Raw genomic sequence first — 132,120 nt, 5'->3', positions numbered from 1 at the left:
TTAAAAAAAAAAAAAAAAGAAAAAGAAATTGGAAGTGCATGTGTATGTGTGTACAGACCTACTATCCCTCTAAAGCATAACCCCAAAACTGCAACTACAGATTTACTTCCCCCCTCCCCTCCCTGGGATAACATGAGGGACAAGTCCTTCTTCTCATCAATCTTATATTATGACTTGAAAGGAAGGAAGAGGCAGAGGCCAAGTTGAGACATACACTTAAGTTCTAGCTCACCCTGAAACTATGGAAAACTGAGTGCTGTGAAGGCATCATGCTTAATTTCTGGGAGAAAGTGAGCGCTTAACTCTATTTGGTGAGCTCATCTAGTACCAAACCAGTCTAGGTACTTCAAAGGTAACTCCAAAAGGGGCAAATACTTGAATAAAATGCCTTTTTTGACTCAGTATAGTGCAAAATACATTTTTAAGATATGTGAAACCTCTTCTTCTGAAGTACAAAACCAGAACTCTTATCTCCTTTTAAAAACTGAAACTTCAGTTGTGAATCTTTGAATTATGTATTTTTAATCAAGTCCTGTTAATGGTTTGTAGACTTATTTCCTGCTACTCAGATAGGGTAGATAAATATAACTGAAAACAGCTTAAACCCAACTTATTAATGCACAATGGGTCTTTTTGAAGCATCTACCACACAGAATCCTGTAAGTGCTGAAAAATCTTCAAGGAATCCTGGCAGGGTGGGGCGCGGGGAAGGTCACACAAAAGGCGTCCTACCCTTAAATATGACAATTATACATCAGTGTTCCTCAAGATGCTTGCTAACTCCTGACAAACAGGACATACTAAATCAATGAAATTATCTGTGAAAGGCTTTACAAACCCGCTTTTCTTGGCTTTATTTGAAAAAAAAAAAAAAAAAGAAAAAGACACTGTATTTTATATCTTATTCATAACACAGAGATCACAGCTTTGAGAACATTTCCTCTTCCCAAGAAGCGCCTGGGAGGAAGGCATCAACGAGTGAGGATAGGCAGCAGATGTGATACAAGTGCACACGGGGAAGATGGTGAGGCTGAAGAACATTGTAGCATTTCCCTTTCCGTGGGACATAAAGTAGTCAGTCCGGTACAGAAGAACACAGGACCATGTCTCTCATCTTCTCTCTTCCCTCTATCTGCAGGAGCTATTCTGTAATCATAATGGAGCACTGCAGAAAGGCCACCTGATAGTGTTGGACCACCCTTGTGAAAGACCGGATATTTTTGGCTGGTCCTAACTGTAGAAATATTGAAGCTAAGGCTTCCTCCTAAGAGTGGGCTAACAGCAGAGTGTTTTACACGGTACATGTTAAGATGTTTAGTTTGTTTTCCCTTTACTCTTCCCTTTCTTGCCTTTTTCTGAAATAATGTTAATTGATTAACTTTGGAGTACATATAAAATACATTTTTTCCAATGGGAAGAAAAGCTAATGGACAGTACGGTTGCCAGATGTTTGTTCAGTGATGAAGTCTTTCTGATATTTTTGTATTTCATTTATTCAGTACTATTTTAACTGATCTAATGATCAGTGTTACTGAACAGATAGCGATGCTTTTTTTTTCAAAGAAACTGAATTAATAACTGAAATATTTCCTTATCAACTCAATTGTTTTAAAAAAACAGGGTAAGACCAGTACATGTGTGTACCAGTGATATATATGTATTTGAGGGAAAAAAATTACAATATTTCATTTAGGAAACTTGATAAAAGGGATATGCATCTATGCTAAAATATTACTTCTCTTCTCTTGATAGTATTAACCCTTCTGTTAGACACAGAACTTTAACAAGTTTTAACAAGCCCAAATTATCTCTGCATGTTATCATTAAGTAGAATATTATGAGCAAACTTCAGATACTCAAATACTTTAAGTCAACTCACTAAGTAAACAAGTCAAGAGTCAAAAGATATTATTATGTTTAATTAGATTATCTTAAAAATCAGCAGCTACCACATGTATTGGTCAACAGAACAACAGTCATTTTCTATAGGACAGCTGTACTTCCTTAATACTCAAGGTAATTAACCATGTCCACAGCTGAGCACTTTCTTAAAAACAACACCAAAGCAGAGAAACCAGGAGTATATTAATGCAAGCTCATGCTAGCTTTGAAGGGAGAGTTCCAGCACCTTCTGTTTTATCCTGTTAACAGACATCAAAATGCAAACAGTAACACATACAAGTAATGCTACACTTGTTCCTTTGTTAACTATGTTAAACATTGACCGTCTCTTAGAAAAAGTTGTATTTTCTTTGCTTTACACCTTGGCTGCATCTCTTTGCTGTTACTAGCCACCAGGTAAATAAATAAATAAATAAATAAATAGAAGGACCAATGACCAAGATAGAGTTCATATTATATACCTTTCCAGACATGCCAGATTTTACTTAAATGTCTCTTACTTAAGAGTCTTCTTTCTCACCTCTCCCCCTCAATGAATTTTTTTTTTAAAGCACCCTGCACAAAACCACACATATTAAATTCAAAGCACATAAGCCTAAACATGACATTAAGAATTACATCAAGTTCTCCATAGTAAATTAAAGAAATTCAGATTTGGTTCTATCACTGAGATAAAAAAGTATGTTTAACAGATCAAAAAATCCACTTAAGATAGTCTGAGAAGCCCATATTTGTGCTCTGAAAGCTACACTTCTTTTGGTCCTCTTTGAGGTCAGAAGTCCCAGTCATACCACAAACCAGTCACTGTTGTGTTCTGAATTTCAAATAACTCTGTTCACATATCAACCAAACATATAGTGCACACTGCATATGGAGAAGCATGTAAAACATTTTCTTGGAAATAACTTGATACAGTTTATATATCATACACTGAATAGCATGAACCTTGAAGCTTCTGACAAACAAATTTGCTTTACATTGATAGCTGCTTGGTAAAGCTCCTGATTAGTACTGTAAAGCCCAAAGGCAAATAGTTTCTGAAGAACCTGAATAATGATGAAAGTAAAAACAGCATAATAATTGGTGCTTGGTATTCCACTTTTACTTCTTCTGTCAACACTAAGCTTGTAAATATAACAGAGGCTCAAACCTGAAAACTAATACTTTCTGAATATGCTTTACTTGGCAATAAGCTGGGAAGTCAACAAGCTTTCAATGCAGAATGAATGTTCAGAAATGTACTATAAAGGTCGCTTTTGTCCTAAATCAGTCAAGTCACTAATGAAGGAATCACTGCCTCAAAAACAGATTAGCTTACACCATCTTGAAATCTATGCCTTGCCAGAAATGATAATTGCTGCACTTTGCTTTAATAACAATTTTAAGCCACTAATTATTCTCATCAACATCTACATTTCTTATACCTAGTATGCCTGGAACCTTTCATAAAGGTAAGGGCAGAAGCTAAGCAAGAAACTAGACAAACTACATACAGTCCTAAGCAAGGGGTCTTTAAACCACGTCTCCCATCAGCAATGACTCCTCAGAGCATCCTGCTGCCCTCAGAAGTACATAAGTAGCAGCAGGCCCATGCAGCCACGCACTCCTCCTTTCTGAGGCAGCACTACAGCTTTGTGCAGCGATTAACAGTACTTCAGGGCAAGTTATAAGGGATTTTATCAAGAGTGATGAAATACAGAAGTCTGCTACTGGGAAATCCTGACCTTAAGATGATGTGGGAAGTTTTGCTATGGATTTTAAAGCAGTACCTTAATTTTACCCCAAAGACATAAACAACTTTGCAAGAGTTTTGCATAAATTAAACTTGTAACATTCATTTAGTTCAGAATTAGTTTACTAACATTTTTTCAGATTTTTAATTACCTAGATTATATATCTGTAAGAAAAAACAGTGCACATACACATGGAGACTTTGTGTCCTACCATATCTAATAAAACAGTAAGTTCCTATGTTCCTCTATAATAATATAATTATTATACATATTTATTATCATACATATTATCTAAATTTTAATAACTTTAATATTTGCATCTATTTCAGAAAATCTGCCTTTAAAAATGGCACCTTACCCAAAATACATGCTCTACACACACTGAGCTCTCTCTCCTTACTGCACTGCCAAAAATACCACACAGTAGGTTTGAACTCCTGAGAGCCAGCAGAGCTTACACCTAGAGAGGCAGAGCCCATCTCCTAATTGTTTGCACCTGTGCAAACCCAGTAAGGCTTATGGGAACACAGGTGTCAAGAACACAGGGAAATGGCAAAGATGTAGCTCAGGGAATCATTTGGCCTGAAGGGTGAGTGCGAGAGTAAAAAAGTTATTGGTCATCCAACAGAAAATAAGAGTTTCATTTAAGAGTTCAGTCTGCAGATTACAAAAAGTATGTTTTTTTACTTAGATTATTTGGGGTGATTAAATCCTGCTTGTGATGGAGGCCTTTTGGATTAGAATGGCAAAGAACATGATCATCACAGGGCACCCATTAAAACAGCAGCTGGTGTTGGGGTTGCCTCACCCCCCTCTACTACTCTATTAAGTCTCATGGCTAGAGCACACACCTGCGAGAAGGCAGACCTGGGTTCTGCAGCCTCTGCACTTGAAAGGAATTTAATCAATATCTCCCACTGCCAAAGACAGTGTCCTGCTCCACAAAGCTACAGGGTAAAAAGGAAGAGATTTGACTGTTATTCTGCCAAAAATGCCAGTTGGGAGTGCAAGTGAGCCAGACAACGTAGTCTAGCAGCTAGGACACTCACCTCAAGTTTCACAGCTCTGTTCTCAGTGTTACTTCTCATTTCTGTGCAGTGATTGTTTAATGTAAATGCATAAAGTGTCCTGAGCGCTGGGACCAGAGCCCACCCTGAAGTCAGCTGACTGCTTTAGGCAGTAGGCAGCAAGGCCAAACTAAGTAACGTGATAGGGTACTTCTTTTATTCAAATTTGTATTAAAAGCAGATGAAATCCTTCAGAACAGACTATTTTCCAAATTTACAGTTATTTATAACTATGAATTATCACCTACATCTTGAGAACAACAACAAAAGCTTCTATGAAAAGAAAACTAATAAACATTCTGTGTTATATCAAATACACATATGATGGATATTAGTGAAAATAGTTATAGGAATTATTAACTATTATTGCAAGACAAAATGATGTACCAAACATACTTTAAAGAGCTATGCTATTTTTCAAGTAAAATCAACTACTGATTTATTATTTACGCCAAAACAGCATCTAAGTTATGCCTTGACACTCAGGAAAAAAGCTTACAGAACTGTCAGCAAAAAAAAAAAAAAAAGTCTTTTTAATTTTGGGCAATGTTGGTGGGGGCTTTTGTTTTCTTTTATTCAAATTTATTTTATTCCCTCAAATTTCTGTACAGACTGTGAGATTCTGTACAGAATGTTTCTTCGCATGTTGCACTTCTAAATAATTCAACCAAGTGATCAGAATAAAACATCCAGAAGCCTTTTCTTGAGAAAACAAATAAGCATTTGATTTAACAAGAAATGCTAGATATTGAAACAACTGTGCAGTTGTTTTGGAAGCCTGTCATGCTTAGTTCCATTCAGCACTACAAATTTCCCAATTTTACAACCTCTAAGTTCACAGATACTTTTAAATAAATAAAGGCACAAATGCCCATGTGGACAGTGCAATATTACCATGTTACTGTAATTGGAATGATCATATGTTCTCTTTCTAAGAACTTCACAGCCTTCCATAAACTCTTCATTCATTCTGCAGGCCTGCTCACTCAAAAGTTTCCCCTGATTTCACCAAACTCCAGCTTTTCCAGCTTTTGAAATTCCAAAATGTTAATGAAGCTTTCCTAGATCGAATGAATAAAAATTAATAGCACACCTTTACAAAAAAACAGTAACAATCCTTTGTTTGAGATGCTTTTGCCTCATTTGACTTTCTCTCTTCTGGTTTGGCAGAATGAGAAATTAAAATTTATACCATCTTAAATATTTAGTATGAAAAACAGTGGAAGAGCAACAAGTAATTCCAGCAAGGGTTTAACCTTGTTGAGTCACTCACAGGATTAAAACTCAAATGGAAATGAACTATCCCATAGACCATACAAATTTGATTCCACTTTAATTTTATCAGATTAAGTTAAAAAAAGACCTAGCAAAAAAAGAGCAAGGACTACTAAACACAGACTTTTATGCATAAACACATGGTTTATTATCATAGTCCTACACACAAAATTGCTATGAAAATTAAACATAAATCTTATTCAGACGAGTAAAACTGAACCCACTGTAACTTGTGCCAAATTAATTTCTATGGTCTCTGATTTCATTTGAGTGATATAATTGTTTTGTGCCCCAGAGGGGTGCAAATAACTGGTTCCTAGTGTGTTTAGGAATGTACAATACCTATTCTATTCAGGAGCAAAATAGTCATGGGTTCTTCAAGCAGAATTCTGATGAAATCCAGACACCTAAACTCAATATTGTGATCCACAAACACTTACTCAGCTGCCACCTCACCCTGAAGGGACCTACTCTTACAAGGTAGGGCTCTGTGACTCTTACATTCTTCGGGTGCCTCAAATATTTTTTAAAGGGTGACCACAGTAAACTCACTGTAGCTACCATCTGGTTGTCAAGAATCCAGATTGTCAATAAGAATTAGTTTACATGCAGTGGCTGCATGCAATGACTCCAACGGCCTCAAGGAACCATGGCAGCCACACTTGCAAAATTAATGTCAAAGAATATTTCTCCGAAGCACCTGCAACAATTGCAGAGTTTGAGCACTCAATGTTTCTGTCTGCTGATGGACAAAAAAAAGCCAACACATTTATTCCAAGTTCCTTGCAGTGGTTATTCTGGTAACACTTTCAGATGCTCGTAGTTTTTTTAAATGAAGTAGGATGGAGAGCCACAGTAGCTAAATAACTGCAGAACTAAAGTATGTCATTTCCCAGTTCAAATCCCAGAAATGAATGGCCCACTTCCCTGAAGGGCACCCTAACAAGCAGGTGCAGGCTAAACTCAACAGAAGTATGTCCAGCCTCCTACTATACCTGCTTCCCAAATCAGGAAAGCATAAAACAAAACAAAACCTCCAAACAAAACAAACAAACAAAAAACCCCACTACACTCCTCCTTAGTTGGGAGAAACAGACACAAATACCAAGGCTCAGGAGAAAATCCCAGCCACAGACTGCATGTAAAGAGTAGTGTTTGATTCAAACAAGTTCCTAAAACACTGGGAAGGGTAGGATTTAGGAAACATTTCTTTTTCTTTACAGCTAACACTACCCTAATTCCTGCTCAGCATGCAGTATTTGCATCCTACTCAATACTCTTAATAGGGGGGGGAGAGGGGGGGAGAGGGGATTTCTGGGTTATTCTTCATTTAAAAAATGTGGGTTTGGGGGGGATGTTACAGCAGAATATTGTTCATGAAGCTGCACAGAAGCTCAGCCAGCAGATAGGATAGCTTCCCATTTTACATCCGGTAACTCATGATGCTCAACAATTTTCTGTCATCACTCTGTTGTTCATCCTACTTCTGCCAACCACACCAAAGAGAAGCAGGAATCATTGCAGAGACCTAGGTCTTATAAATCTGAAATTCTAACTTGGAATGAAAGAAAAAGAAGTCTGCAATCTTTTTAAAGATCGAATATGCTGCATACACCAAGTCTGATCACAAGAGGTCAACTGTTAGCCAGTTACACTCCTGACTAGCCTTGTATTGATGTTAAGTTGTTGCTGTGTTGTTAAACACTCAGCTTAAGTTATTTCTTTTCCCAGACTAAAGAAGCCAGCGCTATTTTGCATTTCAGCAGAAGGCACAACAGGCATGGTCTGTGTTGCTAGTGTCATTTGATGACCTGTGAAGGATTCAGATTCATACAAGCAGTTAGGGTTGATCTCTGTCCAGTATAGGTAAAGTCTGCTCTTTTACTGCTCCAAATTTTAATAAGTTTAATAAGAGGAAGTTTTAGAACAATGCCATCTTCTACATCCTCATGAACAATGTCATTCCACTGCCTGGCAGGTACTCCCTGCAACTCTGGCCTCAAATATTCAGAAGAGACATGAGCATTTCTGCACTTTACCATTGCAGACTGTTTGCTAAGTAAAGGCTTCTGATGAGCTACAGAAGTTTTAACCCTTTCTTCTATTCATACATCAATAAAAAACCGCGTAAGTATTTTCCAGTGCACAAATACATATTTACAAAATTATCTTACACACATCAAGAAATCAAAATTGTAACAGTGGGTTGTTTTTTCTTTTTTGGGGTGTGTGTGTGTCTTTTTTAAGAGGCTGCAAATATATTAATACTTTAAGGTTTTATTTCAAATTCCAACAGTGATATTTACCCATCAGTAAAATGGGCAAGACAACACTTGCAAGTTTAAGTTATTTGCAGAGCTAGCATATCCTGAACTGAATGACATTATGGAGGAAGCTGGCATTTTTTTACGTTCCTTTGAAACTTAGTTTTATATACAAAATAGTATATTAGCCAAATATTTCTTTAGTGCTAACTGACTTGTTTAATGTCTTTTAGCAAAAGAAATTTAGCTATCAGCAGATTTACTACAGCTGAAAAGTCAAAAGGAATGCTGAAACAATGCACATACTAATAGATTTTGCTACTGCTATATCTCTCCTCCACTTTATATGGCAGGAAAAGCATCCACGTAAACTTTATAAAAACAAATAATGATCCAACTCAGCACACAAAGAAGCTTTAATCAAATTTTGCATGCACTTGCAGCCCTGATACACCTCAACATCATGTATTATTGTAGTGGTATGTCAAGTCAAATTATAGCTTATTCTGTAACACACAAACACAGACATGGACATAATAAGTCTCATTCATCCACCCTTACCATCTTCTACCTTCTTGAAAATGTCCTGAGAAGCAGGATAACTGCTTTCTTTGGCTTTTAAGATCATAACCATATTATGAACAACAGGACTCCAAAGCTAGAATTTAACAAAGGGAAAAAGAAAACTTCAAAGACCATAGTCATCTGTCAAAAGAAGTCTGAAAGCACTGATCTTTACCTTTAGTACTAATGGTATTTGTCCTTAACTTTGAAAGAAACAAACAACACAAACTTGCAGAAATTTAGAAGAGATGGACATGAACAACTGAATGTCCCAGAATTCCAGATGGTTGCATAGTTCATCATTAACTTCATTTTCTTTGGTAACATAGACAAAGATGATTAATTTGGAAATTCATTATAAGCTATTTGTAAAAATAAAATACTGAAGACTCATTTTGGTAGCTCATTTTTCCATGGTGGGTAGGGAAAAGGGGACAAAAAGATGGTTTTCCTTGATGTTTACAACAGTATCTGAAATCACTTACTTGCTTATTTACATATAAAAGATCATCTTTTCTTGCCTTCCAGAAGTTCAGTTTGGGGGTCTGGCTAAAGATCATGTAGAGGAGATTGTGTAGAATTCTTATTCAGTGTCATGAATCTGATGCGATCACTTAATCATTGATTCAATGGCATGTAGCACTGACCTAAAATTAGGATCTTTTCTGCAAAACAGGAAGCAGCCCTTGAATTTCAAAGCAAGTACAGTACTGTGATAGAGAGCTCGCTCTTTCTTTCCCTCCTTTACACATGATCATGAACAAAGTTTAAGCATGGAATTTAGTTCTGATCAAAGGAAAGGCATATTAAGACAAATATATATTAAAGAAAGGACTAAAAAAAAAAAAAGTTCAAGACATAGGTCATAGTTTCAGATTTATTTGCTAGTCAAAGCCGTTGCCCAACATCCTCTGAGGTTGGCCAGCAAATCCTTTGAATGGTTCACTGTTATTATTCCACACGTGAAAATTCAAGTTTTACTGTTTAATTTGGTAATAAATAGGTAAGATGGCAATTTGTTATTTGAGTGAACTCTGATAGTTAGCATAAAAGTTAAATACTCTTTAGCTTATATATTTTATTACACTTCATTAGTTCATCTTTCCGTAAACACTGGCAATATGGCTTAAATGGCAAAACATTTTAACAAATATCAATGGAACATAAATTTTAGATTCTCTCTTTCATACTCCATTTTTTGCTCAAGGCTTTCATTTAAGCTAGCTCATCTCTTCTTCCTTGGTTTTAGCTCCACACTTACACTATTTTGCCTGGCACACCTACATTGCCATGTCGTACCATAATGAGCTGACCCTGAGCAGAGCCACTATTATTTATTATGGGCAAGATTATTAATCTTTGCTCTTCCAGCAATTCATTTTCAATCACCTCTGTATAAAGTCACTCCTAATTGTCTTAAAAAAAACCCAAAACAAAAAAAAAACCCACACCACTTAAATAGTTAGTTCTCTGGGACATTGCTCATATAATTATTTTTTCTGTAAATAAATGTTCATTGCAATGATTGCTGCCACATTCTTTTGATGACACCTTTTGAGGTAGTACTAGTCTCACTGAAAACAGTGAGACACTATATGAAAGTTAAGTTCACATCAAATGCTCTAGGCTAGAGAAGTGTGATCTATTAAGAATACATGCAAAAGGGAATCCAACAAAATAATCTTTTAATCCTTTTTTTTTTTTAAACTCTGAAAGCATATTTCATGTAGTTCAAATTTTTGGTGACTCTACAAACAGCTTGAATCTCACTTTTGAAATAGGGACCCAAAATGTAAGTTCTTAGAAATCATGTTTTTATATGGCAGCAATTACAGCATTTAAAGTTTATTAATCATAAAAGATGTTTTAAAGAATTTTCTGTAAGTGCTTAAAGGAATGAAATGATTACCAAAGTGTTACGAGCATAATTTTTAAGTATTTAATTACTTTCTCATGAATTTACTACCAGCTTACATCCATGACTTAAATCTGCCAAAGCAGCCATTCTTTGCCGTGTTGCATAGACCACACAATAGTCGTATTTTCAGCATATATTTGATGCAAGTCAGTCTTTGCTACAACTGTAGGAATGGGAAGAAGAGTTCTTCCTGACATCAGTCCTTTCATAGCTTGTTTTATTTTTCACGATTTCCACATGCTGCTCCATATCTTGGGAAATAAAACCTGGCCAGGATCTAAGGTTTTTCTTATTGCTTAGAATAGGCACTAAAACCTGGAGGCAAAGCAGGCAAAGGAATATTAAAAATCACTATTAATTGTAATTTGGCTATTGGTGACATACTACAAACTGCTTCTTTAAATCTGAAAGGAACAAGCTAACCAAGCCACACCTCTAAAACTCATCACTATTTAAATCAAGATCAGTTCTGTGTGTTCTGTCAACATCAATATGTACTTGAATCTCAAATTGTACTATAGATGGAAATAGCATATTTCAGGACAATATTACATTAGTCAGCTGAAAATGAATACTGAGCAGCTTCAGAAACTGAAGAGAAGTTTACACCACTTTTATCTCTCTCCTGCTTCCCTCCCCTCATAAAACCAGAAAGAGATTGCGGGTGGCAGAAGGGAAGCAGCAACAATTCTATATCCACTACACCCAGTACTTTTCTAACAGAAGAAGCAAGCCCTGTTAGTACCCCAAATCCTCCTTTCGGTGGTTTAATAGCCACTAATATATAGTCTCTAAAGCTAGTTTATTTTGGGGCTACAACCTCATCTTTAAAATGATTTCCTAGAAGCAGGTATCTCTGACACAGTTTTTGTAAAATACTTTTTCAGTGGTGCAAGTGTGTTCCACTGAACAGGAATTTCGTACTAGTCAAACATATTTTAAAGCCTTCATTTCCTTTCACTGAATAAACATTTTGTAACTTGATTTCACATTGTTTCTTAAAACATCAGTACAGAGTTCTGTTCAGAAAAGCATGTAGGAACTTTATCATGAAAAATAGTAACATACTTCAAATTAAGCACATGCTTAAAAATACTTTGCTGAAGCAGGTCCAAGCTACAGACAGATCAATTAAATCTTCACATCAGTGTCCCAAGTGAGCTTCTTTGAGGAAGATCTTCAGTGTATGAACTCCAGTCACACTAGGCCCTCATTACGCTCAAAATATGTTACTGCCAAATGTTGAAACTGACTACAAATAAGCTTTAAATTATAAAATTCAGGGAGATTAATCCCATCCTAGGAGTTCATAGTTTTAGAGCCTAGGACAGCTAAAGATATTCTGCTATATCCATGCCAAGTCTTATTTATTCTTCTCTGTGTGGGAGTAATTTACAAACAAGAAACAGAAAAATAACCAAAATAAATGGAGGAAACCAATAAGGAAAATAGTGATGCAAGTCTGTTCTAAAAGGAAACCTGGAGCATGTAATTACTTATGCAAGAATTCAGTTTTGCTTGCTTTGACAGTGAAGCCACAAATAGCTCCAGAGCAGCCTCAATGTACCTGTTGCCTTGCAATTATCACTTGACTGTAATGTGTAAGCAAGCTGGCAAAATAAGGGCTAAAAGAGTAGCTAGAAAGAGCAGCACAGCGCTTCTGTTTCCATTTTAAATGGCATCCTTCTCTTAAGAGGCCCTTACAAAACAGAGTTCCTTTGGCCCTTTGGCACTTCCAGGCTCGAGCTCCTCCTTCCAAGCCTACATCTCTGAGCACTGCTAGTTGTTTCATCATGCTTTCACTACAGCCTTTGTTCCTCTCTTACAAGGCTTGCCGAGATCTTTAATTTGGGCCTGCTCCTACACACAGCCTCCATCCTTCCCCACAGGGCAGAAGTCCACAGCTTCCCTCAGCCAGTGCTTCAGCTCTGGAAGGTGCTTTCAGCTCAGCATCCTACAGGTAAGTCACTGAAGAGCCTTCCTGAAAAAACTGTCTTGCCATGAAAACTTGGAAGGGAGAGGCTCAACATGACACAGAAGATTCTGCAGCATCAGTGCTTTCAGCCCTTCTCAACTTCATCTGCTGAGTTTTCTCCAAGTGTCTTGTTCATCCCAAGGGCATGCTTTAGAACAGCTGGCTACTCCTTAGAGACTCTTAAAGGAGACATTATACAAACAAGGAGTTCACTTGGCTTTATAAAGGAAGTTATGCTTCCCTAACTTAATAAACCCCTTAAACTTCCACAACCCCATAAACTTATGCTATGGTTTTGTTTTACTGTGGTAAGGGAAAGAGAAGCAAAATATCCAAGTTTTTGCTTTGTTTTTCTCCTGTTGAACACTGAAGTTATGCTGTGAAATGTTACAGGAGTTCAGAGACCAGACTTAAATACTGGGGTTATAAATCAAACTTCTTAGGTATATACTGAGCAGGTGCTAAATTGATGTAAAAAATCTCTAACTTGTAGTTTCTCATTTACTCTCCTTTTGAAAAATTTTTACATTTTTTTCCCCTTTTAGGTTATTTTTGTTGAAGCCTTTACATTTATTTATAGCATAGATAACCAACACATGAAGACTGGCAATTATGAGACATGTACACCAGCAATTTTAACAGGTGCTACTGCTGGAAAATTTTGGTTTCTCTCTGCAAAAATGTTTTAAGTAAACAGCCACAGTGGTACTATAGACACTGTTTGTGACAACCACATCCTAGATGTTTGTTTCCATAACATCAAACCAAAAGGAGAAACAATCTTATTCTCATTTTAACAGAAGTACTAAGCCAAGTGAATGCCTACATTAGCTTTCAAAAAAAAATCAGCTTCCTAAATAAACAGATTTAGGAACAAACTATGAACTCAGTTGCCAACTTCCTCTTTTCTTTACGCTATTAATTTCACTCTCATTCTTTTTCTCTTCATTGCTAATCTTTAAAAAAAATCTTGACCTTTCCAAAATGCCTAAAAACAGATTTCAGATGCACTCAGGTTAATTTCATAAAAGTTGCTTTTCATTGGTTTTCCTCTATCATGCCATTAAAATCTGATCCTTGCCTTTATTGTTTTATTACAAATATTTAGCCATAAATACCTTCATGAAAGCAACTGTATGCTCAAGTTGTGTTTGCGGAGCCATCTCAAACTGGAGGTCTTTTTTTGGGAGTTCTCTGTTCCCAGGCATTCTGTGGTCTTCTTCATAATGCAGACAGCTTTGTGTGTCAGTTCATGTGGCATCTAAAGCAAGTAAGATACAGATTCAGTTCAACAATATCACTTACACTACAAAGCAGACAATAAACAAGGTGAGAAGAGCCTCAGAAAACTACTAGAGCTTTCCAACAACCGATTATCATGAAAATCAAGATCCCAGTAAGTTTTGCTGGGACTGAGTGGAGAAAGCAAGATACAGATATGTAAACATGCAAGTCACAAACCTGAAGAACATTTTCCCAAGACACACTTATACCACATGCATATACATATACACCACATGAACACATATATATGCCCAAACCTTGGTCATCCTCTTAAATCTGCTTTTCAGCTTGCTTATGGATGCGCAGTGACTATTTCCAAGCCTCTGGGCTTCGGGATATGACCATGCAAAACATATTTTGAAAACTATCTGTGAATCCTCCATACTACCTTTCACAAGTGTCATTTTATTGCACATAATTGTATTAAGTCATTTAGACTCTCTCTGCTCTGCCCAAAAGACATAAATCTCGTCCTTCCCTCTGGAAGCAGATAAAGCCTATTTTGTACCTAATAGGTACAAAAATTAGGGCCACATTTCCAGATAACAGTGAGGCTATATTTTAGGACACAATAAAACAGCCACATATTCTCTGTAAATTTTCAGCTGTGATATAGGACCAAGCTCTATTCAACACTATACATACAACTCCTTCTTTAGTGGGAGCTAAATGAATGTTTCTGACAAAATAATCTCACCCTAAAGCTACTCATTCACATCCAAAAATAAACTCTTCAAAATCTTGTTTGCCAGGACTCTGTATTTCATGACTTGGCAGCTGTGCATATCACTATTAATTCCACAGCTTGCTCAGAAATGCAGAATCAGAATTTTCACTGAAGCAAAGCATTTTTAATCTGTCCAGGGGAAAAAAAAAGAAGTTAAAAACATAACTGACTACAGGTTAAACCGCACGCAGCCTGGGATTATGCTGACAAGAGATTAGTTCGCTCTGTAACACCAATGTGTGCAGATAGTACATTGCAGCCCATGATGCTAACAGGTGGCGAGCTATGAGGGACTAGACAGCTCCTTTGCAAAGGAGTCCCCCCTCCAAGGAAGGCCAGCAGAGACGGGTGACTGGGTGGGGGGAAAGCAGCAAGTGCCCTGGCCAGAGCACCCAGCGTAACTGCAGCAGCAGCAGCAGCAGCGAGGGAAGCAGGAGCTACACTGTGCACAGCTATAAAGCTCCCACAGGTTTTCCAGACTGAAACCACGCTGACAAAAGCAGCTCGTTTGCCGCAAAGTGTTTTAACAATGGCCAAGTTAAATACATTTGTCATATTGCTAGTTCTCAACGCAGACGCCACAGAGCCAGAACAGTGAAGATGAAATCAATTTTTGTCAAAAGTAAACGCAGGCATTGTCTTCAAAATCATACATTCAAGGGAGGAAAAGCACCAAGCACGGGAAGGAAGAGAGAAGAGGATTTGGTCACTATAAAGTATTTCTACCTCCGAGTTGGCATCACCAAGCTATACGATTTTTTAAACGTATTCAGCTTATTTAACAAGAAATACAGATGATACCAGAAAGTGATGTGAGGAATAGTTTTATGAACAGTTAGGTTTTTTTCCACCTGCTGGTCAAACCAAAATATTGTTTCTCTTAATCAGCCCGAGGTTTTGCCCGCCCTCTCTCCTCCCGCCCCAACCAAAAACTTTTTGTTGTTGTTTTTTGTTTGTTTCGGCCCCAAGCTGAGTTTCATCGACCCACGACACTCACCGCGTTCCCCGCTGGCCGCTACGCTTTCCGCGGCTTGAAAAATAACGCAACCCTCGGAACTGAAAAATGAAAAACTGAAGTGAAAAACTGGAAAAAAAAATCCCCTCTCTATTCATGCTGGAGAAAACAAAAAACCTCGGTAAATTTTGTGGTGGGGGGGGGGGGGGGGACGGGACGGCACACGCACCCGCGGCGCGGAGACCCTCAGCGACGCCGGAGCCGCGCGCCGGTCCGGTCCGGTCCGGTTCCTCCTCTGCCGGCGGCGGCTCTCGGCGCTCGCTGCCCGCGACGCTTTCTCCCCCTTCAGGCGCCCCCAGCGCCGCGCCGGCGGCGCCCCCGCGGCCCCAGCCAATGCCCCGGCCCGGCCCGGCCCTTCCCGAGCGCCGCGGCCCTGCTCCGGCTCCGGCTCCGGCTCCGGCTCCGGGCCCCGCCCCGCCCCGCCGCCCGGCGGCCCCCGGCGCCACCTGCGCGCCGCGGCGGGGCGCGGCAGCTCCTTCCGCCGCCTCAGCGGGCCGGGCCGGGCCGGGCCGGCGGCGGCGGCGGGAGCGCCTCTTCGATAAACTTTGGGTCGTGCGGGAAGTGACTGCCGTGGCACCGCCGCGTGAAGGCAGCCGCTCTCTGAAGGCAAACTGCATCATAAATCAAGCTTTCCCCCCGCAGTGTGAACTGCCCCTCGGCTTGCTTTTGTGCAGGAAGGGGAAGAAACGGGTCGCTCGTGCTTGCCTTTGCCGCTCGGCGGCTAGACCTGCCCAAGTGTCTCTGACAGAGCACAAACAAAGTACAGATCCTTGCACGATACATGCTTTTGATCTACTGAAAGCAAAAACCTGTACCTGTTTGAGAAAGACACCCATTATGTCAGCTGCAAATAAAGTGAGTTTTATTTGGTCTATCACTGATTCCTCTTGGAGGTTTCTTCACTTTGGCACTAAGGGGCTGCTTGTTCCTCACTATCCCTTTATGGTGGTCAGCCAGCTCTGGAGCATCTCCACAGGCTGCACATCACAGAAAAGGTTGATTTTCCCCTTACAACTAATGCAGCAATCTTTATCAAATATGTGCATCTTCATTGCATTGGCAGCTAGAAGACCTCTATGATCATGGAGGTCTTTGCAAAAAAGCAGATTTCATCTATGGAAAATAAACGTCAGCTGTGAGCACTACTGACCCTAGAAATCAGGACCCATAAGTGGGCAAAGCTATGATTGCACAGAGCCACGTTTCAAGCTCTCCTGAAAGTTGAGCGTGGACAGTGAGGCAATGCCTAGTGACAGCAACCCACTGCCCGCCAGGGCACTGCACCACAGACCTCTAGAGCTGGCCAGCCTTCTCGCTTGGTAGAAAAAAATAGAATGCTCCTTGATGAATTTTTCTCTCGTTCTTCTGCAGCGCAGGGGACATTACAGTTCTTCCCACAGTTCATTTTCTGTGAGCACCTTTGTCCTTATAGTCTTAGAAAAAGGGATTACTTCCCCCTCTGCATGGGCCAGACGTCGTTCAGCGCTGTTGCTAGGGCTTGGAGTTGGTCTCCAGTGCCACCCATCTGCTTTTCATGCTTCATTTGGTCGACATTTAGCACCTAGCCAGCTTCTAGCATATAAGTCTGCATTTTCCACCTTTCTTAAGGGAACAGCAAGATAACTCTTTTCTTTCAATCTGTACAATATAGCTCCTCCTTGCCAGGCTTGATCTACTTTTCCTTTCTGGTATCACAGAGCAACAGAGAAAATAGCTGTCCTGGTGTCCAGGCTCTCCAGAAACATTTTGCTCCCTGAGGAGCAAGGCTTCCCTGAGGACAAACCAACCTGTCTCTCAGGTCACATGCAGTCTGCAATATTTTAATGAACACTGGTGAAAAAGTGTTATCTATTTACCTTTTAGGGCAAGTAATTTCCCCATGTCTTTGGGGGAAAATGTAATAATTTTGAGCAAGTGCAATATTTTTTAAAGAAAATGAAATAATTCTACTGTTAACCAAGGGATAAAAACCCTAAAGACTGACCCTAAGTAACTTCCTGACTTCTTCTATAACCTTGGTGACTGACAGATATTGTCTTCAAGTTTTATTTGCCTTATGCTTTACTGACAATCCTTTTGTTTCTTTAAATCTTCTTGTCTAAAATGTTCAGTAAAGCAGAAAGTCTTCTAGCAGTACAATTCAGCAAGAGTTTGGTTGAAAGCCTCAACCTGAGTTAGCTATTGCCGCTGTAGCATGATGAATTAGATACATTCAACAAGATATGTAGTGTGGATATTTGAATCTATCATTTGGCCAGTCAATTAACTGAGTAATCTCAAATGCTAATCTTAAATCTTGAGGGACACAAGGTGAGAGTTGACTAGATGTACATGATCAGATATCAATCTCTATGATTTCAGTGAAGTATTTGAATAGAAGCTTTTGTTCTTTAAAATGAAAAACTGGCACCTTCCAAAAAAAAAAGTCTTTTTCTGATCTTTTATTATAAATTCCTATTTGTAGAATCTCTGTAGAGAGCTTTGGATAGTTAGGTTTCAGCTGAAAGATTACACAGGACATTCTGTGAAGTCATTTAAAACAAGGTATTCATACAGATCATTTTGAAAGCTTTTTATAGATCTTAAAGTAATATCTGAATTTACATTTCTTCAGAATCTCCAAAAGATAATCCCAAGTAATTCCTTCTCTGTTCTGTGACACATTCTAAATCTGTTATCATTTTTCCCATAAATTTCACTTTTGATTTTCCTCAACATATCATTGCTGTTTAACAGGCAAGGTTGATTGAAATAAATATTTGTCTCAGCCAAGGATAATTAATTTTCTTCTGCAGGCCACATGCAGAACTTGAAAGAATGCAAAAGATTAAGTAGAAACAGGATTACATTTAGCATTTTTGTAGGTAACACCTGTTCATATACTTGTTTGTTACGTACTCTACTGCTGACCGGAGTAGTCATCTCATGTATGCTCCTGGGTAATCGGCTACCACTGACTAATTAAATAACAATCTAATATGTACTAGAGGTCTTAAAAGACTAAGTACTTCTATTCTAACAGCATAGAAATAGACTGATGCTAAAACAAAGAGAAGATAGAGGCTATTAAACAGTCATAACTAAAGGAAGAACAAAGGTGCAATCACTCATTATTACTGGCTAAATAGCAATAATATATTAGTAATCAGAGTGGTTTCTAGCTGATCCACGAATAAAAGACAAGGCTACCCAAAGGTTTCGATATTAGTTTCAGAAAAGGTCTTTTCACATATTTAATTCAATACAAGGGAAATGTATAAATATTAATGTAGACATGTGAATTGTGTTTAATGTGAAAGCCATATTGACCATAATACATCTGAATTACATCATTTGAACTTTTTTGGTAGGTTGATGCTGGAAGACAGTGAAATCAGTTCTGTCCATATTTAAGAGGAAGAGCTTAAATGTATTGTTATTTTGTGTCTTAAGCTGTTACCATTTAAACCTGAGTACTTTTATTCCTGCAGAGTTACCGCCTTGCTTTCTGAGTAGTTTCTTGCTGCTATAAAAGAGGAGAAATAAGCTGAGGGAAATTGAATTTTTTTTTCTATGTAAGTAGAAGAATCCTTCTGTTTGATGACAGCTTGTAAAAATTGATTGCCTGTCTGAATGTAAACAGATAGTAACAGATCCAGGATGACTGACATTTGCTATGTCCATGCATGCTCCCAGGGGACTACTTTTAACTTACTCCACTGTAACTCCAATCAAGTAATTCAGGGATGCATTTAGAAAAAGAAATGCTAATTGAATCAAGGTTTTCTACTTTTTAAAGTACTTTTAGTACTGAGTCTAAGACTTCTGCTGCTAGTCAAGATAGAATCTGCCTGTAACATGGGTGTGACCAGGTTTGTTTCAAAATTCAAAGGCAAAAAAAAAGTCTATCCACAAAGGAACAATCCTATCTATTCTCCATCTCCTTATAGCTCAAAATGGGTACTACTGTTTTTCCTGCTCCCCTATCATCATTTTAGATCCGATTCAGGTTTGTCCCTGTTATTTTCTTTAGTCTTCTGCTTTATAATGTACTCTTTTATTACCCTTTTTCTGCTATCTTAACATCCCTCTCAGCCCACTGTCAGTTCTTGCCTCCTCAATTCCTTTTTTTTTTCTTTTTTTCCCTTTGCCAGCTTGCATTTGAAGTCCTTTAGAGTTAACTGGAAGTGGTAGTGAACTTTAATGGGAGCTGCCAATAAAAAGCTAAGGCTTTGGGTGAAAAAAGCATACCAACCAGAATTGTTTTTTTGTTCTATCTACCTTTTTTTTTTCTTTAATCAACTTTTCTTTAATCATCAACTTCTACCCGTGGTTATGCAAGTTTCATGTTGGGAAAGAACAAAAGAAGGTGATGAAAATCTGGCACTCCTAAGAGGTCGGAGTGAAAATTATAACCCGATAAAAGTAAAATATGTGACTGGAAAAAACTATTTCACTTGGATTGCTTTTTTTTTTCCCTTCCAATTATCTGTGTAATTTTATGTATTACTTTCCTAGGTTTTTAAAACTGTAAATAGAGCAAGTGTATTTGTAAGATAGGAGTAGAAATGATGACTGACTAAAGGACTTAGAAAGAGGATAGGATGTTTTGCACTCATTGATGGACAAACAGAAAATTCTCTCAAATAGTTCTTGAAAGAGGCATATGCATCACTTATCAATCCTATTTATATAGAATCCACCAATGCACAATTTTTCAGTCCACTGCATTTTGTGACACACAATGTATCTGTTAGCAATGCTTTAAGTTAGTAAATTCAGCTGTGAAAGTTATCAAGGCTGCAGTTATCCACATCATAAATTCAACTATATTTACTAAAAATCTGAACATGTCTATGTCTACTGAGAGCTTGCTTCTCTCCTAAATCTTGGTTTTAGATGTTTTAAAAAACTTCCAAAATTTTCACAAGTGTGTCAACACCAAAGGGTCAATCAACTTCGAAACTAGTTCTTTGTGGAATTTGTCCTAAGACTTCCCTTTAAAATGTGCAAAAGTGACCCAAAGCTATGCATTGAACTTAAAACAGCTTAAAAATTAACACTGAGCAGAATTTCACATCAGTAGAACAGAAACATTTTGGAGACCTCCCCCTCCCCCCCTAATTTACACTCCATTTTAAGCTGTACCCTTGACTATGCTTCCATAATACACGGGGATGGAACAGAAACCTCATTCTGTTTACTTTCCAGAATTACTTTCCAGAAAAAGTTCTCTAATATAAATATATCTGAGAAGGACTACTTCTTTTGGCCAGGTGTTACATATGCCTGCAATGGCTTTAGCAAAAAGCAGCAGATTATCAAGATTTAAAGGTAAAGCATGACAAATTTGAGAATAAGCAAGGTAAGCTTGGTAAGCAAGATCTTTGTGTAATTGCCCTGTTTTTGAAAGAGAACACCTCCAACCGGAACATTTTGGTAGATTTTAATAGCCTTCTAAAATCCCATATGGCAAGTAGTCTGTGATTTTTTTTTTTTTTTAACTATAAAACATACCTAGAAGTATTATGGAACCCTAGGCTGGGATTCCACATAGGGGAAAGATCCAAGAGAGAAAGTGAAAAAATCTGGAAATGCTGTACAACCTATTGCTGGCAGACACAAAGAAACCTCTGAATATGATGGTCTCCAAAACAGAAAGGATTTCTTCCTAGGGGAAACTCTAAAGAGTGACATGATCTTTGTACTCTTTTTTTTTTTTTTAATATATGTAATTCGTGTTAAAAACCATTATTGGAAGAAATTATTAATGATGGTTCAAGGCTAGACATTTTCAAGACATGAAAGTATAACGGATAGGCAAAGCTTGGAACCTACAAATTATGAACCTTATATTGAACATTGCTGTCAAAGAAATGCCTGTGTTCCTTGACCAGGCCAATTTAGGAGTAGATATTTTTTGATCCTGGTTTAAAAATAAATAACTAAATAAAAGCAAAACCAGAGAGAAAAATACCTCAGCTAGTGGAATGATTTGAAAAAAAAAAAATTTCACTTGAACAATTCCCAAATATTAAAGCCTATTAAAATCCTTTAGAAGGAAGCTATAAACCTCACATTCCAAGTACTTCTGGAGAACAAACATACATAATTCTGTGTTCAAAATTAAGAGCTTTTCAACATTTCTGTTAATGGTAAATCATTTCCATTATGGAATGGGCACATGGAGCCACATCCCTCAGTCACAGTGGTTAAGTATCTAGCTTAGCTGAAGAAAGTGCCTTTAGTCACATTCATATCAAGTGATTACGTCACCAATCTAGCTGTAGGTAATAACTTCCAGCAATTATTATAGTGAAGCAGTTCTGCTATAAAATGTATCCTGCTGTCGTCTCCCCTAGAAAGTTATTCTAGCAAGCAAAGCCAGCATATGCTAGCTGTAGGTCTCCATGGTAGTTCCATCTACATTGACAAATCTCAGGATATTGGGAAATGATGCAAATAGCTTTGGTGAAGGGAAAAGGAGGTGAAACAGGGACAGGGAAAGCAGAAGGAAAGTGAAGGTGATGGCAAGAAGCTGAATAGGAATTGAAAATAAATATGAATTTTCTATATCGAAAAGAACTGGTATTTACTACCTAGCAGGACATAAAATTAAGCTAATGGTATAAATATAAAATATGATTTCATAAAATTACAGCAATGGTACTGAATGCACTTTAAAGTTGGAGAAAAAAATTACTCCATTTGGAATTATATATTATGTTTGACAGAGAGTAGAATGTCTAATCACATTTAAAGGACTAAAAGGGTAAAATGAAATAGGCATATTCATCCTTAATGTCCTTATGTTACATTTTATGTTACATTTTATGTTACATTTTCTGATACTGTACCACAATGGTGGCTACATAGGTGGAGGATTACTCTCTTAATAATTTAGAAGCTGCTTAAAAAACTCAAGTAGCTTGAAAACGATTCACAACAAAAATGCCAATGCCACAACACTAAAGAAGCAGGCAATAAAGACATACTAGTTGGTCAGAGGCACTTACTTTGAATTATTACGTATTTTAACTTCAGTTAATAAGTCTGTCTGACATTAGAATCATTACATTCAAATAGAGGTTAATGAGACTTAAAATTAAACAGGCATTTAATCATACATACAATAAAGATAATTGATTTTAGGTCTCAATTAGAAAACAGGAAAGATGATTCCGTCTTGCAGTACAAGACTAGAAGTCACAAATTTTTAATTCCCTCTTCTTATGAGCTTGATGGAAGAAGCAACTGGTCTTCTTGGTACCTATTTCACCAAGAAAAACTCAGTATGTGTTGAAGTCAGTACTTTCAGCTTTCTTCTGAAAACAGTTCATTTTTTTCTAATCACTTCCTGTCTGCAAAATTATGACACTTCTCTTAAATGGAATTCTAAATTTTTGGGTTTTTTTCCTCTTTTTTCCCTATTCCTTACCTTAGCAAAGTTTTTTCTTCAGTTACTCACCTGAAATTTTCTTTGAAAAAATGTGCATGTTTACAAATAACTGTAACTTCCATTCCCAAGAGCTGAACAAACCCAACAGAATTCATGCTGAGCTAGAATCTGCTGTTTTAATTCCCTGTTGGGAGTCTGCCAGTTGGGAAACGCTGACCAGCAAGTACAGGTCTTAATTACACAAATCCAGAAGCTGCTGCCAACCTTTCCCCATTGAAAAGCATTTGCTTCTAGTGTTCTTCTTGATGAACAGATTATCATTCAAACATGATTTATTGCTGCTTTATAATATAAGTAATTAAATGAAGAAACCTTTTAAACTCAAGGGAATTTTAATAGGTTACTTGCAAAATGTTATTGCAGGCAACAACTTGTACATGATTTTAGTTCCAAACTCACCAAAAATTATACAAATCAGCATTGTAAAAGTGTCAAATTAATGCCTTACAGGCTTTGCTGGCAGAGTTAATTTCTAAATTCTACACGTGGGGAAATGTTACTCGTTCATTTTTTTTCTTTTCCATTTTTTTTTAGAAAAATTTACAAGTGAAATATTACTACAAAACTTTTTATAAGGAATTTTTGCAAAACATTTACATTTTTACCATCAACTATTTTTCTGTTTCAAAATCATTATGTAGATTTAATACCCTATGCTGCACATCAATTCTTGCAGGATGACAATTCAGTGACATGCATAAAAAAAACACCACAAGGCATTAAAATGAAGACTTAAATACAAATATTGTTGCAATAAAACAGTTATAAAATTGAAAAATAGGACCTAAACATCATGCTTACCTAACTTTGACAAATTAACTTTTTCTCCTAAATTACACACTTTTATTACTGCTCTCATGAAAGAATGTGATAAATAATGACTTAACACCAATTTCTAATGTAATCGGCAACACATATACAAACCTAACCAAAGAAAGCATATTTTAAGAAAAAAACTATTCTAACACTGGAGTTCTACCATGGTAAGTACACTTTGCACTGATAATTACAATAAAGCAAAATTTTTAACGGTGGCAAAGGGAATGAACAGTGAAATGCCATTAAACAAGATACTACTGCACATCCGTGCCCTATTACTTACAACAGCTATATCCCACTGAGTCAAATAAAGGACACTGAAATTTACAATCCTTTTAAGACAGAAAAGTGGATTCAGAAGGGTATGCAGAACAGACTGTCAAAATGTTTCTAATTCCAGTGGTAAAATGTGCACCTGCTAACCCAAGTTAATGTGCTTTAGATGCTATGAAACCAACCAGATTTAGATTTTGATACATCTATAATAGGGATTCATTGCAGATTAAAAATTACTTCAGTTTCCAATCTGCATACATAAGTATGCATGAAAAAATTATATATGAAATGGTTGTGCAGAATGCTCATAACTTCGGTTTACAAAAACTGTTAACTTCTAGGAAACATGGTAATAATATTAGGAAAGTTTTTCTTTGCATAAAGAAATTTATAGCACTGATTGTGAAGCATAATGATAAAATATATATTTGATGTTTCATTTCCTATATAATAAAATTAACAGTTAATACTACCTAATGTTCATCTGTATTAAATGTAACATCTAATTGATTCTGATGTTTTAAATCCAGATACATCAGTTAAGAGTACTTTAAATAAAATATATAAAATAATGTACAAAACCCAACTAAAATTTAAAGACTCTGTTACAAGTCTACAAAAGCTTTAAGAAACTTGAAATTTATAACCACAGTGTAAAATTGTTTTTCTTTAATCTCAAAGCTTTTTATGTAAACTGAAAGTATAAAATACCTTCAGCTTAGTATTTTGCTACAAAGGGCTGGCCTAAAGTGTACACAGTGTAAACAATGATTGGTATTTCTCTTGCTTCAAAAATACACAAAACACCACAAGACTGATAAAGTATTCAGATGAGAAGTATATGTTTTGTGAGGGAATGCACAAGGTATCTGTTACGTGTCTCAAACCAACAGTTACCAAACACATCCTTCCTTTTGTAATTTGCAGGAAAAAAACCTTATCCTTCTTGCACTGTACTTCCTTTAGTTATATCAAAAATATTTTGGTGTATAATTTAAAAAAAACGGTCATGAGAGTTATTACCAAATAGCTACATTTGTAAAAGATTGCGTTTATGCCTATGGGAATAATTCAAAATCCTGAGTATGAAATATTTGGCCATCTTTCCTCCTTGTATGCACTGGGGTTTTTACATACAAATGCACTTTTTTTTGTGTTTTGTTTTGTTTTTTTTTCATTTCCTCTATATTCCTATTAAACCAACACATCTGAAAATGTAACCAAACCTTTCAAATCAAAAGCTGTGTAACAGAGATAGCTATATTCCTCTTTACCCAGTCTGTTTTGTGGTTGGAGGCTCAGTGTAAGATTTCATAGGTGACACATATTTATTACCAGCCCACATATTATCCTTGGAGAGAGACTAAAGATAGTAATATTTAGGGAAAAGGAGAGAAAACATTTTACTTACAATGCCTTTTTTGGTTAAAATGTGATAATTAATTCTTTTCTTTGGCTATTAAGTCAAAGCATAAAGAACTCAGCACATTAACCACAATATAATAACTAGTATTTACAGGAAGAAGAAATTGCAGAATGAGCTACAACACTCATGGAGACAATTCTCTGATTAATGTCCATGAATTCTAACAAAAATAAAACAATTAACTATTTAAAATTGAATTTTTATGATTCATGTTACCTACAAGTTAGAAATGGACCACTGGTGTTTTAAAATATAATGAAATGAAATACCAAAAATTGACACACAAGTTGTCATATTCATTTTCATCCTACATAAAGATACCATTATTTCTGTAAAATCTTATGTTAATATCCTTCTACGGGTTTAACCTTTCCTACTGTATACACTAATTCTACATAACCTTAACTCTCCAAAGAAAGAGAGGGATTAGAACTCACTGATTGTCACTTATACGCACTACTATAATGTAGTGGTCAAAATTATCTGAGGTCCACACCTCAGATCCATTTTGCAGCATGTATAGTCCAGCTGCTATTCAAATAATTCCAAAACTTGAGAAAAGACGGCCAAAATCAATTGACGTGTTCTATGGACTGAGCAAAAAACTAAAATCCTTCCATTATCACTCAATCTGTATTCAGTTTTGTTGTGCCTTAAGGGAAAGGGATGTTCCCACGAAAATATTACAAATCTATATTAAAAACAAAGTACCTTCATCAAATGATACCAATCCTCATCAAGGTTCACCCTGTTTTACATTGACATTATCTGATTTTACAAACATTAACATACAATGCTAAAATAGAAGGAAAAGTTCATTTAAAATCATTACATGATATACAGATATATAACTAAAAAAGTACAGTATGGAAATAATATTCCCCCATCTGTTTATCCAGTTCATCAATCTGCGCTGTTTGTATTTTTGAATTTTTTTTCTTGTTGCACCAGTGTACACTTCCCATGCTGACCTTCCAACCTGGAACACTTGTAGAAGTCAAGACTGAAAACATGATTTCCTGCTCTGTCATCCACTTTACCAGCCCACTTCCATATCCTGAAAGGCATGTAAACTTAAGTGCAGCACTAGGCGTCTGTATAAATGATCCTTTCAGAATTCCTCCATGTTTGTTGAAACATTAGGGGTTGCTGGGTTTGAATCTTGAGAAATGGCAGCAACAGTGACAATTCTTGGAGAACCAAGAACCTCAGTAACCGAAGAGTCCAGTTCTCCCGAGGTAACAATAGCAAGAGCTGTTCCACCACCCTTCTTGTTCTGGTGAGTTTTGACATGTTTTGAGAGATGGTCGCTTCTCATAAACCTCTTAGAACATTCTGGGCACTCAAATCTCTTTTCACCTTTTTTAAAAGAAGAAGAAAACCAAAATGTTACTGAAAGAGAGCATTAAACACTATTCTTGTTTGATCATTTGAATCTGACCCTTCTCTATTCAATGTTTGAAGTGTCCTTTTGAAGACAATGTTTTCTTCTCTGTTTGATTTCCAGATCTGTTCTGTTCAGTCACAGGCTTTTGGCTCTTGTCAACACTCTTCATTCTTAAATTGCTTTCAACAAATATTTTCTATGTGATTAGCTGCTGTGTAGTTTGAATTTTAGGTCATTAGGTCACTTTAGGTCACTAATTTTAGATCACCATTTTCATAAACTTCATACCTGACAGTGTAGAAGACATAAAGAGCCTAAAAGAACTATCTGATAGCTTTAAAAAAAAAAAAACTTTATTTAGATTACAATGATAAGGCGGCAATTTGGAAACATGAATCTCAAAGCTCCATTAATCTGTCTCATGAGGATGTATGGGACAGTGGGGGAGAGGAGGACATTCACCATACTAAAAAAGCACTGTCAGTGTTCGAATGTCATTGGTGTGTAGGTTTCCTTCAAGCGCTATCTTCTGAAGCTATGAGTTGAAAAAAAAAAAAAAAGCCTTCTTGGGGCTAGAAGTATGAAGGCTGATACAATTTTCAGTTTCTGGAAGGTCCACCTTTCTAATCTGAACTGTTAAGAGAACTTGCTTTACCAAGTGTCTCTTGAAACTTCATGAAACTTCCCAAGTAGACCAAATCAGACAAAGAGACTAGGTTAAATTTCTTGTGGACTGAACTAGTCCAAGTGAGGAATCAGCTGCCTGGCTCACAGCCACCCTACATGTGCAAGAAAATATGTCGAATTAAGATTGGACACTACAGGGCACTACAGTACATCAGCTATCTGTCTTGAGGTCATCTCCTTCTAGCACAGATTCAAAAGAACTGTTTGAACAGATCATTTAAATTATTTCACACTCACCTCGCACTGATAAAAGACTAAGATTTACCACTTACTCTTTTTAAGTTACTTTATTTACATATAAATGCAGTTTTCAGAGATCTTAATGGGATCTTTTCTTTTATATAACTGTTAAACCATGGCCGCTATGATTCAGACCTGCTGTATTATGTATACAGAGAGGGCTGACCAACCTGTGTGGGTTCTTCTATGTCTTTGCAACTCATCACTCCTTGTAAATCGCTTGCCACAAAAAATCCAGTTACACACAAATGGCCTTTCACCAGTATGCCAACGCAGATGTGCCCGAAGATGAGATGTCTTGCCATAAACTTTTCCACATCCTTCAATATGGCAGATATGTTGCTTCTTTTTTCCTGGCTCATTGCTGCCTCTAAAAAGATCAAATTTAAACAGGTAAGTAATAATATTATAAAATATTATTAACTAACTTTGGAAAAATATTTCTGGTAATTGAGAAAATTATAATCTCCTGTCAAAAAAGAAACATACACGCATATTTTCTAACAGGCAGGATTAAAAACATGTAGGCGATACAAAAAAATTTCATGCTCAAATTAGGCAAGCTGTAATAAATTGCCTAAATATTTATTGATTTACCTTCCTTCTCCCTCTCTACAGTTAGGACATGAGCAGGCAACTCTTCTCAATCTCTTGCCAGGTTGCACTTCCTGGTCAGAAGTTTGTTGAGCTTGTTGCAGCTGCACTTGTGTTATCTGATCAGGACTAACAGCACCAATTGCTGCATTAGCAATGCCACCTACTGCTACAGTTACAGGGGCTATTGTGGCTTGCTGTACTTTTACTCCTCCATCTTGTCCTTGCTGTTGACCTGTAAAATAAGAAAATCTTTGTACCTTTTATTGGTCATTTAAATAATTGAATTGCACAAATAAACTTTATATATTTTATAGAACAAAAATCCACTGAAATTAAGGTAAACTGCAAAACAAATATTGCATCTAGCCAGCCATTTCACCAGTTTTCCTGAAGCACTGCCAGAAGACTTACCTGCTAGCTTAGGTAGTCCTGCTTAATGTCATGTGTTATTAAAACAGTACAAGACAGCAAAATAGTGGGCGATATTAGGAAATGTGAACTAATTTAACAGGCACTTTCTTTTTCTCAAAAGCTGAGATAAATTAGAAAACATTAAACAAAATATTACGTAGAAATATTATTAAATCTATTGCCAGTTAATATCTCTATAATAACCTTGGAAAACATATGTACATTCAGAAAACTAGCATTAATTCATTTTAAAAGTAGTTATATGGTGCATACAGAATTGTCACTTCTGCAGTATCCGTGATACCTGTAAGTACTGAATCAACACAGAGCCTAACATGGATGCGCTTTATTTTCATTAGACAGGATTCTCTTAGTTAATGAGGTCTTTCAGAATTGTGTAGCTGATGTTCCAACATGAAGTCATAAAAATAGGAAAGGGGCAAAGCAAAAAACTACACATTAATGTATCAGTACTCATAGCCTGGGACTCTGAAAAGTTTGAACAGAGAGAATACACAATTCACTCTAACAGCCTCCAAAAAGGATTATGTTTGTGGTAAGGCAAATAATTCTTGTTTCTTTGACTAAACGTCAGTAAAGATCTCTCAGTAAGCGACTGTTGATAAAAATACTCTAGAGAGTGAGAACAAGGATTCAAACAGATAGTACTACTGGCTTTTTGAACCCAGAATTTGTCCTTCTTGCCTTGTTACAGTCTTAGTGTCTAGCAAAGGGCAAAAATCAATATGTTTTTGAAACGGGATGATGGGTCATCAGTGTTCTGGTAAAATGCTGGTAAAAATTCTGAAAGGAACACCTCAGCTAATCAGCTGACAACAAATGTAAACACAATGAATAACCAGAGCTTCTAGGATGAATTTCTTGAGGTCGCTGATATTCCTGTAACATCCACAAAGAAAAGGACTAAATTTGAACAAGCTAGCATACCAGAGCTTTGAAAAGTGAGAATAACTTTTCTGTTGTGTTTTGCAGAAAGGAGTACAGTTTCAAGAAGACTGGAAGGCTTTACTGAATCAAATGGAATCCTAAGATTGACTTGATGCATTAAGGATTCAATTGCATTGTGTAATTTCATGATCTCATTGGCTTTTTTGATCAAAGCAAATTAGAAAGACTATCTTGATGTTAAAGCAAAATAGAGTATTCCAATACAGGTAAGTATAGTTTCTTGAGCAGCAGGGTAACAGTACATTTGCTTTCCAAAATAAGTTAGTACTATAGGTTTTGAGAAAACAATCTGACACAGGGACATGACTGGCACTTGAAATCTGATAACACTGAATGATAGTCCTGTCAGCCACAGGCACAATAAATGAAGAAGCTGCCATTTTCAAAAATTCAGTGGTTACACACAAATGGGAAAGAAGGGGAAATACTATTCTATTTATTGATAGAGTGCAGTTACCAACAGGGAGTGGCTCAGAATAGATCAAAATATTCTGTATGCCCTGTCTGACGGTCCTCAGTATTGAAGCATTAATTTAAAAGCAAAAAATTACTTGGAGGTAACATGATTCAGAGCGATTCAAACAGGTACACCAACTTACTTCTCAGGCATCTGTAAAAGAAGTCATCAGTGGGGATAAGACTGAGAACACCCTTTCTGAAGTCTAATTTGCCTAGCTACCAAGTGAGTTTATATATGACACAGTGCAGAATAATGATTACTTTATTCACACGATTGCTGAGGAACTATAGGTGCTTGGACAGACTAACTTGGATATAGTGCCATGATAACAGCTATAGATTAACCTAACAAACACCTCCACATACAAGCAAATAGGTTAAGACTAAAAAGCATGATATATAGAGAACCTCCCAAAGGGACTAGGCTGTCCCCAACAGGCCAGCGTTGGCTATGAGATAAGAAGTAATTAATCCATGTTGTACCTAGGTCAGTACCATGTTATCATCACCAAAAGCACTGACTGAATTTTCCCAATTCTTTCTCTTTGCTTCAGCCTGGAACTTGCACCTGATCTTCCTAGATATTAATAAACATGCATTCCTTGTTTTCTTAAGTGCACAAAAACTATTGACAGATACTTACTGAGTACTTTTGATTCTCTGAAAAGAACAAGGCAAACCCAGAAGTGATAATGATTGAATCCCACTTGCTATTGGACAGCTAGACAGTAATACTAGACAAAAAAAAGTCTAAAAGAAGCTTAGAATTTGCAGCAGAGGAACAAGAGAAGAATTACAATCTTACTCTTGAGTGTAGAGCCTCCATATGTCTAGGATAGAACAAAGTCTTTCTTTTTCAGAAAGAATACTGGAAATAAACTTCTTCCCCATGTTCTCAAGAGACTTCTTCATACCTCCTCAATAGAGCAATGAACCCAGTGTTAGCAAAAGGCACTCATGCAAATAGTCTATGAGGGAAATGATGATAGAGTATGGATAACATTGGGTCATAAATGCAGATAGTAATATCTAGCACTTGGGTTAATAGTGGCAGAACAGGACACAAGAGCTTCCAAAGAAAATGCTAGTCCATGGCAATTCCCTGTCAGGCTGTTAAAGCTGCTGAATTAATGACTGAGTATAATGAATAGCCAGAGTCAAAGAAGGCTGATTTTTTTTTACTTTATATCTTATACTCATATTAACATAATATTGTTATTACTTATGCTAAAACCAGCTTTAGTTTTTGGTTAGCCAAAGGTAAATACATTAACAGGAAGAACTGGCTGAGCTTGGAGTACTTCACAAAGTGCTATCAGCCCTCTTATTAAGCAGACTCAAAATGCAAACTGCTTTAAATCACAGGGCCAGCACTATAAATGAAGACAGTCCATGAATGCTCACTACAAAAGCTAAAGGTCTATCAGCTATTATGGCCACATCTACTGCAGTCTCTGACACTGTTTCACCAATAGTCAGGTTTTCAGGTACATTAAGAGTTATCCTTTGTCATCCAAAAGGATGTTAGACAGATGACTCCATCCATGTCAAAAAGTTTTGTTTGGCCAAAAAAGTCCTGCCACCTAATCATTCTATGGTTAGAACACAGCTGAGTAGCATCATTTTCTTTCAATTTTCTTTTTTCTTGAATTTTCTTTAATTAAAGTTTCAATGTAACTTTTCCCAGACAAATTTTTCAAATAAGATACAAATTGATGCACTTAGAATCCTTTTCATGCTCCATCACTAATGTTACAGTGGCAAGCATCTGTCATGTAACTCTTGATGGATCTGGGGGGGGATCCTTTATGGGGAAGCCTGTTCAGTATTTGAGTTGCATACATTGTGTTGATTAGATATGACTTAGAGACCAAAACTTGATTCATGAGATAACCAGCCACAAAAGTCTTCTGACACTTCTTCAGAATATCCAGTACCACTGCTGACACATACTTTATCTAGCCTGTGGTTTCCTCAATCTTTGTCATTGTTCTCTAATGAATACTTGCAAGGTCCACATGAGGACCATCTTGGAGTGTAACATACACACTATTGAGCTACAACTTTAATCTACTTAATAAACATGATATAGTCATATATTTGAGTAGGAACACTTCACAATAAATGTAAAGGTGACAGTAAAATACAAAAGACAGAAAATGCCAAGGGTAAGGTTGCTCAGGCAATTATAGTCTCTAAATACATGCTCTTTGGATGGCATTAACAAAGTTATTACATTTCTTAATGTGAATGTTGACTTCCTTCTTTAAATTAAGCTTGAAGAGCTGTTGATTATTTTAAACTCCCCTTCCCTTCAATTCCACTTACTAAAATCAGGGCAGAAGGCTCTGAAACTCTCAAAATATCACACAAATAGCATTTTTTAAAGATCCAGGTCACAATATTCACTAAGCAAATCTGTACTTTTTGAGGTAAAGGAATAACTGGAGGAAGCACAGATATCTGATAACTATGTAAGCCTTTGGCAAAGAATATTTATAAGAAAACACTCAAATGTTCTATGTTAAAATTTCTGGACTTAATTCTTTTGTTATGGATGCCTGAAACAGCATCCCAACAAGCTAGCACACTAAGAGCACACAAGATAAGAAGAAATATATCTATTCTCCTTTAAAGTTATTAAATATGAAATTCTTTATCCCTTTGAGAGTAAAATATTTGAAGCTTGTTGAAAGTCTTTCTCAGGAAGAAAGATTGGTAAGTTTTCATGAAACAACTGACAACAGGTTCTGATCTAAATCTTAAAGTGAGGCCACTATGTTCTTGATTTGCCTTTTTTTTTTTAAATAATGTACTAGGATTTACTAGTAATTAAAAAATTACTGAAAATTAAGGTCACTTTGAGACTGTTAAATTGAGCCAAGCACAGGAATGAATCTTCATCTTGCTAATAGGAGAAACTGAGTTTCAAGAGCCTTAATCGGAAAAAAAAGAGAGGGCAAGTACTAGCACTATTTAGCTAAAGAGAGGAGTACTGAATTAAAACCTTTGTAGTAAGAGCTGCACCAAAGGCTGCAGCTATCTAAAGACATGGAGGAGTTTTATTAGGCATATGACGACTCAACACTACATCTGTTTGATAAGTTGAGACTCTACTTTCCCTCAAGCTAGACCAAAACTATTACAGTACAGTACAAACTACAGAACAGTGCCAGAACTTATGAGCCTTGGTGGCCAGATCAGATGGGCTAAAGCTTGCTGAATGTGCTGCTGCTGTTTTTCCTATTATCCTAATGAAAAAGAAATTCTTCATAAATTGGCAACTAATGGCAGATGTAGATGAAGCATTTCATTATTTCTTAAATCAAGTTTAATAAAGAAAAGATACTGAGGTGTTACTTAACTGTTGACATGAGTTTTTAGGCAGCTTACAAAATTTGAGGTAATTTCTAAAATTTATTTAAAGGAGGATTTTTCCATAGAGATAATGCACATGCAAATTAGCTCCTCCTTTAAAAAACAAGCAAAACAAACCCTGCTAATTCTTAAAACAGGTAGGTGAGATAATGCTGTTCATAAAGGTACAGAATAATCTGTCAGTTTCTAGACAGGGGAAAAAGACCTTTTAAAAATAAGCCATATGACTTGTTGCTAAGGTCATAAAATACCATTTAACGCCTTCCAGAAATTCTGCTTCAAGCATGAGATCACTTAACATTACTTCTTCCTGATAAACTCCAAACCACAAGACTTGATATCACTATACTTCACCATTCATAATCAAGCTTTTCAGTAACAAGAGCTCTCGTGTTTCAACACAGCAGACTTCAGAAATAGGTCTAAACAGATCACTACCTGAGGGAACAAACAGTCAAGGTCACATTTCATTTATGTTATTACACAGCGGTTGTCAGAGCAGTCACTGCGCATTTACACCTGCTTTTAGAAGACAGTTTTTCTTAAATCCCCATGATTTCTTTTCAACAGCGGTTTCCTGAAATTGTGAAACATTCTCTCCTTAACAAAATCATCACTGAACTTGTAAAAAAAAATTGAAGTTTATTACACATACTGTCAGGTTACAATTTTAAGTTACAACAAAATGTTAGTGCACAAAATAACACTGATGGCAATTAATTCCATTTTATTTTCACTGCTGTCTAAAACTTTCTTTTGGGGAGTAATCATTGCATGTTTTCCTGTAGTCAAGTAAAACAACAAGGCAACTTGACATGGTACTTATTTTATAAATTAAGTGCAGTAAGACTTTCACTGTCTGCAATATTAACCCCCCCCAGACTTTTACTATATGTTTACAACTGAATAATTACAAGTAAGATTATAGACATTTTTAAAGCTTCTCAAATAGAAGACCTACATGATTTTAGCCAGTAATCTTTCCCACTGAAACAGTCAAGTAAATGCATAACTCATTACCAGAAACCCAATTTATCAAGATGCAGGATTGTATAACCTTTGTTCTTCAGGACTGCTTATTTTGCTTTCCAATTTTGCGTCAAAACTTCATCTTAACAGTTGGTATTCCTGTATATAAGAATCTGTAACTCATTCATGCAATAGAAATTAACTTTTCCAAGCTCTTCCTATGGAGCCAAAATTTAAAAATAAATTTTAGGCTTCAAAGCAAACTTGCAAAATAAGAGCTCCCATAACTACCTAAGATGATTAAAAAAGCTGATGTGTGTTACCTAAGTAAAATTTTCCTATAGAGTGACTGAAAACTAAAGATTATGGTTATTAGGCTTGGCCATCCACCATAAGCCAAATCAAGTTTCCTTTTACTACACAGTGGACAAGCATTCCTATCACACTGTTCTTGTTCGCCTTAAATAGTAAGCATGAAAAACTGCTCTTTGAACCAACAGAGCAGAAAGGGCCATAACATCTGATCCATTCAGAGGGATCACAGGAGTTCAAGCTTTAGAAAATGGATCTTGGAAGGAAGAGAAATGTAAGAAGGCACTTCTAGTTTCTGGTACTCAGTTCCCAAAGAAAATTTTGTAAATAAGCAATGTAAATAAGCAAAAAAGATGGCAGCATTATCAACAGAGAGGTATCCCACTACTGTGTGCCTTATTACAAAAGCTGAGGAACAGTTTTAAAAAAATGTAGCTAGAGCTAGAGTAGTTAATATTACAAAAACATTTGTGTAGCTGTATATTCCAAAAATGAAAGAGAAGGTCATGACTGACATCCATAATTCAATGTATATACTACCGCAGGACAGCTGAAGTAAAGCTTATGACAGCCTGCAGAGCTCCAAAGCTTTGCAAGCTTTGGAGCTGATGCAACAACTCACAGATTCAACAGCTTACTGATGCAAAGCAGGGGTCCAGGGGGAGAAGGTGGTCTCACATCTCCCTTTCCCCTCCATACCCCAAATGCAGTCAGCTTGCAAACATCCTTTCTGGACACTCTTTTTCTGTAATAAAATACAAATAGTCTACTTTGATTAAGATTAGTTAAGATTTCAAAGTTAAAAAAAAAAAAGGCTGTTGTAATAGTTCATACAATCAGAAATAATTGCTTTCAACATCAGCTGCTAGAAATAAGATTACATGCTGAAGAAAAATGAAAACCATATTTTAAAATTAAATATATGAAGACAAAAGTGAGCTGCAGAATTTATGCAGAAGCCATAATGTAATTTGGTGTTACTTAAATGTTACACAGATAATTCTGCCCTCTCTTCTGCCCTAAAGTAGTAGTTTATAAAGATATAGAGAAATAAGTTACAGAAAAGGAATTCCCCAGAACAGAAACTGCTCAATGGTCGATTCAAAGGAACCACATATTCTTCAGGAAAGAACAGTTTGGAGTAGAGAAAGAGAACTGGATGAGTCCAACTACAATACAAAGTTTGGGTTGTCTCAGCACATAATGTCCAGGTGCTACTGCAAGCAAAAACAATTTCCAGTATAAACAACTGCAGCATTAACTAGACAAGCTCTGTCTTTCCTACTAACTAAAAGGACAATGCAGCAAATTTCTGTCTTCTGCCATTGCAGATTTTGACAAAATTTGTAGAAACTTGGATCTTCTTCCCCAGGAGCTTGCTTTCTATGTCAAATGGGCCAGTGCATTCAAAAATTACTGATCATGATTAACTAAGCTTAATTTCTGTGAAAAATGCCGCTTAAAAGCTGGATGTCTAAAGCAGTAATAAATAAGGTTTTTGAGGGTTTAACAACTCTTTAAAAATGTTTTTTCTTTTGTGTAAGACTCTTACCAACAAGACAAATATAAAACATGCCCATGAAATTTTATGAAGGTATTTTAATAGCTTTTCAAAAACAGGAAGCTTTACCCAGGTGCTTTAAGACAACATGAAGTCACTTCGGTATTTTCAGATAGAAAAGTAATTTTTCCAGATTGCAGTATTTTTTCATTTAACTGAAAGCCAGTTTTCTGTGTTACTTTATTAAACATAGCAAAGAGCTAGCACAAATACAACACAGGAAATGCTATAAGTAAACAATGAAAAATCAACTATGGAACTGCATTTTCACAAAATTTAGTCTTGCACAATCAAGTAGAGGTTTCAATCAAAACCAGACAACACTCCTGGTTGTTCCAGATGGTTTGCTGTTATTTTAATAGGGTTCAACTGGGGGGGAAAAAAATACGTTCTATTTATTAGGTATTCTAAAGAATGCACTATCCACTGATCCAATGAGTCAGAGAAATTAACTTGTTATACTACTGCTAAGGCAAGAGAACTTTTCAAAAAAAGTGATTTTTATCATTGTTGAAGAAGTCAAAAAGTAAAGAATATTTTGGTTAAGTCTTCAAGAAAACTTCTCCGCAGACAAAAGCATGCACTTCTGTGCTGTAGAATGTCACATATGTTGCATAGAAACTAGTAGTGAATGTAAAGAGAGTGCATTTTTATGTTTGTTTTCACTGAAAACAGCCCTTTCCCTCCCAACTCTTGGCTTATTCAATAGCTTACAGGCACAACAGAACTTTGCCAAGTTCTTTCTTCCTACTCTTCCCCTGTACTTCAGAGACGTAAACTTGTTGACTGTTAGTTTCTACAGCCTAAATAGAGGAGCGCAATACCTGACAACCTATAATAATCAAAAAATGCACCCATCTTAAATGCTTCTGCCATAGGTAAACTAAAATACTGATGTCAGAGATTTAAGTCTGTTTTTCAGCATTTTAGTTCAATGTCTGCATAAGTCCATGTATGTAAGTCATGTGTAAGTTACCATGGAAATAGTAATAGCCTAATCTTGAAAGGACAGAAGGCAGTTGACAGGAAATACACGCTAAGTTTTTAGTAACCTGTTTTTTTTTTTTTCCTACAGTTTATCTGCTTTATGTAATATTTTATACTTCCAAGCTGATGCTTGACTAGAGTGCTCAGAAATATTCTTTAAGTAAACATTTCAGCTATATGAAATGTTACCTTTATATTGATCAAGATAAAAATAAGTATGCCTCTATGCACATAAGGGATTAGTAAACAGGTATGTAGATATGGAGAACAAAACACTTAACAGAATGGAAGAGAGATAACCTTAAAACTAGGTTAAGTTGTATAGTATTTGATAAATTTGTTCAGAATCTAAAAAACTTTTAGCAAGAGGGTAATTAAGATTGTTCTCAGGAAAGACAAGATTCATGAAACAGTCTTAAAGGTATTTTACAGTAAGACTAAATATGAGATAGAAGTCTTGGATTTATCACAGCCTATGGGTAGATAGGCTAACCAATATCAATGACTAATTTGTTTATTTAAGTTGTAACAACTGTTATACCTTGTTGCAGCCTTTATCAGGCAAGGACCAACCAAGCTACATATTACAGCATGACAGAAGAAGAGCCATGTAAGCATCTAAGATCCAACCCCTTTGAAGTTCTGCCAACTCTTCTGTAACATGGTTAGCCTTTAAAATGGCATGCTTGATCTCACCTGCTCTTCCTTTCTGGTACAGAACATAACCTAAAAAGCCTGATGTTTTACTCAGTTACTTCCCGGTGACCAAAGAAAGAAGACAACCAAGGCCCATATTGCTTAGACTTCAGTACTTTGCTCAAGGGAAAAGTGATCACGTCATTACTTGAAACCATCCTATATCTAAGGAAAGGCAGACTTGTACTTCAAGTGTTGTATAAGTACCTATCATGTATTCCAGGTATTTTGGTACAAAGATGTTAACTGTTCTATTTACCACAATATGATACTGATTTACAAGTCTATTAAGACTAACTATGCATACTGGGATAACATGGTTACCTATCACCAGCTTATCAAGGTATATGACTGTTCACCAGTGTCAGTAAGTATTAAGGATCACTCCAAACATTATTCTTAAGAAATAATGTGTACAGAAATCCATTTAGCTATGCTCCAAACTAATGTAAGCATACACAGAGATGCTAAATTTCTCAAGAGGCTGAGGATGTCCAGAACTATGGTTTTGGTGAAAGTTCCATATAGCCAGAGCAAAATATTCATTAGAAAAATACAGTGCATGTGCAGTCTTGACTATTTCAAGAGCTGTGATACAACGTGTGAATAAAACAACTTTTATTAACTAAATATATTTAATTAAAATCACTGAGCACTGGAAAGTTTAGTTGCTTTTCAACAATAATACTCTTTATACTTAAAATTAATGTTCCCCTTAGAACCTCATGTCCAAAAAAAAGTAGTAGTAGTAACAGGCTGATGAAGATGTGCAGCATCATTCAAATAAGCATTCTCTTCCTTGACACATTTTCCGAACAAGAAAATTTAGTCAATTCATTTTCCATTCTACATGCTCCTATTTCTGAGGGTAGAGAATGAAAAGGAAGGGCAGGAATTAATATTCTCAGAGTGAGCACCTGTATCGATGAAATATTTTTACAAGACCACATACTCTAATTGTGAAATAGTTTTACTAATGCTCTTCTTTGAAGACTTTAAGAACTTGCACCTATTTCTTGTTACTAATAGAGAAATTGTTCATTAGAAGCCTTTTTCACTGCGTAATTATGAGCAAAGGTATTATTTAAAATACTTCCCCCTCCCCACTTTATCCAGAAGTAATGAAGTCATGTCTTGCTACTCACAGGTCAGGTAGCAAAGGCTTGTTTTATGGAGGCATATCACAATGTTATTCTCCACAGACAATTTAGTTGAACAAATAGACTGTGGTTTCCATATGCATCAGGTTCTGAAACAGCATACTGATAATTTATTTTAAGCTACCATCACCTAGTCAAATATCATCATGGTTTGTTGATATACTGTTTCTGTGACTATTCTGAATTTCAGTTTAAGAAAACCCTACAACCAAAGGAATCTTGCTATTAGAAGATTAAATGTTTCTCCTATAATTACTCTGAAGCATTTGAAAAGAATGCCAAGCGCTATAATATTTAGAACATTGTGGTTCTGCAACAGTCCTCAGCTCAGGGCAACCTGAGAACAGTTGTAAATGACCTTTCATTACTTTGGGAAAAAGTATGCTAAATTTTCATATTCTTCCCAACTGCTTTTCAAACACTCACAGTAGAAGACTGTCTAGAATGCCAAGTAATGCACTAGGATGCAAAAATTAAGCCAGCCTTCTGCATTTGTTTTTTCTGTTTTTGTAGAAAAGAGCTCAATTCTTTGTACTTATCTTTTCACTGCAGATTCCATAGCTTGCAGCTTCTATTTCTTTCAAGATATTTGCCACAGCTTGCTGGCCAATGAACATCCAGGGGAACACTGGATGATGTTCAAAATATTATGCAACCACCACCCTTTAGCTCCTTTGACTTTCACAATTAGCATCTATATTTGCCATTTGCTTGTACACGCTGTGGCTACTTTAAACCCTTTTCACCTCATCACCACCAAAAGGCTTCCCTGCTTGCTTAGCTACAAAACCCATAGTCTACCCATACTCCTTGCTACATTAACATGAGCAAGTAGGAGACTAACATGAAAACCTATTTTTCTCATGCAGTGATGCAAGTCTAATAGTCTAGGACTTCAGATTAAACAACCCTCCCTTCCCTCAATATCTAGTATATATGATAGAGATATAGAAGTTCATGGGTAGTACAAAGACGAAAGAGATCTTGAATTCTTGTGTTATGAGAAATTAAAAGAACATCAAATTAAAAAAAAAGGGGGGGGAACTTATACAACAATTAAGGCATTGAATTTATTACCAACAAGTGCTGAAGATGTCAAAAATTTACATGGGCTCAAAAAAGACAAATTCATATAAGAAAAAATCCATTAAATATAAAAATGACCACTTCTGGCTCATGAAGGCTTGAGCTGCAGGATCACTGAAGGGTGGAACAGTATCTGTGAAAGCAGATTATTCTTGCATGCATTGCTTCCAGTCAGCATCAAACACCATCAAAGACTAACTATTTAGTTAGAAACACCTTTGACTCTTACATTCCTGAATTACACACATTTAATCTCTTATTTATCATTTTATTCCTGTTTGAAACCATTTTACCAAAATCTTTAAAACCCCCCTGAGAAGTCTGTTTGGATATTCCAGTCATGCTGGTTGAATGTCTTCAGCCTTTGAACAGCAAGTCACAGAATTAGCAACTCTCACAGAAGAGGACTCAATAACAGTAGAAAGGGAAGAGAAAGCCTGGAGGACAGGCAGAAGGTAGATGCAGGCAAGTGAGAAAAAAATGCATAAGGAAGCAGGAGACCTGACTAGCAAACTACATAATTAATAGCAGTAGTGCAGCAGAAGCAGTTGGTGGAAGAAAAAGGGAAAAAAAGTCTTAGTTACCCACATTACTACAGAGTGGGAAACAGAAGTAGGGTAAATTGCATTGCCCCTCCCCTCCCCCCCTTTTTTAAGTGCCCCAGTGAAAAGACTTGATATTGGACTTCATTGTCATTAACAACTGGTTTAAAGTCCACAGCACATCCCTGCAAACTCACTAGTTCCAGTATCGTCAGGCAAGAAAGTTTTCCACTGAATAGAAGTTCTTCTTCCATGTTATTTTGGTGGATGAACTCAAATTTCCCTATAATTCGGGCCATGTCACTGCCCATCTTAAAGTGGCTTGAACTTGAGTTGCGAGGTGGTGGAACCCATGACAAGAAACTAACAAAACCCTGACTAGGTTCAGGTAAGTTACAAGTAACTTAAAGTGTCCCATATAAGGACAGCCAGACACCTTCATCCTCATGTGACGATTATTTCAAGAGGTATAATCAGAGTTGAGACAAGTCTGAACCATTACTTTAGTTCCCTGTTTCTTCTGAGGGGGAAAAAAAAAAAACACTGAAAAGACACCATCAAGAGAGGTAGAATGTATTCCAACTGTTAGAAGAACGTTGAACAAGTTCAGAAAAGCTTGTGACTTCTTCTGAAGGCCCCAACTTAAAAAATTACACAGGCAGAATAACTTTTACAGACAAACTGATATACTTAAGCATTTCATTAACAGTTTAACTAGTCCCTTTTATTCCACCCCACATTTATCAGCATCCAGTGTTCATATTCCATGCTATTCCTAAAACAAATACATTCCAAGCTCAATGTGTTGAGAGACAAAGGAACCTAGCCCAAAAAAGAGAAATGGCTTTATGAACCATGTTTTTTCAGGACCACAGCAGTTTTAAAACAAGCTCCTTCACAGTCATTTATGTTGTCAAGTAAACACATCCAGATAAATAAAAAGGCCTGAAAATAAAGTAAAGGTTACCTTATTTTAAGAAGGGGGGTGGGGGAGAATCCTTTGACCTTGACTACACAGCTATTACAGCAGAAATCTTAAAAAGGCAAGAGAGCTGTAGCTGTGTATCGTTTGCTTGCACCAAACTCATATAGGGTAAACTCAGGAAGCCAACATGTATTTTGTTTTGTATTTTGTTTCAGATTAACATTAAAGACTATCCTGTTCCCCAGAGAATGAGGTATAAAAACACTACAATTCCTGTAGCGCTAAAGAAATGCTACTTACATTGCACAAGACTTGCTCAAAGGAAGATGGCTATGACAGAACTCATCTCATAGCAAGCCAGATATTTGCAGACTTCTTCATGTTCAGGTAAACACTGTTGCTTTTATTTAGTACATGGCTTGATTAGCTCTGAATTACATCATTATTTAAAGATTTTTTTAAGGCTCATATACTTAATTTCTGTCTCCTCCTCATCCAGCTTTCTTCTGTGCCTTCAATTATTCCTTCGACTGATGCTTTGTAGGTCTTTTACTTCTAGAAAATTTCTCTACCTCATGGATGTTGAATGAATCTTCACTCAGGCCAGAAAGTGAAACAATATGAGAACTTCTGCTTTTGCCTTGCTTTTGCCCACATATAACATGCAATTACAAATGTGATACTCACCAAAAGCAACACATCCGAGCTTTCCATTAACAAACAAAATCCACACAACCCACATACCTTATTCACCTTGCTTGGTTTACACTAGAGCCTACATACCTTGAGACCAGAGACTCAGAACACAGGTTATAAAGCCAACAAAAATATTTACTTGAATGTTTTAATATTTTTCTTACAATGTGAGATATGTCTCTTCCAGAATTTAGAATCTTCTTGACAAGAATATTAATGACTAAAGAACATAGAACTATTGCTTAACATTTCCATAAGAATTTTAAGCTAAGAAGTTTTGTTATTTACTGTTAAATTAGAGTCCTATTGCTTTACTGTTTCATTTATTGCATTTTTCTTAGTTTCTCAGTACCCAAATTACTCCTTTGTAATAATAACTAGAAAAACTAATGCAACAGAAATACAACACAAACAAAAGAATAGTTATTTCAGACAAATATTCCCCCTCTCCCTCCCAAAAAACGTCTGCTGGCTTGATTGTTTGGGTTTGCTTCAAGAAGAAAAAAAGCATTTTTCTTCTAACAAGGCCAGAGTACCTGAGCTCACACGTGGATTGAGTCTTTCAGTCAGTCTGTTTCCTGGCACTTTCTGGACATCCTACATATGGCTTATTTCTAACACCTACTCTTACTGCTCACTTGTAGCAAATGATCCACTTTTGGAGAGTTCAATTCATGCACAAAAGAATTCAGGCTGACAGACTCAGGTACTGCAGAGGAAGAATGGACATACCAATCTGCAGATACTGAGATAAGTGGACAGTTAATTTTCTTAAATTCCTTGTAATGATAATAGTAAAAGCCATTTCAAATTGAAAATGCCGAACTTGAGGAAGTTAATAGCCATGATCAAGACAGCTTACTCCTTATAATTGGTAAGCAAACTTTAGTTTTTAGCATGTTTGCGTTTCTGTTTCATACACCATTCTTTTCTTGAATATTTAATATAGCATTAACAAGAGGACAGCACTTCATGCCCTTCACTCTCCTTTCCATGCTATCATGTCTCCCATTCCCAGAGTGCAGCATTAGGAAGCTTTGCAGGAGAGAAACAGATGAAAAAGAAAAGGAGATGATGACCTCTAACTCACTTTCTTGGAGATCTCCTTTTTCCCCTAACCCCAAGCTTCAGAAATAGATATAGTACCTTATGTATGGAAGAAACGGGGTGGGGGGGGAGAACCACACCACACAAAATTCACTGCTGCTAGTATAAGGGAAAAACAAAAACACTACAGAACTTGTATGACTAAGGCTTCTTTAAGGACCACATCTGCAACTCACTTCCCTTCTTTCATCCTCAGTTATAAATGTCAATCCCTCTGTTTTCCAGAGGGCATCACAGGCAGAGGTGCAATCAAGGTAGCTGAGCAAGATGATATTCAGAATTTTTATTTCGAATTCCTACTAGTGTCTAGTAAACAGTTGTAAGCCGTTAGTAAGAAGGAAGAGAGAGGGAAAATAAATAAAAGCATGCAGAAAGATTTCTACCCCATTGCCAAGACCAGGCTGCTCCCAAAACAGATTTCCCATATAGTCCCCTACCAAAGTATCAACTTCTGTCTAACAACTGTAGCCAATCAGCACTCTCCCATCAAGGAAAGTTTTCCAAGGCAAATTAGACCATAGCCTATTGTAGCAGTTGGTCACTTCCAGCATGCAAACTTCTGTTTGGAACCATTAAAACCAAACACCAGAAGATCAAGATTTTAATTTTGATTACCTAGATTAACATTCCTGCAATGTTCCTTCAGTAAGCTGGGTTTAATGCATCCAATCCAGTTCTTAAGATTTCAACATGCCATTAGGTGCCAAAGAGTACCATAGCAGATAAAATTCTCCAAGTGTAAAATTTCTTATTATTAAGCCAGTGTGCCAGTATGATACTAATACTTTTAGTGTTGACTGGACAGAAGTTAGATATGAGGTTTTTCTTATGGTTTTATATTCACAACAGCCCAACTGCAGACACAGTTTTTATAACAAGAGTTTAACTACCAGACTAGAAGACTTGTATGAAGTAAAACCAAGTTCTTATAAATGGTTATCAAGCTGGCAAAGAGAACCCCTAAATCAAGTTTTATATAAAATCTTTAAAAGTTTACAAGTTTTATAGAGATAATCTTGTGAGACACCGCAGAGAACATTGCATAGAACCTGCTTTAGAACTAAGTTCTACTATCCAGCCTAAAACCTTTTAATCACTCCTGCTCCAACTATTAGATGAGCATAATCAAACAGACATTTCATAATACAATTCAGAAGTTCAATATTAAACACTGAGCTACAGTTATGAGTTAAAAAAAAACACCACACAACAACACATAAATCACAGGAACTGTACTGTGCATAAGTGTACCTTATTCCATTTGATCTCTTTGCAGAGGGAACAACTTTAGGAGCTAATGCAGAATATAATAAACAGTTCCATACAAGACATATGCCATGACACGAGTTTACTTACTGTCTCTTTCCTCATCCCACACCCCACCACCCAGCATAGATTAGCAGTACTACCTGGTTGGAAGAGTGCCTTTGTTTTTTTGGTGTTTTTTTTTTCTTTTTTTCTTTTTTTTTTTTTTTTAAATCAAAGCTGTAACAGTACAGCCTTATATTCCCTCCCAAAGCTTACGTGTCTTCAAAACTATTCGTAAATGATGCTTTCTCTCTTTGTCTTATTAAATAAAATAGTTCCATTTCAACAGAGGCAGCAACTCATACTGATCCAACTGCTAATATTAGCTCAATGTCTAGGAGAGGCATCAGCTATGTTAAAATACTGAATTTTAGTGATAAGGATAAGATTTTTTTTAAGTTAAGAGTTTCAAATTTACTACAGAAAGCCTGAAAAAAGTGTTAAGAAACTGTCTGGTATTCTTGCAATAGTAAAACACTTTGTCAGACTACTCACCTGCAACACTGGTAATGGTAACTGGAACTCCTTGAACTTGAACACCTGCAGCACTCAGGTTGGCAACACTTACTGTTTGGAGATTAGGTACTGAAGCAAGTTGGGCAGCGTTCAGTGTGATTGGGGTACCAGCAACAGCTACTGGTGCAATCTGAGCAATAGTTGTGCCACCACTTGAAGATACAGGGGTAATAGTTAGTTGTTGGGGTAACCCAGCATTTTGAACTTGAAGATTGGAAAGGCTTTGTAGATTCTGAACCTGTACAGTTTGCCAGCTAATTTGCCCTGATGGTGTTAAAGTTGGAGCCCTGATGAGCACCTGAGTTGGACTCACTGCCTGCAGCTGAACATTCTGCAAAGGCTGCTGCTGGATGGTCTGTATAGTTTGCCCTGATTGGAGCTGAAATGACTGTGGAGGAATAGCCTGAATAATCTGCTGTTGAGGCTGCTGGATCTGTATTTGCTGTAGAATAGGCTGGCCTACAATCTGGACCTGCTGAAGGGAACCTGACTGATCCTGAACATTCTGTAGTCCATTCGACTGGAGCTGACTGGAGCTCTGGGCTTCAGAGTCTGTAGCAGTTGTTTGAGGTTCTTCAGCTGTCTGCTCTGAACCGCTACCTGCTGTGCTTGTGTACTGGCCTGTTTCTGCAGAGCTTACTAAAGTATCACCGCTAGTTAGAGATGTTGAGGCAGTAGTTGTAGAAGTGGAAGATGAGGAAGGAGATTCTGGCATTGTACTAACAGAGGCAGTAGTGACAGGTGTAGACGCTAGCTGATTTCCATTGGAAACTCCGCTCTCAGTAGACTGGCCAACTTGTCCAGAACCTCCTCCTGCTGCCACATTGTTTATCACAGGCAATGCCAAGGTTACTCCACCAATGTTTATAGGTAAAGTTGTTACAACTTGTGCCTGAGTACCAGGAATAGTTTGCAGTTGCAGTGGTATGGAAACACCAGGTCTAATCTGGACTGGAACTGTCTGATTTGCTAGGTTTTGAGCAATAATATTCCCCGAAGCTGTCCTATTTGCAGTTGCGAGGATAGCTTGATTGTTCCCTGCAGGAATAAGCTGAATTTGACCCTGTATATCTTGTAGGGCAGTAGCATTAGCAGGATTGATTTGAATTTGTTGACCTTCCGTTGTCTGAATCTGTGGGATCACTTGGTATTGGACACTGCCACTTGGATTTTGTACTTGAATGACTTGAAATTGTCCAGGGTTTGTTGCAGAAGAATTCCCTGGTTTGGTTTTTGAAGGAGACGAACTTCCATTGTTACTGCTGGAGGGACTAGCTGCACTTGAGGCAACCGAAGATCCTTGTTGAGCAACATTATTTTCTTTTGAAGCAGAAGGAGCAGCAGCAACAAGCTGCCAAGTGTTTCCAGCAAGCTGAGTTGTTACTAATTCTAACTGTTGTGGCTGATTTTGAAGCTGCACCAAACCTTGATTTGGATCTATAATAATCTGCTGTTGTCCAGTTGCTTGAGTCTCACCAGGAGTTCCTATTTTGCTGCAAGTGGCTGCTAGCAAAGCCAGAGGTGAAGGCTGAGAATCCTATCCATAAAGAGAAAACAGAGCAGATTCTGAATAGTTATTTCTGATGGTTCGTGTTCATGCTGTTCTGATTTACACAGGAAGCAGGGGGGAAAAAAAAAAAAAAAAGAGTGCTTCTGCATACAGAAACCAATCACACAGCACTGAATGAGGAAGTACATATTCCCGTAAATAATCTTTAAACATAAGACCAGCAGTTATCAATGAATATGTGACAGCCAGGACTGTTTCGTCCTCACTCTAATCCCCCCCCCCCCCAAAATAAATAAATTTTAAAAAAAGTGCCTCTAATACATGGAAAGCAGCTGATCACTGTAAAATGCAACCAAAAAACACATCCAGGCAGTAAAGATATTTCACCCAACCAACTATATTTCATCCAACCTAAAGAAAGATGCCCTGAGCAGGAAATGCAGTTAGCTGAACATTTCATTTTAAATGCTAATAGTTTGGGTACTTCCCTATTTTGGTGTGTGTGCTTTACCTGTGAGCCTCCAGTTTTCCCTTTTTTATTATTATTGTTGTTATTCTCTGCCTCGGGAGATTTCTCTCCCTCTGTGGGCATAGTTTCCTCCTTCTTTTGATCTGTAAAAATATCAAGTGTAACAGGTTAATTATTCACCTTCATTTATACAATAACAAAACCTATGAGCATTTCTTTTTTGGTTCCCTGCTTCTTGCCTTTACTTCTTCATGAAAACAACAGTGCAAATCATTATTACAAAAGAACGAGTCCTAAGAAACGTGGTTTGAAACCCAACCCATGGGGGCTGGAGAGTTAACACCCAGAAAGGGGAGGTTTGGTTTCCTCTCCCAGAGACAGCAGGAAAAAACCACCCACAACCCTCCTCCTCCTCCTGCCCCCTAAAGCATCGACGGCCACTGAGTGGCCGTCGATGCTTTAGGGGGCAGGAGGAGGGTTGAGCAGGGGAGGGAAAGAGGGAGGAAAAGAGGAATGAAGGAGGGAGGGATGTGCACAGGAGGGGAGGGATAGCGAAGAAAGGGGGAATGGAGAAGGGAGGAACGGAGGAGGCAAGTCAGAGGGGCACGCAGTGGAGGAAGAGAAGAAAGGGGGCATTAGAGGAAGAAGAACAGATGAGAGGAGGGCAACAAAAAAAGAGTAAGGAAGGGCGCGGTAGGAAGGGGGAGAACGAGGGAAGAAAAGGGGGAACCCGGGAGGGCGGGATAGAGGGGGGATGAAGGGTGGAGGGAGGAGCGGAGGGAGGGGTGTGCACAGGAGGGAGAGAGGGAGGGGGTTACATACCGCTCATCCCGCATTAATGCCCCGCTGAGGCGCCGCTCTAGGGGGGAGGAGAAGGAGGAGGAGGAGGCGGAGGGTGGGGTGGGGGTAGCGGGGAGAAGGCCGGTCGCAGCCGGAGCTGGGAGGAGCGGGACGGCCTATTTTTCCACGAATGGCCGCCGCTGGGCTGTGGCGTAGCTGCCTCTCTCTCCGCCCGCCGCCGCCGCCGGCCTCAGCCCGCCGCCTTGAGTGACAGCTCCGAGCCGGCCGGGCGGCGAGGGGGGAGGGAGCGCGGCGGAGGGGGCGGGGCCCGGCGGGGCCCAACTGACGCCCACTGAGCAGGAAACCGAGCCCAGCCGCCAGCCTCTCGGCCGCCCCTCTCCGCCTCAGCCCGGCTCCCCACGCCGGAGGCAGAGGAGGCGGGTCGGGGGCGGGACGCAGCGCTCCGCGAGCCCGGCCCCAGCAGGCAGCAGGGCCGAAGAAGAGTGGTCGCCGCCGTCGTCTTCCTCCTCCTCTTCTCCTTGTCGCCGGAGCCTGTGCCTCGCGCCGGGCGAGAGGGGGCGTGGCCACAGGGGCGCGCGCGCTTCGGCAGCGGAGGGAGCGGCTGCCCGAGCGCTCGTACCGCTCTTGACAGCGCGAGGAGAGGAGGGGGAGGGCGGGGCCCGGCCGCCGCGGGGCGGGGCCCGGCCGAGCCCTGGCCGTTAGGCTCCCCGCGGCGGCAGCTCGGGCGCTGATTGACAGGGCGCGCGCGCGAGCAGCAAATCCGGCGAGGGGCGGGCGGGGCCCCGCGCGGCTCTGGCCAACCCGGTGACACCTGCCCGCCTCGCGCACTCGTAACTGACAGCGCGCGGGAAGCCGCGCCGCAGTTCCCCCCCCCCAGGCGCGGCCCCGTCCCTCCCTCCCTTCCTTCCTGCGCCCGTTACCCGGCTCGCGCTCTCCCCTCCTTCCCCGTCCCGCGCGGTTAGGGAGGGGGAGGAAAGACCCCAGTGGTTTCCATGGAAGCCAAGCCCCACTCCCCCCCCCCTCCTTTCTGCTATTCATTTGTAACAGCCTTCCTAGCCAGTTCGCTCTGGCCCGTGAGCCCGGCTTAGACGGACCCCTGGGAAGGAGGGGGAAAGGCAGCCAGGGACTTCTTTCACACCTGCTGGGGATATTTCCCGCAGCCGGGGGCGAGGAGGCGGGAACTTGCGTTCTCCCTGCCCATTGGCCTGGCTGTGGCGGCGGAGGCGCGCGGCACGCCGGGATATGTAGTTCTGGGCTCACGCTGCGGCGCGGGCTTGGGGCGCGTAGAGTGGCGATTGCGCATGCGCAGAGAGGATGGCGGGCGTGGGCGGGGGGCGTTTTCCTAGGCAGGTGCCGTTACGGTGCCTCTGTCGGCCGTTGGCCCGAGCGGGGATGGGGTGTAGCCGGGGCTAGAGGCGGAAAGGGGCCCTGGGTCAATAAGCTCAACTGAAAGCTTCACCCAAATGCTACTGTGGATTCATAAAGCTGTAGTCAGTCCCCAGAAGCCTGTGGTGGGCCAGTCCCACCATCGTTACGTGAAAAACAGATAAATTATGGTTGTGCTTGTGGTTTCTTTTCTAAGGTTTTCTCCAATTTCCTTATTGTCTGTTTCTTGTGTGTGTCAGTGTGCATGCATCTGAGTCGGTGGTGTTTGCCCACTTTCCCTGACTTATTCAGAAAGATAACTGGATAAGTTAAAAGTGATCGTGGATGGAGGTGTGGTGGGAAGATGGTAGATCTGCAAGAACTGGAAACACGATTAAGCCTGTTAACCCTATTTGAATTTGGAAGAAATTTGATAGTGGCAGTACAGATGTGCTGCTCTGCAGATTTAATATTTTTATAATACATATCAAATTTTGTCAAACAATATAAAGCACCCATTCACCACAAATCAATAACAAAAGTGTGGGACAAATAATCTCTTCATGAGATGTCCAATAGTCTCATCCTTCAAAAGGATGAGAAAGCTCTTAATCGCCATCTCAGGCCTTCAGCACATCCTCTGGGATAAAGGAAATGTAGAAATACCAAGCTTGTCCTGTACAGAGTAAGAAAATGATTAGAAAGACGAATGGTGCAGCCTGTTGTTAGGCATTGTATGCACTCTGGATACACAGGTCACAAGCAGCTGCATCAGAAAATGACCTTACAAATGCTGATTAAATTACATTTAGATAAGCATATAGTAATATCCCATGGTTTATAGCTCATCCAAACCTTCACACCTTTTCATGGGCGGTGTCAGAGCAGGCAGAGTGGGGCTGCTCCAGGAGGGAGCAGGAGCCAAGGCAACCCCAGCACCGGCAGGGCAGTGCCCTCACGGACAGGACGCAGTCCCACTGTATCCGCGCAGGGCCAGGGTGGTGACAGTAACAGGATCTGTCCACTGTCCAGTGGTCATCAGCCCGGATGAGGTGATGAGTCAGGTCTGGCATCAACCCGGAAAGTCCAGCCAGCAAGCCAGGAGGGCAGGAGGCCAGGCTACCTGTGCCACAGGGTCAGGGACAGGCTCAGCTGCGAGGTCACTCTGGCGCAGGGCTGTGGCTCGGGGCTGAGCTCCAGGGGAGCTCCTGGGCCCAGGGACAGCAGGTGGGGGTCTTAGGTGAGGTGGGTCAGGGCAACCCCAGCCTGCAGGTGCACTCAGGGCCCTGACAGGCAGTGTACAAAGCACTTCCTGAACGAGAGGTTGCATAAGGAATGGGCAAATATATTAACAGGGCTGCTCTCTTTCAATGACAGGGATTTAAGTCATACAAAAGCTTTTAAACTTTCACTGGATTCCCATCTACATCTGTAGGTACAGAACTTTTGAAAATCTGGCCCTAGGGTGCAAACAGTAAAAGCTTTCTCTCAACTCAGTATGTGATTGAAGAGACAGATAAAAGATGGTGGTGGTGTAGGTGGTTTCAGTAGGGGCATCATGATTTTTATATATTTTTACCATCCACATTTACTCTCCTATACCACCTACTCTTTCCCAAATTCCAAATGTCAGTCTTGTTCAAATTCCTTCCACCAACTTTCACTCAAGCTTTCTGAGCATGCTTCTTTCAGCATAGTTTCCACATGAATCAGTGCTTACCTTGTGCGCCCCGATGCTCGTTGCTCTTTGTGAGCTCTCATGAAAGTCAACTGTGGATTTAAACAGAACTAGGATTAGGCCTGATAACATGTATTTGTTGACACAGGAGTTCCACCTCCTATTGGGACAGATGAAAGAAACGTATCAGAAATAGGGAAAAATTAAATGAAAAAGTTTTCATCACAACTTTATTTTATGCTTAGAACTTTAAAAATATGTTAACATTGTGAGACAGAACACAGTACAAAAATGCCTGGTTGAGCAGAGACCCGCTGAAATGCCAGGTTCCTGGCAAGACTTAGCTCAGGCATAGTATCCCTAGTTTGCGCTAGGGCCCAAACTAATAAAATCCACATAGTGCTGAGTCTCGATTACTTTTCATTTCTCTTATTGTATATGTATTTTTTTTAGTGTCATCATTAAGGGTTTATTCCTTGCTATATTTTTTTTAATTATCCCTTCTCTGTATGCAAATGTGGAATTTTCTGTCTCTCTTGTTTAGCTATTCTTCTATGTTTTGTTTCTGGAGTTCTAATCTTTTGATGCCATTCCTTAGTAACCTGATTTCATTTTCTCCATTTCCAACTTTTTCCTCTGTGGAGTTACTTCCCCGGATCCTGCTTTTCCCATTATTTTTTTACATAATGCTCTCTTTTGTGATTCTTATCCCCACCCTTTTCTCCACCTCAGAAATATTTTTCTACCCAAATTCCCCACTTCTCTTTTGTATTTCTCTTTTTTGCTCCTGAATTATCTTGCATCTTCTTTTATGTCACTTTTAACTTGCCCTCTAAGCTATGCCTTAACATATGCCTTATTCATCATAACACACTGACTTAGATTTTTAAATGTATTTAGGCATTGATCTACTGAGCACTGCAAAGCTTGTAATGCTGACTAGAGTAATTCCTAAATATCTTTACAAAGGAAAAAAAAAAGGGGGTGTGTGAAGGGGGAGGGAGAGACAGCTGGCTTCATGCTCCAGTTTCATTGGTTAACCTCTCTACTATCTCTTGGTGCTTACATCGGTTGCATTTGGACAGAGAGAGCTGAAAGGCAGCAGCTGTAAACAGTAGAGACTGTGGCTTCGCGAAACTGTAAATCTGGTTGTAGGGTAGCTAGTATTAGAATAAAATTGCTTCAGCCCTTTGACAAAGAATACTGAAATGGTATAAAGTCACTCGGACCAAAGGTGGTGGTGGTGAGAATATATAAATAAATGAGGGACTAGTTTTAGTTTGGCAGGATTATGCAAGATCAGGTATCAGAAATCCACATTTCTGAATGAACCTTCTTTGGCCAGCCCAAAGGCTCTTTTGCTAATTCTTTCGTGCTCCCTTTCTGTTCTTAGTGCTCCTTTGTCTTGGAACCCAAATGTTTATAGGAAATCACTTTCATGGTTTGGTGCATATTTTTCTCCTTTTATTTGGGCCCTTGTTGGCCTCCAGTATTTTGTTGTAAACTATCTTGGCCCCAGCAAAAGCAGCTTCGAAGAATTTGTTGATGGCATAATGTTACTGATCAGACAGAGCCTGGACCAGAGCCACAGTGGAAATCGTGTACTTGGCAAGCACGCTCCCTAGGCATTGTTCCACATGATCCCAAGTGGACCAAGTCAGAGGTATTTGACCTGCTTGGATTCTGTGGAAAACATCTGTGGAGAACATTCTGTGGAAAACATCCATGGAAAACACCATGGGAACAAAAGGAATGAATTCTGTAGTGCCATCTCTGCATCAGTCTGGGGAAACTCAAACAATGCAGGACTGGGGTTAAGAATCTTGTCTCCAGAAAGACCGGTGGCAAAAATGAATGCCCCAGTTCTGCCTGCCACGTCCTTAACTTATCCAAATCTGAAACACTAAGCTCCCCTTCCCTTCTACTACTTCTGTCTATCTACCACTCACCAAACTGTCTCTCAGGGTTTTCTCATGTCATAACTATGTGGCGATAATTCTGAGAACATAAGTGTGACTCACACACCGAATCAATCATTTATTTATTCTGAGCAGAATTTAATGCAATAAAGTGAATCTCCCTCCCAAGCCAGAGAGTCCCTGTGGCCGAGTACGTGACATAAACTACCCTTACCAGAGCTAAAGTATGTAAGGAAGGGCAAACCCTGTGATGCAAATCCTCACAATTAGGAGACAGATACTTGTCCAGCTGGGGAGATTTTTTCTATTAAATATGTAAACCCCGCTATACATGTACTGTCTTTAAAGGGATGAATGTTACCATGTTTGTTCTTTGGCTGTGGTATTCTAAGCTTTCCATTGCCAGCCTTCTGCCAACTTCTGCTAGCTCTTGCAAATATTTGTATGGAGGGCACAGCAGGTAAACAGGATTCTGGTAAGGAGGCAGTGGTTAGAATCAAGTCTGACAGAAGATTAATGATTTTTCTTTGAGCTGGACAAGCACACATCTAACTACCATTTGACGGTAGTTTAGGCAGTAATTGAAAAGGTGTCAGTGGAGATTGCCAGTGAATGAGCTCATGAGCTAGCATGTCAGAGTGTAGACACTGTCAGCAGTGACTCTTGATGTGTCAGTTCTGTTGATCTCAGTGTGCTGGGAACTTGGGGTATGCCAGGCTGCTTCACTCACTGAGGCCAAAAGAGAGTTGTGCGAAACTCAGACGTAATACACTAAATCACCTGACACGGGCTTTGCCTTCCATGGTTATCCACAACAGCTTGCAGCACAGTGGAGAATTACTCCTTCCTTTTGATCTAGAACATGGATTTGGATGTGCAGAGAGTGTTTTTCCCTTCAGTGACCCTGATGCAGCTGAGAAAGTGTATTCAAGAAAAGTCTGCCACCACATTATTCAAATGGTAGTTTTTCTTTTCATAACCTTGCTTGCTGTTGATTTTCCAATCCCAGCATGCTGCCAGAGCACTTGTGTAGTGTTAAGTCTGCACGTGACGACTGTTATCCTCCCCTATGTGCTCAACAACACTCTTATACTAGTCATTACCTCATCATATAAGGGTTGAACTTACCACAAACCTACCATGACTACTGTACTCCCTAAAGATCTCATTTCACTGGTGAACCACCTGTTTTTGCAGAACTTTTCTCAGAGAGCCAAGACTGAAAGGGATCCTGTCTTTGTCATCAGTGACAATATCTGACTACACAGAAATAGCACCTGGTGTAACTGCAACTTTGCTATCTCATTTTAAGTGGCCCACCGTGTGCAGGAAACAACACCTGGTTCAGGAAGTCTGCATGAATCTGCACTGCCACTTAAAGATCTGCTGCCATGCTCGGATATGTGCTACTGCTCAGTTGGTCTTGCAAAAAGTTTACAAAAATGGAGAGGATGTGAAGGTGGGTGTTGTGACAGGTCTGTGGCATTTGCTGTGAGCTTTTTAAGTTTGTTGGGTACTTCAAAGACAGAGGAATGCTCCACCTTTCCTATTCCTACCGGTGAAATAGGGCTGCAGTTTACAAAGAACCAGAGGATGAGAAAATGGTCTACAGTTCAATCTGGGATACAAATCTAGGATACATATAAGCATAATCATGGTATCCTGTGCTTTACATAATTTGCAATTAATGCTCACATGTGATCCAAATTTTATACATGTTACTAGTGACCCAGTTCTGCACAGATCTTCTATTGATAAGTGTAGAAAATGCTGCATGACAGAACTGCCAATAAGTACACCAGTTCTTGGTTCAGGAAATCAATGAATATTCCTGGAAATTCAAGTCTACATTTACAGTAGGGGCATGGGAGAATGTGAGGTGGAATTTTCACCCCTGAGCTCTAACAGAAAAGTAAACAGATTAAATAAGGAAATTCTATAGTCTAATTCTGATATGATTTTACTCTAAATAAATTTCTGAGGTGAGAAAACTCAAAACGTGAGTCACAGACTCCATTTTTATCTGGATCCAAATCCCAGTAAATTTGGAGGTATAAGAATGACCCCTGTAAAAGGAGAAATGGACAAAGAAGGATACAAGTAGAAGTAACCTAGTAATAATAGATCATTTCAACTACCCAGGATTAGTGGTTCAAATGTCATTGAAGGATGTAGCTCAGAGTAGCGAATTCTTGTCACCATAAATGGCTGGTTTAAGCAGTAGGTAGCTTTACTGGTGCACAAGAGATTTAGTCCTAAGTAACAAATGAGATCTGATTTAAGAAGTAATTAAAGCTGACTTCCTTTGCCACAGTAACTGCAAGATAGTGAAGATTAGTGTAGTGATCCTAACTTTAGAAAGAGTGTCCAAAGACATAAAAACATGAAACTGAAAGCAAAGTTTTTAAGAAAATAAAATCCTTAAAATGAACTTGAGATCAATTTAATCATGCCACAGTAGAATGGTAAAAAAGAACAAACATGTTGCATTAAGTATTTTATTCAAGTAATAAATGAATCTACCAAGAAGCAAAAAACAGCTCCAGTGATGCCAACAGGAACTGCTGTAAAAGTGGCAAGCTAAATTCTAAGCTGAAGTGTGTATCAGAGGGACTCTGTGGGGAAACCTAAAAAGCAAGGAGCCAAAGATAAATCTAAATGAAGATAAATCTAAATATATTTGAAGTCAAAGACCTGCAGGCATCAAGAGATGTGTTAGGCTATCTTGAGAGACTGGATCAAAGACACCAGAAGATCTAACTTCTCTGCAGACTTTACCACTTACAAGGACCAGGCCACCAGGGTATGAATTACTTTTTTGCAGAAAAGAAAGGTAAATCACTGTCAAAAAATGAAATTAAAACATTTATTATTAAAATGAAAAAGATCATTTAAGTTACAAGTTTTTGTTTCTATGATACTGTAACAATACCTAGAATGAAAAAAAAACTGCAAGAGCTCATACTGTTTGTGTCTTGCACCTACGAAGGGAAAACTTCTGATGAGTATTTTTCTGCCCTGTTCTTAAAAACCTGAATGATGGAGGTTATACTGCATCTTTAGGTGATCTGTTTCTGTCTTTAGCTCTCCTTAGAGTTAAAAGTTTCCCTATGTTATCCTAAATCTTTCCTGCTGCAATTTAAGCCAATTAGTTTTTGTCCTGTTCTCAGTGGCATGAAGAACAATCAGTTATATCCCTACTAATAAGAACCTTCTGCACATTGGAAGGTTGCTATCATATCACCTCCATACCTGCCACCAGCCTTTATTTTTCAGAGCAAATGTGTTCTTTCCCCTTTTCAACCATTCACTGTCTTCTAAACATCTATTTTTTTTGCATCTTTTTGTACTATCCTATTAAATCAAACTAAGACTTCAGAGAGGTGAGATAAGAAAAGCTCATATCTTGTATATGACACATCTATTAAATTGTCCCAGAATGAGTTTTTCTGTTTTTGGATCAGCATAATATCATTGACTCATATTCAATATGTGGGTTACTGTAACACCCAGGTCTCTTTCTACAGTGCTGTTACAATTCTCCATTTTGTATTTATGCCTTTGATTTTTTCCTGCCTCAGTATAGTACTATGTACTTGTCTTTATTGAATTTCCTCTTATTGATTACAGACTACTTCTCCCATTTATAAAAATTGTTTTGAATTCTGATCTTTTGACTCCCTTGCAGCCCTTTCTACTTTGGCATCATGTGCAAATGTTATAAGTATACTCTTCATTCCATCATCCAAGTCAGGAATGAAAATGTTGCTTTGTATCTGATCTAGGCTAGGTCACTGCAGAATTCTATATCATGTATCCTTTTTGTTTGAAAACACAATGTTGATAAGCCTTGGAATATGTGTTTTTCAAGCAACTGTGCACGCAGTATGTAGTAAATTCACCCAGAACAAAATATTTCTCTGCATTGCCTTTGAGAATGTCCTGTAAGACTCAAAGACTGCCTGAAGTCAATATACATCAGTTCTACTGCCTCTTTCACTGTAGGCCAGATACTCTGTTAAAGAAGGAATTTACATCAGTTTAATAAAGTTTTGTTTGCAACAAATCCTTGCTGTCTGTTTCTTTTCACCTTACGGTCCAGGCATTTTTGATGTGACTGTATAACAATTTCTTAGAGTATCATTCTTGATACCAAAATTATGTTGACTGCTTAATTCACCTTTTCTCCTGAAGATAGTATTATATTCTTCTCCATTCAGGCTCACCTGTCTTCTAGCAATTCTTGAAGACAATGACTGATGGCAATGAGGTGTTATGAATGTTTTAGTTGTAGAATCACTCCACAGGAAATTTCTGAGGTAAATACTTAGATAACGAGGGAATGTAGAAATAAAGATGTTGTGCTTAAAATGAATATTTGAGTTTCAGTTCAAGAAGAGGTAAAACAGGTAAATATTGTTAAAGACAGATTTGTGCATCTAAATTAGCAAGATAGAGCAGGAATAAAGTAGAATGTCTTGTCAGAAGGAAAATAATATGACCGGTTTATTATTATTCTTTGAAATTTTAATAAACTTTTCCTTCTAAATGCTGCTAAAATTGTTATAAGAAAGTATGATTAGAAACTGGTCCGTCATGGAACAGAAGTTAAGTAAAGAATAGAAGTATATATGAATTTTCAATGTGTGGACAATTTTTTTGAATACTTATTAATTCTTTACCAAAACTATGTTACAATAAAGTGCTGATTGCCAAGCTGCATACTTGAAAGTTGACTGGGAACAGGTTAGTGGGCAAAAGAAGTCAGAAAAACAAACAATATACTAGGATACAAATAGTGAGATATAGAAATACTGAAAATATTATGTCATTACATAAATGAATCAGAATCTCTCACCTCAGATATGTGTTCATCTGGTTATCCTTGCTCAGGAAATACAAAACAGAAGTAGAGACCAGTCAGATTTAAAATACGGAGAAAATTTAGCCAAAAGGTGGATGCTCTGTTTCAAAAATTTAAAAGTGGCAGTAATATATCCCATTTTGAGATGTTTTGCTATTGGACTCAGAGTGGACCTGAGGGAGGTCCCTCAGGTTAAGTAGAAGGTAAGGACTGATGGCCACTGGAAGGTGGCCAAGAAAGGTAAGTTACAGAACAGCTCTTCTGTCATAGATGGGACTCCAGACACTAAAAAAAAAAAAAAAAAAAAAAAAAAAAGGAATCTTGGAACCTTTTAAGTGTAAGTGGTTTTTGATAGTGAAATTTAAACTTCTCTGGATCTCTGGAAAGCACCCATTTACAATTGCTCTTGCTTTATGAAAAGCTATCTCCATTTGATGTTATGTGTTGTGGAAGGTCCAATAATTACTTGGATCTGTTCTGTGTTCTGTTTTAAGGAAAAACTGTAGCAAACCAGTGAAGAAAATGACTGCTATTTCAAACTGGTGGAATTTTGACCTGGTGTTTTTTATCTTATTTTTGAATTGAATTATGATAGAAATGTTAAAAGTGCTTTCTACTTTATAAAGAACTTTATGCAAATTCATATGATTCACCTCCAATGTATTAAAAATCACATTCTAAATCATAACAAAAGTCTTCTCTTTTCATCAAGTTTTAGTTATTATATGAGAGAGAAAAGGGAATTGCTTTCTGATACTCCTTGGAATTATGTGATGCTATAAGATGCTGTTGCTAAGAAATAAGAGAGTTCAGGCTTTTCTGCTTGGGGAAGGAATGTGGCCATCCAACTTAGAAGAGCACCTTAATTTTTAACTGTATGTTTAAATTTTTACTTTAGATCACAGGCACAGTTGTCTGACATCAAAGGCAGCATCCTTACGCTGCAATTTATTGTACTTTACTAGTCCCAGTAGTTGCACGTTGCTACAAGCAGTCCACAGAAGTGAAGGGAACTAATTTGACACCATGTAACCCATTCACATTAGCCTTCAGATGAAGAACTACTGAAGTGTTTTTATGTCAGAGTTGCAGCTCCTGTAATGGCAGATAACTCTACACTAGCTAGACACATCAACAGCCTTCTGCTACTCTGTAAGCTGAACAGGAAATCTAATTCATCTCATGTGGTTTCCTGCTGAAATACATAATTGCAATGACAAATGTATGAGCAGTGTGAAGTTCAGTTACCAGATAGTGAAAGAGATCTTTTATATTTTGTCATTTTTTTCTACAGTGAAACATTAAACCTGCCAAACAAGTGAGAAGCTCAACATATAATGTGAAAATTGTTTTTCTCTTTACTTACTATAAAATAATGATTAAAAGGTGATTAAAAGAAAGAGATATAAACCTCTCATTTTAATGTATATACTTATATATGAAAAAATGCAAGACATTCTTACAGGAGTATAGTCTGCCCCCAGCCTTCACAAGGGTACCTCACAACTCTGGAGTAAGCACTGTTCTGCTGCAATAACTGAAAAAGCATTTGTGGAGAGACAAACTCTTTGGGTACCAAAAAGTTTCACTTTGTGGGAATGCGTGTATTTAATTACTAGGGAGAGGTGAGGGCAGAAAGCTGGGCAGCGGCTGCTGTAATCACACAGTGATGCAGATTTGGCTCTAAGTGACTAAACTATTTTGTCAGTTTGACAACAAATATTACTACAGTTACAATTCCTTGGTCCCCATATCTGGTTGATTTGCCGGCAAGTAAGAAATTCTTTTAAAAAAAAGTTTGTTTGTTTGTTTTTAAAGCAAGGTTATGTGGATGACACTATCTATTTTTCCACAGAGGGTGTTTCAAACAGAGAGTGAGAAGGGGAATGTCAGGGATGGCCATAATCAAACCTGACACCTTTATTTCATGTGATCAGAACAAGCTTTGTGCAAAGTTCTTATGGATTCTCTCTCTAAAGCCAAGGCCACCTATGAACACTACAAAGCAGGAAGAATCTCTAGAAGCAGAAAACTGGCACAGTGGAGACTATACCAGTTTGTTTCCTCCTGTTCCTCTGTATCAGAAGACATATCTGGGACTCCTTAGTTTCAATTCCTACTTAAAAATTATTCTTGTTTTGCCAAGTTTTAAAATCTCTCATAGTTACAAGCAAAATAAAGACTTCAGAAACAATGAAAGTTTGTGCTTTCTCTCAGTTTGCTTTAAGTACTTGACAATACTTTGTTCCTTGTCGGAAGAGCCATGATCCTGCAAATAACTGATCTGTAGCAACCTCACTGGTCATTGCAATGCTAGTCTTCAGCAACTGCGATGCTATGTTAACAATAATCTAATTAAAGTCTTCTGAGTTCACCACTCAATTTTATGTGCTGATTCACTTACAGACAGATGCTTACCTATGCTGGATTCAGATTCAGCTGTGTGGTTTCACAACTGTCTTTAGCCAGTTTAAGACTATGCTGTTCCAAAAAGAGCAATTCCTTCCTCCTTCTCACCCCAGGTGTATATTACCATTGATTCCCTTGTGATAGTACTGGCTCTTGTGTAGCTATGCAGTGACAGAGCAGCTCGCTTAATCCAGCTGAAAAAAACAATGACAAAAAAGGTATTTTTTCAGCTAGGTCAGCAAGCTGTTACAGCTGACTGTGCTGACAAAGCAGCACAGCCCCAGTACAAGGGAAAGGTGAGAAGATGTGGCCAGGCAGAGAGTGGAATGGCACCTTTCAGTAGCAGCGGAGATCAGTTGACAAGCATGGTAAAATCACTCCTTCACTGTGGGGCTAGCAAAATACATTTGCACCAATATTTCTTGCTATTGTGAGGTCTTTTCTTCTCTCCCTTCTTCATAACAGGCTCAGCCATGCTGTGAAACTGTACTTACAATATAGCTAAAAAGAGATGCATGTTCTGTTTGGACCATTGGGCTGCCTTTGCTGTCAGTATCATCCTCATGACTACCTTCTGATTTACTTAAGCTCAGTTGTCAAGCCCAAACTTCCCATTTATCCACACTGGTTTCCACGTTAGCTTGTGTATAAGCACAAGCAGAGTGATGTGCTATGAGAGGAAACTCAAGCAGAAGGTGCAGATGGGGGAAACTGGCCTGACCTACTCTTCGTAGGCCACATGGGGCAGAGTTAGCTTATGCAATACATAGCAGAAAATTAAGCCCACCCTGAGGTACAACTCACAAACACTCTGCAAGAGACACAGTCTACCAGCAGTATCAAGACATAAGATGGCCTCATAGGTTTTTTAAAAGATATCATTCGAATTTCGTACAGTATGTGGATGAGCCTAAAAAACAGTAATAGAGATAAAGCAATTACTTCTGAAAACAAAGACATTTTTGAAAGTTGATCCCCTGTCTACCATGCTACAGATATAGATATTTACAGAGAGAGAGGTCAATGCTGCTTTAACTAATACAACACAGTAACATTCCCCTGAGAGCTACTATGGTATGTAAAAATAGCTCGCCCAAGACTCTCTTTGGCCTTGTTCCTAGCCATTTCTCTTATGCCAGCAGGTGAACTGAGTGAACAGATACTGCTATTCTGCCATTTTTACAAGTCCCAAAGAATTCTTTAAATTAGAGATGCTCCTTGGCTAGAAATTTCATATTAAGAACTTTTCCAAAGTCGGTTGGCTGTTTTTATTACAGACATTTTCTTGTTTCTTTTGAATGAAAAAAAAAAATTATCGATCAGCCCAGTACATCTCAACTTCATTCACAGGTTAAGGACTATCATAGCTACATCCTAGTATCTGGCTTCTGTGGAGAGGATACTTGTGTCATTAGCTGTACCTGCAGCTTGAGAAGAATCTGTCAAGGTTGCTGTTAGCACGAGTATCTAGTCATCTGCTTCACTGAAAGAAGACTCCAAAGTCTTCCAAATAATGTATGTGGGATATGGCTTACAAACAAATACTGAACACACTCAAGAAAAACCCCACTGAAAGTACCACTGTAACATGAACAAACGTGCATTCCCCTCTGATCTTTTCAGCTTATATTTATATTAGCAAAGCAACACACTAAGGACAAAAGAAGTCAGCAATGAGTGAAAGTGATCTCAGTTGCCAAGAAAGTCTTGCTTCCCACTCTTTGCTCCCATTTTTCCTCATCCATATGTTCGTATTCTGTCAATCCCCCTTTCTTCCTTGTTCCAGCATTGACAGTAGTCAGACTTTTCTGTGGGTTAATGCAACTCACCCCCAACAGAAAATGATCCATTTTTGCTGGGCTTGATTTCTGTAGTTTAGTGAGTGAAATTGGCTCACAGATATACCTTATTAACTCTGGAGCTGGCACATTGTAAGCAGCAGGAGCAAGTGGTTGGCTCTGAGGGAAGAGTGGCAAGGGTAGGGAGCAGTGTGCATGTGTGTGTCAGCAGTGGTGGTCTGTTAATTCAGTTTACCAGATTTGTGAAATAGTCACCTGAGGTTGAACAGTCTGTCTGGCAAGCAAAAGCAGTGAAAACGCCTACCAATAAGGTCCCATAAACTGTGGCTAAAAGTGTTGCTACAATTAGTAATGTAGGCAAAGACTTGAAGGTGATGTTATCCAAAGTCTTCATTCACTGCAAATATGCTGCTGATAATAGAGTAATACACAGTCAAAACATAATTGGAATATTGAGGACAGCTTAAGCTATTTAGAGTATTTAATAATGGATTTAATAGTAAAAAAAGCACTGATTGTAGTGTTTGTTTTCCTATTTAATGTAGTTATTACTTCTATTCTTAATTAATAATATAAGACCTAATTTTTGTATAGCAGCTTTTACAGCATAATTCCCATTTTGCTTCAGAATTTAATCAGGATCTTTCTGTAGTTCATAAAAAATACATACCTACATTCTGAACATTTGCCTGAGGCTATACACTTGTATCTGAACACCACAAGACTCATCAAAGCAATCTTATCTCTGAATCCCTATGCCAAGATATGTGAGAAAACCTTTAATTTTTAACATTCTTATGCTCAAAACACTCTGGTAAAATCAGGAAGTTTTATTACCTCATTACAGTTGGGATATCAAAGCACAGATAAGTCAACATTCACAAAAGGTATTTAAGTGTATGGCACCCACTAGCTGACTTGCCTAAGGCATTAAGAAAGGCCTTTGTGGAACAAGTACTGAGCTTAAATCTGTCAAATCCAAGAATATCTTCCTAATCACTGGACTTATCTTTGTTGTCTCGTTAATATTGTAACAAATATTTCACTTAAAGCTGGATTTAAATTACTCTGTTCAGTGTGCAGCAAAATTTTCATGTAATGAAAGTTTTGCATGTAGGTCACAGGGGCAGAAAAGATATAATAGCTGCTGATGCATATGATGCCTTTTATAACTGAGGAAAATGAAAGCCCTGAAGTTTTGAAAAAATCATACCCATGACATGAAAAACAAGGTTAAATGGAGGAATACTGGATTATGCTGAGGCCCTGAGGGCTTGAAGTCAGGGGAGTGGAGGCATTCCTCTGGATGAAAGATGAGGCTACTCTGTATATTAACTTAGCTTTGCTTTAGAACTTGTTGATGTTCATCTTACTGAGAAAGCAGGTCTGATAGCATCCTGTGCAGCTATTTGGAATGTATAAAAGCTAAATCAGTTCTGAGGCTAAAATACAGGAGGTTAAGTCTAAATTTTGGAGATACAGGATGCTGTTTTCTTTGTATTACAGCCTGGCTTTGTTATAATACTTCTCAGTCTTTCAGATCAGTTATGAATATAATTATGGCTTTGAATTTTGTAGCTTTATTTTATATGAAATCAATTTAGTAGAGATATTTAGAGGTGTTTTGTGTGAAATTTTTTATGGCTAAGGAAGGAAATTTAAAATATAAGTACATAAAAGATGAACCAAATGTCTTGCAAAGGATAAAGCTTTCCCTGACATGAAAGGAATTCTTGATGGAACTTCTAAATTCCTATGCTGACTGTAGGAAGTCAGCCTAAAGGGAAAAAAAAAAAGTTGAATTCTTAACAGATGACATCATATGTGGAGGGTCATGACAGGGTTAAACTGGTGGAAAGTTGCAAGTAGCAAGCAACAGGAGCCTCAGACAAACATACCCAAGGACACCGGTGCAGCTGGGAATGATATATACTGAGAAAGTACAGATAAACTAGCAGAAGCCAGTGGGAACCAAGGTTAAGGGCAAGACAGCTTTTCTAAACAAGTAGCAAGGTACAAGGCATGACTGCTGCGTGCGTGATCGGTGCCGTGATTGGCTCCCTGTGACATAATCTGCATGGTGATTGGCCTAGCAAAGTGTGTCTGTGAAACCACTGAAGCAGCTAACTTTTTAAATATGCTCAGAAACAAACAATAAATGTCTCAGGACGCAAACCCTCCTGAGTCCATGCCATTCATCCGCCACAATCATACAAAAAATGTAGCATATAGAACGTACATTATTCTGACATGCCTTGTTCCAGGAGCTTTAAACATCATTTATAACAGTATAGGGCTTTGGAGCAATAGATGTTCTTCCCCTAGGCCTGTATGGTGGTGTGCAACAGGTACGTACATGGATACATCTGTATTGCCTCTTGAGAAAGGTCCTAAGGTGGATCTCTAGGCCCACTCTCAGGCTGCTCAGAAATGCTGTCCTTTGGGAGCCCACAGAAGTCTTCAGGCTTTGCACGAACCAGCTTCATGCACAGAAAGGTTGCAGAAGGTGAAGAATGCCATGCGTATGGCCTGTTGGAAGCCACTCTTTCAGAGTGGTATATAGGTTGCCTTATGGATCTTCAAAATCATGTAATTATTTGTTGCTGTTTTTATCTAACTGTTAAGGTTATTAAAGTCAGACAAAACACCCAACACACACTAGTATTTCTTTACAGAATATATTTTTATCTCAACAAAACTGTTTGTATTTTCATAATGTAATAACTAGCTTTTTATTTTCATGAGCAAATTATTAATAAAACTAATTTTATTAAATGCAGAGTGTATCAAAAATCAGAACTTAAGTGTTCTTATTTTAGTAATCCAATGGATAATGTATTTTCTGTTCAAAATATTTTGTTTTTATTTAGTGCTACAATAACAGACCCTCGAGCACTTTCAGAGTATTTTATTTAATAAGTAAAAAGAAAAAGTTTTAAATGCCAGAATTTAAGAGAAATACTAATTAGTCTTTAAACAATAAAAAAATTAAATACATTAATCTAGTCAGAGATCTGCAATCTATTAAAAAACAGAGAAAGATCTGTTGAACATATGCAGTGGTTTTCTTGTTCTTATATTTATCCAGTTTAAAACTGTTCCAGCAATACTGCAAGTATAATCTATTTTCACTGTATATCTTTTTTCTTCCTTTCCCTTATTATTCCTGGCAATACTAACACAAATAAACACTGGCACATTTAGAAAGACAGAGGATGGATTTCTTCAGGGTGGGCAGTTGGGCTTTTCTAACAGCTCACTGCCACCTAAAAGAGAGAGGCCTTGTAAGGAGGCCTCCCGTGTTCAGGTGGCTTCCTTACCAGTCTCTCTTCTATAATCACTGTTTGCTGCTGTACTGCCCTTTCTCCTCTTCTTCCTCCAATACTCTAAGTCCTCTCCATGAGCCAATTTCACTCAGTATTTGAGCAGAATATATTCCCTTTTGGGGGGGACTTGTCTTTATGTTAGTGAGCTGAACAAGGTCACAGAGAGGTCTCGTGGTGCTACCTAAGCGGTGGGAGCAGGTGCTGGGGAACATGGACGAAGGGAAAGACAGGAGAAATTTTCCCTTTTCAGTGGTGGTGAGTGGTTTGATCAGTTTACTCTATTTCATGTAACTTCACCCTCTGACTAAGTCTACTGAAAAAAAGAAAAGCCTTTTTGCTAAATCAGTTATGATGAAGATAGAAGAGAGATGCTTGTGCAGCAGAGGAGAGCCCTTGTACCCTGGGTGGCTCATAGCAGAATACTAACCATGATTAGATAATCATGAATACATAATGTTGATATGCCATTTAATATAGTAGTGAATTAACCAATAAGAAGTTTCAGAAATTGTTTGCCAAGTTTTGTCCTAAAATGATTCAGCTGGAGTTATTATAATGAAGACTTACAACAAGCAAAGTACTTTTTATTATATATATATTTTAATGAGGCTCTAATATTTCCTGGCTCAGATGCTTTTTAGTTCTCCAAGATTCTGTCAGTGCACACAGTATCATTGTTAATTCTTCACATCAGGCTAGCAGAGCCTTGAGGACTAAGGAAATCTTCTAGCAGTCTCACTAACTGCTAAGGATATGATTCAAAGCACAGTAAGCTTGGAATAATTGTAGCACCTACCAGACTGTTTCTCTGGTCTCTAGATCCTTACTGAGTTTCTGCATAGCTGGTGTTCAAAGCAGCTGGGAAAGTGAAATTACAGGAAAGGGATAAAGCAGAGTTATTTTTTAGTTTCTCTAGCATTTACTCCACATAGACTGAAATGGCTTGTTCCTTCCACCAAGTGCACTATAAACTGCAGCCCCTACATGGTCTGTATGGCTGTAGACAGTGATAAAGGTTGGACACAGATCAGTGAAGGCCTGAGAACCAGTTAAAGCAGAGCTGACAGCATTAGTTTAGGCTGGCTGGTCATCTTAAACATGTTGGGTCTAGTGAGGACACTCTTGCAAAACAGGCTGTGTAAACCAAACCTGTTCAGGTCAGCCCATTGGTCCCTCCCAGCTAGCTCCCCTTGCTTCCTCCTGCCCCCAGATTTCAGAAATGGTGCAAGAAGGGGCCAGTCTCCTCCCTTAGGCATTAGAATACTAGGTTTATAAATAGACAACTACAGATCCAAAAAGATTAATTTTGCAATAAAATGAAGTACTGATACAAAAAATGGGCAATTTTCTCTTCAAAAGCAATATAACAGGTAACAGATATTTAAGAGGATATAATAGGTATCAGGAAGTGTACGGTTCAAGGGACTATAAGCAATGTCACCTGTGGCTGTCAGATGGCTTAAATATGTACAATTAGGCTTGAAGAGGGAGAATAACAACAACGTTGCTTTTTAAATCAAAAAAAGACAGTGGTTTTTCTTTTCAGAACTGAAAAGCTATGGTTCAATACTTCAGTATCAAACAAGAGTTATTTTTCTATATGCCTACTTGAAAAGGAAGAGAAAATGAATGAAGAGTTCAGAACCCAGATGCTTTTGTTAGCTTAGTGAGGTGGAAAAAAAAGAACAATTATTCCAAAGAAGAGATAAGTTGCAAGTATATGAGATTGCAAACAACACAAAAGATGATTTTCTAATTGTAGATAGCAAAAACAACTTATTAATGTTATCTGGAAACATTACATATTTATTTTATGAGGCAGGTGCTTCCAGAGAATATTGTAAACGTGTTCAGTTTTTTCTTTAGTTGCTGGAAAATTGTTATCGAATTCATAGGCAGATTGATGAAACCACAGTATGAAATGCTGGCCCCAATTCCTTGAGCTGCTTCTTCAGTTTCAGATTGCACTATTTGCCTAAGGCAAATATTAAGACTTTTATATTATTTTAAAGTAATTCTTAATATTTTATTTTTGCTAATACTTCTTTGCTTTACTCAAGCTCAGACTTGCTCCCCAAAGTAGCCTAGGTTTAGAATAACAGTGAGGTAGGAATAATGTAAGTGACCACACATTAGAGTCCCAAGCCCTGCCACAGCCCAGATATCGGGATAGGCTCTGGTTTGCCTTGTAAGTAAAAATCTGCTCTGAGTCGGTAGCAAAGTACAGCTTTCTTGTGGTTTCCTCTTGTAGCCTGCCTATACCGGGTAGGCAAAAAGCGAAGCAGCAGACGAAAGTCATAGATCATTTGGAATTGTGGTAGGTTTGAATGGGAAGATGGAGGGAAGAGGAAAAAAATGAGGGAAGGGGAAGCAAACAGGAGAGAATGAGGTATAGAAGGGTTGTGGTGACCTGGCCCTGGGAAACTCCCATTGTTGGAAACTTATCAGAGGACTGTTCTGTAACCACACTCTGCCCTTGTGTTCCTCAGCTTTCCCTCAGCAGAGTGGTCTATTAACCCTTTTGTTAGTCAAGTCTCTGTATTCATTACCTCTTCAAGGAAGGGAAACCTCATCCTGCAGTTTGCAGTACCAAGAACCAGGAGAGACATCACCTTGGGAAGATGTGCCCTGGCCTTTCTATCTGTTCCAGTATGAAAAAATGTATCTCCTGCAGTTTGGGAATTTTCAGGCAGATGAGGAAAAGAGAGTCAATTAGGTAAGCAATGGATTAATCTCCTTTAACTGTTTGCTGTCAGAAATAATTTGAAATTTCCATGGTCACAAGCATCAGGTAGCTACAGAAGAATATACCTCCTTTCCAACGAAATTTTGTAACCAAATTGTCTCAAGTGACAAAGGAGATAATAAGCTGATGGCAAAACATGAATCATTCGGTCTACATAAATATATCATTTTAGCATGGGTGGATCCTGGAAAACTATGCTGTCATAAGCAGATGATGTATAAATGAAAGATTATGGATAATATTGCTGCAAACATTTGTTAGCTCTGCAGAACCCATCTTGTCATTTTCTGTATTTTTCAAGTATGACAGCAGCATAAACACTGCAAGGGTTTTGTTTCTAAAACTATAATAGAATTATTGTTATTAAGCCACTCTGCTTGCATGCTATCTTACATTTGACAGTCCACTACAGGCAACTGATACATTTCCTCTGCATAAGCTTCAGTAGGTCTTATTGCAATTTTTCCTATTTTTACCCATCTATGCAAAATAAATATTCCATTTATTCAGGTAAGAAAAAGATTGCTTTTTCTTTTTTTAAGGACTGGAATGGTTGGCACCACTGTTTCAGTCCAAATAGAGCTATAACTTGATTAATTAAAGATGTAAAGATGATGTTTTCTACCAACTTTGGGTCTTCTGCTTACTCTTTACATAGGACACCTGTATATTAAGCCAGTAGATCCAGATACTTGGGCCTCTTACTACTATCATTTAATATGTGATAAACAGTTGGAATAAAATCCTAAATAGCATATAAACAAGTTGATATACAAAGAGGTTGACTATATGGCTTTGATTGACTTAACTCACAAAAGCTTTTAAAACATACTTTTTTAGATTTTAGTAGCATTTAGATTTATTTCTGTAGGAAGTTTGTAAGCAAGTGAATGATTTTTTTTGTCTTGAAGTTGCTGCATAAATTTTAACTGTTTGAGATCAAATCCATGAGATATTTTATAAACTTCTAATGTTTTCTTCAAAGAGTTCCTGTCTTCCAGTAGTTTAGACCAAGGATTCCGCATCTGTAAGTACTGACTGTAAAACTGGGACATGCAATCACCAAAACTCTCATGTATATCCTTTCCCTTGCTGAAGAATAATCTTCTCAATTTATTATTATGCTCTTGCTGACAAACAGAATTACATTTGAAAGATAATTTACTTCAAAATAGAAACATTGATCCATTACTTAAAATAGACCACATTTTTAGAACCAGGTCCCCTCCCCATTTTAATTTTATAGTTTTATTATTTGTACTAGTGGTTTTAAATAGGTTGGGTTTGTGGCAGGATCCCAAATACATGTGACTTCCGGCAAAAATAGCTTTTGGCATAAACTGCAGAAATGGAGACCTCCTTAAAGTTGAGGTGAAAATTTCTTCTTCTGTGTACAAACAATAAGCACGGAGAGTGAGTCAGTCTGGAGTGGGAAGTTTAGACAGGAAGAAAGGAAGGCAGTATTGGAAAAGCACCATTGTTTCTAGAAATCATTTTCTAACACATCTGCGACAGTGACTCAGTAGGAGAGAATGAGCAGTAACCATCACCTATGGATTCTGGACTTTCCTCCTAATCTTGGCTCTAGAAATAGGTTAGAGCACACTTGTTCTAACAAGCAACCAACAACTGTCCCAGCTACTGTGGACAGGCACAGCAGACAACCATTCCAGGACAAACACCAGCAAGGGTATGCCGTATTCATCTTGGGCAAAATTCCCCAATTGTCCACTAGAAATATTTACATTTGTTCACTGATTTTGGTTCTCTATTTTTTAATTAGTACTCTAGTGAGAAAGCTACAAATTTGTACACTGTAAGAGTATAGTTATTGTGATGTATCTGTGGTGAGGATGTGTACATATTTATTTTCTCAAAATTTAGTGATTGGCCCTATGAAATGCATTAAACAAATTAACGAGTTCTGGGACAGAATTAGTGTTGTGAGATCATGAAGCAGTTCAACTATGCAAGCAGAAGGGCAGATAATAGTGGAATGTTAGTACAGAGGTATTGAATGTAGTCCTCCAGATTGTATGAAGCAAATAAAGATTATTCATTGCTTCACTGATTCTCATACTCTTTCCTTTTTTTTGCAGCCTATCAGTCATTATCAGGCTCTGAAGGCAAATGAAGGGGCCAACCAGGGTTTAATAGGAGAGAATGACAGCTCGTTCCATTTAATACCCAACCCTTGTGGTCTTAGAGGTCACATTACTGATTAACAGCCCGTATGTATTAGCTTCAGTTTAGTCTGCTGAATTATTCTGGGTCTTTAGTGTGCAATTTAGGCAGTAACTTTGCTGAAATCTCCTAATTTAATGTTATTAAAGCATTTTCCTCCAATATCAATATAAATATCATCAACTCACTGAAAAGTCCAGTCAGCTGATGCCAAGGTTACCTGCAAATTCCTGACTCCTCTTTGCAAGGCAGCAGAAAAGGGGTAGGAGAGTGAATTGGGGAAATTGTAAAAAGGCTTTAGCAGGATGAAAAAGAGGCTGTGAAATGGATATGATACAAAGCTGCTGTTTATTTTTGTCAAAAAATTCACAGAGTCGATGGGAAACAGGACTATGACATGGATAGACGTGTCAGGGCACTGGCACTCTGCACAGCAGCCTGGAATCTGTGAAGAAATGAAGGGTTAGTCAATGCTACCCCTTTTACCTGATTTGTCCTTCCTGCAGGGCAAGGAGCATCAGGGGAGAAAAGGAGCTTCAATAACTGAAGAAAGCACCAGTTACCTCTGCTTTTCAAAAAACCAAGTTGGAGCATGAAAGTCTTACAGGTCCCTGGCAGATCTGTGTCTCCACCTATGGATAGATATGTGATATGTATCTATGTTAACTATATAGCTCTCTGGTTTTTAACACTCTGGTACTTGGTGTCTCTGTATACACTTGGGAGAAGAGTACAACTATAGACTTGTACAGACTAATTTGACAGCTCTACAGGAAATTCTACACAAATAAGAGCATCTTGATACATTTCAGGAAGTACTTAAGCAAAGATCAGGAACTGGGCACCAGACACCTTTCCGCAACTGAGATTTACTACTGTGAAATGGCAGGTTATATAACAATAGCTCTTTTGCTTGTTCATTTAGGAACTGTTCTTTTAAAGGCAATTGAGGGGTTTTCTACCTTACAGTATATAGGATCAGATACAAAGACAAGTCATGTAACAGCTTACAGTTAAATGCACTCTTTTGTTCATTCAGTCTCAGTCTAGCATTGTGATGAACACCACCAGTTCCCATTAAAGTCAATACAACTGTAATGGCAGTTGAGAACACTCAGCTCAGGATTATGTCCCATAAAGTAGATAAACAGTAAGCTGTAAGATAGTGTTCATATAATCTTTAACACCTAATAAAACTGTAAACATGGCCTTACAAAAAAATGTTAATGTTTTCTTTCCTGAAATGGCTGTAGTTCTAGAGGCGTTATTTGACAGACTTATAGTAAAAAGTCTTATTAATATGCCTATAAAAGAAAGGTATACAGAAAGAGTTTTAATGCACTTTACCATGGGAAAATTTACTAGCTGTGTATTTTTATGTCACATATGTTGAATATAGTATTTATGATGAGGTTATACAAGATGTAATAATACATAAATGAAAATTATTTATGCTGTCTTTTTGAAAAAATATTTATGCTGTCTTTTTGCAGTTAAGCTCTGGCATAAATCTGTAATGAGATGTGCAGAAATTTCAACACAAAAGCCTGAAATATAAGGTTAAGAAACTGAAATTGCATAGCACTATTGTATTGCAGGTAGAAATCCTGTATCCTTAAATGTAATTAATTTCATTCAAATTCTGCATACATACATGATGAATGTGCTGCAAGGCAGTACTAAATCAAAATAAATAGATTAACAAGTAATGCAAATCCGGGCAAAAAAATATTAGTCTTGCTTCAACCTTCTTAGCTATAGAGGGAATCCAACTAAGGACTAAAGTTTGTATTTCTTTTTAAGAGGAAATCATCACACTCTATAACTTCTGAGTTTGCTTTTTCTTTAATACTGGCAAAAAAGAGGTACCTCTACTTCAAAGATTCTTTAATTAAATTCTATCCTTGGCTGTCTATTATTATTCACTTTCTGGATAAAGGAAGCACTACTGTGATAAAGCAAGAAGAGGAAGTGTTCCACTTGCCAGTTGTCCTTACTTTTATGATCTAAAAATCCTGAGTAACCAGGAGCCAAATCACTGCCTATATTAGTTTTTTTAAATGTTATTGTTTGAATTGTCCGTGCTGAAGGAACAGGTGATTTTTGTTCTATATACTGTTACCACAGTTAAAATACACTTATAGGAACAGACACAGACAACAAAATGCAATATTGATTAACAGATACAGAGCCAGAAGCAGAACTATAGAACTATATTTTGGCATCCAAGTTAAGATGTCAGTTTGCTTCATCCAACCTTCTTTCACAGTGTAAATAGGGAAAAGATGCTTCTAGCTTTTATTATAATGTTGTTGTGATAAATGGCTATTTAAAAGCACCTTGGTTTTGTGCGCTCAGTATATTTGCTCCAGTTTGCTTCTGTTTCTAAACAGACATTCTACCATCCTGCCTATTGTTTTGGTCAGAAGTGACCACTGTGATGATCTATTCTAAATTCCTAAATAACACGGTCCTCAGGTTTCCTCAAATTGTTCCATTAGACTCTCAATATTTCTCTGCAATTTATTTTCTTGTCAGATATTGGTCTGATTGGAAAGAGTTAAGTGAAACCTTCAGACTGTATGGCAGGTTACTCATAACCTCACTCAAATGGAAGTGTCAAAGAGTTAAATGAGAATGAAATGGTAGGCAGAAGAGGCTGAAGAAAGCACTTTTAGGAAAAACAATGCGTGAGAAAAAGAGTAGCTCCTGCATCTTTGCTAATTTACAACCTCATGAAATCAAGTCCCAGAAAGGAGATGAATTTGGACTGTTCACAGTGTGCAGCTTTTGGTTAGCCATCCTCATAAAGAAATCCACCTTACAAAACCTAAATCAGCCTTCTCTGATTCACAAAACCTAGTCAAACTTTTTAGTTAAGGCTCACCTCAAAAATTGACTTAGAATTGGATGTAAGTGCTTTTTCTTCTCTAAAAGTGTATGACCCCTTGATTTGAATTTCCACTGGGTGCATTTTTATAGACTTTGTCTTTTTCTATTTAGTTTATATTTAGCCATTTTTAATAGTATTAACTTTGAAACTGGACTGGCTGAATATCTGTCTCCTTTTTTTTTGCTGTAGACAAAATGTTCTTTTACAACGTGGATAGGTCAGTACTCAGAAGATCTGACTAAGTTCTATTTTCTAATGTTTAATATAGGAGTAATTTTTATTGGCATTTCATATAATTCAAGCTTCATACATGGAAAAGTGATGAATGAAAACCACAAACTCTCCACAAATTAGTGAGAGGTACCAGCAGTCTTACTTTCCAGATTTGTATCTGCACCTTCCTGACAAATGTTAGGATGGAGAGGAGTGCATACAACTATTAACATATGGTCTCATGAAGAACCACTACTTGACAAATATTGTTGGTCAATATACAATAATTATAAAATGTGGAAACACAATAAAATAGGATTATAAGGGACTTCAAAAAGTAATCTCACTTGTCTCAGCACCTGCTCCTAAGAAACCAAACACACAGATGTTGGCATGAGGTGTTTTAAGGCCACTGCTTGGTCAGAGAGGGAGTTGACCAGAGAAAGTGTTTTATCTATAAATGTGATGAGTGTTTCTTGTTGCTGATTTTGGAGGAGGAGCTTCTCAAAGAACAGTTGTCAAGTAAGTGGACATAGGGGATCTCAGAGAATTGAGCCTGGGTGAGCAAGTGAATCTGAAGAGAAAGTGAGGATAAAAGATACTGCAGAGTGTGTCAGTCTGGGATGGCACCTGGGGACAGGAAGCAGCAGAGATCTGGGAGATCATGAGATAGGAATGGTGGAATGAGTATCAAAACAGCAGGAGTGAGCTGGGTGGAGAACGGATGAGAATGGTGAATTGCCACATACTGGCAATGGAGAAAGGGTCAAAAGTATCCCTTTTTTTGTGGGTATGTCACACTGCATTTTCAAACTGATATAACCTCCACATTACTACAGGTGAAGGAGCTTGTTATCAAAAGTTTCAAGTCTGAGAGACAGATATAACATCATGTACTCATTTAAGTGTCATTGTTTTAAGCTTGGAAAGAAGAGATCTAATTCCCACGTATGATAGTATTGGCAATATTGTTGAAATACTGATGATAAATGAGGGTAATGCTTATTTTCTGATCTACACTAGAAGTCCGTAGCATTAAAAATTTGGGTTGATAGTTTCTCCACTAATACAACTAACTCCACTAATGCAACTGCAAATCAGCATGTGAAGCAACTGGTTAATGGAATGTTTATACACAGAAAGAGGAAAGTGCAGGAATCAGGTTTTAATTATCTTTGGGAGCCACTGCAGTGTACAGACCAAGCTTTCCTTCTTGTTGTGACATTTGGTAAAACTTTTTTCACAAAACCATTTCCACTGGAGTCAATAGTTTTTTTCTGATATATGAAAAGGTGAAACTCCTGATTCAGCCTAGTAGATGGCACATAATAACTGCACATAAAGCAGAAGGATGAAGCTGAAGATGCCATGTCAACAAGGTGCTATCTATGTGGAAATGTAATGGACTGTTGACAAAATGTCTTTTCCTGGCTAAATATGTTTCTCCACCAAGGAGGAACTTTTAATCAACGACAAGAGGGTTACCTCAATTACCGCTGTGAGAGAACATATAGGAAGAAAATTAGTATACTGCATGGCTTCAGAGTAAAATATATTTACAGGAAGAGTGCTGGAGAAGATGACACTAAAATTCAGAAGAAAAGCAAAACATTTTCAGAAGTTTCCTAGCAAAGACTAGTCTTCATGCTTCTTTTGTACCTTGTTCTAAGTTACAGATGTAATTTTCTTTGTCAAACTTTTTAACTCTTACAGTTCCAGGGGAAAGTGGCATTTCAAAACAATCAAGAGGAATTTCAAAAGTCTGTTGCTCTGTCTGCATTTTACAGGCAAGAGAGACAGTATTTGTAGATAACCAGATGCTCAGAATTGAGGGTTCTTACTGTGCTTTTATTTCCAAAGCTCAGATATGAATTATGCCTGCACAGATTTGTGTGTGTGCAGGCATGTGCTGAAAGACTGAAACCCATCCTGTAGTATAATTTGGCAACAAGTATATTTTTATAAGATGTATGACCATTATACCAAAATGTATATATAAAAAAAAGTGAGAGATACTATAGGCAACACTGATAACTTGAAAATATTATTTGTTCAGGATGAAATGGAAATACAAAGAAGTGCCTAGAGAGGACAAACTTACAACAGATAAGATGAAAAATGGTTATATTCTAAACACAGGTCTTAGTATAAAGAAGAGTCAGACTGATTTTGTAGATATTTTTTGTGGGAAAAAACAGAAGGAGTTAACAGGAAAATTCATATTAAAAAAAAAGAAAAAAAAGGAGTTAAATTTTGTACCTATTAGCAAGCCACAAGTTCCAGAAGCAGAGAGTTCTTGAAAAAATGTCACAAAAGGGGAGTAACTGCAAAGATAAATAGAAGTATGCACCTGTGCACCATATACAAAATACAGCAAGAATACCAAGCAAACCAGCTGCACATTTTCCTGTTATGTTTCAGCTGTCCCAGAACAGACATTTCACTGACAGCCTGAACATGTTCCAGACTTAACCAATATTTAGTAATCAAGAGAAAGAGAAAAAAAGATTCACAGATTAATTTTCTTTTTTGTGAGGGTCTTTGTCTTTTGTTTCCCTGTGAGCTACATGGCTACTGAGTCCAATGCATTGTCAAATTGACTTGAACAGTTATGTTTGCTCCCTGAAGTCAGTATCAACATCTTCTGTAGCTTTTAATACACCTTACTTTTGTTTTCTGGTGTATATGATTCAAAAATAATGTTTTTTGGGAGGATGACTCTATATAACACACAGGGTTATGCCCTTGCTTGCTCAGAATTGTGTATGACAATATGCACCTAAGAGAAGCTGAGTCAACAGCCTGGAAAAAGAAAAATTATTCATGAATATACATATTAAGCCAAGCTTATGTATAAGGGAATAAAATGAGTTTCTTTGCATTCTCTCTTCTATGTAGACTACCTATACAGGGGAAAAAATATATCTTTGCCATCTCTTTGAACTCATTAAATGCCTTCTGGGTCAGTTATTAAAGAGGGAGATGACTTCTTTACAGTCATCTTACTAAAGGAATTATAGAGTTCTTTGAAGAGGTGACATGCTTTGGGGTACTGAAATGCCCACATCAATAATATTAAATAGCATTTGCTATTAAAGAGAATCCTATTATGATTGAACTTCTGGTCTAAAACTCAGATTCATTCTAATCTTTTAGTTAGTTTCATTCCTTTGAGACAGTCCTGAATAGAAGCATTAGATTTGCTGAAGCTCTATAACATTTCTTTAATGCCAGCAACTACAAAAGGGCTTTTTGCTCAAGACCTTAGAAAAGGATTTGGAATTTCAGGTATTCTTTTGGAACTTTTTCAAAACTGTTGTTTATTAGTACTATAAAAAGTTCTCTTTTTTCTCTTAAAAAAATAAAAAATCTTTTCTGCAGCTGCTCTTAGAGTCCAGTTTTAAACCTTTTCTTTCATATCACTAATATGTAACTAAATGCTTATCATTTCCTATGCTGATTTGACGAGAATGTTTTATGCATGGATGTGTGCCCTCATACACACAGAGAATCATAGAGCAGGAATGTTGCAAGGGAGGTAAAGTGACCATCTGCTCCATCCTACATTCACTTACTAACTGATATATGATGTGTGTGTTTTCATATGTACTATATTTTTGTATGTTATCCACATACAATAAAATGTATTTTTTTTTAGATTTGCTATTTTTCTGTTCACTTTTTAGAGTGCTATTTTTCAGGATTAATATTTTTCTTATGCATAAATAATCATCCATTTGACACCTTAGTAGGGAATTGATTATGTTCTTTACAGAGTTCTTATTCTTCAAGTGTCTTGTCTCTGGTGATTTAGTTGTCTGGCAGGTGTGTGATAAAAAGTCAAGAGTATTCAAGAAACCTGGAAGTTAAAGAAGAGGTGATATCAGATCTTGAACATTTTCCCCTTACCTCGTGTTTCTCTTTATAACTCCAATCGTTTTTATGAGAATGCCAAAAATGATTCAGTGTAACGTGTTGGTGAGAACTAACATTTCTGATAAGGCATACTGCTGATTTATCTTCTGATTAAGTATTGAAAGGAATCCCATTGTGCAGACTTGGCTCTGTATAGTTTATTCTTATAACCCATTGAAAAGCAGGAGACACTTCAGCTCTCATAGCAGGTCATCACAGTGGAAATGTGAGATGAAAAGTGATCTGAATTATACTTAACAATTTCAAGCTGATTGTACATTGCTGCACACCTATACTAACACACACACATCTTGCTGTCCTTAGGACTCTATCAAGGCATTTGAATATAGAGATTTTTGCATCTATTTACTAAAACCACTATCAGAAAAATTGTTTGGGAAGGCATCCCAAAAAATGGAGTAGATTCCAGAGTCCTTCTTCAGAGACAGCTATGCTCATTAATATTTAAAACAAAGATTTTCATGCTGGGATCTACAGACTGTTGCTAATGGTCCGCAAAGAGGAGGCTAACGACACTTTGCCCGGTGTAGCCACCAGGTAAAAACACATTATACTGTCTTTAAAGCACGCTCCATGAGTGCAATTGCTATTGTTGCCACAGGAATGTTATATGACCACGACTGAGGGGTGGAAACAATCCAAGCAAAGGTGAATGGCAGGAAAAGTGTCTCTAGGCAGTTCTCAGTGGGAGGAAAGGAGGACTGTAAGACCTTCTTTATGCTACCAAAACATGGTATGGATATGTGTGTGCATGTGTGTGTGTGTATGCATGTGTGTGTATGTATGCATATATATATTTTTTTTCCTGCAACTCCTTATTTACTTGAAATACATTCCACTGACTGCATTAAACTAACTACAGGGAATAGAGGCAGGCCCCTTAAGAGTAATACAAGCACTGTCCATGGTTCTGGAAAGAAATCACCTGCCACACTAATGACTGCGTCAGGATTATGGGAAAAGACTATTTCCCTGCCCTCAAGTTAACTAAAGCAGAATTAAGAGTAAGATACACTCATGTGAAGAAATAAAAAACACTTCACTCTTTTTTTTTTTTAGTTAGTAAGCAGAATTAGTAATTTAAGGGATGATATGATTCATTTCCTATCAATAGTATATAGGTTTTGCTCTAAAGCCCTTCTCTCCTCCACCAAAAAGCTTCATTAGATATGAATTGCAGATAAGAAAAACTAGCCAAAGAAACTGCAACAGAAGAAAATAGAGGAAGAAGTGGATCTGCTCTTCAAGTGTGTGAAAGTTCAAACTACAACTGGAAAATTTAGCAGAGAAAGCAAGGTCATCCTCTCCCTTGGGTTTAGGAGGAAAGCAGAGATTTGGGCAGTAATGTAGTCACAGAATCACAGAATGGCTGAGGTTGGAAGGGACCTCAGGAGATCATCTAATCCAACTCCCCTGCTCAAGCAGGATCACCTAGAGCACATTGTACAGGATCGTGTCCAGGCAGGTTTTGAATATCTCCAGAGAAGGAGACTCCACAACCTCTCTGGGCAACCTGTTCCAGTGCTCTGTCACATTTGCTTCCACCCTCCCTTCCTCTCCCAGACTGGAAACTGTCACGGTATTCTTTAAACAACAAATAAGATGCCTAGCAGAACTGATATTTGATAGGTAGGTGAGCTCTTTCTCACAGGACGGGCAACTGTGGATGTAAAACTGAGTTGTTCCAGTGCTGACCATATGGAGAAATCGTTGCCTGCTGCTCTGAAAATGAGCCGAAATCTGCAAAGTAGATGAACCCATTTAGCCAAGTGATACCACGAATGAAGGTGAATGGATGAAATACTCTCTTACACGGCTTGGTTATGTGTCACATCAGTTCTCCAAAGGAATTTTATTTCTCTTTCTTTTCTGAATATAAATTTTGTGTCCAGATGTCTGTAAGCTCCCGTGTACCCATTGCTCAACCAGGTATATAATAATGAGGGTCTTGTATATCTTTGTTCCAGGTACAGTTTTGCCATTTGAATTCTGTTACTGTTTACATTTTTGAACTTTATCCAGGTTAGCTACATGCTTTGCCTTACTTAGTCTCATGTTCTCTATATCTCCTCCTTCGGTGATCTCTGCTGCCATCAACTTTGCTTAGCACATGACTTTTTTTTCTCATACTAGGGAAATAGAAAACTTAAAAAATAAGAATGTGTAGGCTTATGATGGAAGATGCAAAGTAAGACTGAGATTTAGAATAAATGTTTATATACGTAATTCCTAAAATGAGCTTACTACCTTTTTTTGAGTGTACAAAGAGAGTATACTTATATCCTAAGAGCACTAAACAGTTCATAATAACCATGTTAAAAGATTAATAAAATATCTTTTTGAAAGAACTCCAGAAAATTCCTCCATCCCCTCAGATTAAAACCAGTCCTTTCTCCAACTTCTTCCAGGCTAGCATTTGTGAGAGTAGTGGTAGAAAGGTAAGATGAAACACCTGAAAGCCCTTTCTAGCTTTGAACATACAAAACCGTACTATTCCCATGAAATTAGAATGTAGAATCCAGTCTTCTCAAAGACATTCTCCTCTTTTTCTCCCAACTGCTATTCTTCAAGACTTTCTCCTCAGTATTTGTGCAAATGCCTTGGAGAGGGAAGGTGAGAAGGTACAGCAAGACATGGCACTGGAGTGGTCCCTTACCTTGATTATCCCATATTACTTGCTTGAGCCCACTGATTGATAGTCTCTTCCAGTGCACTTGATTTTGCAGACCCCAGACTCACCAAAGCAGCATCAGGTTCACCAAGTAGAAGAGTCAAATGCCCATTGTTAAGCATTATGAAAAGTGTCATTTAGAATTTCTGTCATGAGCATTGTTTTATAACTAGAGGAAAATGTGAGGCAACATTTTTAAAGCCTAAATTGTAATAAATTATAAGTGCCAACACACCTGTGTAGTGTAAATTTCTTTTACATCTATTTAATGCCATTAGTTGCTCAGGAAATAAAAATCAATTAGTATTTCTAAAAATAATATGTACATATAAAAGTAAGACTTGCCAACACAGCTGGAAAGCTAGAAAAGAAGGTATTAAATAACTTACTTCTATGCCATCTTTTTACAGCACATACAGCAGCACTGGCCCATCATGATATTTCACAAAACAAATAGTAAATCACATCTACCATAGTGTGCCACACATACCAGATTAAAGAGAAGAAGTCCTGTTTTCATTGCAACTGCACTTTAAAATTATTGTTAGCAGCTATGATCCATTCCTGGAAAGCTATTGTCAAATACTATAATAAATAATAAAGAAGTAGAAACACTCAGTAGTCTGCATAGACATAGCGCTTAGACTTTTTATAAATGTCCTTTCATACACTGTACCACTTGTAGACAAAGATGGATGTGCCTTTTTAGGGAGTCCATTGTCTAGCAGCTCCCTCCGCCCTCGTCTTTTTATTGCTAATGTCTTTCAGCTTTTGGCCCTTGTTTTCATGGGCTCCTTCCAACATACTCAATGTGCAGGTTGCCTAGCACAAATTACATTCTATGCCCTGCAATATGTAGAAGACCAGACCAAATTCATTTCCAGCAACACATTATCTGTCAGTAGGAATGCAGAATGTCTACCATAGATATGAAGTAATCCAGAATGCTTGACAAAGCCATGGCTTAATGGGACTACTTCAGATCAAAAATTAGGAAAATCTGGGTGAATAATAGTCATGGCTTGATCAGGCATATGCTGATTCCACTTGTTTGTACTGTGATTCCTTCAAATGAGATAAAAACCGCTGAAATTAAATTTTTCCTTTCCTCATATAACATGCTGACTATTCTCCTGCAAGCATGAAGCATATCTTTACACCAGATAGCTGACTTAGACCCTGTATGAATGTATGCAAGATAAGGAAAAAGTGGAATCAAACAAATACTTCTGTGAAATGTAAGCACTCAATCCAAGGTCAGCCGTGCACAGCAATAGTACATATTGATGTCACTCCTCTGGTTATTGGCTCTGTGCCCTATTGCACCAAACTGAAAAGGCATTTTGTTCTTTTGCATTCAGTCACCTTCAACTCTACTTTATAAGCTGTCAACAGGCTCTGTATGCTTCAAAATGATGTAGGAGGAGTATGTGGTAGTGGAGTTTGGGGACCACATATGGATAAATGAACTCCTGTGCTTGAAAATTGGAATAGAGGAGACAGTGTACAGGGCAAAAACGGAACAGAACGTTCTGCCTGTGTGTTATAGTATAGGCAGATAATGAACCTCTGTGGTCTTCCAAGGCTTCCTCGCCATGAAAAAAATGAGGTTCTAGATGAAGCCTGGGGACTCCTTCTCAGTTCACCAAGGATTCCTTGATGAATATGCATGTTGGGCAAGTTTCATAATAATATAGTCTTGGTCAGCTGGTCTCCTCACCTAGCAGCATGGACAAAACAGTCCAAATTCTCAAATGTCTTCCAAACTCATTCCCAATCTCAGATGGAATAAATAATTGCTAACAACTGGGAATAGGGAGGAAGGAAAATTATTTACCTATGCTCTTCTTTTAAGTTTTAGGGCTCATTGAATGTCCATATCTGATGGTTTCTTATTTTCTCACATCTGATATGTTAGGCAAGGTTTCCATACCATCTGATGAAAAATTCTATATAGGACTTCTTTCAAAATAATTCTGTTCTCCCCAATCCTAAACCCATAATAAACTTAAAATTAAGAAAATTCTAGAAATAAAAATGAGGTATGTATCTGCAGGTAAGACTGGGATCCTGTCTTTTCACTGTTCTAGGGCATTTGCTTTTCTCCTTGTAGACTGAGAAACAGTAACATTGAGAAATCACTATACTGGGTTGTTTTACATTTTGTTATGATCATTTATCTCTTCCTTAAAGGTCTGTACAGTTGAATTTATAATAGTAAGTCAGACTGGAGGGAGAAAGAATATGAAAAAGAGAACCTGACACATTTTTTTCCTTATTCTTCAGGACATTTACTAAAATATTATTTCCTATGAAATGTGCGCTAAGCATAACTTGTGGTGATGTGCTCTGGGATTAAGATCTTTTTTGTTCTAGACTGTTGATCTGGAACTTCTTTGTGACTTTGCATTTCATAAGAATTGCAGCTATTAATGTGTGTATGTGTATATACATATATAAAATCTCCTTTAAAACAAAATAAATATATCTTTAAAAAACAACAGCATAACTGAATTCTTTTACTAAGCTAGACATACCCTTCAGTTCAAAAGTGTGACAGTAGTGACACTGCAGGTCAGAGTATGGAAAGTATTACTCATTATTCTGTATTTTTTTCCCCAAAGACTATGACCTTCAGTGAAAATAAATAACATTTTGAAAGCAAAGGCAATGCAATTATTCACAGACTGTTTTGGATTAGCTGGCAGAAGAACAAATATTTCAGTTTCAGCTTGAAAATCAAGCCATTATTTAACTTTCAACATGCAGTTCTTATAGTAAATTCATTTTTAATGGGATGGTGTACCTGGTTTGCGCTTGGTAATTCAGCTGTAAGAAATCTGAGATGTGCCCCATAAATCAATCAGAATGATATGCCATAAGACTGCAATAAATTTATGAACTGCCTTAAAAAAACCAGAACATATATTAAGCATTTTGTGTGTCGCATAGATCACAAGTGAAATGTTTGGCTCTAGAAATACAACCGTGGGAGGTATTAAAATGAGAAAATGTCAGTTGGATCACCTGGAATCCTTTCCATTTAGTATATCCCCAGCCTAAAACTGAACTTTGGGATCCCTTTCAGGTTCACTGAAAGACCTGGCCATGAGTCAGTTCCAGGGAATCTTGCTGAAGTGCCTTAGAGACAGTGTTCATGTGTGCTAAAGGAGAAACTTTACTAATGGGAAAGTGTAGCTGTGTATGTGACAGCCCTGTTTATCTCTACAGGTCATTCATTTCATGGACAATAATGGGGTCTCAGAGTTGCATAACCCCAGGGACTTGTTCTTCTGTATCTTAATAATTAATATGTGGTGTACATGGTAGGCAAGATGAGAAAGGTGTAGAAATCTGGTATACAACCAGATTTGCAATCACAAAGAGATACTTTGAAGTTAGGATACTCTGGGTAATGGTGCAACCCCTGAATTAGACTGCTCAGGGCAGCTCAGGTTGAGTAATGCTCAGCTGAAACTAATAAGTTTACCTAGTCTAAGCACAACTACTGCAGAGCCACTCAGTGTCTCTGCACTCTGGTAGTAGCTTAATTAAGAGTTAGCAGTGGCTTTATGCGCGTGCTCACAATATCGTGTCCAATGAATATGCTTTCAGCCATCCAGTGCTGAGGAATTTGGACTGGGTTTGCATGTGGCTGGCCAGGGTGCACAGGCAGGAGTGGCTCAGTCCTGTGGTGGCTGCAGAGTGCTGTGTTGGAGTGCTGCACAGGAGCTGTGTGCGGGCCACTGTGTGTAGAGCTAGAAAACCTGATTTATGAAGCCCTGACACCTTCATTCTGAATAATCTCTTTTTCCATAGCACAGTTTATGCACAAATGAGATAACCTGCCTTTGATAGGTGAGAACTGACTTATACAAGCAGCATATGTTTGCTGCAAAAGTTTTTAAATATTCCAAAGTGCAGAATTGGTAAAGGCACCAGAGGAGCACAAGGAACTGTGTTCTTACAGAGACACCAAGGCAATATATGACAGCAAGAGCATCTCCTAACCCAAACCCTAACCCTAACCCTAACCCTAATGCAAGCCCAATACTAAGGGGTAGTTTCAGCAAAAGTCCTCAAAAACCCAATAAAGGCCTACAGGAAAAGGTTCTCCTGGGATAAATCTTAGTATAGTCCAGCACTTTGTACGGCATCCCAATTACACCTCAGTGTGTGGAGCTCTAGACCTTCATTCTCTCCTAATCATAACCTTAACTCTAACCATAACAGTAATGAGAAGAAAGCTCTCAGCCTCAAAACTGCCACAAGGTTGAGCATTTCTGAAAAAAAGTAGTCATGAAAGAAAAGGCAGGGCTGTCTCTCTCTATTAAGTCTTATCCTAAAATGAACATAAACGCTAAGAATAATCAAAACCTAATCTCAGAAATAAACAAAATACGACCATACTGTGAAGAGCTAGGATGCACAAAGAAAGCTGTCCGGGGAGCAGACTTGGTGTAGGCGTGCATGTCCTTTGGCACGCCCTTTGCCGCCCCACTCCACGGGGGGCTCTACGCATCATCACTCTCCAAACCCTACCTCTAACCCTAATGCTCATCTTCAGGCAGGGACTGGACCCGCACCCAGCAGCACCATTGAAGGCCCAGAGAGAAAAGTTGCTGTTGGAGCAGACTTGGTGTAGCCATGCATGTACCTTGGGATGCTCTTTGCAGCCCCACTCCACAGGGGGCTCTACGCTTCTTCACTCTCAAAACCCTAACCCGAATCCTAAAGCTAACCATAATCTCAGGCAGGGACTGGACCCGCACCAAGCAGCTCCATTGCAGGCCTAGAGAGAAAAGATGCCGTGGGAGCAGACTTGGTGTAGGCGTGCATGTCCTTTGGCATGCCCTTTGCAGCCCACTCCACGTCAGACTCTACGCTTCATCACTCTCCGAACACTAACCCTAACCCTAACGCTAACCATAATATCAGGCAGGGACTGGTCCTGCACCCAGAAGCGTCTTTGAAGTCCTAGAGAGAAATGATGCCGTGGGAGCAGACTTGGTGTAGGCGTGCATGTCCTTGGCATTCCCTTTGCAATCCCAGTCCACGTGGGGCTCTACGCTTCATCACTCTCCAAACCCTAACCTGAACCCAACCCTTACTCTTACCCTACCCGAACCTGAACCCAAACCCGAACCCGAACCCGAACCCGAACCCTAATCGTAATCTCAGGCAGGGACTGGACCCGCACCCAGCAGTGCCATTGAAGGCCCAGAGAGAAAAGTTGCCGTGGGAGCAGACTTGGTGTAGGCGTGCATGTCCTTTGGCACGCCCTTTGCAGCCCCACTCCACGGGGGGCTCTACGCTTCATCACTCTCCGAACCCTAACCCGAACACTCACCCGAACCCTAATCTCAGGCAGGGACTAGACCTGCACCCAGAAGCGACTTTGAAGTCTTAGAGAGAAATGATGCCGTGGGAGCAGACTTGGTGTAGGCGTGCATGTCCTTGGCATGCCCTTTGCAACCCCAGTCCACGTGGGGCTCTACGCTTCATCACTCTCCGAACACTAACTTTAACCCTAATGCTCATCTTCAGGCAGGGACTGGACCCGCACCCAGCAGCACCATTGAAGGCCCGGAGAGAAAAGTTGCTGTTGGAGCAGACTTGGTGTAGCCATGCATGTCCTTTGGCATGCCCTTTGCAGCCCCACTCCATGGGGGGCTCTACACTTCTTCACTCTCCAAACCCGAACCCAAACCCAACCCTTACCCTTACCCTAAACGTAACCCTAACTGAAACCGGAACCTTAACCCTAATCTCATGCAGGGACTGGACCCACACCCAGCAGCGCCAGTGAAGGCCCAGAGAGAAAAGTTGCTGTTGGAGCAGACTTGGTGTAGGCGTGCATGCCCTTTGCAGCCCCACTCCATGGGGGGCTCTACGCTTCATCACTCTCCAAACCCTAACCCTAACCTTAACGCTAACCCTAATGTCAGGCAGGGACTGGTCCTGCACCCAGCAGCGCCATTGAAGGCCCAGAGAGAAAAGTTGCCGTGGGAGCAGACTTGGTGTAGCCATGCATGTCCTTTGGCACGCCCTTTGCAGCCCCACTCCATGGGGGGCTCTTTGCTTTCTCTCTGTCCTAATCATAACCCTCATCGTAACCCTAATCTCAAGTGTTAGCTGAATGTTCACCTGCTAACCCCCTTCTAGGTTCTGAGGTTAAAGTTGCTCTGGGAGCAATCTTGATGTATCGCTGCATTTCCTTTGACATGCGCTTTGTTGCCCTAGTACGCCTAAATCTGTAGACTGTGTCTCTCCTTACCACAAGTGTAACTTAATCATATCCCTAACCTAGTTCTTGGGAGAGAGAATAGTGTACCAGATTGATTTAATGACTAGTTCACTCAAGCTGAAAATCTTATAGATTAAGAGGTATTACCTTTTTATCTTCTTTCTACCTACAGAAAGTGAAGAACAATGGCATGTACTACTTCTAATATTCTGAGGGATCTTGTGAAATATGGCATTCACTTAATCAAGTTCATAATATTTGTTTAATAAATCATAAAACCATATGATGTCTTCTATTGAACTTCCGTTTCCCTTATTTTGTATGTATGTCTTGAGTTAGCCATGCTACGTTTGTGTTCTGGGTCATTTTTAAATGAAATTTAATTTTCATTCAAGCATAGTTGGTTCAAACCATAGCAAAAGCATGTGTTATTCTGCACTATATAAACAATTAAAGATATAAAAATTAGGAATCTGAATTACCTTATGTAATATGTATGATAATTGAAATAAATATGTGTATATATATATATATATACACACAATATGTGATATTATTGTATAGCAAAAAATGAGAAGCAATCTTCTGTAAGCAAAACAACTAAAACCAAAATTGGAATACATTACTTAATTTTCATCTTCTTGCCAGCTAATATAGTGAGCAGCTATGGTCGTGTGACTTTTATATGAAACAATTTATTCATACTGACATAGCTGGGCAAAACCTAAAGAGAGTAAGTATGGACTGCAGTTTGGATGAAAGGCAGTGAAAGACTAAGAACCCATTATTTGTATTTCCAAGGAAAGATTAAAGGGTAAATGCTTCAGTGTTCAAGATGCAACTGGAATTTTTTTTTTTCTCAGAGTCTGGATTGCAAACTTTACTCAGTATCAAGATTATTCAGGAATGGTGAGCATGTTTTGTTTCCTGTATGCTACCTAACCACCAGATATTTTTGGAGTTACGGTTATTTTTGCTAAATAGAGGAAAGAATCTACTTCCAAAAAAAAGCAATAATTTTAAGGACTTTATAAGCCGTCATGCTTAACTTTTCTTGCAAGCTACTGAAGATCTGGTTTAAATCATGGAGAAAATGTTGTCAGGTATTTCAGTGAAATGAAGTTTCCCTATTAAGAGATATATTTTATATGGTCATTTGGCATACTGACTAAAATAATACAATGCAAAAATGTATGGTTGGTCTCACTGTGCACTTGTGTTTGCATCATCAATATCTGCAAATAAAATATTTGTTCATGTTTTTATCTATTTGAAGAGTTAACAAGTATGCAGAAAAAGCTCTTAATCTTAGAAATGAGTGATCTAAAAATAGAGAGGAATCTGTTGTGTGGTGAATGCTGGTAAATGATGAAAGAACCAAAAGCTATGTCATTTCATTTACATCATGCAGAGTCTAAATGTAATGTAAAATCTTACCAGGTGCTTGGAGCTGAGCAACAAAGTATATTTGTTTGGATTTGGTGCTACTTTGGCATAGTCATCTGTTTTTTTGTTCAGTTAAGAGAGTGAGCAGTGAGGATTTGTGTCTCACATTTTATAAAACGTGGACATATCCTCACTGATTTTTTAAAGTTTAGCCTGATCAAGTTACAAAAAAGACACTCTTAATGTTACAGAAAAGATAATATTAAAGCTAAAAGAGAGCCGCTATAAGCAGACCATTTTTTCCAGCTCAAATCCACAGCCCTGCTTATTTCATGCTAACTTCCCCATGCAGACAGGTCTTAAGCAAGGCTGATTAAAATAAAAAACGAAAAGAAAAAATTGATGAGTCTATCTAGTAGGTTTCTGACGGGTATTTGTGTGTTCTCAGCAGCGATAGTAAGGCACTAGGTGAGACTTTGGAGCCAGTCATTCAAACCAGTATATACCATAATATCAGCTGTTCCACACTATCTGCCTCCGCGCATACACCTATATGCATAATAACGGCAGGGTAATGGAAGATCTCAGTCCTCTTTCACCTAGGAGAACCTTTCGTACTGCTTCCGCTAAAGATACACCCAAATGCACTTACACAGCCTGTGAGAAAATTGTGAGATTGGCTGATCAGCACCAACCCCTACTAGTATTCCATCTTCCCTTGCCATCTGCTCTGCGAATATATCCTTACCTCTAAGCAAAGAAGATAAATTCCAAAGGATCTGAGTGAAAGACGAATCTTTGTTTGATTCATTTATCAAAAGGGAGCAGAGTCACATCCTCAAGACATCTCTTGCAGCTCCACATCTTCCGTATGAGATTGGCACGATCTTGTTTTGTATGTGTGCTCCTAGAACTTTTCCTGTCTTTGAACTACAGGTAATCAGTCACACCTCCTGAAGTTCTTCACAGTGGTGAAACCTGTAATTATTGCAAAATATGTCCTGTTTGACAGAAGGTAGTACTATTTTCTTTCAATATCTTCATGTCTTTTAAATAGGATTTTGACAATATCTGCAGACTTCCCATCCTCTTCCTCTCACTCTAAAAAAAATTTTTTTAATAAGTGTGGAAAGGGTGGGGTTTTTTTTGAATCACTAAAACCAGTTAGTGTTAGCTTCCTCAGATGATTTGAAAAGTAGATAAAGAAATGCCTCTCCTGAAAAAAGTTTATAACCTCTTTCTAATTTCTAATGCATATTATTGGCCACATATCTCCAGTTCTTCTGAAAAGACACTTCTGACATTTTGTATGTTGGGAAGAAATATTTTTTTCAGGAAGTGTAGTCTTAACATAGCAGAATAGATCTGAACTGGTAAAGAGCATCAAAAGGCATTAAAATAGATTAGAAAAAAAGTAGAAAAGTATAGAGCTGAAAAAAAAGCGAATGTTTCATAGTCTTGCTCTTGGTTTCATTTTTGTGCTCACACTTTTAAAAGAATATAAAAGAACTGAAACAATACTGTAATTATATATCAGCTTTCAGTCAGAAATATATAAATCATTCATATATATATATATATATAGTGTATAATCAACCTTCCAAACAACAAAAAAATGTCTTACAGAAGACTTAACCTCTGCATTAAATAAAGCTCTGCGATTTGTCTCATCAGTCACTCCCCCTAAAATAGTATCATCTACAAATTTGCCTAGGGTGCTCTCCCTGTCCCTAGGTGCTTCTTCCCTGTAAAGCAGTTGAACAATGTGGTTCACAGTAATGATGCTTGGAGTATACCACCAGCAGTTCTCTAATAATTTCAGCTGTATAACAAGCCATTGATCACCTCTATTTAAGCAGTTCAAAAACTCAATGCTCCAGCCAAATCTCAACCTACCCAAGGCACCTCCCCAGCTTTCAGATGAAAATGCTGTGGGGAACGTTATCAAAAAGCCTTGCTAAAGTCAAGCTACATTATTTGTACCACTCTCTTCTCATCTGTATAGCCCATCACTTTGTTGTACAAGGCAGTTGGGCTGGTTGGGTAAGAATTGCTATTGGTAAATCCAAGTTGATCATATTCAATTAACTGCTTGTCCTTCATGTGTTTGGGGATGGATTCCAAGAGGTTGTGGTCCAGGGTGTTTCCAGGGAGCATGATGAGGAACGTCAGCCTCTCATTGCCTGGGTCCTCCTCCTGGCCTTTAATAGACGCAGGCATAAAACTAGCAATTTTCCAGTCACTGAACACCCTTCCCCAAAAGCCGTGATAGAGCAGAGCTCAATTTGGATACTTTGATATCGTATTTCCTAATTCTAATTCAGCATGTTTGAATTTCTTTCAAATTAAGCACTAAATGAATTTTATGAGTTTTTAAATGGATTTACACTTTTTGTTTTTGAAAATAACAGCGACCTCTCTTAGCAGCTCTATGCTACCTTGCAAACATTTCTCCTCAATCCTAATTCTATTTTAATCTATTTCTGATGTACGATGCATTTTTGAGATTTTAGGAATTCATCTTTTTAACTTTAAATTTCCTAATTTCATATAGAATGGAAAAAAAAGTGAAGTAATCCACTTGAAATAAAATAGGTTAATATTTGTTCTCTTTTTTTCTCAGGGGATTTGGCCAAGCTTCATTGCAAATATCATAGAAAATACAGTTTTCATAAGTAGGATTAACATATAAAGATTCAGGCCAAAGCACATTTTAATATTGTTAAATGGTAAGATTACATTCTTGCTGTAAATACTACCTTAATATTGAAGCTTTGATCTAGACTTGCATGGTCTCCACTTGAGCAAATGTGTACATTATTGAAGTGCATTTGCCAAGAGTTGATTATGGTGGTTGTTTAATAGCACGGGCATATTTAATTGTACCTTAAAACTTAGAGGACTTTATTCTTAGGTACTTTCACATTCCTTTGCTTACTTCTGGGAGTCGTAAAGATTTTCTGTAAAGAGTGTGAGTTAAATTAGGTCCAGTACTGTATATTGCAATGATTTTCGACTCTTCAATTTGCATCCTCATGTCTTCTACTGAAGGTATAGATCTCTGCAAAGTGATTTTTAATCTCATGACAATGACTTTTCTATTATTATTTACCTTTTCTGGAACTCTTGGAAGTAGTCCATCAATGCTTAGCGTCCTCAGACTCCAAGTTGAAAACTGTTGCTACAGTCAGTTGAAACCAGTAAGTCATGAAAATGCACAGAATAGAATTCACTAAATGGAAATGAGGTTAGCACATTAAAGTTATATATGTGTTGTCAGACTTAAAATTGTCACTAGACTGTTATGAGTGCCCAAAAGAGGTGTTAATATTTCAGTTCTACAACTTTGCCAAAACAATGCATCTCAAGTACAGCTCTAATAGGCAAGCAATACTGCACTATCATGGTGTTACTTGAAAAATAAAGTAGTGTTAACTAAGAGAGAAGAGAGCTTACATTGCACCACAGAACATCCTCTACTGCAGCAATAAGTGTTTTGATGAAGCTACCTAATTCAGCAACTAAACTAGTCCAATTCTGTTTAATAAGAGAACTGAAAAATAAATCAGAGCTTGAGGTAGTAGAAATATAGACACTATAGTTTGGTTTTACTCTTATTACAATATACATAGACATGAGATGCTATTGCACACATCTGACAGAAATGTTTTGAATGAAGAAGAATGACTGCGTGTTAGATAAACTAAATAATTTTTCATTGTGTAACTGTCATAGGTCTGTCAAATGATTTTTTTCTATGCATGAGGATTTAGTGGCAAATTTTGCAAATAGAAAGTGATCTTAATTGCAAAATATTCTATTCCTTTCTTTTCAAAGGAAACATGAATGTAAATTATTTTTATTTAAATATTAAGATTTTAAGGCACAATAACAAAAAAGAAAGAGAAGAAAAACAAGAAGAAAGGCCTCACCTTTATTTCATTGACATCAGCAAGGTTCTCAGAGCACTTTGCAAGGCTGAGTGAAATAAAACTCATCAGACCAATGCGTTAGACATATAATATTATCATTCCCATATTACAGCTAGGGGAATGATAGAACAGAGTTACTAAATAGAATTCTTAAGAGCCAGATGAAGAACTAACATTCTTTTCAACTTTCTTGTGCATTTTGCCAACTCTCCTGTGTTTTTCAATATGCCATCTCTCCTTTTAAAAGACAAAACAACAAAGAATTTTTGCATAAAGATTACCTACTATTCTACAAAGTCTGGATTGAAGAAATCTAGCATGTCCCACATATAGTTGGTAGCAGCAATCTAAAAGACTGGTGCCATATAAAAATAAAAGTTTATCAAATTGTGCAAAGTACAAACAACTTTTCCTTACACAACTGGAAAATACAAATGGAAATATTCAGGTTGCCACTGAGAGGTGCTTTCCTAAGCAGTATTGCCCCTTACAAGCCTGTCCGATTTCTTCTATCAAAGGTCTTTGCACTCATTATTCTGACGTAATACAAGATCAACTTTGACAACTTTAAGAGCAGGCACAAGATGACGGGGATGTAGGTTAGACAATGGCATGAGGTTAGCTGGGAAACCAGACAGTGATCAGCAACTGAAAGATTTAAAGATAAACATTGCAGTTATATAAAACTCCTTTTCTCAGTATATTAGCTATATTCACATGCTTTTATGTATCATAAGGTATTTCTGCATCATGAATTAGATTGATTCTAACTTCTGCATGATACCCTCCCTCTAAAGGATAAGCAGAAGAACAATAGATAGAGACATGATCACTAAGGGCCTGCAGCTCCCCAGAGAGTCCACAGACTTCCTTTAAGAAGTCTGCTAGATAATTAAAAAATGCAAGCATACCATCAGTGACCTGCAATTCACTGTGAGCAGGGAATGTTTTTTAAGTGTCTGAAATTTGAAAAAACATGAATATGTGTTACAAAATATAAACTCTGCTGGCACTAACTGAACCTCTAGACAAGTGTTGTGATGAGACCAAAGCATCAAGTGGGTACAGGAAGCAAAACTAACTTCTTACCCTGAGAAATGATCCATGTAGATAGCTGGAGAACCTATCTTTCAAGGCTGGCATTTTGGTATCCTTAAAGACTGGAGTTCTTGCTGAGCTGCATAGCAGCCACCAACATCTACCTGACAGGAAGAACTACCGAAAACTCATAGGTCCGATCACAGGCAGGCTATGTGATAAAATCTCTTTCTGCTTGCTCTGAAAAGCTCTTACAACTGTTTCCTGTGTTAAATATGGATTTTTCTAAGAGGCTGGAGGACGGCGAGGAGATTAGAAGAGAGGAAGAATTATAATTCTAGACTCTGACAAATCCTCTCTGTAACTAGGTGACTACTAAGTTCCTGAATGCAACATAATGTCTATATTCACTGCGTTTTCAGAAAGACATTGTCAGGAAAGATCTTCCATTCTTTCCTATTACACCACTGTAGGGACGATTAACAATGCTTGTACTCTCACCGGAGCATCTGCAGATCATGAAGAGATGTATGCACAACAGCAAGCAATTTCACAGCATGAACACTCAGAAGCATTATTTATTATTAATGTTCTAGCTAAAACATCTGAGGCTGCAAAACAGTAACACATACAAGATCTCATCACTCATCTGCAATTTGCAATTTTCATGGATATAAACCTGGCTGGCTAATTGGGAAGTTGTCTGACTTGAGACTTAATATTCTTTTACCCTGTGATGGATTCAACATGAAGAGGATATGGTGTATTTTCATTATTTAGAGCCAGTAGCAATTCTCAACTTTTTATTTTCTAGTTTCAAACAAGAGAAGAGGATTTATCTGCTGAAGTAACTGACTAGTCCATCTAATTTGGCATATTTCCTCCAGCAGTTATCACTAGCCTATGCTGTGGTCATTGCTGAGAGCCTGCCCTTTCCTAATAATTCTGCTTTTTAAGCATATAAAATGCTACAAAAAAAGGCAGTAGTGGAAGAGCAGGGGAGACTCCTCTCTGACTAGCACAGGTGATGAGCATTGCAGTGAAAGAAATCAAGCCTCCAGTTGTTACCTGCTTTGTGAGCTGGGTGAAGGAAAAAAGACTCCAGCTTAAAAGTGACCCTTTTACAGATCAGATCATCCTCTATTCCCTCTCAAAGCCCTGGTTGTCTTTTTTTCCAGAGTTTCTCATATTTAAATACACATGGGCAGGCTGCTCATTCTCTTTTGTCCATATCTCAAAGAAAGGTCAGTTTTAAAATGAGAGGAAAACAGGTGCCAGCCCAAGACAAAATAACTGGTTGAAGAAATGTTGCCAGCATGAAATATGATCCAACACACAGCTCCTGACTCTCACAGGATGATGGAGGGCCTCTATCTCCACATTTACTGTCCAGGCATGTTGTGAAGCAGAAAATACCAGTCATGTTTTAAAATTCATGTTTCTTGGTTGCTTGTCTTTGTTTTACAAAACTCCTTCCTACATCTCCAGATCTCCATAAGATGTTTTTCTATGAAATGTGTGTCCTAGAAATTCTTGTAGGCAGCTTGCATCTTCTTGATACTGAAATTTAAGCAATCTGAGATTAAAAAAGCAGCCCAGCTAACATCAGTTCCTAAGTTTTTCCAGTCAGTGTGCCAAGGGAAATGCCTTTGAAGGACACCACAGGGAAATCCTGTCCACTGACTTGAGTACCTAAACCGAAGTTTGGTGGAGAGATGGTCAATATCCAAAATATGCCCTAGATAAACTACAAATATAGAGTGAATGTTATCCACATTTCCATGTGACACAATGTACCAGGATATACTTCCACTAAAGGCCCAGCTAAAGGGGCAGAGCTTACCTTGTGGTTTTGTTAATGACTATGTATGCACAAAGGCCTTCCAGATGAAGAAAAACTGTTGGAAGAGAAGGGCTGAAAATGTACAAGACACCAACATCCCTCCCCTCACTGTGACACAGCTCTCAGAGAAAAGCTCCCTGTGCTTCTGAAAAGAAGTGATGCTTACCAATGTGTGGGCACAAGAAGGTCTGCCCAGTACACTTCCTAGACAACTTGCTTCTTAGAGAGCTTCCTTGGAAATCTAGATAGAAAATTAACTTTGTATAGTCTGAAGGTGTATATAGTCTAAGGATGCTGAAGAATCAAGGCAGTGTCTTGCCTGATTGGGAGATATATCTATTAACTTTTATTAATGTCCTTACATATTATGGAGTAAAAAATAATAAATACTGAGAAAAATGCCATGTTTGGTCTTGTATGGATTCCATTTAAAATGACTAATAGAACAGATATTTCAGAAACAGATATAATGGCTGTATAATACAGTCACTGCATAGCTCAACAGCAAAGAGAAGATTTTATGGAGGCCTGATTACACCCACACCATCTTCTGTCAGTGCCGTCCCTGTCTCCTCAGCTAATGCAGAATGTGTACACCTCACTTCCTAGGCGAATCATTGGAGCAAGTCCTGTTTCTGCTTAATGCTGCCCCCAGGTTCACACCTCTGTGTAACATGAATCTAGTCAATGGTCAGTTTAGGTGCATCATATACACTTGACACAACAAAATGTTTTGTTTGTGAAAGCTCTAGTAATGCGGTGACGAGAGAGATATATCAATCAAGTGAGCAAAGTTAGAAAGCAGAGTCACTCATTACGCCTTTTTGATTCTACATTTCATCAATTCATTATATTCAGTGATAAAACATACTATTTTATCTTTGAAATAGTGAAAAAGGAAAAATATGGATATTACTTGTAAATCGGCATAGCTGTATAAAAGTACTATCTGAAAAAAGTTGCAAACAAAAACATAGTGCCCTCTTGTGGCTACTTGGACAGATTTAAAACAGGAATGTAATAAATATTTTGTGTTGTCATGGGAATATTCTGCTATTAGGATCTTCTATTTTGAAAGTGATTCTTACATATTAATTCCATTATTTTGAGGTAAATTATAAAAATGATTTTGGTAAGCAAAAGGAAACCCATTTTAAATATGCACATTCCAAAGCATTTTTTCTGCTTTCAGTTAAGGAATGTATACTATAGTGTTTTTCATTAATTTGAGATGTGTCTTTCAAAAAACAGTAGCAATATTAAGTTATTCTTTTTTGATATATATTATTAAATATCTTTAAAAAATTTGTTTACTTTTTAATAGTAGTTACCAAAAATTTTTATGAAGCTATAGCATCAAGATTTCAAAGAAAATAAATGAAAATCAATATGAATACTAACAGAGATTGCTAATTTCCCAGAAAGTTCTTGTGTTTTTCTTTTCCCATTTTTTCCTATTTTTTTTTCCTCTCCATAAAAACATATCTAAGATCTTTCAATTTATAGCTGAAATAGGTTTAATCTGTGGACCTGACAAAAGCAAGATTATATGCAAAAATGGTATGATAAATGTACTTAAAAAGATTTTGTATTACCATATTCTCAATTTAGGAAAACCTTGGTTTCATGAATACATGTTTTACTTATAGCATTAGAAAAAAAATCACATTTGGAGAATAAACATGCAAGCAAGGGGTACAATCATTCGAGAACAGATTTTCTGTATTTTCCTTTTTAATTTTCAGGCTTCTGACTTAACTTTGTGTATTTTATGTTAGGAAATAAATGTTAATGCTTCACTCACTGTCTATATTTACTAGTAATTTATCCTGATATAAAATGTGTTTTGTCTGTATGTTTTTATATTTACCACCATATTTCTGAATACACAAACATTCAGCATTAGAATGTGTTTCCCTAACCCTTAGTATTGAAGTCATAATTCAGCAAAAGAAATTAAACTGTACAACTCTTCTTCTTTTATTACATCTTCAAACAGCAATGAAAAAAGGGAAGTGGACCCTCATTTATTACAAAATAGCATAGAACAATTACTTCTAGAAATGAATCATTATCTATGCAATTTTACAGATGCAAAGAAAATTAAACTATTTCATTAACTAAGATATTAAATATCTACTTTTATTTAAATTAAAATTCACCATGATGTGTGATTCTATTCTCATCATTTCAATAAGACATAGGAGAATATATTATTATATAAGAATTTTTTATGCAAAACAATCATTTTCAGTGTTGACATCCTCAACCAATTAACATATGGAACAGTTCTAAACATAACGATGCTTTTATTCAGGCAAAAAACTAACGAGAGATGAAAAAAGAAAAAAGTGAAGAAAATGAACTATTCTCATCCCTCTATGAATTACTGCTCAAAAATTGCAGTAAAATTTATTGTTTTATCAAGGCTTGCTGTAACTTAGTTTGAAAGAGCCACCAGCAAACTAGGCCATCAATTTTTCTGTGGCATGCAGAGACAACATAGAAGCTAAAAGCTGCATTCATCTGTTTTGCTTTTTGAGGGAACATGGGAGGATTAAGTAATCATCACTTACCAAACAGTTTTTACTACTCACTGGATTTTGCAATATTTAGCATCGGTATTTGCACCAAGTCTTTAAAAATGTTATTTTTCATTGTAGTAATATAAATACATGTGTAAATGTGTCTGTGACCGTGTGTATTAATGCACATGTGCATACACATACATGCACGGAAGAAAGTGCTTTCAACTCTCACCAGATATGTATCTTTCCATTCAGCATTACATGTAAGTAAATAATAATGCAGTATGTCAAGCTGTTAGTTCTACTTTTTTTGTACCTCTGTATCCTAACACCAGTGTTTAAGTGAAAACATTCACTTTTGCAAAATTTGCATTATTTTTGTTACTGAAGCCTTGGAAAGAAGAAACTGTAAGATTTGCTGTGTGACAGCTTTAATATATAAAAGGAATATGTTCTGATCAACAGAGGGCGCTCTATGGCTTTCAAAGGACCCTAAGAGAAGCTTGAAAGGGCTGAGTAGGAGACAACCGAGTGTGGTTTCAGTGGAGTCTTTAGTACTGGTCAATCTATAATTTATTGGAAATGTTACTGATTTCTACAATAACACACAGTGCAGGAATGAAAGAGAACCTCATCATTTGATAAAGTCAGATACTAAGATTAAGCTTATGATGTACAGAGTCAGCTGTTAGTTATACTTTCAAAACTGTAAATTATCTGTAAAAGTTGTAACTTACTCTGAGTTAAAAGTGCACTTACTCAGTAAAGGTGAGTTTTATGCTGGCTAGTCGTTTAAAAATGATTACTTTGAATATCATAAATTTAGACGGGTCAGACACCTCTGCTGTTCCATATAGAATATTTTTTCCAGGTCATAAATAGTTTAGTTTCTTGGTGTCGGTCAATGCTGTGCTATTGATTTTACTCATCATTTTGATTTCTGTTGTTCAGTAATTTTCAAGTCAAAATCATCACATTTAAATCTAGAACTTGAAGTGGAACATATTCAGAGCAAACTAGATATTTTAGCCTATCTGTCTGAAATGCACTGAAATAGAGTAGAGTAATCTAAGGAAGCCATAACACACAAGGAGTCCTTGATAGATAATAAAACTTCACAAATGACTTAATATCCCAATTCGAAGCAAACTGAGACTTTCAAATAGATGGCAGACTATGTGAACTTGACGCTAGTGCTGTATGCAGAACTATCAAACATTATGGAGCACACGTGTGTTTGTGTAAAGTAGAAAGAGCCTGCTAAAACCTCTAAAATCAACCTGGGAAAGCAATGCCGCATACTAGCACCGAAGGACACAGGACTTAAGCCTACCCAAACTTTAAATATGTGCTTGAGTCTGTTCAACAAAAACGTCAAGCATGCCATGTACGTTTCAAGATGGGTGCACATGCACTAAGCAGTATAGGCATTTCTAGTTAAAAATAAAATGCTAAGGGTTAAGGTAGAGAAAAGCGTAGTGAGTCCTCATTCTATCCATTAGCCTATATTAATACCCCAGGAAATTACAATATAATATGTATTTGTAATTACAGACAATACCAGAGCCGATGAAGAACTAGTCAAAGATTAGAGGGCAAATTGTTCTCTCTCTTCTGTGCCTCTGAGTTTGGAATCACTTCCGTGGCTTCAGTGAAGGTGCTGAAAGTGGACATGGCTCTCTGTCTGGTCCTAATAGGGAATAATAATTCCTTTAATGCAAGCCTGACTAGTATAAGTTAAGAGCTGTTTTCCTTGGTTTTACTCTTAAATTTGCCAACAGCTGTTTCAGTATTTATAAACAAAATTCCCACTCCTTGCCAAATACCCATAAATTCATTTATGCATATTTTTGAGTTGTAGGAATAAAAATAATGATGTCTGATTAAATCCACCTGTACCTTCACGTCTTACTAAATCTGTGATAGATATGGATTGTTGAATTTTTGCAGCATTTATTGTATCTAAACACAAATATCACAACAAGTTTGATGCAGGTTATCTTCAGGAGGTTATTAGGCAATAAATTATTAGGTACAGTTGTGTTATTATATTTCACAGTTTCTTTACAACTAGGGTAGATAGGGTCTGGTAAGCGATAGCATAACTTGGGGCAGCATGCTCTAAGAGATTCAGGTGTTCTTTCTTTCTCCAGCTTCCAATCAGCGAACTGTTTTAACGTTACAGATACTCAGAAAAAATCCATCTGCAAGAGAAGTTCTGTTATGAAATATTGTTTATTTATGGGGTATATTTTTCTCCATCTGGAAAATTAAGCTATGGTTAGTGTTCCTAAACATTTGCTCCCATAATAAAATGTACAGTTCACTTGTTCAAATGTGAAACCTGTGTGATGCTAACAGACACTATACTTGCAAGTCTAGAGCTGCAGAGACTGATTTTTTTTCCTCCCTGCTGAGCACGTAATGCCTTTCATCATATAATATTTAACCTTATGTGTTCTACCACAATCCTTGGTAACTCTTCATTTCAAGTGTGCCAGCATTATTAATTCATTTAGTATTCACTGTAATAACACTGATCATAATTAACTCATTCTGTAGTCTTGTGAATGTCGTAAGTACTTTCATGGAATTCCACTGCAATTCAGCATTAATTAAGGTACCACCTAATTTTCATAGGGAAACAAGAGTGTGTGATCTGTCTCATGAAGTAACTCACTTTTAACATCTCATAGTGGTCCAAATATTTGGAGTGTATGTGTGTTGTGAATACCTTGGATGTATTCCCACCCTGAAGTATATTATATACATTGTGTGGATAAAATGTACAGCAACAACATTGTCTAAAATGCAACACACAAACACCTATTCTGTATGTCATTATATGGAGTATATTACACTGCATTTAATACAGGACAAATATATTTCTTTCTACCTTACAAAGCAGGCAAATAGCCAGACTGTATTTCTGGAGCTTAAAAGCAAAACTATACAAGGAATATCTTTAATTTTTTTTTCTAAAGAATTGGTTATTTTGAATTTTCTAAAACTATGCTCCAAATATATAGTAATACACAGTAGCTGAAGTAATCTTGTCCATTTCAAATGCAGCTCACCCACCCTGTTTGATGCAATGCTATTATGAACTAAATAATCTCCTGAACTGAAAATGCTATAAAATTGTTATGCCTTTTTAAAAAAAAAAGTATGTTGTAAATCTGAAAATTAGTATACTCTAAAATAAAAATACATGTTCAATTTCATAGCAACTTAGTGAAGTGCATATATGATACATGATGCCAGTGTATCCTTTAAACTACTATTTGCAGGGATTGATAACTTTGTTGGGGAAAACAATTCCAACTAAAAACTAAGCAGGCAAGGTGTCAGTCTGCAAATTGATTTTCTGTAGTACAGTTTCTTGACCATTCTTTTAAAATGACCCATTTTTGCTCATTTTCTAATGATGGAGAGGGCACGTACATTTAAAACTTATTTATATTGTGTATTCACACACAAAAAAACGATTGAATCAACAAAATATAAGGGATGCCTGGTTTAGTTTGTTTGATGTTCCTGGATTTGCATGGGAGTGTATGTGTATTTTTCATTTTGCTGTGCTAAAAAATACCTTGGTTATAAAATGGAAGTCTGAGAAATGAAAGCAATGGCATATGATTTAGGCTGTTGCCTCATGTCTAAATCACATTCATTAAACTAACAGTCCACAAGTTCTCTGAATGAATTTTTCTTGATCTACATGAAGGGACCAAGGGAATTAAACATAAACAGAATTCAGCCAGTAAAGTCTTAAAATAATATTGATTTGTTTTGCAGTCCAAAGTTGTATTGTAGAATACTCTCACCATTGGAAATCAATGACAAAATTTTAATTGACTTCAACAGGGCCAAGCTGTCACCTATGAAATTTGAAAGTGAGACTTGTGTTATATATTTTAACCCACTGCACTGCAAACTGCAGCTTGAAAGGAGATCAGCTCTTCATTTAATAAGTAACTATAACTCCCATTACTAGAGAACAGATCTTGCATAGTAAGCGGAAGAGCAACCCCCAGACTCTATGCAATATTAATTAGTGAGACATTTATACACAGTATGGTGGGGTTCAATACTATATTTTTTAGAATGTCCTTTTTTCAGTATGAAAGGCAGACCATTTACTTTTGAAGATAGAAACACTGAGAAAATTTGATGTAACTCTGGAAAAAGAGGCAGCATTCAATTTATGATAGAATTCTTAGACAGAAGATCTTTCACCTTAGCATCTTTCGAGGGGTGTCTTCATGCTTAGGAGAGTAAAGTTAAAGGTATTTTAAGTACCCAGCCACCAGTGGGTTTTTCAGAATCTTTCAAGATCAAACCCTGAATTCAGTGCCCTAATCTGAACAGATATGCCTTTAGCTCTATGCTTTCTATTTTGAGTTTGGGGCCTCCAACCTCTAGAAGCACATAAATTCATGCCTAATTATAGCCTAAACTTATTTAGACAACCATCTCATAAGAGGGAAATTTAGTTTGAGAACCTTGCTGTTGCAATAAAAATGTTTTTGCTTATCTAATCATTATCACCTCCTGACAAATTCCAGAGCAGGAACTTTCAAAACCATTTGATTTAGCCACTTGGAAAACATATTTGATTTAAGTTTGAATTTTTGTAATAATTCTCACTTGAAGTGAGAAATGGATCACCTGGGGCTGAATCTAGTCATGTCCTTAGGAATAGTCCAGATGCAATTTCTATATTGATGCAATTTGTTGCATTCCGGTGAGCAGATCTCTTTCCTTTCTCTCACAGTTCTCTATCCGATAAACATGTGAAATGTTTTGTCAGTGGCAAAAAGACTCAAAAAACACTTTAAATATGTAAGAGAGAGAACCAGATGCTCCTTCTCTAGCTGTCTTTGTTATACAGTGTCACAGCAACAAGAAGCAGAGGGGCATTAAATATCTCTCCTTTTGCTCCTTACTTAGATAGACTGCTACAATAATTAGTTAGACTATGTATTTTGGAAAAGATAGCAGAATATCGGCACCATTAAAAGTTGCTATTGTAGTGGAGACACAATTAGATACTGTGATCAGAAAATAATGCTTCTCCTTAATACTCTAAAAGATTAATAAGTGAGTGCATACAATAACTGAGAAGTTGTAAGAACAGAAATAGTGGAAAGAATGTTGAACAGGTAAGGTTGGTATGAAAAGAATAAATAGAGCTAGAGGGAATACCACGGAACTGATTAACCCTGCAAAAATTTCCTGCTAACGTAGTGCTTACCACAGTGGGCTATGTACCGTGCTAATACAACATTTAATTATAATACTTTTAAGTACAGTTTCAACACAAAAGGGTCATTCTTTCAAATTAAATAGAAGGAACACGAATACAACACTGTCATATGCTTTTGTTTCATTTCTGATGTGTTTAGTTTCTTTTCACTAGTGGAACAGAAGTCATTTATCTTCCAGACACATTCAGTTATTTATTATGGTTTACTTCCCAGTCAAAAAATTCTTCAAAGTTATTAGCAGTAAGAGAAAGAATGATGCCAGGACACAGATGAGAACTCAGGCTCATCTAGAGCATGGTCTACCACATAGTGTTAGCAAGATACAGTTTAAATATATGATATACAGAAAAGGAAAAAATAGTAACAGTTAAAAAGCAAAGAGATATTAATCACCTTTGGTTTACACTTACTTTACATTCATTTTATTCCAGTAACTTCAGTGTTGCTTTCCTGATTTATTGTCATGTTGAATAGAAAATCAAAATGTACATCTACAGTGCATGTTTGATTCAAGTCTGAACTCAGACCTTGGCTCACCCTCTGTCCTGCTGTTGCTCTGTCCCATTACTACTTGATACAGTCAGGGACATTTGCTGATGACAGGAGTTATGCAACTGCAGTCATGATAGTCTAAGGCTACAGGCAAAGAAGCATTTGCAGGGAAAGGCTGTGGCTTTCATTAGACCAAATCATATCATCTAGAAAAAGCATCTAAACTTTTTGGCACCAAAGTAGATGTGAACAAGGGACTGCATACCCCAAAGTCTGCCTGTTTTATCCAGCTACGTTAATGCTCTAGTAGAAGATTCTGTTTTTCCCCCATGAATCTTGATGACAGTGTAGGAGCTTCTTTTCCCATTTCAGTGAGAGGTCAAGCAGATTAGAGTACATTGCTGGTGTGGGGGACCGGGCTACTTGACTTTGCGCTGAGGCGGCTGAGGGGCACACACGCAGTAACCACATTATCTGGGAGGTGATGCTTCACAAGCAGTAGGGGCTCCGTAAGCAGCTGGTCCCTGCTGCATGTTGACTTTTCAGCTGTAAGTGACCGCGAGAACACTTCTCATGTGTTTCAGCAATGTGCTAAATTGCCTTTTTTGGCTTTGTGCCGAACCACATCAGAGTGCTCATGTGTTCAGTTACAGCTAAGGGATGGCTCAAAAATACTCCCTGCTAACAGCCTCTCCTCACTGAGTTTCACTGGCAGGAATGTAGAGCATTATGAACCTGATTTCCCATTCCTCTTGACTCTAAGAGGCTTCCAGGAATACTCTGGAGAGTTGCCAGTGAAAGGGCTGGGAGATGAGACCAGTTCGGATAGTCTATAAACTTGGATACAGTTATACTTTGAGTATGAATACAAAAAAAAAAAAAAAAAGAATCTAGCAGAAGCAGAGAGGTGGATTTTCCTAGGAGTATGTAGTACTTCGGAAGTTTTTAAAATAACGAAGCAGTTGCATCAGTTAGACTATACCCATTGCCAATGACATGACCATATATTAATAGGTCATAATAGATTTAAATTAGATAAGGGAATACTCAAATGTAGACCAAAGAATATATTTTTTCATTCTTTGATTCATATACACAACTCAAATAGAGTGTTCTCTAAATCAAAAGTAAAATATTATTTAAAATAAATGTTATCATTGGAGAAGCCAAATTAGTAACAGAATGTACACTTAAAGCCTTAAGTTCATATATTTCTTTAGTAATCATATGGATTTCTCAGTTCCTCTTGGCTTAACCATGTGATGTATGAGGATATTGACATATATCAGTAACATCTATAATGCTCCTGCTTGACTTAGCATTTCATCTCCTTGTCTGTGTTAGGTGAAGCTGGTCTCTGAACTCAGATCTTGGCAGATTTTTGACCTTCTAATTTGCATGCATAAGCAAAGGTATTTCCTGTTAGGCTGTTAATTTATGTTATCCAAGAACCCAAATGAAGCTGAATTCTTTGATATTTGTGTCTGTGCCTTTCATGAACCTCTGGCCACAGCCTCAGGATGCCACTGAGGAGTCATAGTATCTGCATCTGTGTGATATTTTGAGCTTTAAAAAGCATGAAATAAAAGATCATCAGATCTTTATGAACAGTTTATTCCAGAATTATAAAATCTGTGGGAAAAACACGGATCATAGAAAACTATAGAATTATCACAGAATCAGAGAATGATTGAGGTTGGCAGGGACCTCCAGAGATCATCTAGTCCAACCCTGCTTTAAGCAGGGTCAGCTGGAGTAGGTTTCGCAGGAACTGGAGCAGGTGGGTCAGGAAAATAAAATAGTAATTCTGGGCTCAAGGACATTAATTTCTATGACCAGGTCCACTCAGTCAATGTGTGACATCAAGCAACTCATTAACTACTTTGTGCCTCAGAGGCCCCATCTATAACAGAACAATGCCAAACTAACAGGATTCCTAAACTTTCCCATAATCTCTAGCAAACCTACTTTCCCATCTAACAGTGGAAGATTCTCCATCATTACCCTAAGATTATTAAAAAGACTGCTTTAAGGCTATATCTAAAGCATTTTCATGCTACACTTCAATGCTGCTCTAACTCCTGCCTTCACAGGGCCTGCCAGTATGAACTCATTCACCCAGAACCATCAGAGGAGGCTTGAACAAGTCTTGTTGACTCTCCACAACTAGCTATAGTGCTGCACTCAGGCCAGCAGCTTGCTTGGCAAAAGCTGAAATTTCTTGAGTGGATGTTGTGAACAACATTTCACAACAGTGCTGTCAGCCGATGTTGGTCGTGAATGTACCGTAGTTGGCCCAGGGAAGGATCACGCAAAGAGCAATGGAAGATCATCATTCCCATTGTACAATTCCATCAGTCACTCAGTCCTAGCTGTGTCAACCTAAGAGCTTAATTTACACAAACTCATACTCAAAAAAAAAAGAAAGAAAAAAACTCTTCAAGGTTTCTTATACCCACATGAAAAAATCTCTTACACGTAAGCCCAATATTTAGGCGTCAGCACTCCGGGAATGCCAGACCAATACTCAGATGAAATCCTGGTATTTGAAATACCACCAAGATATAGTAAGTTTACAGAATTGAGGTTCTGAGCAGCAGGCTTTTTGCCATTTGTGCCACCAGAAAGTAGGTCAGAGTGCATTACACTGGGATTTGAGTTAGGATTAGGATTGTGTTTGTATAGCAAATGTCGCAAGACAGTCAGTTAGTTTTTGCTTGCTTTGGGGAGCAATCTGAGTATCAAATTCCTTCTGGATGAAACTAAACTGGAGACTGCACTAGCAGAGCAGTCAGTGCTCTAACTGCTAGCGGTCATGCAGAGCGCAGCACCAGACAAGAACAGGTCTGAAATGAAAAAAAAAAAAACCCTCTGAAATGTATATAATGAGGTCTTCAGGTCCTCAGCACCAGCTTTCCATTCCATGTAGTCACTGTTATTGACCAACCCCACACTGTTGTGGGTATAGCCTCTCTGAGGGGACTATACCACAACATAGCAGGCAACCTCTCTCTGATATGTTTTCTCAGAGGGAATGAATTAAGTAGCTTTCTGTTACAATACTTTCTTCCATCTCCTTCTCTAGCAGTTGCACAGGATCAGAACAGGCAATGAGTTAAAACACTTGCAAATAGTCCTTCTACTATTCTCAACACATCAACTGTGGTACTAGTGAGTGAAAATGCTTACTGCTAGCACAATATTCCATATGTAATTTTTCTCTTAGAACTTCTTATTGTAAAATATTTTGTATATATTTAATCCTTATTCTTTTAAAACAACATAAGGAAAATGTGCCTGCAATTTATCCCTTAGTAACTATGTGCCTGCTTTCTTATTCTATGGTTATATAAGAAATGTTTCACCATTTTCAGGAGCTCTGCAGGAGTGAATTTCATACTCATTTGCACCACTTATCAGATATAACATAGCATGGAGCAGATGGATCATCATTTCAGCACTGAGCTCCCAAGCGTTCACTCACAGGAATTCTTGCCGTGAAGCATGAAGTCAGGTGAAATGCTTCCTATTCCTGTTCTGTTTTTCATATGATCTTAAAGCTTGCTCCATATGAGCCTAGATTCACTCCCTTATATTGTATTCCCCACTTTTCTTTCAATACTATCTCAAACTCTCTATTATTAATTCAGCCTTTTAATATCTTGCAGCAAAGGGTGAGCAGGGGCTTGAAAGTTCCCTGTTGCTACTTAGCAAGTCTTCTCCACTGTAACTTGCTCCTAAAGCACTCTAAGCAAGATTTTCAAAACATGTTTAGATGTGTAAAAATGCTACAAGGTACCCACTGGGATTTATAGATATGCCTCAGTGCCACCAAAATATAGGGGAGTGGCATGCTTAATCTACTTAGGCATTTTTAAAAATCACATGCAATCTATATCTCTGTTTAACCATCAAAATAACTTTGTATGTACCTATACAATGTTCCCAAGTGTCCAGCACTGGCTATGCTTACTACACAGTATGCCTTTAACATCATCTTAAAAAACATGGCATTAAAAACTAAGTGGCCTTTTGATTAGTAATCTTAAGGTTCATGAGACTCCAATTCCTGTATTCCATCATTTCAAAATCTGAGTATATATTGCAATGTGCTCTTCTATGCTGTTTTTCAAAAAGATGAAACATATCTTACATTACTTCTATTACAATTGACCATCTCCTTTATAGTTGTGAAAGAATGGCTTGCAATACCCATCAATAAGAAAATAGTTTTAAAAAATGTAGTTAAGTACAATGTAGCAATAACAATAACTAGCATATGCAGCAGTCAAGGATTCTATTAAATTGTATGGTGCTTCAGAAAAGCAAGCATTTAAATCAGTTACACAGAGCAAGGAAATAGGTTTATGCTTCTGAAAGGACAGGGAGAAAATAAGTTACTTTGATGGAAGAATAACTCAGAGTAGCTGATGAAATGATGGGCTAGAGAGAAGAAGAAGAAGAAAAAAAATAATAAGACAACATCCTTCCCTTATTAGACATAAGCAATGCAACACAGCAGGGCTACGGTGGTCCTCCTTCAGAGGGGAGGCAGCCCATGGAGCAAGTCCGCAGGAAGTCATTCCTTGCATGTGACAGAGCTGAGGCTGGAGAATAAGCTGCAGTATTTGGTCCAAAGCAATTATCCAGCCATAGCCTCCAATGTCAGTGTCTGTGCCAGCTCTGGAGACTGATGCCAGCTGCAGGTTGTTTTACCTCCTGTCTCCACTTTGTCAGTCATGAAGGTCAGTCTCCCCTAGAATGACTCCTGTTCACAGAGTTTGTGTAGTTCTGCCTTAGGCAAGGACTTAAAGGTCTAGGCGCTAACAGGTGCCAACAGGTATCTACGAATCCTCATGTCTAGGAAGAGCAGCCTGAAATTCCCAGGGCACTTAAGCTTCCCAGGAACAGTCAGCATAACAGCAGGGAACTCCTGCTTCCAAACTAGGCAGTGCTTTTGCATGACAAAGCTGGGGGGAAGCAGAACACAGGGCCAATGGTCTTCCAACCTGTTCTAAACTCAGACTAAGGGTCAGATCCTCCTCCTACATAGATCAACACCCTATGTTACTCCTAGTTCTCTCACTACTGAAGGGAAGCCCTACAGCTGGGACCAGAGTTTCCTTTTTTAAACTGAATGAGGAAACCTGACTTACTATAAAGGTCATTCATTTCAATTTTCCTGAACTAAGCAGCAGTGCCTGAGCTATGTCACTTGCAAGAGCTAATCTCAAGAGAAGCTGATTTTTGATGGTCACCATTCATTTTAGTCCTCACTTTGTCTTTCAGTTGTACTTGGTGAATTTGAACATGACTGTATGCAAGGACTGATGCATACCCACATTTTCCCAGCCAGAGTGCCAAAAGGGAATCATACTTCCAGGAGACAATTTTCTTCAGGATCCCTTACTTGGTGCCTACAATATGGGCATCTCTTATATCAGACTCAGGGATGTTGCTCTTGGTTCTCAACATGTGCAGCCAGATGGCAGGGGAGAACTGGGGTCTTGATAAGCTTTTTACTTTCTCTCAGTGGTGGCGCTTTAGCACTAACAAATACAGTGATAGCTCCTTCCTTTACCCATACGTGCCACACAGAGATAATAATTTACTTCTCCTTATTATCAAATGTGCCATAGAAGCATTTGGGATAATTTGTGTGCGGTATGGCTGTCTACTGCTTACTTTTGCTTTTCTGTTGGGTTTATTCCTGTAAGATCTACTTTGGCAAATATGTACCACACAATAGTTTTCATTTCCTTGAGATGCGGATGAATGCTCAGTAAACTTCTGAAAAGTCCCTTTACAAGGTAAAACAAAAGAATCTTTGTAGTCATCATTAAATATCTTCACTGCAATGTTTACTACTGCAATCAGGACTAAGCAAATGGATGGTTTTGGCAGTGAAAAAACAGTCTTAAAAAGACACTGGGTATTGTTGTTTTCCTTGCAAAGTATAAAATTCCTCAAAAATTACATGGTGTCACACAGCCTGCCATAGCTTATAAAAAAATGACGCATTCCCTTTAGTTTTATTAGGAAAATTACACTGTGTTAACTCTTCGTGTCTTTGAGGGCACATCTCTGCATTGCTCCATAAAGCTCATTCCAGACTGATCTGTGCCATGTACATGGCACAGCGTAATACTGCACAGAGATACTTGTTCTGGAAAGACAGGCTCAGAGCATTTCATCGCAGAGGTGCCTGTGGCCCGGGGAGCTGGACTGCTCCTGGCATGAGAGGAGGAGAGCCAGAGGGAATAGGGGGCCAGCAGCAGATCAGGGGATGGAAGCCTTGCTCTCACTGAGGGAGTGATGGAGGCATGGCAGCCATGATGGGTGCTGCAAGGAGGAAGCACATTTTTGATGCCACCCTCAATAGTAGCAGCCACCCTGGTTTTTCTGGTCTCTGGCATAAGCACAGTCAGCAGGGTAACTTTCAGTGCTGTAAGAAACTGCCTGAATCATCTGTGGTTAAATATCTGATTTAATAAAACCTGTCATGCAGCAGAACATACTAACTCCAGACACAGAGCTTCATTGTTGTGGCTGCACTGCTCCCAGTTTCAGGATAGTTCGGCCAGTATTTGTACAGGGATCTTTGTGCCCCTTCCCCTGCACAGAACAGACCTTCCCAGATACTTCAGAAAAAAGTTTTTTCACCCAAATGCACAAAGGACACCACTTTGTGGGCTTGGTGTTCAAAACTGGAAACTTAAAGTTAGGCTCCTAAGAATAGTTTGAAAAATTGATCTTATGAAAATGGGACACATGACCCTGACAATCCTGATATTGCACCTCCCATAAAGCAAAGTTGTATGAAACAATAAAAGTAAAAAACACATGGACTATATGCATCAAAAATGTCCCTACCTCAGAGATTTTATGCCATTAATGAGCACCCTCTGTCAATATTTCCAGTATCTAATGCTTCAGGTCAGGTGTTCTGGAGCTGCACTTCACAAAGCAATGATTTCTGATCTTTTTTACAATAGAATTCCTTTAACCTTTCCTGGTCCATCTTCCCTGTAGCCAAGATATGGCTGGACAAGTACTCCTTCCCATATAAAGGATGTGGGTGATCACTGCCTGTTCCCATGGTGGAGGTGCATTCCAAAAAGTATAGGTGAGCCAAACAGGAGGCTAATTTATTCTCATATCAGAGACAAAGGGGGGGGGAAGCACAGATAAGATGCTTCTGCTTTGAGCAAGAAATGTGTTTGCAAAAACCAGCCACTATCAGCACACAAAGGAATGAACTTCGGTATAAAAGGCCATGTGGCATGTAACGTTGTTTCGAGGATGTAAAGGGAGCAGGTTGTAACAGAAGCATGAAATGTCATTGTGATCTGAGAAGCCACAAAAGCTCCAGGATGGTTATTATTTCCTTGGATCTGCCTTTACCAACTTTGGCTGCACATATCAATGGCCAAAACAATCTAAAATAGTGTAAACAATGATATCCAAACAAGCCTTGTTTTAGTACTGGCTAAAGATAGCTTAAAGAAGTAATATGCAAAAGATGCTTAAAACAGATAAGTTTGTATTCTAGGAAGCAAATGGATGCAATAAGTTTATAACAAACTATTCGGAGGTAAAATCTCTACAGCTTTGGTCCCTGCCTAATCATCTTCTCCAATCTCTCTCAGTTTGTGTCAGAGAGCTAGGATGATTTCAGTAGTGGTCCCAGCAGTCAGTAACATCTGCATTAAGCATTTTCTTTTTAGGCATTTCTTTATGGCAATATCGGTAGATTTAAGTGGCAGAAGTTGAAGTCTAAAATTCATGGTGAATAACTATGGGCAACAAAATGCTTTTGTGAGTGACTAAAAGCTATCTGAAGCTGTGGTATTTAGTATGTCCATAACCATTTATTGCAAAAGAAGTACAGGGTAATGGGCAAGATCCTCAGGAACATGCTCGTAGTCTTCAGTGTAGCCTTGAGCAGTGGGAAAGATATCATAGCCACAAGATTTAAAGTAACTGAGTGGCTCTGGTAAAACAATCAGACAAGCCCCATGCCTTGGAGGAGTTGCTCTCTGATATGTCAGCTCAACCACACAACACCAGAACCTTATTCCATATTGTAAAATTAAACAAAGAATAATTTAGAAGAGCACAGAACTTGATCAAAATACAAACAATCCTGAGACAGTCAAGGGTTCCGTGTTTGTCTCTACCATTGTATTGCAATATTTTTCACAGTGTTTTACTGACTTCTCATATTCAGTGCTCAGAGGCAGACTCAACAACAGAAACTTATGGACTAATGTATTTGGTTCCAGAGACCTGTGAGACAATTGTACCGGAAATATTTATGTACAAAGAATCAGAAAACAACACATGCTGCTGTATCTTAGCCTTATTCTAAGTATCTTCTTAAATATTGAGTGACTACATGCTAAAGGCAGAATTAAAAATGAACAAAACTATGTTTGTCATTAGATTTTATTTATTTTTATTAAGGACATACAGACTAGGGAACTCATCTGCTGAGAGCAGGAACTTAGTCACCGACTGTGAAAAACAATGAGTGCAGAAAATACAAACAAGTATCTGATCTAAGTCCTTAGCTAAAGAGGTCATTGTAAGAAAATGTTAAAATGTGTGATCAAGAAATCACTCAGATTTGGAATAAGCAATTACTGTTAAACATCCAGTGAAAGGCAGAGTAATTTTCCTAGTTATCAGGGGATTCTGGCTGTTTGCACCAACCTTCAGTCTAGATCTCTCTATTTTAATAGAGTTTCAAAGAAATTCTTTACAAGGGCTATAAGAATCATGAAGATGGCTAAAAATGTAATAGACTGGTGTATAGTTTGCCTCCAGATTTTCATTCTTCAGGAGATACTTGATTTATATTTCTCAGAATTTCTCTGTAACCATTAGGATTAGGAGTTCAGGCTGTGGATTTATCTTCTTCTATTTGACATCTCTAAAGCTGGATATCTGAGACTACCCTTGTCATCCTCAGCTCTGTTTATATCCAAGGAGGAGCAAAAGGCACCTCCAGTGGGGATTTACTCCATCCAAAGAAAAATATCTAAGTTGCATGAAATAAATCCCTTCTGTGGACACTGCTTCTCTTTATCTTCTCCAACTATAGATGAAACCAGCAGTAACTGGTGTAGCCTTAAGCATCTACCTCTGGGACATCTACAGTCAGATGAGATGAAACTCAACTTATAAAAGAAATACTATTTTAGTGACAACTGAGGTTATTACATAACATCCTGACTCAAGCTGCTGGTGGTGATCTCTGGAAAAAATAGATTAGGAACAAGATCACAAGATCTGGCTATTGTTTACATTGTTAATTCCATTATTTCCCGATTGTTACTTTCGACCAACATTTCTATTTATTTTTGTTTATTTTAAGAGGTAGAGTGTAATTAGTAGCTGCTATTTTTTTTAACCTGGATATGCTATATCGCAAGCACCAAGAAGTTAATGTCAGCTTTTATCAACACTTAATATCTTGCCATATACATTTATTACCATTACATAGTAACAAAACCCATGAGGCATGTGCATGCACAAGAATAGTTTTAAAACTATTATTTGTACTATTTTTGTTCTAACACTAAGTCGATAGAAATCATTGGGTGCTTAGCAGCAGACTACCTTTCTACTAGTAATGGTTACAAAAGGGAGGGTAGCCACATCAGCTTTTGTTTTTCCATACCAGTGTTTGTTTGCCATCAGCCCTTATGGCAACCAGAAGAGGAGCTAAGGAATGAGCCCAGACATTATATAAAAAAGCAAAACCAAAATGGAAGCAATGAATCTGTTAGAAAAAAAAAAGACCCTGGTCAATGTTCAAAATAAACACTGATCGTATTTAATAGCATCGCAGATTTAGGAAGTCTGTTCATTGCCAGGACAAAGAGGGCAGGATGAAGCTCTACCAAAGCATACACAGTAGTACATAATGCTTTTCAAATGGGGAGAGGAGACTTTAGTAATATGGTGCCCATGTCTGTGTTCTAGGTCCTCTCCTGCTTCAAAATCCTGTGGCCTAAAAGTGTTTGTTACCTTGGCACTATTTGCTTCAAAACAAATGCTATAATTCCTTTCCCTCAATATTTGTATTAAAAAAAGCACAATGAAAACACATCTACACAGTTTATCTGAAAGCACAATTGTCCATACTACTTGTCGGCATGACTTTTGCCATCAGGTACAATAACAACGTAGAAACGAGGGCCTTTTTCTCAAAAGGAATAGCATACAAGAAAACTAGTGGGGAGATTTAAACCAAGTGAACTGTTTTCCAATCAGGAAGAGTTGCTAAGCTATCAGCACAGAGCTTTGCTGTGCTTTTTGAAATGCAGTCCATTAATGATTTTCCTTGCCAGTTTCAAAAGAAATGGGCGCTTTTTGTGGGAGAATATGCCTTCAATATGAAAACAGTTGGTGGCTGTTCTGAGTGTTCAAGTAACTGGACATTAACATCTTCTATTAACTTGCAGAAAAGAGCAAAATTCACACACACTGGATGAAATAGAGCGTGACCTGGAATAACAAGGTAGTAGACCTTTTTCTACCTTTTTAAAATAGAAAAAACATCTCGGAGGAAACCAAACCCTGAAATCTAAGTTCTCAAGGAACCATTTCTTTCTCAAAGAAATTGGAAGAGATGGAGGCATCCACAGAGAGAAAGGAAGTCATGGCAGAGCCAACATTTTGGGCAGTCATAGCTTGTAATCCAGTGTTTTACAAAGGAGGGCAGGTCTCTTCCTCTAGTCTTTTTCTGAATACCAATTGAATATATTACCTTAGATTTATGTCTGTCATATATTTTTATGAAAACAAACACATTGCAATGGAGTTTTTTTTTTAAATGAAAAGATATGGTTAATATTAATGATGTGTTAATTCAGTCAACTCCTCTACAATGGACATAATGCTCTTGGCATCACTGCAAGAAACAAAGCAGAACAATTATGAGTCATCAAATGTATTTGTCAGAGGATTTTGTATTGTAAAAAAGCCTCTTCATGTTAGCATAGTGCTGAAAGACAAGGAGTGAATTATAGCTTGGAAAGTGATGGGATAGATATAAAATCCAAGGGTCCAGAGGCCAACTGACTATATAGGCTCAGCTGGAGACAGAAAATATATGTTATGTATATTTTCAATGGAGTCTTCCATTTATCCTGTTAAGAAGTAGTGACTCCCCAAATCAAATGTGAGTTAGGCTAGAATTTTAATCGTACTGGAAGTGTTTCCACTGCGATTGGTATTTGAAGCTCTTCTAACTGATTGTTATGCTATTTGTTCTACTGTGAATGCAGAGAACCAGCAACACAGAAACAGTAGCTGTGGATAACTCAAGCCCAGCAGGACAGGCATAGCAACCTACACGAAACTACAATAAAACATAGCATCATTCCTTATGAAGTGGAACATCCTGGCATTTAAAAAGTAAGAAAATGTACCAAGGGGAGTCCTGGCCCTGTTATGATAACCTGGAGAGTTTACAGAAAAGATTTCAAAAACATTAAATCCCCTTTATATTGTTATCATTGTTCAAAGAGTGTTCTGAGAGGTGCTTCCAGGGATATATATAAATAAGATTCTGTCCCTTGATGCTTTAATTTTAATTACAGGGACTAATTTAGAAAAAAATGATATAACAATCTTTCTATACTCCTTGTATGTTTTTGAGAAAAAGAAACATGTCTGTTATTGAAGAGAGATTTTTTTTTTACAATGAAGACAAGAGATACGCAAATACCATGGTTTTATACTCACATTCAGTGTGTGATTTTAGGATAGTCAATAAATACTTTGAAGATTGATGAGGGTTGAAGTGGAACTTCAGATAGAAAGGGACAGGTACTCTTATCATGTAACTCTATTTGTACGCCTACAGACTATCAAGAAATTATAACCAATGATGTACTAGAAGTTTTGGTGGATGCATGTTTATGTTCTGTGCCATAAGGAGAGAATTACTTTTTATAATAAAGCAGCTCTGACTGTGCAGAAAGAATTATTTATAGATGCTGAAAGATTAAAAGAAATACTTGAAAAAAACCATGGGAGCCCAATGACTTTGCTCACAAGGGTTGGGATTCAGCTTTCTGCAAGGGCTTGCTCTCACTAGGTTCTGTGAATTGCTTAAGACCTAGTATAAAACCTTAACATAAAACTTTGGTAGGACTCAGGGCCTTCTGCAATGAAATGGAATTAGCCTGAAAGAATTCTAAGCAAATGATTGAAACATTCAGTCTGACACAGAAACATTTTCTTGTTGCAATGTTTGGCAAGACTTTTTTTTTAAAAAAGCTCATTTGCAGTAAAGGCAGATCAAATGATTATGGGAACTGAGACATATCAGAATGATGCTCTGGAATTTTATTTGCACAGGAGTTTCTTGTGCCTACAAAACAGGGAGGAAAAAAAATCGCAATGGAAAGAACTGTGATAATTCCAGATACTTCCATCCAAGCAGCCATCTGCCCCGTGTTGGGCCAGCTGTAAAACTGGAACATTGTTCAGATGCTATTCTTTCGGCTCTCCAAATCAAAGCTCCTTAGAATAGTATTTTTTTTCAGTAATGTTTTTTTCTTCCTGAGAAGCTATTAAAACTCATCTGTGGACATTTGAGATCTTGTGGGAGTTCCAAATAGAATTTCAACTTTGAGGGTTTTCTGCACTAATTTATTTCTTTGTAATAACGCTATTTCTTTATAATAGGATTGTATTCATTGTAATGGGGTGCTTTCTTCCTTGTCTTTTCTCCCATGAAAATAATACAGGACTGTTGGAGAAAGAATGTGAAAAGCTTAGCTAAACTCTGTCATGTTATGAGCATAATAGAGTGCTGTTCTCAAAGCTGTAATGCTTATTTGATGTAAATAAAGGAAACATATAAACAAAGATAAATAAATGGCTACAAAAATTATCGTAATGCTCCCAAACTAGACGACTTTCAGTTCAGCTGAAGAGAAGATTTTATCTCTATAAGCTAGCTTGACAATACAATTTTCAATTTTTCAGAGCTACACAGTGATAAGAATGGTTTAAATTAACTTCTTAACAACAAGAATGCACTCTGAAAACCACAGACTAGATTTCAATATGGCTTGCAACTGTGAGCATCTACTGACTTCAGTGAAGCTTCTCCTGATTTATGCTGGCATGTTATTAGAGGGAGTCTCATCCCACAGATATTTACTCACTGAAGGTGGAATTCATCTCAACCATCACTGGCTGTCTAAAAATCAGGTTACTACTCTAACCTCTTTATTTAGGCTCCTTCTACAGGCAATGGAGAGAGATGGGCACCTCCAGAGGGCAATACATCCTACCTTTCTTGAATATGTACTACAGCATAGGGTAGATCACCCTCTGTAGGTGCCTGTCTTTCTCTTCAGAGAGAACCTAAGACACCGAACAAACTGGACACTTAACTGTTGGGTGGCTAAAATTTTCTGAAAATAATTCCTTCTGATGACTCTGATAGACAAGCTGGCAAAAATTTTGACAGCTCTTGGAAACATTACCTCTCCAGCCATGTACCCCACCTGCAAACTAGAAGTTAATACTCCTGCAGCAGGAACATTAGAAAGAAACAGGTGCCTGAATATCAGCCATCCCAGTTGTCTCTTGTATTAACTTAAATCCATAATAAAAGTAAGTCTGTATTACAATGTGAGGTTGTGAACTGAGAGAGCGAGGGTCAGGCAGTTTGGTGTTCCTGCTACATGCAGCGTAACCTCTGTCAGAAACATGGAGCAAAAGACAGCTGACACAGATAATGTCCTGAACTCCTGCAGCTAAATTTGCCAAAGATCGCTGTCACTTCTGCCCTAGGAATGACTGAAACTGTTGTGGCACTACTTAAAGGCATAAAGTTTGGGCCTAACTCCCACTGTAATTTCCCTCCTCTCCTTTTGTGCACTGAAAAATCAACCCTAAATACAACTTGGATAAAATCATGACACCTTCTATTCTGGCACCTTGCCCAAATAATTGGTAACGCTTTAATTGCGAAAAGCTGTAGCAATACTGAAATAATGGTTATTGTAAGGATTTTTAGAACCATTTGCTGTATTACACTTTAACTGATAGAGCATTTTTGACATTGAGGGGAAGAGGGGAATCCCGCTCACTGCTTTTAAGAAACTGCAGAAGCAAACAGTGGGAACACTGGCCTGGGAAGGGATATGTGAGTCAAGGAGTGCCACTCTCGCAGGGGCAGGCAGCTGTATGAACATCAAGAAACAGTGATGTTGTTTCAGCCCTCATGTCACTGCATACAGTCAAAACTATTCCACAAGCTGAAACAACTGTGAGAATCCTGGTTAAGATTTCTGTTGCCAATGGACACTAACAATGGGAAAATGCAATTAGCAAAAAACCAACATAGTGTGCAGTACGATGACTATATTGGTCTCTACTACAGATATACCATTTGCAGATATTTAATCAAAGATACATAAAGGTACGCTATTAGTCAAGCATTCACATCAACTATGTTCTCAGTGCATGGTACGCATATCAAAAAAATTATCCACAGTTCCACTGTTCACTAGGGAGATTCCCTGAAAACTGGAACACAAAAACATTCTTTAGGTTATGTAAAAGGGATTCTCATGGTGTTTCTTAATTTGACCCTCATTTTCCAATAGTTTCACTTTAAGATGATTGAGAATATGCAAATATATGGAAAAGATAATTTTAGGCTTATAGTTAAATAATTTAAAAAGCCTAATAACAAAACTCTAATCAGAAAAGGATAAAGCATTGGCTTACAACATGATTTTCCTAGTTAAAATAAATTTCTCTATTTTTATTTCTTTAGTTTGGTATGCCAGTGTGTTTAATCATCAAGTTACAAGGTAAATACATGTTTCTGCTAGGTCTGTATATCACATTATAATATATTAAAGTTATTTATTAAGAAAACATATGCATAAATGTGATATTTCTTAAAAGATCATTAAACAGGTAGTCTTCTGAAAGTCTCTGGGTTAGCTGCATCAAACACTAAAATAATATGTTCTCTATACCTTACCTAAGTACATTCTCACCTAAGAGCAGTGAATGGAAAATGCTGCTTTGATGTAAATGGGAAAATACTAGCCTTTATTAACAATTCACTCAAATGTATGGTTATTTTTCTTTTAATTCAGTGAATCTGAATCTCCATTTCCAAACACCTTGAAATAACTTAAACTCCATAAGCTATGTAAAAATGCTACCAAATTTGATTTCTCCCTTTGGGATTCATTTTACATATCACTGCACACTCCAGGTGAATAGCTGAATTGTGGATTACCTGATGACTGCCACATCCAACTGAAGGAAGCTGGAGTTCCTTCACAAAAGGCTTGGCTGAACATCTCATGAAACAGGTCCTAAATCATCACTATTTTCAGCCTAATGTATGAGAATAAACTGACCTGAGTTTCAGCTTCCCTTTGTAAACCTTTATGAACTTTGGTTTTTGAGGAGCTCCTATATAACCTTTCATTTAAGTGGTAGGATGAATGAGTGGGTTAGCAGGCAAAGTACATACATGAGTGTTTTGCTAATACTTTACATTCATGTTGTGCAGATTTAAGTACAGGATAGGAATGCATGTTGTCAAGTATGATTCTGACTTTGTGTCAGTTTATACTAGTGTAAGTCTACTGACTTAGAGGTACTTCTTGTTTAAAGTAGCATGTGACAAGCATCTGCCTTTGATTTTACATGCACAAAATAAAATTTAGATAAAGCCCGAAAAGTCTTGTGTAAAATAATGTCAAAGTTAAAGCAAACTCCAGTATGACTCTAACTGTAAGCAGGGTAGTAAATTTAAATACATATAAGTAATAAAGTGCTTCAACAGCACTTTTATGCTAAAAATCTAAGTGTTTATTGTAGTAGTTGAGGTATTTTGCAGTACTTAAAGTTTCAGAATTTTTGACGCAAATGATCAAATATGGACAGATAAGATATTTCAGAATTGATGGCAATAGGCAGAACACTCAACTTTCTGCAAACATTTCACTTCAGTGCCATGCAAAGGGGATAGAGGTCAACAATACTGAATTATTTTTTTCAAAGCAATAATGCATAAAAATATATTGCACAATACTGCAGGAGTAGCAGACGTGATGTTATCAGGGTTTGACAGCCTTTTCACATAAATTATTGTATAAGCACAGTTAATCATTATGTACAAGTGGTTTGCCACCTGTTTAATTCAGTTTCAAGCTGATTTACACAGCTTTTAATGCAAACGTCCCCCCTTTCCAAAATTACAGTTATGCTTATGTATCAACTAATGCGGACAATTATATTTCCCTTCACTTCCTCCTCCCCAAGACAGGGAGAGAAAATAAAAGCTTTTCCCCCCTTCAGATATTTGTTTTAGTCAACAGGTTGTGGGAAGTGCAGTTATACTGTTAGTAACAGATGGTGTCAGCCTCTCCAAAAAGGATTTTTACCTGGTGTGTAAAAAGTGATTTCATCATCTGTGTTTCACCATTGTATCTCTAACTGGGAGAAATACATTTCTAGTTCTATGCTACCATCCATGCAAAAGACCAGCCTACTTTTACAGGCTGAATAACTAGCCAAATAACTAGCTCACAGTCACTGGAAAAAGGAGGCCCTGCTCTCTTCCCCCAGCCCTGTTCCAAGGCAGGCACCACCTCATTCACAAGGCTGCACTGGGAGCTGCTTGAACTCTCCATAAACTGCAAAAAAGCTGGAGTGGGGAAAAGAAGCAACCAAATGTGGAGTGAGGCGAGAAAGGAATGGGTAGGGAGCCAGCCTGTCTTACCCTGAGGGCAGGGAATATCAGGTATGGGACTTCACCCTAATCAAAGTTTTGAGCTGCTGAGATGACAGGTACCATGGAAGTGTAAATAACTATTATTCATGGTATGCTATAGTATTAGCATGCATTAATTACTTTTAAAGCATATGAAATCTTTTCCTAGTTATATTCAGCTGGTAAAGAGTGCCATGTTATTCCTGTACTGTTTAGTAGGGCTCTATCACAAAAACCTCAGTGACTCATCAGATAGCACAGGTTTTCCTACTGTACCTAAGGTGCTGCCAACAAGATAAGAAAAAGCACACAGAAGCATAGAAGTGGTGGAAGGCAGAACACTGTTTATGAAGAAGAGGGGAATTTATTTACAGTAACAAATTTAAAAAGTCAACGAATGCTAACACTCTAAAGGAAGATAGACCTTTAGCAGTAAATGTTTTGCATTCTATCGCCTTTAAAAAATGCTTCTAAAAAAATAAGAGGTTAAATCAGGAGACTTCTTTCAAATAAAAAGAACACTGCAAAGCATGCAAAACCCCCAAGGAAATAAGAAACTTCTTTATGAGAAATTGTTCTAACAGTTTGTCATTTCTTTTGTCCTCTTTGAAGTGGTTCTAAACTTACAACTCAACATTTTAAGCAGATCCTGCAGCAGGGTCAGTAAGTCACCCTAACCTGTATTGTACAGTCCATTTCTAAAGACTGATTGTGACTCACTGATTGTGAGTTTGATGACCTCAGAGTGAATCGGGTAGAACTAAAATCAGACTATGAAAGCAGAAATTCATACTTTAACACATTATCTGTGAACATTTTGAAAAATGTCTTCATCTGAGCTTTAACATGATAATAGAGCCACCGCTGCCGCAGTGTCTTAAAGTGAAATTGTGAAGATCCACCACAATACAGTTATACCTAAAATATCAGTGCTGCCACCCCACCTGATTAAATCAAAATCAAAATAATACAATGCAATGCATACATAAACATAAATATATATATAAAAAATACTTTATGTTTAGAACAAAAGGTCTCCTAATACTTAGAGCACGTAAGTTCTAAGATGTTAAGAAATGCTAAGAGCTTGTAAAGTAAAAATGAAGCAAGGATCTCATTGCACCTGCAGATGGGAATCCCAGCACAAACATGAGTTCAGTGCTACAGAAACTTTGCTTCAGGGTAAAACTCTTCTGTTGTAATATGCCAGTATAGCACAAAACTACATTTATACTAATATGGCAAAGGAATGTGTCTAATCTGTCACCCTGCTTTTGGATGGATTGGATCTGAATTTTTATCTAATTTTTAAATCCTATGGTCACCCGATTCAATGTGGCATTGTACACTGTGATAAGTTACAGCTGTCACTGATTCTTCCCTTAACAAAGGCTAAAGGTCTAAAATTGATAAGACCTTCTTCCTATCAGGCATCCTAAGACCTATCAAAGATCCAGAAAAGTCTATTAACTTTATTAAATCTTCTCTGGCTTTGTTACTACATATCCTGTACTTGCTCTTCAGGATATTAGCAGACTTTCTGACTTACACCTGAACACTATCTAGTACAACAGAGTCTTGGTCTGGGGGTGAAACTTCTCCAAGCTATGGAAGACATCCGAGTTTACAGAACACACACCACAAAACATTTCACAATATCCTCCAACTACTATGTTATTCCAGCAATGCGTCTTTTTTCTGCTTCCATCTTCTCTATTTTTTTATCATCTCCCAATCTTTTATCTGCATTTCCCAGTTCAGGATGGGTCCAGCTTGCAAATTCACTGCTCCTCACAACTCATTGGCTGGTGAGAACTCCAAAGGGCCAAAATATTCCTCTTCCTTCCATCCCAGCTCTGAGCAGTTATCTTCCTATACTGCTTCTTGCTCCAAAAAAAGTCCAAGATGATGGAAAAGTATCAAATTTGGCTCTCTCCTTGTTCCATTCTGTACTCTGTGCTAGCTTACGAGCTGAAGCTGTACCTATTACAAGAAGAAGGTAAGACAGCTTTGTCTCAGCTTACGAGGGAAACAGAATTCTGTAGAAATTAAACCAACATCCTAGTGCAGACATACAGTATACCTTTGCATGCATCAATGCCAACTGTGGTAAAAGGACATTATTCAGGCTGCTGAGATCAGCCATTCTAGAGCTGGAAATGCCAAGATTTTACAAAACAGCCTAATTCTGTCCCCTTCTGTGTCCATCCAGTGTGATAAATTGTGCCCCAAAATTGAATCTCTCTGTCCAACCTTTTAATTAATGATGGTATCATAGTGTATAGAGAGAAGATCACATTCAGGTTTATGTAGAAGTTTGATGCTTCAAGAGTTGGTTTTGCTTCCTAAACACATGCACATCTTGCAGCAAACAGCGCAGCAGCACATTAACCCTGCAGCACTGCAGGAGACTGTTGCTACCTCAGCTGAGAAGTTAAGCAGAAGGTAGGAGGAGGCAATAAATGCCTGTGTGCACTAAGGAAAAAGTTCAGCTACACGCACTCCTGTTCAGAGCCCAATAGGATATATAGTGTTTGCTAGGTGCAGTGTCCCACGATGACATGCTCAGCTCAGTTTATCTTTATAGCTCTAAGGTCTTACATGCTCCTGCTAAAGTAGCTTCTGCTAATAATGGTTTTAGTGATAGAATAGATTCAATCTTTGAAAGTTCGTGATCAGAGCTTTTAAATTTTTTTGGCATGATGCCAGAGCTTTTCTGAGGAATGCAAATAACAGAAGAGCAACAATGATTTTCAACACTTTGTCTTAGCACATGCTGAATTAAATTTCATGAAATGAAAAACAGAAAACCCCTCAACAGCTAAAGGAGAATCAAGACACTTTACCACTGGTCCCTTGTCAAATTTCAAAAATCTGCTGCAGTAGGCAAGGTATAAATGCAACTTCTAAAAGGCTACAAAATCTTTTTAGTACGTAGAAGTTTGTATTTCCAGTTGGTCTCTAAAAAGGTACAACAGAAACTGTGTTCTTCCCTTGCCGCTACATATTACACGGTTGATATAGACTATTTAAGAGAGAGAGATAGGAATCCCATGGTTGATTTAATACATCTATGAAAAAAACATTCTCTATTCAATTCTATAGGACCGACACACATGTGGAAGGTGTCCGGGTAGGTCTTTGGGGAATGGTACTACTCAGAACAAACAAAGCTGTGGCTCTTTTCAGTATAAGGCTTCTTGGACACGAGCTTTACCTCTCCTCCCATCATCCCACCTGACTCTGTGGCTGGGAGCTAGCAGAGAAGGCACGTATGTTTTGCTATGGGGGAAGGATTTGGCAGAGGGGTGTGATAGGATATTGTACAGAATTACATGAATTACAAAATTACAGAATTATTATAATGCCTACTCCAGGTTATGGAGTAGGAATGACCTAGCAACAGGGATGAAATGTAATTAGGGAAGTACATTCAGTGCCTGGAAAGCAGATGGGATGATATGAAAGGCTTTTGCTGCTGAGAAGCGAGGGATGAGTGGCTGTGACAACTACATTTGTCTTCAGTTTGTTTGTCTAATTTACTGAAGGGTCCCTAAGGGTTAAGTCTGCCTGATAGTTTCAGAGTTCATTCAGAGTGTTTTCATTTTTGTGCACCCGATAGCAGACATTGGACATTACCTGGATTTTTGTGCTTAGTATCCAGGAAAATGGCACTGACTAATTCATTTGTATGAGATTGAACATAGATGGAATTTCACTTTTTTTTTTTTTAAGCAAACAATTTGAAATGGATTTTCCTAGTTAGAACTGTATGTAAGCACTGTAGTTTAGTGTATAGCTAACATAGATGGCCTATTTTATTGTAAGCTGTTAGCCCTGCTGAGAGGGTGCAAGATTCCTTTGATTGTACTTGACTACCACCTTAATCTACCTTACCGCTTCTCCATCACTACTTCCTGTCCAAATATCAGCAGGTGTGTTTACATGATTATAAATAAGGGACCAGAGAAGACATTCGTGGCAGTGGTCACTTAATGAGGGGACTTGTTTAATTGAAATCATGAATCTGACTAGGTTTCCACTCTGATGTGATCTGACAAAAATGATCATAGGATAAAATTGCCGCTTGCTGATCCCCACCTATCTTACATCTCAACTTGCTGCAAGATTGAGGCAAACTGCACCAATTTACTGCTCCCAACTGCCTGATAATGGACACTTTGCTGTGCACTCTCCCTTCATTACAGCACAGGTCAGGGCTGTTAACAGGGGCTTTTGCCACTTTTGACAGATAGTCACTACCAAGATGAATGGCACTAGCCACATAACCACTTAGTACTATGCTTTTCCTTTCTAGCACCTTTAAAGCACTTACAATTTTTAAAAACTCACTTCATTCTTTAACTCTTTATTAACTAGGAGAATCAATAGGAATCTACTGAAACTGACCTCATAAAATTTTCTAAACTTAATTAACACATCATTATGAATACATCTTGGCATTCCTTGTATGCCAGTAATGAGAGATTCCTTTAAACATTTATTTTAAATTCCTTAAGGACTTTCAGATAATTTACTCAGATTTTCTGCATATACCCTAGTGCTAAGTTTTAGAATAATTAAATGAATAAAGGCTGCAAGGACTGAAACAGAACACTAATTATCACGTTTGCTTTTCCAATGAAAATCTTTGGTCTTGAATTTATGGCTTATTGAAATGTGAGGTATTTCTGTTTTCCAAATTTCCTATGTTCGCTTTTGACAGTGTCAGTTTAACTAATGTCAATTTTCTCTTCAACAAACTCCTATTTTACTAACAGACTTGAGAAAATACCATAAACATGCAAATGCCAAGCACTTAATGACAAAGTTGCTTAAGTGCATTCAGTTAGCTAAGACAAATTGTTTCTGAGACAGTGCCAGGCATAGTTTGAATACATGTGTTTTTTAGCTAGTTCACTGCATTACACAAAGAATCAGTAAATAGCATTCAGTTTCAAAACCTGCAGAAGTGGTTAGAAATGGAAATTTTTTAAAAAACACATTTAGATTCCTTTATTTTTATCAATATTTAGGTTTTATGGGAGTATCCCAGAATTCCTATGTATGGAAACAGAAAATTAGCTCTTTGTATTAGCCAGTCTGCTAAGATTTCAGCATGTAGTGGATTGGTGTTAGAAGATGACCAAAAGAGGATCAGCCAAAATAGGATCTTGGTGTCACTGGTCTACATATTCTGAAAATTTTCCTGGCTGTGGTTACTTAGTGAGAGAGCTTTCTTAGACTGAAAGTATTAGCTGAATGACAAGGATATTTTGGGCGATGGGTGTCCCAGGAATATCAAGCTAATTTTTGAGAGTCTGGTATGAAATTTTTGGTGAAACTGGTATTTCACAAAGAACTACTATGGAAATTCCTCTGGTCACCTTTCAGTCACTGCACCAATTGCACTGTTTTAAGCAGTAGCATACTACTTAAACTGCACCAAATATGCGCACACATATTAACAAGCTTTAGAGTGCAGTTTGGAAGTACTCACTCTGCTGTGCTCTTTGGCCGATGCTGGAAAAAAAGGCAGGTCTGCTAGATAAGACCACTACTTCTCCAACTAATGAGGACCTACTTTCTGTTTGTGACATCTGTCTTCCTTTTCTTCTTTGCTCAGCCTATATGCATATTGCTGTCCTATTTCATCTTTGTGCTATGCTTCCTCACATGCAACTGAGAGGGTTCACACTGCAAAAGAGGATCCTGTGGGCTACATGTAGGCAAGGAGGCTCCTGTTTTCTTTCTCCTCTTATGGTGTTTCCAAAACCACAGGAAGCAGCAGAAGGCCTGGGAAATTAAGGTTGCTCTTTCTCTCCTTACTTCTAGGACCAAGAGGAAGGTTCTGAGGCAGTCAGTGCATGTCTCCCAAGAGGCAACTACTGTGTAAATTTTTTCTTTCTCTTCTTTCCTATTCAGGCAGTAGGCCTGCTGGGATGAAAGGAGTGGGCATAGACCAGGAATAAGGGAAAGTTAGGGTGAAGAAAGGATGGGCAAGATATAGTATCTTGTCTTTCTAGGCAACTGCTCAGAAGCTCTTTCAGCCCTAGATGTGAATATAGTTTTGTCCTGTTTGGATTTGCAGTCGCCGGATGACGTCCAGACCCTGCTTCTATTCAGTGCACCAAAACTACTGCTTGAGGCTTTCTGCAAAGATGAGGTGTAGGTGTTTCACTGCTCTTGGCAGACCATGTGGGCAATCAACATCTGCTGTCCCTTTGGTATAGGTGGCTGCTTTATTTTTGCACTCTGCCATTGGTGCCAGTGTTATTCTGTGCTGTCACACACTCCCAATGACTGCCAAAGGTGAGAGAGGTGGGAGCATGCGTGCCACAGGTCAGGCCACATATTTTGACCGTAGTTGCACTAGCAAGACTTTTTTATCAAGGAAAAACACCTGAGAAATCATGATACTCTGTATTTTGTTGTAGAAAAAGAAGCACTTTGGGTCTTTCAGACTTTTTTTTTAAAATTTGTTTCTTATTAACACACTTAGGTGTGATGCTTCTTGATTCTATAAGATATGATAGTGTCCATCAGTCACTAGGCAGAGACCAGGGCTCCAAAGAGAGACCTGTATCCATGGCAACATGTATTTCAGCACATACATTTTCAAACATATACAAGGGCAATCTCTTTATGTTGTGTTAGTGCTTTAACATAACCATGTGGCCTACGACATGTAAGTAGTGACTGCCATGATCTTGCTGTCTGTTCACGACACTATATTTTAAGCAGGCTGCTGCCTGCAGCTGCCATTTTGTTAGGCAAAGTCGATGCTGTGCGTTATGGGGGAGATGTTCTTTGCGCAACCCCATGCGACTTTACTTTTGTTCTTTTCTGTTTTGTTGCTTTCCTTAGTCTGAAATAAATGCCATTCAAACCGAAAGCACACGCCTGGTCTCTGTGCATGGAAAAACATAACAATTATCATGGCTTCGATTAACAGCAACAATGACCTGGGGGTCGGGCATTTCCCAAACATTAATGACCGACCAGGTTAAGGGGCCCTTGCTCTACTTCAGGCCTTCAACTCTTCCAGCTGGTCATTAACAGGCAGAAAATGCCTACTCTCTGGGTCATTATTGTTTAATTAATGCAGACTATAAAACAATTTTCACATAGTTTCACTCTATTGCTAAAAATTGAATAGTATCTCTAAATTGAAAGCACAGGAAAGTTATTTTGTGTTATTTATTAATTTGCCCACTTAATATGAATACATAATTAATGACATAGGACAATTTTAAAGGAAGATCTAATAGAAATAATTACACTGAACTCACAGGCTTTTAGGGTTACAAGAAACTGTCACTCAGTTTACACACAATTAATGTTTTTCTCTCTCTGTAATTCTTGATCATTTCACTATGCTTTGCTCTTGACAAACAGTCAAATTATGTGGTTACAACTGCTATTAGATTTACATTGCATTGTCTAATTTACTTTGCCTCATGAAATTAGATGAATTATTAAACACATAATCTGTTATTCCCTATTAAAATTAATTGATTTTCATGTCAGTTTAAACTAATGAATTGTCTAGGGATATTCTCATAAACCTCATCACATAGTAGAAAGATTACTTTATTTCTTATCATTTCTGATAATGATCTTTAGAATATGATACCTCTATGATACCACAGTAGCAAAAATGGCAAAAATGTAATTATTCCAGCACAGGCTTTTTCAACTGGTTTACCACCATGCTTTCAACTGCTCCATGTTGGAAAAAAATCTAAATGTTATAAACAATCTGAACAACAGAACAACTATCTGTAAGTGAAGTTACTTTAGACTGACATGCATGCAACAAAGATCACAATCTGATCCAAGATTATACATTTTCTGAAGAAACTTAGCTGGCATCTTTAAAAGAAAGAAAGAAAAAATAAAAGGAAGCCAAGTGACCACACTGTGTAAATTGCCATCTGTCTTCTTGCTGGTGTAATTAGTGATGAGGTAATCTCTCCCCAAATTAAAGCAATACCTTGAGAGACTAAAAACCCAACAGTTTATGGTGTTAAAGTGCAGAAGGCTATGAGTGTAGCAGTAGTTTCTTAGAGACACATTTAATATGCTATTCCTCAGAGAATTAATATTTCAGTGCATTGTCCAGCTTTTGTTTGAATTTTACAATTAATTTTATTAATTAATTCTTTTATTCAGATATCCTCCCCTCATCTCCCCTCTCTCCCCAGTTTCTTTGCCAGACTGGTTACTTTAATTTTGCTGAATTCAGCTGCATCATTTGGTATATTTGACATTGTTATATCCCTACAGACATCTACAAAACCCCATTCAGTTCTTTTGTCTGTAAGCTGCTCCATTGCCTCATGCAACATAATTCACAAACTCACTTTTAATACTCCTGATTGCAGTGCTCGTCTAAACCAGTGGCACTGGAATCAAACAGTGGTCTCCAGAGTGTAGCATTGCCACAACAGCTTCCTAGGGTTTTGAGAAAGCTACTAATTTCACCTTTCAGCCAAGATAAAGCGCTTGCAAAACTGAAGCAGTCCAACAGTGTTCCACAACATTAAAGTTCCTAGGATTTAAATTGAATAGACTTTATCTTTATTTATTTATTTTTACAGCTTATTACCATTTTATGCATATGATTGCTATTTACTAGGAAACAAACAATATTTATATGTTGCACTTTAAAATCTTGAAAGGTAATGTGTTCCTTAACTTCCTTGTAACTCTGACTTCTAATGTATTCTTTGACTTTTCTTTCTTTCAACTCTCAAAGAAATGGTTTTAACAAGCCCAATTATTCTTCCTTTAAACGTCTCATGTTTCAGTTCAATCCAAAACCAGCAATGGCAGGATGAAAATTAAAAAATGTTTGAAGCAAAAAACCAATATTTTGCTATTGTTTTCATAGATTTATTATGCATAAGCCTACCAATATGTATAAATAACATTTACAGTATAATTTTAAGCGGTTTACAATACTTATTGAATTTTACTCTGTATTCAAATTATATTAAGCATTCTGAATTTCTAGGAATTTTAATTCAAACAAGGAGGTGTCACAACCTTTTTAGGAATGTTTGGCTAAATACATAAAGAGCAGCACAATGGTAGCATGAAAATGCCTGTAGTTAATTTGTATGTTCATATCCAAACTAAGGTTTTGTTTATAAGGTTCTTTCTGATTGCTTGAAAGGGGAGGCTAAAGGGGATGGCTGTGCCTCCCATAGCTAATTTGCCTGTTCTGCTTTCTGGTTTGGACTCCATAGCTATTCTTTACAGGAACCATTGCTAGAAGATACAGATACTGTCTGCATAAACTAGATCATCAAATAAGGGACACTAGAGGACTTCATGGAGTCTTTGTGAGTCCTTCACAAAGGTCATTATAACTGTCCTAATAAGGAGAAAGCCTGAATAAGACAATTCTTTTTGTTTGTTTCTTTTTAATTTTCACCATGACTCCCCATTTTGATTATGGCTGAAAGTCTCAACAGGCCCATCATCCCTGAAAGTCACACTGTAACTGCAACCTTTTGATCTTTAAGCCTTGCAAAAACGCCTCATCTTTTTTGCTCTGAGCTGTATTGTCTTGGGTAAGCACAGCTAACGACTGACCTGATAAAGATTTTGAACATTAGTACCAAGGACCTGACATAACCTGGTAGTTTGGAGAAGAAATAGCTTGCCACAGTTCCTACTTTCTGTTTTCCCTGTGACAGCTGCGTATGGCTTATGTCTTTCCTAGTTCTTCACATAGGTGCTCACTGCTCATGTGTGTTATATTACCACAATCCTGTAAGATGTAATTGGCAGATTGCTTCCAGAAAGGTCTGTCATCTTGTTTTACAACTGCCTGTGGTCTCTGTATTTGTTGGAAAAGAGCAGGGACAAGATTCATCCCTATGGGATAGATCCCTATGGGTTTTTGCAGCTTTTCCCACCAGTTACATGTGGAGACACAGTTACGATGTGTCAACTACTCCAACAAAGCTGAGGATGGAAGTCAGGGGTAGTTTGCAAACAAGAACTGCGGTGAGGTAACAAAAGCCTGTGACCTTTGTCCATTGCCACATGATTTATGTCACCAAAGCTACTTCCATTCTGTGCCCTTTTTGACAGCTAAATGGTGGCAGCTGTCATATGCTGTTGAAGTTTGGCTGACACCCCTTCTAAGTGATTTGTGCCTAGAAACAGGGAAAAGAAGCTTTCCATAGCAGGTATAACCTTCTGGAGGATGGAATAGATATGTGATAATTGCAGTTCCCAGAAGTGATGATAAGTCCCCTCGGCAGAGACGACAGCTGCTCTTTGTGAGGTGCCCCATGCAGGTGGTGAAGGTGCTTGGTCTTTGCTCACTGTTTATTTCGAACTCCTTCTCTTTGTTTGTCTGGGGCCAGCTTCAGCACTGGGGAGGCAAATATTAGTGTAGTCAGGCCCAGTTTAGCACTTATCACTGTGTTGAGTTCCTTCCCCTTACATTTACTCTGATTTTTCCTGTCCTTTTCACCTCTCAGCTGATCTAGATGCTTCAAAATGTGTGATCCCACCTGTTCACTGATTCCTTCCCAGGTGAAGATTTGCTGGGGAGCTAAGAGGGCCTCAGCCCTTGCATGAGTCCCTGTTTCTACTTATCCTGCCACAATATTAGTATTATTTATATTCCCATCACAGCTTTGTGCTGCCAGTGTAAGGACGTGTCAGTGCCATGTCAGGGGAACAGAAAATGGGGATTACAGAAAATCTTTCTCCTACCTAAGTCCCAGGCTAGGAGTCAGCCACCGTACCTGACCCCTCTCTCTTCACCATCCCATGGGGCTGTGCTAGCACAGTTTCACATGCAAGCACGCAGGGCCAGGGCACTTCTAGGGCCTGTAGGAGATCACCAGTGTCACTTAAAGGTTGATGACCCTTCCCAGGGAACAAAAGATGTGAGGGAGGGAAGAAGGAGCCCAAGAAATGGTCTATAACCTTCATCTATAGGAGAGAACAGGACTGCCCTAACTATATCAGCAGTGCATCCCCTAATCTGGATTTAACAACAGCAACACAATCGCTATTCTTCCATAAAAAAAGACCAGTCTACAGTAGGATAAGGCATTTTTATAACCTCACAGTAGGGAGGATATACCAGCCTAATAAAACTATTAAAGGTCATTATGCCAGGTCAGCACAGTGAAATGTAGCTTGTATGTTATCCAGGATCAAGTAACTTGCTTGTTATTATTAGTGAAAATTAAGACTCCACCTACCTAGTGGTATTCCAACAGCAGCAAAGCCATAGTGAGTTATACTTCATATTACAAAGGTATGGTGGTATAGTTCTTTATGAAAACTACCATGGAAAAATTCATTCATTAATGCATCCTACTTATTTAAAACACTGCAAAACTTAACTTCATATTAACAATTTGTATCTTTATTTTTCTTTAATAATGCATAGATACCAGACTCTTCTCAGCGGTGCCCACTGACAGGACAAGAGGCAACGGGCACAAACTGAAACACAGGAAGTTCCATCTGAACATGAGGAAAAACTTTACTGTGAGGGTGACTGAGCACTGGAACAGGTTATCCAGAGTGGTTGTGGAGTCTCCATCCTTGGAGATGTGTGTCTGGACACAATCCTGGGAAATGTGCTGTAGGTGACTCCGCTTGAGCAGGGGGATTGGACTAGATGATCTCCAGATGTCCCTTCCAACATCAACCGTTCTGTGTTTCTGTGATTTTGTGATTATGTGATTTGTAATCTTGATGATTATAAAGGAAAGAAATAATTCCAATTACTTATTATTTATTCAGTAAGTGTTTGTATAATAAATTCAGGAAAGTATTCCCTATGATCATTACTATTATTATTTATTGTTTGGATTACCTTAACACTTAGCACAAAGATTATTTCTGCAAACTGGATTTCATTTTCTGAATTATAAATGAGAAAAGAAAAACAAATTCTCCTTCTCATTTTAACAGGTCCATCACACTGGTTTGTACAATTTCTTCTTTCATTTACTGGAAAATAAACAAAAGCTATATCCGTATCCTGAATTTCTCCATCTATTCAAATATTCCACATAAGTTTTGTTAATATGGTGTAAAAAAGAACAGATTGTATATGAAGAACAGAGAAAAATATTAAACGAACAATTATAAAAAAGAGGAT

At 37.9% G+C, this 132,120-nt stretch overlaps 1 protein-coding gene and 1 long non-coding RNA gene across 2 annotated transcripts; both read right to left on the bottom strand.

Annotated features, from left to right (window-relative positions):
- Window positions 1–10,839: 10,839 nt before the first annotated feature.
- On the bottom strand, window positions 10,840–15,991 carry LOC112971814. The gene is made up of 4 exons (XR_003255471.1): window positions 15,894–15,991; window positions 15,707–15,765; window positions 13,817–13,959; window positions 10,840–12,877 (listed from the first exon to the last, which is right to left on the bottom strand). It is a non-coding gene; the product is annotated as an uncharacterized LOC112971814 (long non-coding RNA).
- A 6,811-nt stretch (window positions 15,992–22,802) lies between these two features.
- On the bottom strand, window positions 22,803–48,685 carry SP4 (Sp4 transcription factor). Its single transcript, XM_026077572.1, has 6 exons — window positions 48,478–48,685; window positions 47,698–47,798; window positions 45,656–47,213; window positions 28,595–28,826; window positions 28,168–28,367; window positions 22,803–27,042 (listed from the first exon to the last, which is right to left on the bottom strand). The coding sequence occupies exons 1-6, from the start codon at window positions 48,482–48,484 to the stop codon at window positions 26,795–26,797; spliced, it is 2,346 nt and encodes a 781-aa protein (XP_025933357.1). The 5' UTR covers window positions 48,485–48,685; the 3' UTR covers window positions 22,803–26,794.
- Window positions 48,686–132,120: the final 83,435 nt, after the last annotated feature.

The sequence above is a fragment of the Apteryx rowi genome, unplaced genomic scaffold (assembly GCF_003343035.1).
Source record: "Apteryx rowi isolate R43461 unplaced genomic scaffold, aptRow1 scaffold_459, whole genome shotgun sequence".
NCBI classification, from domain to species: Eukaryota; Metazoa; Chordata; class Aves; order Apterygiformes; family Apterygidae; genus Apteryx; species Apteryx rowi.
This window is presented reverse-complemented; position numbering and strand designations above follow the sequence as displayed.

Excerpts from the sequence above, each read along its gene's own strand:
- SP4 (XM_026077572.1), bottom strand. Across the intron at positions 28,827-45,655 it reads TACCATTACCAGTGTTGCAG|GTCAACAGCAAGGACAAGAT; the intron begins GTGAGTAGTCTG and ends CTTATTTTACAG. Across the intron at positions 27,043-28,167 it reads ACATAGAAGAACCCACACAG|GTGAAAAGAGATTTGAGTGC; the intron begins GTTGGTCAGCCC and ends CTTTTAAAAAAG.